The 125,749-nt window shown below is 38.0% G+C and overlaps 4 protein-coding genes across 4 annotated transcripts; 1 reads left to right on the top strand and 3 right to left on the bottom strand.

The window, feature by feature from the left end:
• Window positions 1-30,783: 30,783 nt before the first annotated feature.
• On the bottom strand, window positions 30,784-58,173 carry LOC116420914 (zinc finger protein 436-like). The gene is made up of 8 exons (XM_031949151.1): window positions 58,116-58,173; window positions 44,011-44,087; window positions 43,176-43,232; window positions 35,705-35,831; window positions 34,761-34,856; window positions 32,175-32,303; window positions 31,358-32,006; window positions 30,784-31,183 (listed from the first exon to the last, which is right to left on the bottom strand). Exons 1-8 carry the CDS (start codon window positions 58,171-58,173, stop codon window positions 30,784-30,786), a joined length of 1,593 nt encoding a protein of 530 aa, XP_031805011.1.
• A 259-nt stretch (window positions 58,174-58,432) lies between these two features.
• On the top strand, window positions 58,433-69,406 carry LOC105749646 (zinc finger protein 2 homolog). The gene is made up of 6 exons (XM_031949152.1): window positions 58,433-58,469; window positions 58,603-58,739; window positions 64,828-64,954; window positions 65,844-65,939; window positions 67,319-67,444; window positions 68,033-69,406. Exons 1-6 carry the CDS (start codon window positions 58,433-58,435, stop codon window positions 69,085-69,087), a joined length of 1,578 nt encoding a protein of 525 aa, XP_031805012.1. The 3' UTR covers window positions 69,088-69,406.
• A 9,416-nt stretch (window positions 69,407-78,822) lies between these two features.
• On the bottom strand, window positions 78,823-86,182 carry LOC100918791 (zinc finger protein 260-like). The gene is made up of 3 exons (XM_031951165.1): window positions 85,956-86,182; window positions 84,995-85,090; window positions 78,823-81,945 (listed from the first exon to the last, which is right to left on the bottom strand). Exons 1-3 carry the CDS (start codon window positions 85,987-85,989, stop codon window positions 79,910-79,912), a joined length of 2,166 nt encoding a protein of 721 aa, XP_031807025.1. The 5' UTR covers window positions 85,990-86,182; the 3' UTR covers window positions 78,823-79,909.
• Window positions 86,183-112,295: 26,113 nt separating this feature from the next.
• LOC116421482 (zinc finger protein 525-like) lies at window positions 112,296-120,171 on the bottom strand. Its single transcript, XM_031951174.1, has 2 exons — window positions 119,322-120,171; window positions 112,296-113,719 (listed from the first exon to the last, which is right to left on the bottom strand). The coding sequence occupies exons 1-2, from the start codon at window positions 119,392-119,394 to the stop codon at window positions 112,734-112,736; spliced, it is 1,059 nt and encodes a 352-aa protein (XP_031807034.1). The 5' UTR covers window positions 119,395-120,171; the 3' UTR covers window positions 112,296-112,733.
• Between the last annotated feature and the right edge of the window lie 5,578 nt (window positions 120,172-125,749).

The raw sequence follows: 125,749 nt of genomic DNA on the forward strand, positions 1-125,749 counted from the left end.
GCATAAACAATGAACTAGTATGTATTCTAAATGTATATTTACAAAGTGATAGACGAGCCAGAGATTTTAAGCCAATTACAAGAAGAAATAGACAGCAAAACTATACTAATGGTAGGCCTCAACATTCCCTTCTCAGAATCAGACAAATCTAATCACAAAATAAACAAAAAAGATCCTTGGAAGAAGGAAAGAATCCTAGAAAATCTAGATATGATAGACCTCTGGAGAAAATTGAATAGGGACAGAAAGAAATACATGTTTTTTTTCTCAGCAGTACATAGCACCTATACAAAAATAGACCATGCTTTAGGGCATAAAAACTTTATAAACAAATGCAGAAAGGCATTAATAGTAAATGCTTCCTTTTTATACCACAATAAAAATTATATTCAATAAAGGGTCAAGGAAAGAGAGCCTAAAAACAATTAGAAATTATATAACCTAATTCTAAAAAATGAGTGGATCAAATAGCAAATCACAGAAACAATCCGTAATTTCATCCATGAGAATGATAATGAGACAAACCAAAACCTATGGCATGCAGCCAAAGTAGTTCCTAGGGGAACTTTTATATATCTTAAAAGCTACTAAAATAAAATAGAGAAAAAGGAGATCCCTGAATTGGGCATGCAACCAAAACAGCTAAAAAAAGAATTAATTAAACCCCCTGTTAAATACCAAATTAGAAATTCTGAAATTCAAAGGAGAGATTAATAAAATAGAAATTAAGAGAATTATTGAACTAATAAATAAGAGTTGGTTTTATGAAAACAATAACAAAATAAAGGTTTAGTTAATTTTATCAGAAAAAAAGAAAGAATAAAACCACATCACCAGTATCAAAAAATAAAGAGTAAACTTATTACCAATGAAAAAGAAATTAAAGTAATAATTAGTTATTTTACCCAACTGCATGTCAGCAATTCAGACAATCTAACCTAAATGGATGAATATTTGAGATAATGTAAATTATGCAGGTAAACAGAAGAGAAAATCAATTATTTAAATAGTCCCATTTTTGAAAAAGAAATTGAATAAGCCATTAGTGAACTCCCTAAGAAATAATCTCCAGAGCCAAATGGATTCATGAGTTAAATCTATCAAACATTTAAAGAAAAATTAATTATAATACTCTGTAAACTATTTGGAAAAACAGGTAAAGAAGTCCTGCCAATTTTTTTCTGTGACACAAATATGATATTGATACTTAAACAAAGAAGAGCCAAAACACAAAAAGAAAATTACATATTAATCTCCCTGATGAATATTGATGCAAAAATTTTAAATAAAATATTAGCAAAGAGATTACAGCAACTAATAAGCAGGATAAGACACTATGACCAAGTCGGAGTTATAGCAGGAATTAAAGGCAGGTTCAATATCAGGAAAAAATTACCATAACTAACCATCTCAATAACAAAGCAAACAGAAATCATTTGATAATCTCAATAAATGCATAAAAACTTTCAACAAAATGCAGCACCCATTCCTATTAAAAACATTAGAGAGCATAGGCATAAAGGGAGCTTTCCTTAATAAGCAGTATCAATCTAAAAGCAACAGCAAGCATTATTTGTAATGGAGAGAAGCTATATTCATTCCCAATAAGATCAGGGATGAAACAAGGATGCTACTATCACCACTATTATTCAGCATTGTATTAGAAATATTGGCTTTAGCAATAAGAAAAAAAAAAAAAAAGAAATAAAAGGATTTAGAAGCGACAGTGAGGTAACTATCACTCTTTGCAGATGATATGATATACTTAGAGAATCCTAGAAAATCATCCAAAAACTAACTCGAAGTTTCAGGATATAAAATAAACCAACACAAATCATCAGTATTTCTATATATTACAGACAAAGCCCAACAGCAAAATATAGAAAGAGAAATCCCATTTAAAATAACTGTAGAGGCAACTAGGTGGTATAGTGGAGAGAATACCAGTCCTGAAGTCAGGAGGAGCTGAGTTCAAATTTTAACACTTCCTAGTTGTGTGACTCCGTGCAAGTCACTTAACCCCAATTGCCTCAGCAAAAATACATGAATAAATAAATGAAATAAAATAACAGTAGACAAAATAAAATATTTTGGGTCTATCTTCCAAGACAGATCTAAGAACTAAGTAGAAACACAATTACAAAACACTTCTCAAATAAAATCAAATCTAAAAAATTGGAAAAATATCAGTTGCTCATGGGTTGACCGAGCTAATAAAATAAAAATGACAATTTTACCTAAATTGGTCTACTTGTTCAGTGCCATACTAATCAAACTGCCAAAAAAATTATTTTATAAAATTAGGAAAAATAATAACAAAATTCACCAGGAACATCAAAATGTCAAAAAAGACTATCAAGGGAATTAATGAAAAAAAAAAAATACAAAGGATGGTGTCTTGGCAGTAGCAAACCTAAAACTATACTATAAAGCAGGGGTCCTCAAACTATGGCCCGGGGCCAGATTCGGCAGCTGAGGACGTTTATCTCCCTCACCCAGGGCTATGAAGTTTCTTTATTTAAAGACCCATAAAACAAAGTTTTTGTTTTTACTATAGTCTGGCCCTCCAACAGTCTGAGGGACAGTGAACTGGCTCCCTATTTAAAAAGTTTGAAGACCCCTGCTATAAAGCAACCATCTTCCTAACTATATATATGGTACTGGTTAAGAAATAGAGTGGAGGAATAGATTAGATACATGTGATACAATAATCAAAACCTACAGTAATATAATATTTGATAGACCTCCAAACTCCAGCTTCTGGAATAAGAACTCACAATTTGACGAAAATTGCTGAGAAAACTGGAAAATGTCAGAAACAGGGCATAGACCTACATCTCACACCCTATACCAAAATAAGGTCAAAATGGGTCCATGATTTGGGCATAAAGAATGGGCATAAACAAATTATGAGAACAAGGGATAATTTATCTATCAGATCTTTGAAGAATGGAGGAATTTATGACCAAAGAAGAACTAGAGAAGATGATGAAAGGCAAAATGGACAACTTTGATTACATTAAATTAAAAAGTTTTGGAACAAACAAAATTAATAGAAACAAGATTAAAATGGAAGTACAAAGTTGGGGAAAAAATCTTTCCAGCCAGTATTTCTAATAAAAGTCTCCCTTCTAAAGTTTATAAAGAACTGTGTCAAATTTTATAGGAATACAAGTCATTCCTCAATTGATAAATGGTTAAGTGATAGGAACAATTTTTAGATGACAAAATTAAAGCCATTTGCAGTCATAAGAATAAATGTTCTAAATCACTATTGATCTGAGAAATGCAAATTAAAATAACTCTGACTACCACTTCATACCTCTCAGATTGCCTAAGATGACAGGAAAAGATAATGATACATTGAAGGGGATGTGGGAAAACTGGGACACTAAAGCATTGTTGATGTAGTTGTGAAATGATCCAACCAATCTGGAAAAAATTGGAACTATGCCCATAGGTTATAAATTACCCTTTGACCCAGAGTGCTATTACTGGGTCTGTATCCCAGGGAAATCATAAAGGAGGGAAAAAGACTCACATGTGCAAAAATGTTTGTAGCAGCTGTTTTTGTGGTATCAAAGAATTGGAAAATGATTAGATGTCCATCAGTTGGGGAATGGCTAAATAATTTGTGGTATATGCAGATTATGGAATATTTTTGTTCTCTAAGAAATGATGAACAAACTGATTTTAGAAAGGCCTGGAAAGATTTACATGAACTGATTTTGAGCAAAACAAGTACAACCAAGAATACATTGTACACAATAATAGGAAGAATGTGTGATGATCAACTATGAAAGACTTGGTTCTTCTCAGTGGTTCAGTGATCCAAAGCAATCCCAATAGACTTTGGACAGGAAATGCCCTCTGGGTCCAGAAAAAGAACTATAGAGACTCAATGCTTTGTTCACTTCTTGTGTGTATGTGTTTTTAATCTCTCTTGTGTTTTTTTTTTTTAACTGTAATATTTCTCTCCCAACATGATTCACAAAGCAATGTGTATTAAAAATCAATAAATTTAGAGATAGAGTTTGAGAGAAACATAGAAAGAGAGAAAAACACACACACACACACACACAGAAATACACAGCTAGACAGACAGACAGAAAGACAGAAACTGAGGGAGTGTATGAGAGAGAACCAGAAAGACGCAAAGAGAGTCATAGAAAAAAAGACAGTCAGAGACAATGAGAGAGAGCACGCCAGAGTGAGCCAGAGGGAAAGGGAAAGAGGGAGAGGGAGAAGGAGGGGAAGAAGAGACAGAGACAGACAGACTGACTGAGTGAGGGGAAGTCTGACAGAGAATAAGAGAGTCTTATCAGAGACTGATAGGAAACCAGAGGTATGAGATACAGAAAAAGAAATAGCCAGAGAGAGAAAGAGAGAAAGCCAGAGAGGAGAAAAAATTCTAAGGGGAGAGAAAGAGTCAGAGAATGACAGAATATGAGAAAGATAGAAATAAACAGAGTCAAAGAGAAACAGAGAAAGAAAACTAGAGAGAGTCTGAGAAAAGGAGATAAACAGACAGAAATAGTGAGCAAAATAGAGCCAGGATAAGAAAGTAGAGAGTAAGAAAGAGTGAAAGAAAATAAGTGGTTCAGAGAGACAGAGAGCAAGCCAGAGTGAATAGAGGGAGAAAAGAAAGTGCCAGAGCATGAGACAAAGAGTGAGAGAATGATTGGGGGAAGAGGGGGAAGGTGAAATAAGAGAGAGCAAGAGAGACACAGAGAGAAACAGACTGAGAGGGAGGATTATTACTGGCCTGGGGCTGAAGCTTACATTCCTTCACACCCATTCTTGGTGACCTTTCCTTTTCCTAGTGTTTGGGGCAATTGCACCTACCCAAACTGACTACTCAGGAGTTACTCCAAATGATGTACAGAAAGAATTTATTAGAATCTCGAGAAGCGGACCGTCCTGGCCTGTGGGCCGGAAAGAACAGCAAAGATACCCACAGGAGGAGAGTCATTCACTTGAAGATGCTTACAACTTTTATACATTTCAGACAAAGAACCCCCAAAATCCCACCCGCTATAGGTTGTGATTGGTTACATAAACCTTTATCTCCCTATTTGGTCAGTGGAATGTAATGAAAAAGGTGATATACAGCTTCAGCCACTTAATTCCTTCTTTGGACAATAGAATACCGTCCAGGTCTCATCTAAAATCACTTGACTGGGGCCTATAGGCCTGATCTACTTTAGTTAACAGTCTCTAATCAATATGTGATTAATCCGTAAATTCTTCACCTTTCCACACACTAGCAATCTCAGTCCTTTCTCTATACTCTCTTCCTCCCTCAAGTGCGGCTCCCCCACATACACACCCATGGAACTATCTCCCCCCAGTCCTAATACAGCCTCTTCCATTCTCAATGTGAGGTCCCCACCTCCCCCCACCCACACAAATCTTTGTCCATGGGGCTCCTCTCCCCTCCCAGGTCAGGTGTCCTTCCTTTTTCCACCTTCTCAGTCTTGTCCCTTAGATGCTCCTCTCTTTCTGAAACCAGGGAGCTCTTCTCAGTGTGCTTTTTCTTAATCATTTCCCAGCCTTTGACACAGGTGATCCCTCTCTCCTTCCTGTTGCTCTCTTCTCTAAGGTTTTAGGACAAGACTCTCTCCTGGCTTACCTTTTCCCTCTATGACTCCCTTCTCTGTCTTCTGTCCTGGATCATCCTCCAGATCACATGCTCTAATCATAGGTATCCTCTCTCTTGGCTTCTCCTCTTTTCTCTCTCTACACAAATGGATCTCATCAGCTGCCATGCTTTTAATCATCTTCGCAAACTCTTCCCGCCTCTTCTGCCCTAATTTCTCTGCTGACCTACATGCCTATTGACCAGCCTTTAAGTCATGTTTAAAAACTAAAAGCCATCTAGAGAAAGCCTTCTTCAACTCCTCTTACTTGTTCTGCTTTCCTTCTTCTAATTATTTCCTTTTTCATCTGTGCATAGTTTGCTTTGTATATTTTCATTTGCATATTGTCTCCCTCATTAGACTTGAGGGCAAGGACTGTCATATGTATGTGTATGTGTGTGTGTGTGTGTGTGTGTGTGTTAGCAGTTTGTAGCAAAATATCTGACACATAGTAGGTATTCTGTAGCTCTTTATAGAATTGAAATGAAAATTTCAAGTCATTGATATGATCTTGGTCTATCACTCTCTTCTTCCAATCCCCTCTTTCCCCCTTTTTCATTTATCTTTCCATGTTGTAATATAATCCCACAAAAGCAGCCATGTTCTGAAGGCAAGATGACATAATATTCTATATATGATACCCCCTACCATTCTCTTCACTGTTACCACCAAAAGATTTCCTCATTCTTCCCTGTCCCCTTCTATACTTTTAGAAAAAAGTCTCTTATACTGATCTTTCTGTTGCTACTCTCTTGCTGTTGTTGTCTATACTTATTCACTCTTTCTACATTTCTGTGGCTTGAGGCATTTAAGAAACACATAATCCCTTTCTAGATGTCTTTCTAAAATTATTTACTATTGAACATCCCCTTTTGTCCCCATATTGTTAAGTTCCCATCTGCAGGATAGGTCTGTACTATATCCTCAGCTCCAATGCTCTCTGGAGCCCTTTCTTCCATTCTTTCCCCATATCTACTTGTCTTGCATTGTATGTGAAGGTTTTTCTCCTCATGGCTTGTAGGACTTTGGGCTTCTGAATTGAATTGTTCAATGTAACTACTACCAGCCTTGGAGTTTGTGACCATATTTTGTTTTGTTTTGTTTGTGTGCAGGTGAATTATGAATTCTTTCTATTGAAATTTCATTTTCTCTGTCCAGAAGTTCTGGACAGTTCTCTTTCATTGTTTCCTTCATAATTTTGTCCATCTTCCTAGATCCTCCTGTGATCCTTAGGTTGTCTGTGTGCTTGCTGTGTTTGAGTTCTGCACAATTTCCTTTCACCAACCTATATTAGTAAATGATGTGGTCATGGGAGGTTTGAGAAGAAAAGAGGTAGTTTCTCTTGGGTGTGAGTTCAGAAATCAATCAGAGATCAGTTATCCATCAGTAAAAGGGCTGCTTTTCTTTAGTGAGAACCCACACTACGGATGAAGAAGGGACTCAAGGGATCCTAGGGAAAAGGAAAGATTTAAAAATTCTTGGGAATCTCAAAAAGTATAAAAGAGCAATAAAATTCTCATTTCACATTCTCAGATGTGAAACAATTGAATAAAGGAAATAAAACATGAAGTGTGGATTACACATTGACTACAAATGAAGACGTGTTAAAGAAGAAATCAAAATTATTATTATTTTTTTAATGGAACAGCAATTTTCTATACAAGGTGAAGAATTGTTCCCAAATATCAGAATATCTGATGAAGTGAATCCTATACTTACAGTGCAAATGGAAGAAAATGACATGAAAAATCATCAAAATCCAAGTGTATTGGCCAAACATATGTTGTATTTATAGCAAGTTTCCCCTGCCAAGTATCAGAGTATTCTCACACCAGACTAGCCTCTTCACAAATAATCCATCCATATATTATTGACTTCTTAATTCATTTTCATGACTCTTATTCTCCCAAGATTCTAGAGTTCTAAGGGCCTTTTTAGAGTATGTGTTTTTCATGAAGAAATTGGAAAATATTTTCCTCATGAATTGTTTCTTAATTGATGAATTAGCCTCCTTTCTTAATGATCTTCTCTATTATGAAATATCATAAATAAACAAAAGCCCTTATAAATAAAAGCATGAGCTGTTTTGTCCATGACATCATGCCCAAAGTGACCTCAGGCCCTCAGTAGAACAATAGATAACTACTTTACTTAGCTGAAAACTGCCTCTAGTCACAGTTCAATCCAGATCTTTTCTTTAACTTTGTTCTCTTTTTAGCGGTCACATAAAACTTTTTCTCCCAGAACATTTAGGGTTTGGGTTAGGGTTAGTGTTAGCTCCTCAAGAACTCTTTGCAAAAATTTTTTAGAACATGTAACTTCTATCAGTTCTGCTGAGGAAGAATTTTTCCATCATCCTCTTACACAGATAAAACACAAACTTTCTTCCTGATTCCACTGGGAGATTCATTTCATAATAAAACATTTCTTAGCTTTCTTCCAACTCATCCTCTAAAATGCTTTTTCTCAAAATTCAGTCAGGCTCTTAATGACAAGAGTTGCCTCTGACACTCATAAATAGTATGGCCTTTGAGCAAATCATTTCTCTGTGCTTCAGTTTCATCCTGTAAATTGAAGAAGGTTGGACTCTGAAGTGTCTTTCACCTCTATATCTCATAAGTTTTGATGGTTTAAGAATTAGTGACATTTAAGGATGCAACTATGAGCTTTACCTAGGAGGAGTGGGGCCTCTTGGGTCAGCCTCAGAAGGAGTTGTACAAGATCATGTGGGAGACTACCTGAAACTTACTTTTCCTAACTAAAGATATTTCCCCTGGTAAGTCTGAATCTGAAGCCAAAGGGAATATCTTTATTTCCTAGTGTCCTGAGTTAGCAGAGTTTATCAGTGCCAGAAAGGGAAAAGTGCTGGTCTCATGTGTCCAAGAAACAGGGTCCTCCAGCAGGCTGGTTTTCCTGTAAAATGTCTTTGCCTTATATGATAGAAACCTGAGGACTTTCATTATTTCCCCTGAAGCTGTCTCTTACTAATTATAGGTAATTTTAACTAATTCTAACTTCAGGTCAAAGATCAAACCAGTGTAGAAGCATCTCAAACACAGAACAGAGGTAATTTCATGTAATCTTTACTTGGACATGAATTTTGGTGGCAAAGCCTGGAAATTGCTCAGGCAGTTTTTCCTTATAACCTGTTCCTCTGTGGGATAGGTCTAGTATTTGGAATATTCTTTTTAAAAAGCATCAATTTATAACTGACAGGACCTAATTTTCCCTAACATAGGAAGTTTGTCCATAATCTCCCATACTATTTCCCTCAAATATCAGCACAAATGGTAAGAAAGGAATGGAAGGGAGTAAGCATATATTTTAACCTCTTATTTGCCAGGTGCTGTGCTATATGTTTTCTTTACAATATAGTAACAACAATGTGGTTTAAGAACAACTTTCAGGAAATAAGTTATTTTGACTATAAGTACTCAAATTAACAATAAAAGACAAATTCACCACTAAACAAGCTCATTTCTTTCAAATACATTCCTTGTTTAGAAACTATACATCAAAAAATAAATAAATAAAAAGTTTTTTAAAAGAAAATAAATAAATAATATAAATAAAAAAGAAGCCATACATCATAAAAAGGCTCAGTATTCAAGGCTCATGATCTTGCTTACCCTCATGGTTTCAAGAATACTGGCAAGGCTATAAATTAAGGGGAGTTGACAGAAACCCCAGGGAAGGGGCTGAATTTGCCGTTCCCTGGATTCCCTCCCCCTCCCCCACCAGTTATTCTTCACATTGTCATGAGCTGTGCTGTTTGGTACTTCCCACCACGCTGAAGGTGGAAAAGGTGTTGCACACCTAATACTCCCTGAATCCCTGTAGCCTGGCCTCCCACATAGGGAAAGAAGGGAAAGTCCACTCCTCCTCTGGGCTGCTTCTCCCTCTCCAGCTTCATTTTCTGAGGATCCAAGCCTGGCTCAAGCAGGAATTGGCTCAAAGGCAGACACTCAAAGGGGAATGAAAATAGAAAATAGTTTATTGTGAGAATCCCATTCTCCCAGACTATGAACAGAAGGACCATCAGGCTGGAACTAAGATGATGGAGTGAGGAAGCCGGGCTTCTCTATGCAGGCATAAAAAGGCTTTCCTACTGGCTGTTGGCTTTCTCTTGGTTGTCAGAGAGGTTTAGAATTAAAGCCCCCATGGTTAGGTGTGACTTCTGTTAGTAAGAGCTTTGGCTCTTGGTACATTTGTGAGTCCTTCAAGGGTGGGAGCAGCAGAGCCCTGAAATAAAACCCAGGGACCAGAGGAAGGAACATGACAAAATGGTGTCTCTGGTTGCTTTGCTACATACGTATGGAGCCTGGAGCAAGAGGGAATGGGCCCTGGGAACCTCAGACCTCCTCCTCAGGTGAGTGCAGTCCATCCATAGACCTGACCAACATCAGCAGTCACACCCATTTCTATAGACAAGGGAGGGTGGGCTGGGAAGCTGCAGGACCTTACACATGGGTCATTTCTTTACAAAAACAGGCATTAGGAAGAGCACAGTAGTGACAACACTGCCCTGCCTTTTTCCAATTGGAAAACTGTTTCCAATTGATTCTTTGTGCCCTTGGAATTTGGGGGGCAGACACACACCACATACCCCCTAGGTACATTTCTTATTTCAACAGACTGATGAGCATTGTGAATGTCCATTCCAGAGGTATCAGGTCTGTTCTCTTTGAACCTGCCTAGCACCACTTCACCACCCAATGTCTCTCCCCTTCATCTTGGTTTCCTGTGGCCCCTGAAGCCCCTAGAAAACCCTCCCCAGGAGCAGCTAGGTGGTGCAGTGGATAGAGCACCAGCCCTGAAGTCAGGAGGACTGGGTTCAAATCTGACCTTAAACACTTAACACTTCCTGGCTGTGTGATTCTGAACAAGTCACAACCCCAACCCCAATTGCCTCAGCAAAAAAAGAAAAAAAGAAAAACAAAAAGAAAGAAAAGAAAAGAAAAGAAATCCCTTCACAGAGTTTGGTCTGATTAGGCCAGGAGCGAAAACTGGAAAGCTTCCCCAGCTCTTGTCCTGTGCAGTGTGATCATCAAAGCAGCAACTGTCCTGATGTGGCTGCTCCTGCCTTTCTGCCTTAGTTCCCACAAGTCTTCCCAGGTATCCCCAAATCATTCTCCTAACCACTTCTTAGGAACAGTCAATAAGCACTGAGAAAGGCCCTATGTCCAAGCTTAACAATTCTAGTATTGAGAGCTCTGGGGCCATCCTGCTGCTCTGGTGCTTCTAAGACCCATCCTGGCACAGGGACTGATCTCTACCAGAGGCTGCTGGGATTCTCCTTGCCTCTGTTGTTTCTGAGCACCGAGACTGTGTGTCCTGTACTATACAAACTGGTTTTCTGGTGGTTTAATTTGGACTCCCCCATGCAGAGAGCCAGGAATTGGCAGAGACAATGAGAAGAACAGGGGGAAAAGGAAGTATTGAAAGAGTCACATTAGTGTGTCACAGCACTTGAGACAGTTTCCTAAAAACTGTGACTCTGCCACAGGCTGCAGCAGGTCCTGGGTTTCCCTGGAAGAGTAAAATGGAGGGAACTGACTCCAGTCTATGTTTAGTCTAAATGTTCAGCAAACATCAGACACTCTTATTCATTCTACAGGTAAAAGGAGACATACTTGAGTATATCCTAGAAAGGGCATTCAGTATGGACACACCTTCTTTAGGTTCAATACACAAGGCCCCTCTTGCCTCCATGTGGGAGCTCCTCTGTTCAGCAGAGCAGAGGGTGACAATGTGCCATCTTGGGAAGTCTGTCATAGCTGAAGGACCCTGGTTTCACAATGGTAAAACTTTAGGTTTTTAGGTTTCCAGGCAGCCATACTAATTTGTCCAGAGGCCCTCAAAATAGTGCTGGGAGGGAGGCACATGGAGCCTTTGCCCAGTATGCAAGTCTACTCCTGGGCAGTTTTGTCACCTTTCATGGTAAATAATAAAACTGATCCAACCATATGGCAGGGGAAAGACAGAACTCCAAAAGGTGGTGGTCCTTCCACCAAGGCTGATAGACTCAATGGGGATGGTGCTACCTTTGATAGCCATCTCCTGAGTAGTCAGCCTAATTTTAAGACTGCCTGAAAGAAGAAAGGTTGCAATTATTATGAGGGACCTATTAAGTGCCAGACACAAGTTAAGCACCTTATCAATATTTCCCATGATCCTCACAACAAACCCTTATAGGGAGGTATTTATATCCCCATTTTATGTTTACTCCAGTAGTCAGAAAAATTAGGCAGGGGCAGGCAGATATTGATTTACTTTATTAAATTCAAATGTTGGCTTTTAAAAAAATTAGCCTTCTCTCTCTTTTCTTTATACTATGCTCTCCCATTGAGAAAGCAAGAAAAACTAAGCCTCTTTCACAAAAATGTATGTAGTCAAGCTAAACAAAATTTCTTATTGTTCATATTGAAAGAATATTATCTCAGTGTGTGCTTTGAATGTCACTTCTGTATCAAGAAGTAGGCAATCAAGAATTCACTGATCATTGCATTGATCAGATTTAATATGTATTGATACATGTGTGTACAAAAGCATGTGTATTGTGGGTATGTGCCCACATATGCATACATGTGGGATTATATGTTCATGTGTGCACATTAGAGCCAAATATAATTTCTCATTGGTCATTTAAATAATGTTATATCTCAAAGGGTAGGAAACTTGTCATCTTGAGTCCTCAGGAATTGATCAGTGTTCCTATGTACATACATGTGCATGCACACAGGAATTTGTATCAACCAAAATCCATCTTCTCATTTTTTTTTACCTTCTCCCCCTCCATTGAGAACACAAATAAAAGCAAACCCATTATGCACAACATTTAATCAATCTGAAAATTTTTTTAAATCCACTTGCCTATGTCCTAAAATATATTTCTCATTCTGCACCAGAGCCTTGCATTTTTAAGTGGGAGAGACCAGCATGTTTCAACATGGTTCCTCAGGAATTGTATTCCATTACATTTATGGCCCTATTCATGCATTCCCCATTCTTGGGTCACCCCTCAGATTGCCTTTACCACCTCAAAAAGAACAATACATATTCTAATACATCCTTTGAATTTGTTTTGTTTAGGATTAATCTCTTGCTTAATCTATTTTCCCTCTAACTCTCCCTCACATTTTTTTCCTTCACCCTTGTCACTGCTGAGTAAATTATATTTCAACATGGAGCTCTGTGTTGTGTGTATTCTTTCTTTCTTGGCCTAGATGAGTAAGGTTCAGCTATCAGATGTCCCCATTCACTCCCTCCTCTTTGTTTGCAGAGATATCTTCTTGTGGACACTCCTTACCCGAGACAACATTTCCTAGCCCTCCTTTCTCTCCAACTTCTTCCCGTCTTTCCAGTCTCTCCTCAAGATCATCAAGACATAACAGAACCACTTCCAGCTTCATTCTGCATGATTCCCTCTATGAGCCCCCATAGGGATCTGAGGGGTCACATGTCATTTCAGCCTAATTGAATATAACAAGGTTGCCCTTTGAGTCCCTGAGGCTAGTTCATCCTGGATTACTTTTTGGAATTTCTCTTCACTTGTTTTTGGACTTCTAAAGTTTTCTCCATTCATGATCTTTTCATTAGGAATGCATAAAAGTACTTTCATTAAAAGTCCTTTTCCCCTGAAAGCATTGCATTTATTTTTGCTTCATAAATTATTCTTGGCCATAAGATCATGTCCTTTACCTCCTGTCCTATCTTATTCTTAGATCCCTGCTCCTTAATGAGAGTTGCTGTCAAATTGCATCTGGTCTTAACAGAAGCTCCTTGGTACTTGATTTGTACAGGACTTTCTTTCTGGATATTTGAAGGCTTTTTCTCATTCACTTGCCAGCTCTGCATTTTGGCAATGATATAACTGGCAATTTTCATTCTGAGATATCTTTCAGGAAGTTGATTTGGTTCCAGATTGATACAGAAAGAATTCTGAGAGGTTTTCTCTTGGTCATCAAGAGCTTTATTCACATAAAAGTGTATAGGGTAGTTATTGGAAAGGCTACCACAGTGGGAGATCAAAAGATTTTGCCTATATTGGGAAATTTTGGTACTTTGCCCAGGCTCCTAGAACTGGAAAGCAATACAGGGCATGGTCTTTTATGACCTCTAAGATAGTTGCTTTATGGACTTTCTCTGGAAAAGAAATGTTCTTTTGACTGTGCAAAGATATGAAAAGAACACATTTCTGTGACAAAATTCAGGGCCTGTTCCATCAGAGGGTATTGCTACTTTATCTTCTGTTTAGAAGATATGTTGGGACTTAAGTCCTCTAACTAGGCTGCTTTTTAGGATCATAGACTGATGATACATAGGTTTACCTTGCTGTCTTTTGTATGTAACTTGTTTTTACTTTGAGATATCTTAAATATTTTCTTCCCTTTTTGAAAGTCTCTTGAATTTGCCTTGTGGCTAATTTCTCAAGATATTTGGTCATCTCTTCTGCTTTCATTCCATTCCACATTTCTTCGTCCCCTTTATTCCTTTTAGTTCTCTTATAGATACCCCTTCCTCTCATCCTTTGATTATTCCTGTTGATTAGTTTTCTAATTTCATCCATTTTTCTTCCCCTTTTTAACAAAGATTTCTCTCACTCTCCTCATTCTCCATATTCCCTTTCCATTTTGACTAGAGTCTCATTCTCTGCTTTGTAACTGGTCTTTGCTTTGTCCCTGTAAACTTCATGCAATCGAAGCCTTTAAGGTATCCTGAGATCAGTGCTGTTGGTGCGTTCTTACATTGACTGTAAGCCAACCCCACAGTCACCTTCCTTTCAGAATACTGTGTATCAAAGCAGATGTCAGAGAGAACACTGCTTCATAGTAGGGAACATCCCCTCCACATATTCATCCTCTTGTTTTTTCATTTTCCCTCTACATTCTCCTAGAAATCGCAATCCTGTGTCAAGTTCTCCTAGTCCTCCAAGTGCTAGTTCCTTCCCAGGAGTGACAACTAAACTCCCAAGCCATAGGGTGAATCCCCTTATCTTCTATAAGAATATTTAACAGTGGAACTAACCCCCAAAGTCAGGCCTCCTTTCTTGCTCCATCTTTTCCAACTTCCCACCCTTCTCCCTCACTACCCTTGTGGTTGTCTCCTTAGAAATCTCAAAAGTATAAAAAAGCAATAAATTCCTCAATTGTTCAGAAGTAAAATGATAAAATAAAAGAATATGAAAATATGAAATATGCTTTATAGAAATGTGAAATATGTTTTATTGAAAGACCATGATGAGATCAGGGTAGCAATTCCTAGTCCAAAAAAGAAATATGTGAAAATTTCACAATGCCATTCCCTTTGGAAAAAAGATGGTTTATTTAGGAGAATAGGTTATAGACAAATGAAAAAAATTAATCAGCCACTAAGAGCAGAAAATGTGAGAGTCGGGAGAGCAATATGGTTACCAAGGAAAAGAATTTGGAAGACTCCATTGATGGAATATGCAAGAGGGCCGAGTATGTCTTTCCGTTATAAGATGTTTCTTATTATAATACATTCTCCATAATAATAATTCCATAACTTCCCAGCCTTCTTGTAACTGATCCTAAAAAATACTTTTCTCAAAATTTAATCAGACTCTTAGTAACCAAGGATTTAAGAGTTGACTCACACTCACAAAGTATATGACTTCCAGCAAATCCCTTCACTGTGTTTCAGTTTCCTCCTGTAAATTAAAAGGGTTGGACTTTTTAATTCTCAAATGTGTTTCATCTATATATCTTACAGCTTTTGATGGTATAGGAGTTGGTGACATTCAAGGATGTGGCTGTGGACTTTACCCAGGAGGAGTGGGGCCTCTTGGACCATTCTCGGGAGTTTTACAAGGAGGTCATGTAGGAGAATGCCTGGAACCTGCTCTCCCTGGGTAAGGGTATCTCAAATATAGATGTACTCTCAGAGATTATTTTATTTAAACTCTATCTGAACACAAATTTTGTCTGCCACCTCTGCTCAGGCAGCTTTTCCCTATACCTCATTCCTTGCAAGGGTCCTCAAACCTTGGCCTGATGGCCAGATGCGGTAGTTGAGGACGATTATCCCCCTCACCCAGGGTTATGAAAACACAAAACAAAGTTTTTGTTTTTACTATAGTCCAGCCCTCCAACAGTCTGAGGGACAGTGAACTGGCCCCCTATTTAAAAAGTTTGAGAACCCCTAGAGATGACTCTAGCATTTGGAATAGTCTTTTAACAAGCATCAATTTGTAGCCTAAAGCATCTACTTGTCCCTAATATAGCAAATTTAGCTTTAGTCTTCCCTCAAACTCCACAAGTTGTGGGAAAGAAATGGAAGGGAATAAGCATTTCTTTACAGCTACTATTTTTCCAGGTTCTGTGTCACATGCTTTAAAAAAATACACTAACAATAATATTGCTTAAGGACAACTTTCAGCAAATAAGTTATTTTGACTATTCTAAGTATCCAAATTAACAATAAAGAACAAATGAGGAAAAGATGCTATTTGCATCTACAGAAAGGGAGGAGGAAGTTTGGCTGTTTCTCAGAAAAGATTGTACAACAGGGAAATGTGACATATTATGTTTGGGGTTACATGCTTTATAAGCATTAGTATATAAGTACAGACTGATATGTGTGAACATATCTGGTGAATCTCAAAATGGAGAACCAAATTACAAGTTCTCCCCATCTTTATCCCTAACTGATTTCCATACCCGAAAATTCCAGTTCCCAGAAAAGATGTGATATTTTATTTTAACCAAAGGGAAGCACTTTGGATACTTAATTCATCATCATAACAATTCTAGGACTAGATGTGATTGTTATGCCAATTTTATAGATAAAATATTTTGATTGATGCAAAAAGGGGTTCTGTCAATTCACAGGTAAATTTATGAGATGGGATTGAAATGCAGGTCTTCATGATTAAAATCCCTATTCACTGTACCACCAACTGCATTCTGATTTTGAAACAAATAAGAAAAAAATGCTCACACATTTATGTGGTCAAAAATTGGAGAAAAATTGGACAAACTCCCATTCTTTAAACTTTAACCAGTCAAAAGGAATGCCAATTAGTGTTTAAAAAATTATATTTCTATTGGCTCGTGACAAATACAGCATTACATGACAACGTACTGGAGGGTCAATTGTAATTATTGCTTTATATTGTTTTTTAATAATATTTATATAGTCACCAACTTTGAAAGGATAGAATGTTTTCCCTACCATTGGTAACATGACTATACTCTCAATGCATAATATACTCTACTGCATAAATCAACCCACGTAGCGAACCAATTCCTTTTGCAAACTGCCAGACATTAGAAGAGTAACATAAATAGAGGATAAGTTCAAATTATAAAAGAAGCTTACACATTTCAAGCAGCAGCAGAGCATTTGAAGATCTATTTTTCTAGAAAGAGTGTGGCCTTCCATGATGATTTCATGATGGTCTCTAATGTGCCTGCCTCCTGACCATGGGTTTCAGGTAGCCTGCCAGCACTGCTGCAAAAATGAAAGTCCAGGTAACATCTTGATCAGGTAATTAGAGATTTTATGAGATGGGGTTGCTAGGTAACCCAGGAGTGAGAGAACTCTTCTGGTGTAGTGAGAGAACTCTTCTGGTGCCACAAAGATCTTTGCATGCCTATGGCAATTTGTACATGAATATCCAACCTTTCTGGAATATTGGAAACAATTTCATGTCAAGTTGAGAAATCAGAAGAATGTTGTACTTAGAAGCAGTCAGAGTTTGATGTAATCACTGCACAATCCCCCAAAACAGTATATTCCTGATCATGATAGATTGAAATCACTGCAGAAAGAGAGCTCTTGGGGTAGAAATGTGCACATATTTGTTGTCTGAGGGGGACAACTATCTTTTTAATCAAATCAGACAATGATTTATCACTTAAATTGCCACTAACCAATTTGTGAGTTATATCCCTTAAATCACTGTCTCAATCTTCAAGGGGATTGTGAACTTCTAAAAGGGAAAGAGTTGCAATACTGGTGCTTGCCCTACCCTCCCATACTACAGGATGATGAGCTTAATTTTCTGTCCGACTCACATTATCAGATGTCAATAATTTCATGCATTTTTCAAAAAATTGTGTTTGTTTCAAGGATATGCATGAGGCATATAATGATATATTTTTTTAATGAGTAATAGCTATCTCAAAAAAAAAAGGAATGATCAGAACAAAATCACTTCTACTTCAGGTTAATGCAAAAACAACAATGTTAATATTCTGAATATGACCTCAAATAATATAACAGAAAAAAATAAAATGGAAAATTATTGTCAGAGAAACTTGTTATGTTTACTGGTAGGATACATCATGAAATGATTTGAGTATTTAGTATATACGCAGCAAATGACATATCTATGAAGAAATGAAAGTACTGATAATGAATGGAAAGCGAAAAATTGAGAGTGGAGCTAATTTGTCAAATGCTATAAGCAAAGCATGCCCATGTTGTTTTTGTTGTTGTTTTTCAAAAGGAGAGATGGGAGTTGAAATAAAGGAAACTACTACACACCTGAGACTTTCTGTGGTAGAAAGTCACATGAGTGATAGCCCCTTGACTTATGTTGAAAAGAAATCTGTGTGATACATGCTATAATCCACCCTGCAGAGAGGCATTCTGAAGGTAACCAATGTGGAATGGCTTTTAGAGAAAGAAGAGCTCTTACTAGACATCAGGGAATCCACAGTGGTGTGAAACCTTATGAATGTAACCAATGTAGCGTGCATTTAGGGTTAGGGTTAGGGTTAGCCTTTAGGCAAATGGAAACTTACTGTACATTAGAGAATCCACAGTAGAGAGAAATCTTATGAATGCTACCAATGTGGAAAGGGTTTTACAGACAATAGATCATTTAGTCAACATCAGAGAATCCACACTGGAGAGAAATTGTATAAATGTAACTAATGTGGAAAGGCCTTTAGTCAAAGGGGACTTCTTATTAGATATCAGAGAATCCCCACTGGAGAGGAACCTTATGAATGTAATCAATGTAGAATGGCTTTTACAGACAACAAATCACTTAGTCTACATGACTTATGCTTATTGAGAGGATACATCATTATAATTTGATTATTTAGTATATATGGAGCAAATGACATATCTATGAAGAAAAGTTTGAAAGTACCGATAATGAAAGGGAAAGAGAAAAATTGAGAGTGTAATTAATTTGTCAAAATTTTAGGAAAAGCATATCCATTAACTGAGTGTGAATTCTAGTCTGAGTTGCTAGGATATGGTCATCACTCAAGCCCTTCTGAGCTGATGATCTGAGTTGTACATGTAATAAGAATGAAGGCACTTTTTGTGTTGCCACATGTTTATTGTGAGAATCCAATGTAATTGTTCATGAAACTCATTAGAAATTCAATCATCCTGGGGATGAAATTAATGGGATTTTAAAATGATTGGTTCTTCCCAATTTAGATTTTTCTCTTGGCCTGGGAGAATAGAATAAATAAATAATACAATAAATTAATAAATAAAAAAAAAACTGAGTTTCTGTTCTGCTGATAAAAGGAAGGGGATATAAATATATACGTATCAATATTGTATCTATATTTGTTTTATTGTTTTTGTTTGTTTTTCCAGAAGGAGAGATGGTACTTGAAATGAAAGAAACTACTGCAGACCTAAGCCTTTCTATGGTAGAAAGTCATTAGCAAAAATTAATGAGTGATGGTCCCAGTGATTTTACTTGGAAAGAAATCTGTGTGACACATGAGATAATCTACCCTGGAAAGAAGCATTATGAATGTAACCAGTGTTAAAGGACTTTTAGAGAAAGGAGAGCTCTTACTGTACTGTCTACAATGGAGAGAAACCTTATAACTATAACCAATGGGGAAAAGCTTTTAGATATGACAATTTTTACAGAACATCAGGGAATCCACATTAGAGGGAAATTAATATAATCAATGTGGAAAAGCTTTTACAGAAAAGGGACCCTTAGTTCACATCAGAGAATCCACACTGGAGAGAGACCATATGAATGTTAATCAACATGTAAAGGCCTTTAGTCAAAAAGGACAATTAATGCAAATCAGAGAATCCACACTAGAGAAAAACATTATGGATGGAACCAGTGTGAAAAGCTTTTAAGTATAAGACAAATCTTACTGAACATCAGGGAATCCACACTGGAGAGAAATGATGTAGGCAAAATAGAAAGTGTTTAAACAAACAAGACTGGCAAAGAGAAGAAACCCGAGAGTAAGAAAGACTAAAAGAGATGAGTGAGAAAGAAGGAAAGAAAGAAAGTGTCAGAGGGAGGCAACAGCGAGAGGGAGGTGACAGCGAGAGGGAGGCGACAGCGAGTATATTTTCCAGAGAGATAAAAGACAAGAGGGAGCAAGGAAGAAATAAGAAACCTCCATTCCACCAAGTTTATCAATTTACTGATATATAATTGGAGAAAATAAATTCTAATTATTGCTCTCATTTCCTCTTCATTGGTGGAAAGGGCTCCCTTTTCATTTTTGATATTAACAATTTCATTTTCTTCTTTTCTTTTTCTAATCAAATTAACTAAAAGTTTATGTATTTTGTGGTTTTTTTTCCTTAAAACCAACTCTTTTATTTATTATTTCAGTAATTTTCTTACTTTCAATTTTATTAATCTCTTCTATTTTCAGAATTTCAAATTTGGTATTTAATTGGGAGTTTTTTATTTGTTCTTTTTCTAGCTTTTTTAGTTGCAGGCCCAAATCACTGATCTTCTTTTTCTCTATTTTATGCAATTAAGCATCTAGAGATATTAAACTTCCCCAAAGAACTGCTTTGGCTGCATTCCATAAATTTTGTTATGTTGTCTCATTATTGTCATTCTCTTGGATGAAATTATCAATTGTGACTATGATTTGTTGTTTTACCAATCCTTTCTTTAGGATTAGATTAGTTTCCAATTAATTTTTGGCTTATTTTCCCCTGGCATAATGTAAAATGAGCATACTACCTGGGCCATAGCAACCAAACTCTCAAGAAATTGTTTTACAGAGCTAAAATAAATAATAATAAAGTTTATCTGAAAGAACAAAAGGTTAACAATTTTGAGGGAATTGAGTGGAAAAAATGAAAATAAAGGTGACCTAGCTGTACCAGACCTAAAAATATGTTATGAAATAATGGTCATCAAAACCACCTGGTACAGTGGAATAGGATAGTTTAGGTTTACAGTACAAAATAGCCAATGACTACTAATCTATTATTTGACAAGCCCAAAGACTCTGGGTTTAGTAAAATTTTGACAAATCCCAAAGACTTGGGATAAGAACTCACTATTTAACAAAAACTGCTGGGAAAATTAGTATGGCAGAAACTAGGATTCAACCATACCTAACTCCCTGCACCAAGATAAAGTTGAAATGGGTTCATGATTTAGACATAAAGAATGATATTATAACAAATTAGAAAAATAAAGGATAGTTTACCTCTCAGATCTGTGGAGAAGGAAGGAATTTGTGGCCAAAGAACTGGAGTACATTACTGAATACAAAATGGAAAATTTTGTACAAACAAAACCAATGCAGACAAGATTGAAAGGGAAGCGATAAACTGGGGAAATATTTTTTACATCTAATAGTTCTGAGAATGGCCTCATTTCTAAAATATATAGAGAATTGAATTGAATTTATAAGAATTCAAGCCATTTCCCAATTAATAAAGGGTCAAAGGATATGAACACACACTTTTCAGATGAAGGAATTGAGAGTATTTCTAGTCATATGAAAAGCGCTCTAAATGACCCAATCAGAGAAATGCAAATTAAGACAACTCTGACATACCTCTCACATTGTCTAAGATGACAGTAAAAGATAATGATGAGTGTTAGAGGGAATGAAGGAAAACTGGGATGCTAATACATTGAGGGTGGAGCTGTGAACTGATTCAACAATTTTGGAGTGCAATTTGGAACTATGCCCAAAGAGCTATCAAACTGCATACCCTTTGATCCAGCAGTGTTTCTACTGGGCTTGTTTCCCAAAGATATAAAAGAGAGAAAGGAATCCACTTGTGCAAAAATGTTTGGGCAGCCCTTTTTTGTAGTGGTCAGAAACAGAAAATCTACAATCACTTTCATTGCCTGAACTGAAGCCTCCCCTAAAATCAGGGGATGACAAAATCATATTATATCACTTAGTCCTCACAAGATGAAGCTGGAGAGAGCTAAGTGTTTCAAAGAAGGAGAGGATTTCCCCTTTCCCTATGTAGGAGACAAGCCTTCAGGGATTCATGGAATGAGGTCCTCCAGGAGTTACAAAGACCCTGGCCCTCTCCTCAAGGGAGATTCCATCCTACAGAAGAATACAGAGAGAGTCAGGATTGGAAATGAAGATGGTCTGAAGAGGAAGACTACTCCCCTCCTTCTTTTACTCCTCTTTTTTCTTCTCTCCTCTCCCCATCCTTCTACAGAGACCTCAGAGGTATGAGGCTTTGAGATCCCAGATGGGAGACCAGTCAGTGCCTCAGTGGCCCCTGAGTCAGAACTCTCTCCCCCTACCTGGTCCTCTATCCTACCTGTATCCTCTCTCCCCAGCTAACATTATCTTTAAGACAATTGACTACTTGATATAGGAGAGAGGGTAAGCAGGGAAAGTGAAGGATGGGGAGAGCTCTTATGACCAGGGGAAGCCTAAGCTTGGAGGACAAAAACCTATGTGGTATTCAACTCTGAAGGCTCTGAGAGAAGAAGGGGCTAGAAAGTAGAAGGTCTAGGGAGCTGGGGTAGGCTCTGGAAGAAAAAAAAAAAAAAAAAGCAAGAACCTTCCAGCTTTCCAGGGAAAAGAGGGGGGGGAAGGGAGAGAGATGGGCTCAAAGGGAAAAAGGGAAAAGATCTGAGCTCCAAGGGAAAAAAAAAGGAGAAACCTGTCCTCCAAGGAAAAGTTCTCATAATAAAAAGGGGAGAAATGAGAGCTCCAAGGAAAAGCCCCCACAGAAAAAAGCAAAGAGATCCGAGTTCCAAGAGAAGGCAGTATAGTTTGGGTAGCAGGCAAGGGAGAATGATCTTAGGCAAAGGAAGGCAGTGTTCTCAGCTCAAAGACTTCCTGTTTCCAACCAGTTCACTCTGGAAGGACTTTCCTAGCCCCAAGAGCCTTGTCCTGTCCATTTCCCCTATGGATGAGCTCTTTCCTCCAATCACAACCAGGGCCAGGACTTCAGGCCTCTCACAATCTCTTCTACCCAAGCCCTGCCCCCCCCAATAACACAAGGATCCCCTCTTCTGCCCTAAACTCCTTCCAAACTCCACCCTAGGACTCAAATTCCCCCTGGGTCACTACCCAGCAGGCTGGTCATCTCTGAGAGCTCTTCTCCCCACTGCCTCCACCAGCTCCCTCCTTCTGGACTCAGTCACTCATCCTTCGCAGCAGAAGGACTGCCCTATTAAAATAGCCTCACCAAACTAACTCAATGTAAGGAGCCCTATTCTTTGAGCAGGTAGCCCCAAATAGCTCTTGGGGAAAAAAGGGATAGTACATGCCGTTTGTAATGTTAATTCAGATTGGATTGGACCAAGTTGTTAAGTGGCTAATCTTTAAACCTCTATAAGTGGACCAGACTTTTAGATCATTGTATCTAAAGTTTGCTACCCTAATCATTGAATATAGTCAATCCAGAGTATCCAATTAATGGTTGCCCAGTAATTTTGTATGCAACACAATTTGGAAATACATCCAATTGAGTTGTCATTTGTCAGTAACTTTTATTTCATACTGTGAATTTAGGATATTACTGTCTTCTAATAGAGGGTCTTAGGGGAAACATTTGTATAAGATTGCTAATGGGAAAAAAATGATTTCGGTAGAGTGATGCAATTAGATACTTTTAAAATTAAATCCTCTTTGGATCTAGATGTCAAATGATGACTTAAACTGCTCAAGAGTGCAATACTGGAAGATGGTGGAGAGCACACATAACTCTCTGTAACTCCTCTAACCTCTCAAACCAACAGCAGATTAATTTTCTAAACTGGTTCTAGAATCAAAGAAACCACAAATATTTTGAGTACAACACATTTCTAGAAGTTACCTTGGAAGAACTTCGGAACAGATCTATTTCAATCGAGCAGGGGGACAATCTGCCAAACCCAGACCACAGCACAGGGAGACTGGGGCAAGAAGCTGCAGCAGAGTCCGAGTGTTGTAGTTCCTACACACCTGGGAATTTTCTGTGAGCCTGTCCTAATTGCAAGCAGGTGATTTGGCAGACTGAGCTGGGATTATCTAGCACCAGAAACTAATCAGCAGAATTGCCCCAAGGCAAATTAAAGCAACTGACTCTCCTTTGCTTTGAACAGACCTCAAGCCTTAAGAAAATGAATAAAAAACAAAATAGAACTCCCACCATAGACAGTTTTTATGGAGAGAGAAGAGACCTCAAATCTTGAGATTCCTAAAGGCATATCCACTCCAGAAGAAGCCCCAAAGGGAGATATTAGCTGGTCCCCATTTCTCAAGACTTTCATTCAAAGATTGCATAAAGAATCTTAAAAGAGAGTTAGAGGAAAAAATGGGAAAATGAAATGAGATCATTGCAAGAAGGAATGGAAAAAGTTCATAATACCCTACAAAAAAAGATATGAAAGACACCAATTCACTGAAAAACAAAATTATTGAAATGGGAAAAGAATGCAATCAACAAAAAAATTTAATTGGCCAATTGCAAAAAGAGCTAAAAAAAGGTAACTGAAGAAAATAATACACTAAAAATTAGAATTGAGCAAATGGAAGTGAATGACTCAATAAGACTTCAAGAATCAAACAAAAACCAAAAAAAAAAAGAAAAGAAAAAAATAGAAAATATGAAATATCTCCTAGGAAAAACAACTGATCTGGAAAATAGATTTAGGAGAGACCACCTAAGGATTATTGGGATTCCTAAAAGCTATGATGGAAAAAAGAATCTAGACATTATCTTACAGGAAATCATAAAAGACTGTCCTGATATTTTAGAATCACAAAGTAAAATAGCCATTGAAAGAATCCACTGATCAGCTCCTGAAAGAGACCCCAAAATTAAATCACCAAGGAATATTGTGGCTAAATTCCAGAACTACCGTACTAAGGAAAAGATATTGCAAGCAGCCAGAAAGAAACAATTTAAATACCAAGGAGCCAAAATTAGGATTATCCAGGAACCTTATATCCCAAATAGATCTTAAAGGAGGGAAAAGGACCCACAGGTCCAAAAATAGTTATGCCAGCCCTCTTTGTAGTAGCTAAAAACTGGAAACTGAATGGATGCCCATCAATTGGACAATGTCTGAATAAATTATGGCATATGAATGTTACGGAATGTTATTGTTCTGTAAGAAATGACCAACAGAATGATTTCAAAGAGGCTTGGAGATACCTACATGAGCTGATGCTAAGTGAAATGAGCAGAACCAGATCATTATACACAGCACCAAGACTATATGATCAATTTTGATGGACTTGGCTCTCTTCAACAATGATATGACTCTTTATTAATCAGAGAAATGCAAATTAAGACAACTCTAAGATACCACTACACACCTGTCAGATTGGCTAAGATGACAGGAAAAAATAATGATGATTGTTGGAGGGGACGGGGGAAAACTGGGACATTGATGCATTGTTGGTGGAGTTGTGAACGAATCCAACCATTTTGGAGAGTAGTTTGGAACTATGCTCAAAAAGTGATCAAACTGTGCATACCCTTTGATCCAGCAGTGTTACTACTGGGATTATATCCCAAAGAGATTATAAAGAAGGGAAAGGGACCTGTATGTGCACGAATGTTTGTGGCAGCGCTTTTTGTAGTAGCTAGAAACTGGAAACTGAATGGATGCCCATCAATTGGAGAATGGCTGAATAAATTGTGGTATATGAATATTATGGAATATTACTGTTCTGTAAGAAATGACCAACAGGATGATTTCAGAAAGGCCTGGAGAGACTTACACGAACTGATGCTGAGTGAAATGAGCAGGACCAGGAGATCATTATATACTTCAACAACAATACTATATGATGACCAGTTCTGATGGACCTGGCCATCCTCAGCAATGAGATCAACCAAATCATTTCCAATGGAGCAGTAATGAACTGAACCAGCTATGCCCAGAGAAAGAACTCTGGGAGATGACTAAAAACCATTACATTGAATTCCCAATCCCTATATTTATGCCTACCTGCATTTTTGATTTCCTTCACAAGCTAATTGTACAATATTTCAGAGTCTGATTCTTTTTCTACAGCAAAATAACGTTTTGGTCATGTATACTTATTGTGTATCTAATTTATATTTTAATGTACTTAACATCTACTGGTCATCCTGCCATCTGGGGGAGGGAGTGGGGGGTAAGAGGTGAAAAATTGGAACAAGAGGTTTGGCAATTGTTAATACTGTAAAGTAACCCATGCATATATCCTGTAAATAAAAGGCTATTAAATTAAAAAAAAAAAAAAAAAACAAAAAAAAACAATGATATGACTCAAAACAGTTCCAATTGTTCAGTGATGAAGAAAGTCATGTACCCCCAGAGAGAGGCCTGTGGGAACTGAGTGTGGACCACAAAAATAGCATCTTTATGCTTTCCATTCATGTTTGCTTGCATTTTGTTTTCCTTCTCTGGTTTTGTTTTTGTTTTTTGTCTTTCTAGATCCAATTTTTCTAGTGCAGCAAGATAACTGTATAAATGTATACACATATTGGATGTAACATATTTACTATGTATTGGACTACCTGCCATCTAGGAGAGGGGTGGAGGGGAGGAGAGAAAAATTTGGAACAGAAAGTTTTGCAAGAGTCAATGTTGAAAAATTACCCATGCATGTTTTGTAAACAAAAAGCTTTAATTTAAAAAAAAAAAAAAAGTGCAATACTTAGCAGCTCTACATTATTTATTTCAGCATGCCTTGTTTTAAAACAAATAACAAAACCTTATGGTTTTGGAAAAGTACAAAAGACCTTAAAAATTCTCCCTATGAGCAAAGTCCTGGGTTTTGAGAGGAACAAGAGGGTGTGGGGAGGAAGAGATTCTCCTTATAAAAACTCATAAAGCTCAACTTAGGGAACAGATTGCGAAAATGTTGTCCAAATTCAAGAGACTTCTTAGTATCCAAGATGGTAGTTATGTTTAGAAGCTTATTCCTAGTACAGAAATGATTTTTATCAGATAGGTAAAAATTATAAAACTGAATATGGAAGAGTTTGTATGGAAATTATACCTTTGAACCACCTTTAATCTCAACAGGCCCTAACCTTTATTCAAAAAGGGACTCCTTCCTTGAAATGATGACCTGGTAGTTAGAGTGAGATAATATTATTAAAAGACTTGGATAAAACTGAAGGAATAAGAACAAATGTTCTCCAAGTTTACAGTCTCCTTTAAGGTGAGAGCAAGGGCTATTAGATGGCTTCATAGTGCACAGAGCACTGGAAGATTCAACTTCACTTGTTCCAGGCCTACCTCAGACACTTTTCAGGTGTGTCAGCCTGGCCACTTAAGCTTGTTTGCCTCAGGTTCCTCACCTATGAAACTGGGTAAACATGAATTTAGTCACAAAGACCAGTGGCTTCCACATGGAGTTAGAGGATGGAAGAAAAAACAGAAGTTGGGAGGTGGGAAAACAATATTCATGGTTAAAGGATTGATAGCATTCTGGGCACAGGGACAACATGAGTAGTTGAAAGTCTGAAATGTGAGCTGGTAACAAGAGCTTTTCATCTGGAACATGTTGATACTTCCCATCTGGATAAACTGACTGACAACAAATGTAATTGTCCCAAAATACCTAGGGACAGCCATTTCCAGGAATGGCCTTATCTTGGTTGCTACAGATGTTCTAGATTGAATCAGACTAGCTAAACATATAGAAGATCAATTTCTTTGACATGAAGTGATTTACAGGAGCTTCTGGGAACAATTCCTTGTGAATTTTATGAAAGTACTGCATTTCTAAACTTAGCTCAAATTTTTCCTATGCTTTTTAAAAGTGACTGATGGGAAAATTGAACTTTTACATTTAACAGAGAGAACATTGAATTTTTGAACTCATGAGTTTCTTCATCTGAATATTATTGGTGGTGAGGGAATGATGCCATCAGAGGTGATATCTTGATTAGCAAGTGAGTTGGGTTTTAATGAGGCAGAACTGTGCGATTTCATCATCATCTCTGTACTTCAGTCATCTGAACCAGAGGCAAGAAAAAGGTCACCCCATTTCCACTCATAAACAGCTCTCAGATTTTAGGGTCCCAGAGTTGTGGTTTTTCCATTGTTAGCACAAATAGATTACAAAACTAAAAGATTTCCCCAGCTAATTTATAATATACTTTAGAGTCACCTTTTGCATGTGCCTCTCTCCATTTGTCAAGGGAGTCAGAAGGCTGCTGATCATTCATTTTCTGAACTGTCTTGGCACCTTGTTAGGATAATTGACATTGATCTAGACTATGACATTGATCAAGAACTATGGGAAAAGAAGAGAGGATGAACTCAAAGTAGGGAAGAATGCTGATAGGTCAACAGTCAGAATAGTCTACAAGTGCCCTTGAGATGGTAGGAGAAAGTCAGGAAGGACTTATTATATTGGATAGATGCTCTGTAGTGAACTTATGTGAGACATAAGAGTCACATAGAAGGATAGACATCTATCCAATATAAACATGGAACCAAACTAAAATACTGCAATCTTATTGTAGCTAGAACCTGAGTTTATGCCTTGCAGCGGGTCTCATGTCACAAAAAATGGGCATGTGATGACCTTTTTACAAATCCTAAAATCAAATGACTTTTCACAGCAGCTGGACGAATTCATACTTGCACATATTTACTATTGTGCCTATAATCCTATGGCCCCCCAAAACTACTTTCAACTTTGGGGATCAACATAAAAAATTTAATAGAGGTATACTGTAACCATAGAGTTGAAATCTTTCATTCTTAAAAGCATCTTAATAAAACACACTTTTCTTTACCTGAATGAAAATGGCAAGAAATCTATTCCATTAATTGCAGAGTTGTTCATTTAGGAAAATTCAGCAATGATCAAGGTTTAGAATTCCTCCTATCTTTCTGCCTGTCCAAACTTCAATCATATGCAAATGGCTCCTTAGCCCTAAGCTGAAACTGAGGACACAGGAATAAGTGGCAGTAAGGATAGGCTTCATCTCCAAGCTGCTCTTTGACTTCTCAGATCAAAACCCTAATTTTAAAACAAATGTTGCAAGTCCCACCTAGTGAAACCACTTTCCCTACATCATAGAGATCATACAAATTTTAACCCATATGCCCTGAATACAAATCTAGTGATCTTTCCATTCTGCCTTTCAAACAGGTGACCAGATAGAAAAGAAGGATCTAAATATGCCTATCTGCTAATCCCTAGTCATCTTTTAGCTTCCTTCATAATCCTAATTCCTTTAGGATTATAGCTAGAGTGGTTACCAAAGCTATTTGGTATTGACTAAGAAATAAACTAGTTGATCGGTGGAATAGGTTAGATTCAAAGGACAAAACAGCCAATAACTTTAATACTCTAGTGTTTGAAAAACCCAAAGACCTCAGCTTTTGGGATAAGAACTCACTGTTTGACAAAAATTTCTGGGAAAATTGGAAATTAGTATGCAGAAACTAGGAATTGACCCACACATAACACCATACACCAAGATAAGCTCAAAATGGGTTCATGACCTAGGCATAAAGAATGAGATTATAAATTGGAAGAACATAGGATAGTTTATCTCTCAGACCTGTGGAAGAGGAAGGAATTTATGACCAAAGAAGAACTAGAGATCATTACTGATCACAAAACAGAAAATTTTGATTATCTCAAATTGAAAAATTTTTGTACAAACAAATCTAATGCAGACAAGATTAGAAGGGAAGCAATAAACTGGGAAAACATTTTTACAGTCAAAGGTTCTGATAAAAGCCTCATCTCCAAAATATATAGAGAATTGACTCCCAATTTATAAGAAATCAAGCCATTCTCCAATTGATAAATGGTCAAAGGATATGAACAGACAATTCTCAGATGAAGAAATTGAAACTATTTCTAGCCATATGAAAAGATGCTCCAAGTCATTATTAATCAGAGAAATGCAAATTAAGACAACTCTGAGATACTACTACACATCTGTCATATTGGCTAGAATGACAGGGAAAGATAATGACGAATGTTGGAGGGGATGTGGGAAAACTGGGACACTAACACATTGTTAGTGGAGTTGGGAATACATCCAGCCATTCTGGAGAGCAATTTGGAACTATACCCAAAAAGTTATCAAACTGTGCATACCCTTTGATCCAGCAGTGTTACTACTGGTCTTATATCCCAAGGAGATTTTAAAGTAGGGAAAGGGACCTGTATGTGAAAGAATGTTTGTGGCAGACCTCTTTGTTGTGGCCAGAAGCTGGAAATTGAGTGGATGCCCATCAACTGGAGAAGGGCTGAATAAATTGTGGTATATGAATATTATGGAATATTATTGTTCTGTAAGAAATGACCAGCAGGATGATTTCAGAAAGGCCTGGAGAGACTTGCATGAAATGATGCCGAGTGAAGTGAGCAGGACCAGAAGCTCATTATATACTTCATCAACAATACTATATGATGATCAATTCTGATGGACGTGGCCATCTTCAACAATGAGATGAACCAAATCAATTCCATTAGAGCAGTAATGAACTGAACCAGCTACACCCAGTGAAAGAACTCTGGGAGATGACTATGAACCACTACATCGAATTCCCAATCCCTCTATTTTTGTCCACCTCCACTTTTGATTTCCTTCACAGGCTAATTGTACACTATTTCAAAGTCCAATTCTTTTTGTACAGCAAAATAATTGTTTGGGCATGTATACATATATTGTATTTAACTTATACTTTAACATATTTAACATGTATTGGTCAACCTGCCATCTGGAGGAAGGGGTGGGGGGAAGGAGGGGAAAAGTTGGAACAAAAGATTTTGCAATTGTCAATTCTGCAAAATTACCCATGCATATATATCTTGTAAATAAAAAGCTATTAAAAAAAAAAAAAAAGGATTATGGCTAGAGAAGGCATCAAGACCACCACATCTTCTCCCAATTTTCTCTGATTAATTTTCCTCCTTATTTTACCTTTCTTCATAGATTTGGCAATAGCCAATCAGATTTTTATAAAGCCCGTTCCTTATTGGATACATTCATAAGGTTTCTTTCCTGTGTGGATTTTCTGATGTACAATAAGACTTGTCTTATAACTAAAAGACTTTCCACACTGGTTACATTCATAAGGTTTCTCTCCATTATGGATTGCCTGATGTGTAGTAAGAGCTCCTCTTTGCCTAAATGCCTTTCCACATTGGTTACATTTATACGGTTTCTCTCCAGTGTGAACTCTCTGATGTCTAGTAAGATCTCCCCTTTGCCTAAAAGCTTTTTCACATTTGTAACATTCATATGGTCTCTCTTCAGTGTGGATTCTCTGATGTTGATTAAGTGATTTATTGTCTATGAAACCCTTTCCACATTGAATACATTCATAGGGTTTCTCTCCAGTGTGGATTTTCTGATGTGCAAGAAGAACTCCCCTTTGCTTAAAGGGCTTCCCACATTGGTTACATTCATATGGTTTCTCTTCAGTATGAATTTTCTCATGTAGGCTAAGTGATTTATCGTCTGTAAAAGCCACTCCACATTGGTTATATTCATAAGGTTTCTCTCCAGTGTGGATTCCCTCATGCCCAGTAAGACTTGTTTTATACCTAAATGCTTTTCCACACTGTTTACATTCATAAGGTTTCTCTCCAGTGTGGATTCTCTGATGTCTAGTAAGAGGCCCCCTTTGACTAAAGGCCTTCCCACACTGGTTACATTCATATGGTTTCTCTCCAGTGTGGATTCTCTGATGTACAGCAAGAACTTCCCTTTGCCTAAAGGCCTTCCCACACTGATTACATTCATATGGCTTCTCTCCAGTGTGAATTCTTTGATGTACAGTAAGAGCTCCTCTTTGGCTAAAGGCCTTTCGACATTGGTTACATTCATATGGTTTCTTTTCATTGTGGATTCTCTGATGTTGACTAAGAGATCTAGTGTCTGCAAAACTTTTCCCACACTGGTAACATTCATAAGGTTTCTCTCCAGTGTGGATTCTCTGATGTCTAGTAAGATCTCCTCTTTGCCTAAAGGTCTTTCCACATTGGTAGCATTCATATGGTTTCTCTCCAGTGTGGATTCTCTGATGTTGACTAAGAGATCTATTGTCTGTAAAGCCCTTTCCACATTGATAACATTCATAAGGTTTCACTCCAATGTGGATTTTCTGATGTACAGTAAGAGTTCCCATTTGCCTAAAAGCCTTTCCACATTGGTTACATTCATAAGGTTTCTCTCCAGTGTGGATTCTCTGATGTACAATAAGATTGCCTTTTTTTGTAAAAGCCTTTCCACATTGTTTACATTCATATAGTTTCAATTCAGTGTGGATTCCCTGATGTCTAGTAAGAGCTCTCCTTTCCCTAAAAGCCATTCCACATTGGTTACATTCATAATGCTTCTCTCCGTGGTAGTTGATCTCATGTGTCACACATATTTCTCTCCAATGTAAGTGACAGGGACCATCACTGATGAATCTTGGCTCATGACTTTGTACCACAGAAAGGCTTGGGTTTGCAGTAGATTCCTTCATTTCAGGTCCCCTCTCTCCTTCTGAAAAAAACAATAACAACATGGGCATGCGTGGCCTACAGTATTTGGCAAATTAACTCCAGACACAGTTTTTCCATTTTCCTTACATTATCAGCACTTTCAATCCTTTCTTCATAGACATGTCATTGGCTGCATAAATAGTAAATATTTAAATTATTTCATGACAATCCAATCAATAAGCATAACAAATTTTCCTGATGACCAATTTTTTTTTTGTTACATCAGTTGAGGTCACATTCAGAATGTTACTATTGTTTTTGTGGTTACCTGAGGTAGAAGTGGCTTTGTTCTGACCCACTAGTTTTTTTTTGAGGTAGCTATTATTCATTTCTTTTTGAAAAATTATCATTTGCCTCATGCATATCCTTGTAATAAACATTTTTTTTAAATTACATGACATTATTAACATCTGAAAATGTGTCTCATACAAAAAATTTAGTTCATCATCCTGTAACATGGAAGGGTAGTGCATGCTACACTATTAGAACTCTTTCCTCTCTAGAAGATCACAGTCCCCTGTGATTGAGACACTGATCCAAGGGATTGGACCCACAAAGTGGTTATTGGGACCTTAAGTGGTAAATCATTCTTTGATTTGGTTATAAAGATAGTTGTCCTCTCAGACAATACTTATGTGCACATTTCCACCTCAAAGGTTATCTTTCTGCAGTAATTTCAATCAATTATAATCAGTAATACACTGTTTGGAGGGATTATGCAGTGATTACATCAAACTCTGACTGCTTCTAAGTGCAACATATTTTTCTGGTTCCTCACCTTGATATGAATTCATTTCCAACATTCTAGGAAGGAAAAATGGAAAAATGGCCACAGGCATGCAAAAGAACCTTGGGGATTGTCACCAGAATAGATCTCTGACTCCTGGCTTGTCTAGCAATCCCATCATCAAGTCTCTAATCATCTGATCAAAACATTACCTGCGCTTTCATTCTTGCAGCAGTGCTGGCAGGCTACTTGAAACCCATGGTCAGGAGACAGGCACAGTAGAGACAATCATGAAATCATCATGGAAGACTACAACCTTTCTAGAAAAACAGACCTTCAAGTGCCTCTCATTGAAATGTGTAAGGTTGTTTGCTAATTTGAACATATCCTCTGTTTATCCTACTCTTCTAACAGCTTCTCAAAGAATTGGTTGGTTACATGGGTTACTCATTCAGTAGGGTTTCAGAGAGAGTATGGTGACTTTACCAGTGGTAGAAAAAACAAAGTTTATAGCTGAAGACATTCTATTCTTTCAAAGATTGTAACTATGGAAATATTATTAAAAAACAACATAAAGCAATATCTACAATTGACCCTCAAATATAATTGTCATGTAGTACTATATTTGTCATGAGCCAATAGAAATATAATTTTTTTAAAAACAGTAATTAGAAATTCCTTTGGACTGGTTATAGTTTAAAGAATGGGAGCTTGTCCAATTCTCCTCCCATTTTCCACCTCATATAAGTGTGAGCATTTTTCTCATATTTGTTTCAAAACCAGAATGTAGTTGGTAGTACAGTGAATAGGCCTTTTTTTTTCTGAGCCAATTGGGGTTAAGTTATTTTCCCAGGATCACACAGTTAGGAAGTGTTAATTGTCTGAGACCAAATTTGAACTCAGGTTCTCCTGACTTCAGGGTTGGTGCTGCATCTACTGTACCACCTAGCTGCCCCATAAATAGGGCTTTTAATCATGAAGACCTGAATTTTAATCCCCCCCTTATAATCTTGCTAGCCAATTTACAGGACTCCCTGTTTGCCTGTTTTTTTATTTGTAAAATAGGTATAACAACTGCACCTAATCCTAGGGTTCTCATGAGGACAAAGTAAGATAGCACAGTGCATAACACACAGTAGGTGCTATAGAAATGCTAGTCATTTGATTTCATGTTTACTATTTCCTCTCCAGTTGTGCTCTCCTTCTTTAACCATTATTATCGTCACTAATAAATGATTTAGTGAGGCACTAAATTTATCCACTTTATCTGGCAACTGGTGGGTTTCTGCATAGTTGTTGGTGAAGTATCATCCCTACCAGACCTTGGCCTCCAGAAGACTATCTCTTTATGTTCCTGGTCATTAGCCCAGCGCTAGGCATGTAGCAGACACTTAAATCTTTGCTGACTTGAAGAAATTCTAGGAAATGACTCATCTTTGAAAACCTAATACCTTTTGGCACTTTAGAAGAGAATTTCTTTGCCCCAATTTCAAACAATGACTACTTATAGGATCATAGATGATCATTGGAAGGGATCTATAGGGCCATAGAGCGCACTCATTTTATAGATGGGAAACTGAGATTCAGTGACCCAGGAAGCCACTGTAAAAAAAATCTGAAACAGAATTCCAAGACTGGTCTTTCTCCCCCAAACCTAGCAGTTATTTCTTAGTAACTTCTAGAAGTCTCTTGTAACCACAACTCACATACACCTGCTTCCACCTCACTCACCTGGAGGGCAGATCCTCAGGCCTTCTTGGTCCAGCATCCATGGCGCTTCCCCTTGGTTAAAATAAAAGATCACATCTTCTCTGGGAACTGGAAGTCCTGGGTATGGAAATCAGTTAGGGATGAAGATGGAGAGAAGTTTGTAATTTGCTTCTCCATTTTGAGATTCACCCCATCATGTTCACACATATCAATCTATACTTACCCAGTAGCACTTATAAAGCAAATAACCCCAAACAGGATGTGTCACATTAACCTGTTGTCCAACTTATTCTGAGAGTCAAACCCTCCTCCCCCCATCTCTGGATACAAAAAGCATGTTAACTCATTTGTTCTTTATTGTTAATTTAGATACTTAAAATAGTCAAAATAACTTATTTGCTGGAAGTTGTTTTTAAAACAATACTGTTGTTACATTTTAAAGAAAGCACATGGCACAGAACCTGGGAATAGTAGGTTAAAAAAATGCTTATTCCCTTCCATTTCTTTCCCACCTCTTGTGTTGGAATTTGAGGGAAGATTAAGGAGAAAATTCCTATACTAGGAACAAGTAGGTGCTTTGGGGTACAAATTGAGGCTTGTTAAATAGAAGAATATTCCAAATAGTAGAGCCATGGAGGAACAGTAAACAGAAGCTGCCTTAGCAATTTTCAGAGCTTTGAAAGACAAAATTTGCATTCAAATGAAGTTTAAACAAAAGCACCTCTGAGATTACTTCATACTGATTTGATCTTTGACATGAAGCTGCCTCAGATTGGTAAGAGAGCTTTGTAAGCAACAAAAGACACCCTCAGGGTCCTATCTAACAATGCAAAGAACAGAAGTTTCCTTTTCCTATTTTATAGTCTTCTCTCCCCCCAAAACAAAAGAAAAAATCCAGCATACTAGGGATTCAAGATATCCCCTCTGATTCTTTGACTTGGAATTATCAGGGTAAGTGTCCTTACCCAAGGAGAGCAAGTTCCAAGCATTCTCCCACATGACCTCCTTGTACAGCTCCTTCTGAGAATGGTCCAAAAGGCCCCACTCCTCCTGGGTGAAGTCCACAGACACATCCTTGAATGTCACCAACTCCTAAACCATCAGAAGTGATAAGATGTGAGCTGAAAAACACTTCAGCATTAAAAAGTCCAACCCTTTTCAATTTACAGGAAGAAACTGAAACATAGAGAAGGGATTTGCCCAAAGGTCTTATTTTTTTAGGAGTATCAGTCAACTCTTAAATCCGTGGTGACTGAGAGTCTGACTGAATTTTGAGAAAAGCATTTTATAGGATCAGTTAGAAGAAAGCTGAAAAATTATAGAATTATAGATAATATCTTACAAGAAATGTCTTATAATGGAAGAGCATACTCAGACCTCATGGCATGTTCCTTTAATGAGTTTTCCAAACTCTTTGTTGACAACCATATTGCTCTCTCAACTCTATTTCATATTTCTCACTCCTGGTGACTACTTGATTCCTTTATTTTATTTATAACCTCTTCTCCTAAATAAACCATCTTTTACCAAAGTGAATGGCCATTATGAATTTCTCACATATTTATTTTGGACTAGGAATTTCTACCCTGAATTTTTCATGGTCTATGTGTAAAGCACATTTCACAGTTTATTTCTTCTATTTTATTATTTTCCTTTGTACAACTGAGCAATTTATTGCTTTTTTACACCTTTGAGATTTCCAAGAAGAAGACCACATAGATACTCAGGGTGAAGGGTGGAAAGTTGGAAAAGGTGGAGCAAGGAAGGAGGCCTGACTTTGGGAGTGGGTTCCACTGATGGATATTTTTATAGGATATGGTATATCATACTGAGGCTTGGGGATTTAAGAGTCATCTCTCCTGGGAGAGAATTAAGACTTGAAGGCATAGAAGAGCATGGATACAGAGTTCAGATTCCTAGGAGAATGTGGAGGAAAAAATGAAAGAACAACAAGAGAAAATGACTATCTAGAGGGAATATTCCTTAATACAAAGCAGTATTCTCTCTGTCATCTGCTTTGATACACAGTATTCTGAAGGGAAGGCATCTGTGGGGCTGACCTAAAGCCAATGCCAGAAAGAACTTATAGCACAGACCTCAGAATGGATACCTTGAAGGCTTTGATTGTATAAAGTGTACAGGGAAAAAACAAAGACCAGTTGAGTAGAAGAGCTATGAAACAGAGATTAAGACTCTAGGCAAAACAGAAAGGGAAGATGGACAATTAAGGAGAGGGAGATGACTGTTAAAAGGGGGAAGAAAATAGATGAAATTAGAAAACTAATGAACAGAACTAGTCAAAGGGCAAAAGAGAATGGAAATCTACAAAAGAATTAAAAGGAATAAATGGGATGAAGACATGAAGAATGAGATTAAAGCAGAAGAGATGACCAAATATCTTGAGAAACTAGAGGTAAATGATTTATGGCATCTTCTAAATGGGATAACAGAGGAATGTGTTCCAAAGGGAACACATGGAACTTCTACAAAAATTAATCAATAAGATAGAGAATTATAAAAAAAAAAAAAAATTAGAAAAATAAATGAACAAAACCTAAGTACAAAATATACGATGATAAAATTAGCAGGGGAAAAGATAAATTGGAAAAAATAAAAATGACAAAACTAAAAATGGCTTCTTAGAAACAATAAAATGGAGAAAACACTTGGCTAATCTGATCAAAAGGAAGAAAGCAGAAAAATCCAGTCAATAAAATAGCAAGTAGCAAAAGTAAAATCACAAGAAAACAAGATGAAATAATATTCAATTTTATACTAAAGAAACTGAGAAAGAGGAATACTGCCAATAGCATGAAATATTCAAATTGTCAGAAGACAGGAAAATTCTATCAAATTTATAAAGAACAGTTACCCACACTTCACCACTAATTCCACCAAAGAAGAAAATATCTTACAAGGATGCTTTTAGGAGTCTATCATAGACCCAAAACTGAAAGCAAGGAAAGTCCAGAGAGTAAATTACAATTCAAATAATAAACATTGTCTCCTCCCTCCATTTTAAACAAAATCCTATCAAAACACTATAGTGTTTCATTGTGATCAAGTGGGACTGCTACTAGCAATGGAAGGATAGTTCAACATTGGGAAACAATGAACATAATCTCATTTTAAACCAAAACATCCAAAACCACTCAGCAAATTCAATAGATAAAAAGAATGCTTTGGGAAAAGTACAGATCTTCTTGTGGCAAAAATTTAAGTAGAAGTATACACCTAGTCTAACCAGCATTTTTGGAAATGTAAGAACTAGAGTTAGACATGTTTATGAATGGAGTAAGTGCCTTTGAGAAGAAACTAAATGGAAAAAAAGTTTTGTGAAGAAAGAATCAAAGTTCATAAAATCTTGCCCTCAAAACAAACTCTCTAAAAATTTGTATGTATCAATTGGAAGCCACAAGACAAATTCAGGGGACTTTAAAAAAGGGAAGTAAACATAAAATATCTCAAAGTAAAAAAAAGTCACATAGAAAAGACAGCAAGGTAAAACTATGTATCATCAGTCTATCAGAATGTCCTTTAAAAAGCAGCCTAGATAAAAGATTTAAATGCAGAAATATCTTCTGATGAGACAGGCCCTGAATTTTGTCTCAGAAAGGTGCTTTAAGTTGTTCTTTTCATAACTTTGCACAGTCAAAAGAATGTTCCTTTTCCAGATAGAATCCATAAAAAAAAAAAAAAAAAAAAAAAAAACATCTTAGAGGTCATAAAAGACCATGCTCTGGATATCCCTTTCCTGTTCCAGGAGCCTTGACAAAGTACCAAAATTTCCCAATATAGGCAACCTCCTTTGGTCTCCCATTCTGATAGCCTACCACAGCTCCTGATGGCCAAGGGAAAACCTCTCAGAATCCTTTCTATATCAACCTGGAACCACATTACTTCCTGAAAGAGATTTCAGAATGAAAACTCCCAGAAACATCATAGCCAAAATGAAGAGCTTCCAAATCAATGAGAAAAAAATCTTTCAAGCAGCCGGAAACAAAGTCTAGTATAATTCAAAAGGAGCTTCCATTAACATCAGACTCGATTTTGCAGTATCTTATTAAAGAACAGAGATCTGAGAATAGCATATGATATGACAGGAGGCAAAGAACATGAGTTTATGTCCAAGATAATTTATGAAGCAAAAACAAATATAATGCTATTAAAGGAAAAGGACCTTTAATGAAAGTACTTTCAAGAATTTCTTTTTTTTTTTTTTTAAATTAATTAATTAATTTATTTATTTAATAGCCTTTTATTTACAGGTTATATGCATGGGTAACTTTACAGCATTAACAATTGCCAAACCTCTTGTTCCAATTTTTCACCTCTTACCCCCCACCCCCTCCCCCAGATGGCAGGATGACCAGTAGATGTTAAATATATTTAAATATAAATTAGATACACAATAAGTATACATGACCAGACCGTTATTTTGCTGTACAAAAAGAATCAGACTCTGAAATATTGTACAATTAGCTTGTGAAGGAAATCAAAAATGCAGGTGGGCATAAATATAGGGATTGGGAATTCAATGTAATGGTTTTTAGTTATCTCCCAGAGTTCTTTCTCTGGGCGTATCTGGTTCAGTTCATTACTGCTCCATTGGAAATGATTTGGTTGATCTCGTTGCTGAGGATGGCCAGGTCCATCAGAACTGGTCATCATATAGTATTGTTGTTGAAGTATAAAATGATCTCCTGGTCCTGCTCATTTCACTCAGCATCAGTTCGTGTAAGTCTCTCCAGGCCTTTCTGAAATCATCCTGCTTTCAAGAATTTCTAATGAAAAAACTTGACACATAAAGGAAAACTTTAAAGTTCAAATACAAGAGAAATTTTTAAAAATTGTCCAGGATGAACTAACCTCAGGGACTCAAAAGGACAAGTTAATTATATTCAATTAGGGTGATATGACATATGTCCCATCAGATCCTTATTGGGGCTCACAGAGGGAATCATACTAGAATGAAGCTGGAAGTCGTTCTGTTATGTCTTAAGAAGATCTTTGAGGAGAGACTGGAAAGACAGGAAGAGGGTGGAGAGAAAGTAGGACTAGGAAATATCTCTGGTAAGGAGTGTCTACAAGTTGATATCTCTACAAACAAGGAGAGTGAGTGGGGACATCTCATGCCTGAACCTCAATCATCTAGGCCAAGAAAGGAAGGATATACACAACACAGAGTTGAATGGAGAAATATATTTTACTCACCAGTAAAAATGGGGGAAGTAGAGGGGGAGTTAGAGGGAGGATAGATTAAGAAATTAGTCATAAGCAAAACAAATTCAACTGATGTACAAGAACATATATTAGGGTTTTTTGATGAGCTAAAGAGAATCTGAGGGATTAGCCATGAATGGGGAATGCATGAATAAGGGCCATAAATGCAATGGATACAATTCCTGAGGAACACTGTTGAAACAGCTGGTCTCAGCCATTTAAAAATGCAAGGCTCTAGTGCAGAATGAGAAATGTTTTTTTTAGGACATAGGCAAGTGGATTTTTAAATTTTTTTTCAGATTGAATGTTGTGTGTAATAGGTTTGCTTTTATTTATGTTCTTAGTGGAGGGGGAGATGAAAAAATGAGAAGATGGATCTTGGTTGATACAAATATGTGTGTGTATACATGTATGTACACATACATAGGAACATTGATCAGATGAAGTTTCCTAATCTTTGAGATATAACATTTAGATGACCAAAGATGACCAACATTTTATTTAACTTGAATGTGCACACATGAACACATAAATGTACATGTGGGCACATACCTGCGATACACATGTTTGTACACATATGTGTCAATACATAGCACCTGTGATCAATGATCAGTGAATTCGTGAGGTTTCTTGATGACACTGCCTACTTCTTGATAGAGAAGTGATATTCAGAGCACACATTGAGATAATGTTCTTTCAATATAAACATTAAGAAATTTTGTTTAACTTGACTACATACGTTTTTGTGGAGAGGATTAGTTTTTCTTGCTTTCTTAATGGGAGAGCATTGTACAAAGGAGACAGAAGGCTAATTTTTGTTTTTAAAAAAAGTCAAAATTTGGAACTATGCCCAAATCGTTATTAAACTGTGCATACCCTTTAATCCAACAGTGTTTATACTGGACTTATACCCCCCTTAAAGGAAGGAAAGAGACCCCCATGTGCAAAAATGTTTGTGGCAGCCCTTTTTGTTGTGGAAGAAACTGGAAACTGAATAGATGTCCCTCAGGTGGGAAATAGCTAAATAAGTTGTGGTATATAAATGTTATGGAATATTATTGTTCTGTAAGAAATGATCGGCAGGATGATTGCAGAAAGGTCTGGAAAGATTTACATGAATTAATGCTAAGTGAAGTAAGCATAACCAGATCATTGTACATGGCAACAATAAGATTATATGATGATCAATTCTAATGAAAGTGATTCTCTTCAACGAGATGATTTAGACCAGTTCCAATGATCTTGTGATAAAGAGAGCCATTTACATTCAAAGAGAGGATTGTGAAAACTGAGTGTGGATCACAACATAACATTTTCACTTTTTCTTGTTTCTGTTTGCTTGCATTTTATTTTCTGTTTCATTATTTCTGGTCTGATTTGACTTTTCTTGTGCAGCAAGATAATTGTATAAATATGTATGTATATATTGGATTTAACATATTATTCCTATCATGTTTAACATATATTGGGCTACTTCCCAACTAGGGAGAGAGTGGGGGAACAGGGGAAAAATTGGAATACAGGATTTTGCAAAGGTTAATATCGAAGAAATATCCATGCCTATGTTTTAAAGCTTTAATTAAAAAAAAATTTTTTAAAGTGAAAATTTGAATTAAATAAAATAAATCAATAACTGCCTCCACCTGCCCAATCTTTCTGACCACAGAAATAAAAATAAAATGAGGATAAAAACACCTTCCTTCCAGTGTTTGTTCTGAGGATCACAGGAAATATTGGTAAGGTGTTTAACTTGTGTCTGGTACTTAATAGGTCCCTCATAATAATTGCAACTTTTCTTCTCTTAGGAAGTCTTCAAATTAGGCTACTCAAGTGATGGCTTTCAGAAGTAGCACTCTTCCCATTGAGCTTATCAGCCCTGGTGGAAGGGCCACCATTTCCTCGAGTTCTGTCTTTCCCCTGCCACATGGTTGGGTCAGTTTTGTTATTTACCCTAAAAGGTGACAAAGCTGCCCAAGAGTAGACTAACATAGTGGGCAAAGGCTCCATGTGCCTCCTTCCCAGGACGATTCTGAGAGCCTCTGGAAAAATTAGTATAGCTGCCTGGAAATCTAAAGACCTAAAGATCGGCTATTGTGAAACCAGGGTCCTTCAGCTATGACAGACTTCCCAAGATGGCACATTGCCACCCCCTGCTCTGCTGAACACAGGAGCTCCCATAACCTCTTTGAAATGGTAGGGATCAGTCCCTGTGCCAGAGTGGGTTTTAGAAGCAGCAGAGCAGCAAGATGACCCCAGAGCTCTCTGTACTAAACTCCTGGGCTTAGACCCAGGACTTTTCTCGATGCTTATTGGCTGGACCAAAGAAGTGGTCAAGGGGAAGGATCTGGGGAGATGTTTGAAGACTTGTGGGACTGGAGGCAGAAGGATACACGCAGCCCTAGGAGGACATTTTGTATAGTAACTTGCAGCCCAAGAACAATAAAGGTAAAGATAAGGAGAATCCTATCAGCCTCTTTTAGACAGTCTCCTGTGGTTGGTCCTGTGCCAGATGGGGACGTAGAAGAACCAGAGCCTCAGGATGGTACTAGAGCTCTTTGGACTAGAACTCCAGGTCTTGGATCTAGGGCCTTTCTCAGTACTTATTGTTTGGACCAAGAAATGATCAATGAGAGGGATTCAGGGAGAACTGGGAAGGCTCGGGGGACCTGAGGCAGAAGGACATGAGCCAATCCAGAAGGACAGTTCCTGCTTGATGACCACACTGCCCAGGACAAGAATGGGGGAAGCCTTCCAAGCTCAGCTCCAGGCCTAATCAGACCAAAATCAGTGAAGGGTTTTCCAGGAACTTCAGAACCTATAAGGGAGAGCTTGGTCACAGGAAATCAAGATGAGGGGGGAGAGATTTTCAGTGGAGTGAGAGGCACCAAAGAGAGCAGACCTGATCCCTGTGGAATGGAGATATACCATTAAGTGTTGGACCTCATCAGTCCATTGCAATAGGAAGGACACCATTTAAGGGCTATGTGTGGTGTGTGTCTCAGTGCCCAAGATACCAAGGGCCCAAAGAATCAGCTGGAAATAGAGAAGAAGGGCAGAGCAGTGTTGTTCCTACTGCCTATTTTTGTTAAAAAAAAGAAAAAAAAAAATGACCAACACATAAAGGCCCTGCCAGCTTTACAGCCCATTCTCCATAGCTATAGAAATGGTTGTGACTGGTATGGTTGGTCAGGTCTGGGGATGGACTGTACTCACCTGAGGAGGTCTGAGGCTCCCAGGGGCCATTGCCTTTGGCTTCTGGCTCCGGGCTCCCTGTGGAGATAGGAATGTAACCAAAATGATTCCATTTTGTCAAATTCCTCCTTCTGGCCCCTGGTTTTCATCCTAAGGTCTTGTTGTTCCCACTCTTGAGGGACACCCAAAGGAGCAACAGCCAAAGCTCTTACTAATAGAAGTAACACCTAATCATGAGGGGGCTTTAATTCTAAGTCTCTCTGAAAACCAAAACAAAGACAGGAGCCCCAGGAGAGTCCCTTCCTTCTTTATCGCTGCATAGAAAAGCCCAGCTTCCCCACTCCATCATTTTAGTTCCAGCTTGATGGCCCTTCTGTTTATAGTCTGGAAGACTACTATTTGGTCATCAGAGCAAGAACTGTCCTCCTGGGTTGGCCCGTTTCCTTCTGCCTCAGGTCCCCTGAGCTTTCCCAGGTCTCCCTGAATCCCTCTCCTTGATCATTTCTTGGTCCAAACAATACTCTCACAATAAAATTGTTCCAATTTCTACTTTAGGTGTCTGCCTTTGACTGAGTCCCTGCTTGGGCCAGGCTTGGGTCCTCAGAAGATGAAGCAGAAAGGGAGAATCATCCCAGAGGAGGAGAGAACTTTTCCCTCTCTTTCTATGTGGGAAGGAAGCCTACGATTGAGGAAGTGAGGTCCTCCAGGGCCTTTGTAGGCAGGGCGCGGAGTCTGGAAACATGTGACCCAAATCTGGGAAGGAAGTGGGAATCTGGAAAAGGTTTAGGGGTATGATCTCATCTAGCAGGCAGGCTCGGTAGAAAGGGAGACCTTGGTAGACTTGAAGGACACTCACCACAAGGTCAGGAGGAGGAGACTCAATGGCCAGACTACTACCCTCTTTCTCTTCTCTGCCCTCCTTGATCCAACCTCCTACAGAGACCCAGAGGTCCAAGAGACTATGGGATCCCAGATGGGAGGAGAGCAGTCAGTTCCTCAGTGGCTCCCGAGTCAGAGCTCTCCCTGGTCCTCTGCCTCCCTGTGTCCCCTGTCCCCAACTAACATCAACATTCAGACAACAGGCTGCTTGATGTAGGTGGGGGAAGAGACAGGGAAGATGGAGGATGGGGAGGGCCCTGGAATGAAGTCCTTAGGTGATGACCAGGGGAAACCTGAGGCAGGGGAGGAAACATCCTGTCTGGGATTCAATTCTGAGGAGTCTGAGAGAAGAAAGGGCTAGGGAAGTAGGAGGTCTGGGGAGCAGGGGCAAGCTCTGGGAGGCATATAGTCATGGCAGGAGGTCAGAAGCACTCAAGTGACAAAAGTTCTCCAGGGGGACAGCTGAGCCTGGGAAAACAGGAGGTCTATCTAGGAGCCGGGGAAGACTGTTAGGACCCTCACATAGAGTTTAGGTTTGGAGTCTTTAAAGGGAAAGTACAGACAGGGAATCACATGCCTGGAAGCTGATGGGGAACAAGTCCAAGAGTTAAAAGTATCAGATAAGGAAGAGCAGGAAAGAGCTTTAGTAACTGTGTACACGGTGAGGTCCTTAAAGGGGGCTGGGTCTGAAGGGAGGACACTTGAATTTCACCCTTCATCTTAGACAACAGGCTGAAAAGCCAGGACATGTGAATCTCTAAATATGAGATGGGTACAGGGAGATGGGCTCTCTGGGTCCTGATCAGAAGGCTGAAATCAGGACTCCTGGATTTCCATGGACAAAGTCTGGAGTCTGAAAACATGTGACCCAAATCTGGGAAGGAAGTGGGAATCTGGAAAAGGTTTAGGGGTATGAGCTCATCTAGCAGGCAGGCTTGGTAGAAAGGGAGACCTTGGTAGACTTGGAGGACACTCACCACAAGGTCAGGAGGAGAAGACTCAATGGCCAGGCCAGTCAGCTGATACCAGAAAATATGAGGGACGCTGTGTCAGACCAACCTGGGACCTGCAACCACGGGTCTGACTTCCATAAAACAAAGAGGTCGCAGCTGCAGCGGAAGGCAGAGAGAGATCTCGGTTCAAAGGTTTCCTGATTCCCAGCAGCTCAATTTGACAGGGTTTTCCTAATCCCAAGAGCCCCACCCTGTCCATTCCCCAAGATAGATGGGCTCTTTCCTCCAATCAAAGCCAGGGCCAAGACTTTAGAACTCTCACAATCTCTCCTTCCTAAACCCATCCCCCCATCACTGAAAGATCCCTTCTTCTGTCCTAAACTCTTTTCAAACTCCACCCCAGGACTCAAATTCCACCTGAGCCACCACTCCCAGCCTGGTTATCTCTGAGAGCTCCTCCTCCCCACTGCCTCCACCAGCTCCCTCCCTCTCAGATTCAGCCCCTCTCCTTCAGAGCAGAGAGAGAGACCGCCCTGCTAAAACTGCCTCATCAGACTAACCCAAAGTAAGGGACCCTATTCTTTGAGCAGGAAGCAGCAAATGCTTGGGAAGATTGGAATGTTCCATGCAATTTGTAACTGTTAATCCAGATTAGATTGGACCAAATTGTTAACTGGTTGGTCTTTAAACCTCTACAAGGGGACCAGACCTTAAGGCAAAATACCCTGAAACTTCATCATTAAAGCAAAATGATAGAACTGCAAGACTAAAAATTAAAAGTAATTGGATAAGAATTCTCTATTCTATTTTGAATATGCGACCCCTAATCACTAGGGTAGAGCCATGTAATCAATATTTCCCTTCATTCCAAAATGAAAGGAAAATGGGTTCAGGAACCACCAACAAAAGACACAAACCCAAATGAAGACTTATTAACATAATGAATTATGACTGACTCAAAGAACAACAACAAAAAATGATAACTTTGTAAAAGAAAATGACAAGGATGAAACCATACACAGAAATTTCTGAGATTCAGTTAAAGCAGTCCTCAGAAGGAAAATATATCCCTAATCCTAATCCTAACCCTAACTGAAACCTGATTTTTATATAGAAACAAACCTTAAATTAAGCACTGCCATCTTCACAGCCCATGCTCCCTATCTATGGAACTGATTGTGATTGCTGGTGTTGATCCAGTCTGAGGATAGACTACACTCACCTGAGGAGGTCAGAGGTTCCCAGGGCCCATTTCCTCTGACTCCAGGCTCCTGTGGAAGTAGCAAAACAATCAAAGTTATCAAATTCTTCCCTCTGGTCCCCAGTTTTTATCTCAGGGTCCTGCTTTTCCCACCCTTGAGGGACCCACAAAAGTAGCAACAGCCAAAGCTCTTACTAACAGAGGTCACACCTAACCATGGGAAGTTTAATTTTAAGCCTCTGAAAACCAAGAAAAAGACAGGAGGCTTCCTTCTTTACCTCTGCATAGAAAAGACCAGCTTTTCCACTCCATCATCTTAGTCCCAGGCTGATTGCCTTTCTATTCATAGTAGGAGAGACTGCTATTTGGGGCTTTCACAATAAAACTGTTCTAATTTCACTCCATTTTTGGTGTCTACTTTTGGCCCAATCCCTGCTTGGGCCAGGCCTTATGTTGAGGTTGGGAAAGGGGGAGCCCTCCCAGACTGGTATTGCAAAGTATCTCAAAAGAATTTGCAGGCTTGAACCCATCTCCCAGTCAAGGGACAAAGCTTTATTGTAAGTAATGCTATTACAAAGTGGGCTTGAATTCTAAAGCTTTGAATTCAGCCGAGAAACAGAAGCAAAGAGATGCATTTATCCAGCTTTCAATCATAGATATACAAATTCTATGGCTCATAGGGAGTGGTCTGCAGAATTTGGTTCTCTTGACCAGATTATTACTGACAAGATTACCAGTCAGCAGAGAATTGAGGAGTGGTCCTGTTCACTGTTGTCTTAGAAGGTTGATTTATGGGAGTTTCCTGAGGCCAGAAGCTATCTAAGGAGTGCTCAGAATGAGACAGGTTGGGCATGGGAGTTTCCTGAGGCAGAAAATCTGGAATCACTGACTTATTGCCAAAACAGAAGCCCTTCTAAAATCAGGGACCACAAAAATCAATAACAGATCTGAAACTTGAGTTAACCTCTGTGACCACAGTTCTATGACCACAAGATATGGATGAATTGTTTATGTGTGTGAAAGCAATTATAAGAATAACATGACATCGTACCTGGAGTGACCTCAGGTGCTCACAGACAGCTCTACCTCACTTGGCTAGAAACTCAGTTTAGATTCTTCTGACTATCTCTTTAGAATCCTCTTCGTGTTTTCATCTTTCATGTTTTATTCTCTTTTAAGTGCTCACATAAAACTTTTTCTCCTAGAATACTCTGTATCCTCACAAACTCTATAGAGAATTTTCTTTACACCATATCACTTATTTCAGTTCTGATGAGGAAGAAATTTCCCATCACTCTCATTCTCCACAGATCCATCCACCTCACAGATAAAACACATTCTTCCTGATTCCATATAAAAAAATATTTCTCACTTTATTCCACCTGATCATGTAAAATGCTTCTGTCAAAGTTCAGTCAGGCTCTTAATAATTATGGTTAAAAGAGCTGACTCTGACATTCATAAAGGATATGAGTTTTGGGAAGAGTGTTTCTCTGTGCTTCAGTTTCCTCCTGTAAATTGATGAGGGCTGGACATTTTAATTCTAAAGTTCCTTTAAGCTCTACATTTATAAATGTGATGATTTAGGTATTGGTGACATTCAAGGATGTGGCTATTGACTTCAACCAGGGGGAATGGGGTCTTTTGGACCATCCTCAGGAGTTATACAGAGAGATCATGTTGGAGAATGCCTGGCCCCTGCTTTCCTGAGGTGAGGATACTTCCCTTGGAAACTCTGAATTTGCAATTAAATGGAATATCTTCATTCCTACTTTGCATGATTTTAAGGGTTTATGTCAATTATCAGAAAGGGAAAAGGGCTGGTTTGCTGTCTCTAGAGCAGCAACCTCCTGCAGGCTGATAAAAAGTGATTTTGCATATTATGGTGGGAACCTGAGGGTGCCCTTTATTGCTTCTGAATCTCTCTCTTACCAATTCTAGGTATCTTCAAGTGAAAAATCAAATCAGTATGGAAACATGTCATACATGAAACTTATCTCAGAAGTTATTTCTGTTAACTTCTACTTGGACATAATTTTTTTTCTGCCAAAGCTCAGAAAATTGCTCAGGCAGCTTTCCTCATAATCTGTTCTTCTTTGGGATATGTCTAGTATTTGGAATATTCTTTTCAAGGAGCGTCAATTTGTAGCCCAAAGAGCCTAGTGTCCTTAGTATAGGAAGTTTCTCCTTAATCTTCAAATTATAGCACAAATAGCCCTCAAATATAGCCCTCAAATTATAGCACAAATGGTGAGAAAAGAATGGAAAGGAATAAACCTTTATTTTCACCTACTACATACCAGGTGATGTTCTATGTTATGGAAATGCTTGTCTTATTCCACAAATGAAAAATAAAACTAAATATAAAGACATCTTATCTCCACAGTAACCTTCCAAGTTAGGTGACACCGTTCTCCTCATTTAAGAGTTGAGGAAACTGAGGCAAAAGTTTAAAGGCAGAGAGCTCAGGGGATTTGGCTATTTCTCAGAATAAGCTGTACAGCAAGATAATGTGGCACATACTATTTTGGTTTAAACAAATAATGAGTAAATATAGACTCATGTGTGGACATAATGGGACGAATCTCAAAATTGAGTAGCCGGGATGCTCACCCCTTTTCCTAAAGAGAACTAAATTACAAACTTCTCTCCATCTTCATCCCTAATTGATTTCCCTGCTCAGGGCTTCCAGTTCCCAGAGAAGATATCATCTCTTATTTTGAGCAAAGGGAAGCACCGTGGATGTGGGACCAAAAAGGTCTGAGGAGCTTCTATCCTGGTAATGGTGATGTGATGAGGTAAAGCTGAGGTGAAAACAGATGTATGAGAGTTGTGATTACAAGAGACTTTTGGATGTTATTCTGAGGTAAATGCTGGGCCCTGGGGAGAAAAACCTGCCTTAGAATTCATTTTCAGATTATTTCTTAGGAGTAGCTTACTGAGATAGTCACTGAACCTCAATTTACCCATTTCTAAAATGAGGAGGTTGGACCCCATGGCCTTTAGCTCTCATCCAGTGGTCTTCTATGATCCTTTAAACAGTCATGGTTTGGAATTTGAGGACTTAAAAAGCTACTGTATGTGCCAAAAGGGATTAGGTTATCCAAAATGAGTTATTTCTTAGAATTTTTTTGACTCATCAAACATTTATGTGCCTACTACATGCTAGACCCTGGGTTAAGCAGCAGAAACAAAAAGAGATATATGGGTGACCCCTGCTCCTATAGAGGTCAAAGGCTGGTGAGATTGACCATACACTAAGAGGGTAGAAACCTAATATGCATTAGATAATTTTTTTTCTTTTCTTTTTTTTTTTTTTAATTTTTAAACACATGCAAAGATCATTTTCAACATTCACCTTTGCAAAATCTTGTGTTCCAAATTTCTATCTCTCTCTTCCTCCCCAGCCTCTCCCCTGGACAGCAAGTAAACATGTGCAATTCTTCTGTACATAGTTCTATAATTTAGGGGTAGGGTTGTATAAAAAATGATCAGCAGGATGATTTCAGAAAACCTAGAGAAACCTACATGAACTGATGCTAAATGAAGTAAGTAGAACCAGGAGAACATTGTACATGGTGACAGGATTATGCAATGTTCAATTCTGATGCATGTGGCTCTTTCAACAGTGAGGTTATTCAGGCTAATTTCCAATAGACTTGTGATGGAGAGAGCCATGTGCATCTAGCAAGAGGACTGTGGGGACTGAATGTGGATCATAACATAAGTTTTTCACTTTTTTTTTGTCGTTTGCTTCTTTTTGTTTTCTTTCTCATTTTTTCCCCTTTTTGATCTAATTTTTCTTGTGTAGAAAATGTTCTTGAAGGCCAATTGCAAATATTGCTTTGTGTTTGTTTTTTTCTTTTAAATTTTTATATAAAAACAACCTTTAAAATGATAGAATCTCTTTTTTTCCCAAATAGTATTTTAGTTTTCCAAATATATGTAGAGATCATTTTTGTATTCATTTTTGTAAGACTTTATCTTCCAAATTTTTGTCCCTCCCTTACTTCCTCAAGACAGCAAGCAATCTGACATATAGTTAAACATGTAAAATCTCTTATCTTTGATATTTCCGTATTTGCCATGTGTGCAAGAATCAGATCAAAAGGGGGGAAAAACTGCAACAGGGAAAAAGCAGAGAAAGAAAGCTCTCTGAATGCACATCGTGTTTTCCAAAGGATAGATTTTCTTCAGATATAACTTTGTTTTTTCTATCACTAGTAATGTGGTTGCAGTCTCACTGAAATCCTATTGAATGACCATCCAATGCCACTACTGCTGCAAGAATGCAGACCCAGGTAATATCTTTATTTGGTGCTTACAAATTTGATCAGGTAACCCAGGAATGAAACAACTATTCTGGTACAGTGAGAGACAGCCACTAAAGGTCTTTGCATGCCACCCCTGAGCTACCCTTCCTGGAATTGTGGAAACAATTTGATGTCCAATTGATAATCAGAAAGACTATATTGCACTTATAAGCAGTTAGTTTGATGTAATCACTGCATGACACCCAAAAGCAGTATATCCCTGATCATAACAGTTTGGAATCACCAATGAAAGACAACTGTTAAGGTGGAAATATGCATATACTTGTTGTTCCAGAGCATAAATATCTATATAACCAAATGTGATAATTATTTGCCACTCAAGGTGCTATTGACAATTTTTAAAGTCAAATCTCTTAGATCACTTTCTCAATCCTTCAAAGAGTTTGTGAACCTCTAAGGGGGAAGGAGGTGCAAGAGAACAATAGTGAAGTATGTGAATAGTGAAGTATGATTTTCCTTTCTATACTCTATTACTTTAGTGATCAGGGACATATAAAGATAAATGTTTATTTTTATTTTTAAAAAACAGAATAAGAAAAAAAAGAAAAACAGAAAAGTAATACAAAACAAAAGAAAAAGAACATTGGCATGTGTCCAGCAGAACATCACAAAGGATTCAAAATATATAATAACAAATTACCACGTCAAAAAATTATATATATTAGTAGAAGAAATTATATTCATGAGTGTCTATCTTTACTTATAAATTGTTCTCTTGTTTTCTACTGTACATCTTTTTTACTTTATTCTTTTTCTCCCTTTCATCCCCTCACTACCCTAAGATAGGCTGTTGTTAAAAAGGGACATATTTATGTATACATATGCAGATATATACATACACATAGATGCACACACACACATATATACACCCCATCACCAGCTCTACACACACACATATCTCTCTCCTATCTCTGCTGACTCTGCTTTAATTCTGTTCCTTAACTTGCCTTGCTATTACTTAACCTCCCCTCACTCATGTATCCCTCCCTTTTCTTCCCCCACCCTTTGCTTCCTCTTCTGCCCATCTCTCCCCGCTCACTTTTTTTTTAACAGATTTCAGATGATGCTATAACTCTTAGTGGTATATATTTGTAGTGCTGCCTTTTAATCTATTTCTGATGTGAATAGGTTTGCAGAACTACAAGCCCTCCTCCCCACCCTAATGTCTCTATTTTTCCTCTACACCTCCTTTGTAAAACAAATATTATTTTTGCCTTAACTCTGCCCCAATCTTTCTTTTGAGCTACCCTTTTGTTGAAGTCAATCTTAAACATATGGTATACATTTCCCAAGTTAAAAAAAAATTAGCAATTTGTTCATGTTGAGTTCCTTGAAATTTATTTTTGATATTGGCTTTTATCTGTTAAGTTTTCTATTTAGTTTAGTTTGGTTGAAAAAAAAAAGTCTTGAAAATCTGCAAATTCTTTGAACGTTTGAATTGTAGTCTTGGCTAATGGAATTTGGGTCAAGTTACTCAGGTATTTTGAGGGGCCTAAGTTGTAGGCCATTCCCTATATTGTCACAGATTTATTGTGAACATCCAATGTAATTATCCATGCAGCTCATTGTAAACTACCTTAATTTTGGGATGGGGGAGTTAATGAGATTTTAAAATAATTGGTTCTGCCCATTTAAGATTTTTCTCTTTTTCTGGGAAATATACTAAGTTTATGTACTGCTTATGGGGGAAGGAGGATATGAATGTATATGTGTCTATAATGTCAGTATTTGTTTTATCGTTTGTTTTTTCAGGAGAAATGAAATTTGAAGTGAAGGAAACTGCTACAGATCTAAGTGACAGATTTCTGTGGATAAAAACTCATGAGGAAAGATTCATGAGTCCCTGTGACTTGACTTGCAGAGAAACCTATGCTACACATGAGAGAATCTATCATGGAGAGAAGCATTATGAATGTAAACAATGTGGAAAGGCTTTTACAAAAAGGGGTAGTCTTACTTAACATCAGAGAGTCCACAGTGGAGAAAAACCTTATAAACCTTATAAATGTTTATAAAACCTTATAAGCTCATCAGGAGTCAAACATTGAGAAAGGGAGCACAGTATTAGGCTACATGAAAAGAGGCATTGTTGCTTGGAGTAAGAAGATGGTAGTATTACTTACTCTGCCCTGCTCAGACCAGATCTGAAACTTGTGCTCACCTCTGTGACCACAACCTAGCCAAGATGTAGGTAAATTGTAGAGCATCCAGAGAAAGGAAGCCAGCATAGTGAGGGACCTCAAGTCTTGTCATGAGGATCCTTGGCCAGCTAGAAATATATTTACTTAACCTGAATTGATGACATTTATTGGTATTTGACATTTATGGATATTTAGTCTATTAGCTGGACCACTGTCTGCTTGATTAAGCCTGAAAGCCTGATTTTCTGTTTCCTAGAAATCAGGAGATTTCAGGGAAACAGAAACCTTCCATTACAATCTCCCCAAATACCAACAATCAATTAGTTGCCTTCCCCTCCCCTTCTCAATGCTCTCTTACTTGTGATGTAATTTCTTGTATAAAAGCTATGTATCTTTACTACTTCTTTAGCCCTCCTACCATGAGCTTTCTCTTTCTTATCTCGTGATGGCACGGTTCATCCTCTGGAGGTTTTCAATAAACAACTTTTCTGCCTTCTACTGAGTGATCTCTGAGTAGTCGTTTTGGGTAAGGGTCTTCTACATCCCTCACATTTGGAAGAATTAAGGAGCTTTAGTTAGGAGACCTGTTACAATCTAAATTCATGTCAGAACCAGGATTGCCATCTTCAAGTATCTGAAATCTTCTCAAGTCTTCTTAGATTTTTCCTGCTGACCAAGATGGCCAGAATCTGAAGCAATGGGGGCAGAAGGGTGCCAAGATGGATTCACTTTTCAGGTTACAAAAAATAATGAATAAACTTTCTAAGAATTTTAGCTTCCTAGATGTGAAGTCTACTTTAAATGGGGGAGGGAGGAGTCTCTTTTTTCAGAAATCTTTAAGCAAAGAGATATGGTCTTTTGGGAGTTCAGCTTGGATTAGAAAACCTTTAAATTCCCTTCCAACTCTGAGAATCAGTGGCTCCAATTCTCCCCTTGGACTTGCCTCCTCAGAGTTCTTATTGAATTTCTTCTCTTTCTGGTTTCATGATTATTGACTAATTCCATTTCTGCCACCAGCATTGTTTAATAATACTGAAAATTCTAGACACTTGTTCTTCTGGGATCTCTGGAGGCAATGATTTCACTCTTTCCCTGAGAATGAAATTACCTGCTCGGGAAACTGTCTGTAGTGGATGTAAAGGTTACAACTTGCACTTGTGCTGCTCCTGGATAGGTCGAGCGAATATAATAAAGATGACAATACTCCCTAAACTAATCTATTTATTATTTATTTAGTGCTATACCAATCAGACTTCCAAGAAAATATTTTAATGATCTAGAAAAAATAACAACAAAATTCATATGGAATAATAAAAGGTCTAGAATCTCAAAAGAATTAATGAAAAAAAAAAATCAAATGAAGGTGGCCTAGCTGTACCTGATCTAAAACTATATTATAAAGCAGCAGTCACCAAAACCATTTGGTATTGGCTAAGAAATAGATTAGTTGATCAGTGGAACAGGTTAGGTTCACAAGACAGAATAGTCAACTATAGCAATTTAGTGTTTGACAAACCCAAAGATCCTAACTTTTGGGATAAGAATTCATTATTTGACAAAAACTGCTGGGATAACTGGAAATTAGTATGTCAGAAATTAGGCATGGACCCACACTTAGCACCATATACCAAGATAAGATCAAAATGGGTCCATGATTTAGACATAAAGAACGAGATTATAAATAAATTAGAGGAACATAGGATAGTTTATCTCTCAGACTTGTGGAAGAGGAAGAAATTTGTGACTAAAGACAAACTAGAGACCATTATTGATCACAAAATAGAAAATTTTGATTACATCAAATTAAAAAGCTTCTGTACAAACAAAACTAATGTAAGCAAGATTAGAAGGGAAGCAACAAACTGGGAAAACATCTTCACAGTTGAAGGTTCTGATAAAGGCCTCATTTCCAAAATATATAGAGAACTGACTCTTAATTTATAAGAAACCAAGCCATTCTCCAATTGATAAATGGTCAAAGGATATGAACAGACAGTTTTCAGATGATGAAATTGAAATCATTACCACTCATATGAAAGAGTGTTCCAAATCATTATTAATCAGAGAAATGCAAATTAAGACAACTCTGAGATACCACTACACACCTGTCAGATTGGCTAAGATGACAGGAAAAAATGATGATTGTTGGAGGGGATGTGGGAAAACTGGGACACTGATACATTGTTGGTGGAGCTGTGAAAGAATCCGACCATTCTGGAGAGCAATCTGGAATTATGACCAAAAAGTTATCAAACTGTGCATACCCTTTGATCCAGCAGTGTTTCTACGGGGCTTATATCCCAAGGAGATACTAAAGAAGGGAAAGGGACCAGTATGTGCCAAAATGTTTGTGGCAGCCCTGTTTGTAGTGGCTAGAAGCTGGAAACTGAGTGGCTGCCCATCAATTGGAGAATGGTTGGGTAAATTGTGGTATATGAATGTTATGGAATATTATTGTTCTGTAAGAAATGACCAGCAGGATGAATACAGAGAGGCTTGGAGAGAATTACATGAACTGATGCTAAGTGAAATGAGCAGAACCAAGAGATCATTATATACATCAACAACGATACTGTATGAAGATGTATTCTGATGGAAGTGGATTTCTTTGACAAAGAGACCTAATTCAGTTTCAATTGATCAATGATGGACAGAAGCAGCTACACCCAAAGAAAAAACACTGGGAAATGAATGTAAACTGTTTGCAATTTTGTTTTTCTTCCCGGGTTATTTCTACCTTCTGAATTCAATTCTCCCTGGGCAACAAGAAAACTGTTTGGATCTGCACACATACATAGTATCTAGGGTATACTAGGACATATTCAACATATATAGGACTGCTTGCCATCTAGGGGAGGGGGTGGAGGGTGGGAGGGAAAAATCGGAACAGAAGTGAGTGCAAGGGATAATGTTGTAAAAAAATTACCCTGGCATGGATTCTGGCAATAAAAAGTTAGTATAATAAAAAAAAAAAAACAAAAAAAACTTGCACTTGAGTATGAGTAATAAATGAGGCATTTGAAGAGATGAGTGAACTAAGATGAAATCTTTAAAAAGGTGAAGTGTTAGTTATTTGATAAATGGCCTTGAACCAATAATTAAAGAAAACATATAGATAATAGAATTATTGCTTATTCAAGTCTTTTCTTCATAAAGACACATAACACATAAAAAATGTGTTATGATGTGTTATTCTAGCCACTTGACTAGAATAACGTGGCAGTCTTATTCGAGGAATTTTCCTCGAAATATACTCAGTTAAGTATGGAAGTTATTAAACATTGTAATGATACTTTCTTATGGTTCATATGGTTCATAATTTCATAAATTGAATGGAATAACATTATGGAATGTTTGGAATGGAATAAACCATTACTAGAGTGCAGTTCCCAAATGTATCCAAGTAAAAGTATGTAAGAAGTTTTAATAACAATCTTACAATTTAATTCATAGTTTCATAGTATCCAGTTCACAAAAGGATTTCTGTATTTCTTATGCAGTGGTTTCCCAAACATTCCAATCGTAAAACAAATCAAAGTCGATATATCATAAACAACATTGCACATTTAATTCGTAAAACATACTCACTAAACAATATTAATTCTGTTCTATGCATTTCTGAATTATTTTACATAGAAAAATCACTTCATCTCTCAATTTGTTACCCTAGACTGCACAGAAATAGAATATAGTAATTATCCAATAGCCTTTAATTTTTATTCTTGCACTTCCTCATCCTGTTGTTTTAATGATGAAGTTTCAGGTTATTTTGCCTTAAAGTCTGGTCCCCTAGTAAAGACTTAAAGATCAGCCACTTAACAACTCTGTCCAATCTAATATGAATTAACAGGTACTATCCTAATCTTCCCAAGAGCCATTTGCTGCTATCTCCTCAAAAAATAGGTTCTGTTACTTTGGATTAGTTTTAGCAGAGCAGACTTTCAGCTCTGAAAGATGAGGGGCTGAGTCTGAGAGGGAAGGAGCTGGTGGAGGCAGTGGGGAGGAGGAGCTCTCAGAGATGACCAGCCTGGGGAGTGGTGGCTCAGGTGGAATTTGAGTCCTGGGGTGGAGTTTGAAAGGAGTTTAGGACAGAAGAAGGGATTTTTTGAGTGATGGGGGGCAGGGCTTAGGTAGGAGAGACTGAGAGTCCTGAAATCCTTGCCCTGGCTGTGATTGGAGGAAAGAGCTCATCCATGGGGGTGGAGGAGAGGGGGGGGGGGGGAGGAATGGACAGGGCGGGGCGCTTGCGACTAGGAAGACCCTGTCAGAGTGAGCTGCTGGAAAGCAGGAAACCTTTGAGCTGAGATCTCTCTGCCTTCCGCTGCAACTGTGACCTCTTTGTCTTCTGGGAGCCAGACCCATGCTTGCAGGTCCCAGGTAGGTCTGAGGCAGCGCCCCCCACATTTCTTGGTTTCAGTTAACTGCCCCTGGTCATTAGGTCTCCTTTTCCTGACCTCATGGTGAATGTCCTCCAAGTCTACCAAGGTCTACCTTTCTACCAAGCCTGCCTGCTGGATGAGCTCCCACCCCTAAACCTTTTCCAGACTCCCATTCCCTTCCGAGATTTGGGTCACATGTTTCCAGACTTCAGACTGTCCACAGAAATCCAGGAGTCCCAATTTCAGCCTTCTCTTCAGTACCCAGGAGTCCCATCTCCCTGTCTCTACCTCATTTTTCAGATTCCCATGTGCTGGCTTTCCAGTCTTTTATCTAAAATCAAAATTCAAGTATCTTCCCCGCACACCCAGCCCCCTTTAAGGATTCAAGTCCTCCCTTCCTACCTCCAGAACTTCACCTTGGACACAGCTACAAAAGTTCTTTCCTACTTCCCCTTATCTGAACCTATAGTTCTTGGGCTGGTTCCCCATCGGCTCCCAGACATGTGTCTCCCTGTCTCCACTTTCCCTTTAGAGACTCCAATCCTAAAGTGCACAAGAAGGTCCTAGCAGTCCTCCCGAGCTCAGTTTTCCCAGGTTTAGCTGTTCCCCTAGAGCACTTCTGACCTCCCTGCTCTGACCTATATAGGTCGTCTTGCCTACCAGACCCTATCACTGCTCTTCTCTATTCCTTTCTTCTCTCAGAGCCCTCATAGTTGAATCCCAGGCATGATTTTTGTCCCCTAGGCTCAGGTTTCTCCTGGTCATCACCTAGGACTTTCATTCCAGGGCCATCCCCATCCTCCATCTTCCCTGGCTCCCCTCCCTCCTACATCAAGTACTCTGTTGTCTGAATGATGTGTGTGTTAGTTGGGAGAGGGCACACAGGAAGGTCAGAGGACAAGGTGAGAGAGAGAGCTCTCACTCAGGAGCCACTATCTGGTCTCCTCCCGATCCCAGAACCTTGTAACTCTGGGGTCTCTGTAGGAGGATGGGGAAAGGAGGGAAGAGAAGAGGAGTAAAGGAAGGAGGAGAGTAATTTTCTTCTTCAGACACACCTTCATTTCTAATCCTAACTCTCCTTGCATTCTTCTATAGGGTGGAGTCTCTCCTCTGAGGACAGGGCCAGGGCCATTGTACCTCCTGGAGGACCTCACTCCCTGAATCCCTGTAGCCTGGCCTCCTACATAGGGAAAGAGGGGAAAGTCTTCTCCTCCTCTGGGATGCTTCTCCCTCTCCAGCTTTATCTTCTGAGGACCCAAGCCTGGCCCAAGCAGAGATTGGGTCAAAGGCAGACACCCAAAGTGGAGTGAAATTAGAATATTTTGATTGTGGGAACCCCAAATAGCAGTCTCCTAGACTATGAATACCAAGGCCATCAGGCTGGAACTAAGATGATGGAGTGTGGAAGCTGGGCTTTTCCATGCACAGGTAAAGAAGGAAGGGACTTTCACCTGCCTTTCTCATGAGTTTCAGAGAGGTTTAGGATTAAAGTCCACCATGGTTAAGTGTGACCTCTGTTAGTAAGAGCTTTGGCTCTTGCTACTTTTGTGGGTCCCTCAAGGGTGGGAACAGCAGGACCCTGAGATAAAAACTGGGGACCAGAAGGAAGAACTTGACAACTTTGATTGCTTTGCTACCTGCACAGGGAGCCTGGAGCCAGAGGGAATGGGCCCTGGGAGCCTTGGATCTCCTCTTCAGGTGAGTACAGTCCATCCACAGACTTGCCCAAAATCAGGAATCACATCCATTTCCATAGATATGGGGGATGGACTGTGAAGCTGGTGGCCTTATGTGTAGGTTATTTCTTTACAAAAAGAGGCATTGGGGGAACACAGTAATAACTATACTGTGCTGCCTTTCTTCTGGGTTTCCAACTGATTCCTTGGGCCCTTGGGATCTTTGGTCTCCTAAATTAGTACCCATCTATTACAACAGATGAACAAGATTCACCACTTGTAAATCTCCATTCTACAAGAATCAGGTCTGCTGTCTGCTGTCTTTGGGCCACCCAGCACACACCCAAAGTCTCTCCCCCTCCCCTTGGTTTTCTATGGCGCGAATGTATGTCAAGCTCAGTAAAATTTCTACTTGTTCATGTTGAAAGAACATTATCGCAATATGTGCTCTGAATGTCACTTCTCTGTCAAGAAGTAGGCAGCGTGTCATCAAGCGGTCTCAGGAATTCATTTATCATTGCATTAATCAGAGTTGCTCTGTACTGACACATATGTGTATAAAAACCATGTGTATTCCGGGATTGTGCTCACATGTACATTTATGTGTTTGTGTGTGCACATTTAGGCCAAATGTAATTTCTCATTGGTCTTCCAAATAATATTATATCTTAAGGTGTAGGCAACATATCATCACAAGTCCTCAGGAACTGATTGATCAGTGTTCCTATGTATATATGCATAAATGTGTATGTACACACACATTTATATTAATCAAGATCCCTCTCATTTTTTTTTATCTTCTCCCTCTCCACTGAGAACACAAATAAAAGCAAACCCATTGCACACAACATTCAATCTGAAAAATTAAAAAAAAAAATTTCCACTTGCCTATGTCCTAAAACACATTTCTCACTCTGCACCAGAGCCTTGCATTTTTAAGTGGGAGAGACCAGCATGTTTCAACATTGTTCCTCAGGAATTGTATCCATTGCATTTATGGCCCTTATTCATGCATTCCCCATTCATGGGTAACCCCTCAAATTCCCTTTACCATCTCAAAAAGGACAATACATATTCTTATACCTCCTTTGAATTTGTTTTGCTTAAAACTAATTCCTCCCTTAATCTATGTTGCCTCTAACTCCCCTTCCCATTTTTCCTTCTCCCTTGTCACTGCCGAGTAAATTATATTTCTCCATGGAGTTCTGTGTTGTGTGTATCCTTCCTTCCTTGGCCTAGATGAGTGAGATTCAGGCATCAGATGTCCCCCCTCACTCCTTGTTTATAGAGATATCTACTTGTGGACCTTACCCGAGATAACATTTCCTAGCCCTCCTTTCTCTCCACCCCCTTTTCCTCTTTCCAGTCTCTCCTCAAGATCTCCTCAAGATGTAACAGAACCACTTCCAGCTTCATTCTACTATGATTCTCTCTGTGAGCCCCCATAGGGATCTGAGGGAATGCATGTCATCTCACCCTAATATAACAAGCTTGTCCTTTTGAGTCTCTGAGTCTCATTCATCCTGGATTACTTTTTGGAATTTCTCTTCACTTGTGTTTAAACTTCTAAAGTTTTCTCCATTTATATTTTTTTCTTTAGGAATGCTTGAAAGTAATTTCACTAAAGATCCTTTTCTCCTGATGGTATTATATTTGTTTTTGCTTCATAAATTACTCTTGAACATAAGATCATGTCCTTTGCCTCCTGTCATATCCTATTCTCAGATATTTGCTGTTTAATGAGAGTTGCTTCCAAATGGTGTCTGGTTTTAATGGAAGCTCCTTGGTACTTGAATTATATTGGACTTTCTGGCTGCTTATAGGATTTTTCTCATTGACTTGGAAACTCTGATTTCCTGGGAATTTTCATTCTGACATCTCTTTCAGGAAGTTGATGTGGTTCCAGATCAACACAGAAAGAATTCTGAGAGGTTTCCTCTTGTCCATCAGGAGCTGTATTCACCTAAGAGCATACAGGGTAGTTATGGGAAAGGCTACTTAGTTTGGGAGACGAAAGGAGGTTGCCTATATTGGGAAATTTTGGTACTTTGCCAAGGCTCTTGAGACTGGAAAGGGGTTCAGGGTATGGCCTTTTTATTATTATTCACTTTGTTGTTAATGCTTAGTATATTTTTCTTTTTTTGTTATTATAGCTTTTCATTGACAGAACATATGCATGGGTAATTTTTCAACATTGACCCTTGTAATCACTACTATTCCAACTTTTCCCTTCTTTCCCTCCTCTCCCTCTCCTAGATGGCAGCTGTCTCAAATATGTTAATGTTAAAGTATATCTTAAATACAATATATTGTACATGTTTATACAGTTCTCTTGTTGCACAAGAAAAATCAGATTTAGAAAGGTAAAAATAACCTGGGAAGAAAAACAAAAATGCAAGCAAACAACAACAGAAAGAGTGCAAATGCTATGTTGTGCACACTCATTTCCCAGTGTTCTTTCACTAGGTGTAGCTAATTCTGTTCATCACTGATCAACCGGAACTGAATTGGATCTTCTCATTGCCAAAGAGAGCCACTTCCATCAGAACTGATCCTTATATAGTATTGTTGAAGTGTATAATGATCTCGTATTTCTGCTCATTTCACTTAGCATCAGTTCATATAAGTCTCTCCAGGCCTCTCTGTAGTCATCCTGCTGGTCATTTCTTACAGAACAATAATATTATATAACATTCATATACGACAGTTTATTCAGACATTCTCCAGTTGATGGGCATCCATTCCATTTCCAGATTCTAGCCACTATGAAAAGGGCTGCCACATACATTTTTGCACATACAGATTACTTTCCCTTTAATATCTCTTTAGGATATAAGCCCAGTAGAAACACTGCTGGATCAAAGGGTATGTACAGTTTGATAACTTTTTGAGCTTACTTACAAATTGTTCTCCACAGTAGTTCACAATTCCACCAATAATGCATCAATGTCCCTATTTTCCCACATCCCCTCCAACATTCGTCATTAACTTTTCCTGTCATCTTAGCCAATCTGACAGATATGTAATGGTATCTCAGAGTTGTCTTAATATGCATTTCTTGATCAATAGTGATTTATAACACCTTTTCATGTGAGTAGAAATAGTTTCAATTTCATCATCTGAAAATTTTCTGTTCATTATCCTTTGCCCATTTATCAATTGGAGAATGGCTTAATTTCTTATAGTCAATTCTCTATATATTTTTGAAATGGGGCCTTTATCAGAACCTTTAACTGTAAAAATGTTTTCCCAATTTATTGCTTCCCTTCTAATCTTGTCTACATTAGTTTTGTTTGTACAAAAGCTTTTTAACTTGATATAATCAAAATTTTGTATTTTGTGATCAATAATGATCTCTAATTTTTCTTTGGTCAAATTCCTTCCTCCTCCACAAGTCTGAGAGGAAACTACCCTATGTTTTTCTAATTTATTTATAATCTCATTCTTTATGAAGGCATGGTCTTTTATGACTTCTAAGATGTTTGCTTTATGGACTTTATCTGGAAAAGGAATGTTCTTTTGACTGTGCAAGCTTATGAAAAGGACAGCTTTTTAGAGTTTGTTCTTTGGACAAGGTTTTATGAACTCCTTAATTCTTTCTTTCACAAAACTTGTTTCTTTTTCATTTAATTTCTTCTCAAGGACTCTTCCATTCATAAACATGTCTAACTCCAGCTCTTACATTTCCAAAAATTCTTGTTCCACTAGGTGTATACTTCTAATTAAATTTTTACCACAAAGGACTATTGTTCTTTACCCAAAGCATTCTCTTTATTATATTGACTGTATAGTTTTGGACGTTTGGTTTAGAATGAGATTATGTTCATTGTTTTCCCAATGTTAAACTACCCTTCCAATCCTTGGATCTTTGATAATTCACTGTGGTGTTTTGGTAGGATTTTGTTTAAAATTGGAAGGAGAGACTGTTCATTCTTTGACTTACAATTTACTTTCTGTATCTGGACTTTTCTTGGTTTCAGTATTTGGTCTGTTAGATTCCTAAAAGGATTCTTGTAGGATTTGCAGGAATTAGTGGTGAAGTATGGATACTTAACTGTTTAGAGATTTGCTAGAATTTTCCTGTCCGCTGATAATTTGAATATTTCATTCTCTTGGCAGTATTCCTCTTTACTTATCTTTCTCAGTTTCTTTAGTATAAAATTGCACATATGTTCTGATCATCCCTTTTATTCTAGTTTTCTTGTGATTTTACCTTTGCCCTTTGCTATTTTATTGACAGGATTTTCTACTTTCTTCCTATCAGATTAGCTAAGTGTTTTCTCCATTTTATTAGTCATTTCAAAGAAGCCATTTTTAGTTTTGTCATTTAAAAAAAAAAAATCCAATTGATCTTATTCCCCAATTTTAATATCTTCTCTTTTGTATTTTAGTTTTGTTCTTTTGTTTTTTAAATTTTTTTTTTATAATGCATATTCAGTTAATCTACTTTTTGATATTGTTAAGGTGTGATGGTAAATCTGTTTCCCCTCTGAGGACTGCTTTGGCTGAATTCCAGAAATTCTGGGATGTTTAATTAATCATTCTCATTTTGATTTGCAAACTTGTCATTTCCAAAATTTGTTCTCTGACTCAGCCATTATTTAACATGTTACTGGTAAATTTCCATTTAGGCTTGTATCTTTTTTTGGTGATCCCTGAACCAATTTCTATTCTTATTTCATTAAGGAACAAAAGGATATAGTCATTATTGCTCCCTTTTTACATTTGTCTGCAATGAATTAACTTAGTGGTTAATTTTTGTAGAAGTTCCATGTGTTGCAAAGAAATATGCATATTCCTCTATTTAGAAGATACCGTAAGTCATTTAACTCTGATTTCTTGAAATATTTGGTCATCTCTTTAGTTTTTATCCCATTGCACATTTCTTCATCCCCCTTATTCCTTTTAGTTTTCTTGCAGATTTTCCTTTCTCTCTTGCTGTTTGACTATTCCTGCTAAGTTTTCTAATTTCATCCATTTTTCTTCCCCTTTTTAACAAAGATTTCCCTCCCTCATCTCACTGTCCATTTTCTTTTCTGTTTTGCCTAGATTCTTGTTTTCATTTTCATAGCTCCTCTATTCACCTGCTCTTTCTTTTGTCCCTGTACACTTCATACAATCAAAGCCTCCAAGGTATCATTCTGAGGTCTGTGCTGTGGGTGCTTTCTGCCACTGGTTGTAAGCCAACCCCACAGTTGTCTCCATTTCAGAATACTGTATATCAGGGCATGTGTCAAAGAGAAAACTGATTCTTAGCAGGGAACATCCCATCCAGATATTCATCCTCTCTTCTTGTCCTTTTATTTTTCTTATACATACATTTTCCTAGAAATTTCAACCTTGTATCCATACTGTCCTACTCCTCCAAGTGCTAGTTCCCTCCTAGGTGTGACACCTCCTAAATCCCTATGCCTCAGCATGGGATTCCTTATCTCCTATAAGAATATTCATCAGTGGAAACCACTCCCAAAATCAGGCCTCTTTCCTTGCTCTATCTTTTCCAACTTTCCACACTTCTCCCTGAGTATCCATGTGGTCTTCTCCTTGGAAATCTCAAAAATGTAAAAAAGGAATAGATTCCTTAGTTGTTCAGTAGTAAAATAATAGAATAAAGGAAATAAACTGTGAGATATGACTTAACATAAACAGGTGAAAAATTCACAATGGCCATTCCCTTTGGCAAAAGATGGTTTCTTTAGGAGAAGAAGTTATTGCTAAAATGCAGAGATGAAGTAGCCATAGGGAATGGGAAATATGAAATGTAGCAATATGGTTACCAAGGAAAAGAGTTTGGAAGACTCCATTGAAGGAACATGCCATGAGGCCTGAGTAGGCCAATCCATTATGACACTTCCCATCATAAGACATTCTCCATAATAATTCCATCATTTCTCAGCTTTCTTCTATCTGATCTTATAAAATTCTTTTCTCAACATTCAGTCAGACTCTTAGCAACCAAGGATTTAAGAGGTGACTCTGACACTAATAAAGGGGATAACCTTTGGGAAATCCCTTCCCTGTGTTTCAGTTTCCTCCTGTACATTGAGGAGGGTTGAACTTTTTAATTCTGAAGTGTACAGCTCTACATCTTAGGTCTTTTGATGATTTAGGAGGTGATGACATTCAAGGATGTGGCTGTGGACTTCACCCAGGAGGAATGGGGCCTCTTGGACCATTCTCAGAAGGAGTTGTACAAGGAGGTCATGCTGGAGAATGCCAGGAACCTGCTCTCTCTGGGTAAGGACTCTTCCCCTGATAATTCCAAGTCTACAATCAAAGGGATTATCTTCAATCCCCCGTGTGCAGGGTTTTTATTTGGCTTTTTTGGGGGGATGAGAAAGTTATGAGTTAGGAAAAGGAAAATGCTGGTCTTTGCATTATTAGATGGGACCATGAGGGTGTCTTGTGTTGTTTCTGAAGCTCTCTCTTACCAAATCTAGGCAGCTTCAGGTCAATGATCAAATCAGAATAGAAGCATCTCAACCATGGAAGTAATCTCAGAAGTGATTTCATTTAACTTTTATCTGGACACACAAATTTTCTCTGTCAAAGCTCTGAAAATTGCTCAGGCAGCTTTTCTTTACAACCCTTTCCTCTAGGGGACAGCTCTAATATTTGGAATATTTATCTTTTTAACAGGCATCAATTTGTAGCCCAAAGCACCTTGTTGTCTCTAGTATAAGAAGTTTCTCTTTAATCTTTCTTCAAGTTCCAGCACGAGTGGTGGGAAAGAAAGGGAAGGGAATAAGCATTTTTTTTCACATACTATTTTCCAGGTTCTGTACCCTGTGCTTTCTATAAAATACAGTAACAACAATATTGTTTAAGAACAATTTCCAGCAAATAAGTTATTTTGACTATTCTAAATATCTAAATTAGCAATAAAGAACAAATGAGGAAAGATGTTATTTGTATCCAGAGAAAGGGGGAGGAGGGTTTGGCTCATTTTCAGAACAAGTAGGACAACAGGATAATGTGACACATCCCATTTAGGGTTATTTGCTTTATAAGCACTACTGGGTAAGTAGAGACTGATATGTGTGAACATGATGGGGTGAATCTCAAAATGGAGAAGCAAATTACAAAGTTCTCTCCATCTTCATCCCTAACTGATTTCCATACCCAGGACTTCCAGTTCCTAGAGAAGATGTGATCTTTTATTTTAACCAAAGGGAAGCGCCATGGATGCTGGACCAAGAAGGCCTGAGTTGCTGCCCTCCAGGTGAGTGAGGTGGAAGCAGGTGTATGTGAGTTGTGGTTACAAGAGACTTCTAGAAGTTAATAAGAAATAACTGCTAGGTTTGGGGGAGAAAGACCAGTCTTGGAATTCTTTTTCAGATTTTTTTGACGGCCTTCCTGTTATTGAATCTTAGTTTCCCATCTATAAAATAACAGGGTTGAACTCTGTGGCCCTCTAGATCCCTTCCAGTGATCATCTATGATTCTATAAGAAGTCATTGTTTGGAATTTTGGTCAAGGGAATTCTCCTGAAAGTTCCAAAAGGGATTAGGTTTTCCAAGGTGAGCCATTTCCTAGAACGTCTTCAAGTCAGCAAAGATTTAAGTGTCTGCTACATGCTAAACCCTGGGCTAAATATCAAGAATATAAAGAGATACAAGGGACATCTGCTTTCCTAGAGGCCACAGACTAGAGGGGCAGATGCTATGACAGCAACTATGTAGAAACCCACCAGGTGCCAGATAAAGTGGATAAATTTATTGCCTCACTAAATCATTTATTAGTGAGGATAATAATGGTTAATGAAGGAGAACACAACCGAGGATGGAATAGTCAACATGAAATCAAATGACTAGTATTTCTATAGCACCTGCTATATGTCATGCAGTATGATGTCATAGAACTCTAGGATTAGGGGGGCAATTGTTATGCCCATTTTGCAAATAAAGAAACTGAGGCAAATAGGGATCTTGTTGACTAGCACATTTATGAAGTGGGATTAAAACTCGGGTCTTCATGACTAAAAGTTCTATCCATTGTACCACCAACTGCATTCTGATTTTGAAACAAATATGACGAAAAAGTTTACACATGCATGAGATCAAAAATAGGAAGAGAATTGGACAAGCTCCCATTCTTTAAACTCTAACCAGTCAAAAAGAATTGTCATTTACTTTTAAAAAAGATTTATATTTCTATTGGCTCATGACATATATGACATTAAATAAAAAATGTACTTGAGGGTCAATTGCAAGTGTTGCTTTACATTGTTTTTTAATAATATTTTTAAAAATATTTTTGAAAGTCCCCCTTATTCCTTTTGAAATTATAGAATGTCTACAGATATGGCTTTTGAAAGGATAGAATGTCTACAGATATAACTGGGTTTTTTTCTACCACTGGTGAAGTAGCTATACTCTCACTGAAACCTGACTGAATGACCAATCCCTTGGAATGAAATTAATGACATTTTAAAATTATTGGTTCTGCTTATTTTAGATTTTTCTCTTTTCCTTGGAAAATAGAAAATAAATGACTTACTGTTCTGCTGATGGGGGAAGGGGATATATACTTACATACATACACGCCTATATCATGTCTATATTTACTTTACTATTTGTTATTCCTATTGTTTTTCAGAAGGAGATATGGGAATTGAAATGAAAGAAACTACTGCACACAGAAGCCTGTCTATGGTAGAAAGTCACATGCAAAGATTCATGAGTGATAGTCTCTGTGATTTTACTTGGACAGAAATCTGTATGACACATGACTTTATCCACCCTGGAAAAAAGCATTATGAACGTAACCAATTGGGAATGAGTTTTAGAGAAAGAAGAGATATTATTGGACCTCAGGGAAGCCACACTGGAGCAAACCTGTATGAATGTAAGCAATGTGGAAAGGCTTTTACGAAAAAGGGCACTCTTATTGTACATCAGAGAATCCACACTGGAGAGAAACCTTATGAATGTAAACAGTGTGGAAAGGGTTTTAGACAAAGGGGAGGTCTTGCTGCACATCAGGCAATCCACACCGGAGAGAAACCATATGAATGTAAACAGTGTGGAAAGGCCTTTAGGCAAAGGGGAGCTCTTACTGCACATGAAACAATCCACACGGGAGAGAAACCTTATGAATGCAACCAATGTGGAAAGGCTTTTAGATATAAGAAAAGTCTTATTGGACATCAGGGAATCCACACTGGAGAGAAACCTTATGAATGTTATCAATGTGGAAAGGGTTTTATAAAAAGGAGAGCTCTTATTGTACATCAGGGAATACACACAGGAGAGAAACCATATGAATGTAACCAATGTGGAAAGGCCTTTAGGCAAATGGGACCTCTTACTGCACATCAGAGAATCCACACTGGAGAGAGACCTTATGAATGTAAGCAGTGTGGGAAAGCTTTTAGGTGTAAGACAAATCTCACTAGACATCAGAGAATCCACACTGGAGAAAAACCTTATGAATGTAACCTATGTGGAAAGGCTTTTATAGAAAGGAGACCCCTTACTGCACATCAGAGAATTCATACTGGAGAGAAACCTTATAAATGTAACCAATGTGGAAAGGCCTTTAGGCAAATGGGAACTCTTACTGCACATCAGAGAATCCACACTGGAGAAAAACCTTATGAATGTAACCAATGTGGAAAGGGTTTTACAGACAATAGATCACTTAGTTTACATGAGAGAGTCCACACTGAAGAGAAACCTTTTGAATGTAAGCAATGTGGAAAGGCCTTTAGGCAAAAGGGAAGTCTTACTGTCCATGAGAGAATCCACACTGGAGAGAAACCTTATGAATGTTACCAATGTGGAAAGGGTTTTACAGACAACAGATCACTTAATCAACATCAGAGAATCCACACGGAAGAGAAACCATATGAATGTAACCAATGTGGAAAGGCCTTTAGGCAAAGGGGAAGTCTTACTAGACATCAGAGAATCCACACTGGAGAGAAACCTTATGAATGTAAACCATGTGGAAAAAGTTTCAGGTACAAGACGAGTCTTACTGGGCATCAGGGAATCCATACTGGAGAGAAACCTTATGAATGTAATCAATGTGGAAAGGCTTTTATAGACAATAAATCACTTACTGTACATGAGAGAACCCACACTGAAGAGAAACCATATGAATGTAACCAATGTGGAAAGGGCTTTAGCAAAAGGGGAGTCCTTACTGCACATCAGAGAATCCATACCGGAGAGAAACCATATGAATGTAACCATTGTGGAAAGACCTTTAGGCAAAGGGGAGTTCTTACTGCACATCAGAGAATCCACACTGGAGAGAAACCTTATGAATGTAAGCAGTGTGGAGAGACTTTTAGGTATAAGATAAGTCTTATTGTACATCAGAAAAGTCACATGGGAGAGAAATCTTATGAATGTATCCAATAAGGAATGAGCTGTATAAAAATTTGATTGGCTAGTGCCAAATTTGTGAAGAAAGGTAAAATGAAGAAGAACATGAATCAGAGAACATTGGGAGAAGATGTGGTGGTAATGATTCCTTTTATATTTAGCCTTCTCTAGCCATAACCCAAGGGTACAGGGAGAAAGGAAACAAAAGATGAGTAGGGATAGCAAATAGGTTCTTAGGCATATTGGATCCTTCTTTTCCACCTGATCATCTATTTTAAAGGCAGCATGGGAGAATGGAAATATTACTAGATTTGGATCCAGAGGACATGGATTGAAATACCACTCTGATGTTGGAAAAGTAACTTCACTTAATGGGTCTTGGGGCATTTATGTCAGAATTAAGGCCTCTTCTGGTTCTAAATTTTTTGGGGAAATCTAAGAAGTCGAAGAAGAGCCTAAAGATGAATCATATTCCCTTTTGCCACTTCTTGCTGGATCCTCAGCTTCTGATTAGGGCTAATAACTCAGATTACTTCACTGTATATGACTGGAGTTTAGAGAGACAACAAGATATGGGGAACTCTAAACCCAGATCATTGGTGAATTAGGAAATTTGCACTGCATTCCTAAATGAACAACTCTGCATTTAATGAAATAGATTTCTTGCCATTTTCATTCAGGGAAAAAATAAAAGATGTTTTTAAGAATAAAAAAATTCAACTCTTATTCAGCTTATATCTATTATAAGCTTATTTCAGCTTATATCTATCAAATTGGTAGTGGTGACCCCAACTGTTCGAAATAATTTTGGGGAGCTATAGGACTAGCAGCACAATAATAAATGTGTATAGCTACGGATTGGTCTAGCTGTTGTGAAAAGTCATTTGATATTGGGATTTGTTAAAAGGTGATCAAATGCCCATCTTTTGTGACACAAAAGACCCCACTGCAAGACATAAACTCTAGTTCAAGCTACACTATGATTGCAGTGTTTTAGTTTGGTCTTATTTGTTTTAATTTTTGGTAGCAGAAACAAATATAGGTGGAAAAGAGAAATAAAATGGATACTCTTCAGTTGGAGAATTGTGTCATGTGAACATACTGGAATATTGATTGAGTCCTAAGGACCATTGAATATGAAGAATTCAGAGGATCTTAAGGGTATATAAATTAACAGATTGAAGTAAACTAAATGAAGAAAACATGGTGACTCCCTCAAATACTCAATCTGATCAGTGATCTCTTCCATTTGAAATAGAACATGAATGCATTTCTATCCTTCCCATGTGACTCTTGCTTATGTCTCACATACGTTCACCACAGATTGTCCATCCATCCTATATGATGGAGTCCCACCATCTCAAGAACATTTACAGTGTGTTGAGGATCATGCTTAAGTGTGGAATACAGAAAGCATGTAAAATATTTCAAGGGTGGATTCAGTTCTCCAAAGCCCCCTGCCATAGCTATGAATCTCAATTCACTAGAGAAATTAAAGGAATGTACTAATTTTTATCTCACTCTCTGAGCAGAACTGACTGATTCTAGGAACACCTCTGACCCACAACGGCATTCAGTGGTAAGAGTCTGGACATCATAAAACAAATTTACTGATGCAGATGTTGCTTGTGAAAGAATGTATACTTTTATTTTAATAATCTTGCTGTACTTAACAATTATATATATATATATATATTTTTTTTTTTCCCCCTGTATTGGGAATGAAATAGAGGTTCTGAAATTTTCAGTGCAATTGCCTCCATCTCTTTGTATCATCATCTTCTCATGTGACATGATCAATTCTGCTGGCTTATCAACACTCTTCTTTACTTTGAGTTCATCTTCTCTTCTAGTCCTGCAATTCTTTTTTTTTTTTTTTTTTTTTGAGGCAATCGGGGTTAAGTGACTTGCTCAGGATCACACAGCTACAAAGTATTAAGTGCCTGATACCAGATTTGAACTCGCGTCCTCCTGAGTTCAGGGATGTCCTATTCACTGAGCCACCTATCTGCCCCGTCCTACAATTCTTTAATGAGAAGAATAAGCAATGTCAATTATCCCAACAGAAGGCACCAAGAGAGTTCAGAAAATGCATTGATCAGCAAACCTCTGACTCCCTTGACAAATGGACAGAGGCAGATGCAAAAGATGACACCAAAGTGGATTATAAATTAACCGGGCAAATCTCTTAAGTTTTGTAGTCAATTTGTGCTAACAATGGAAAAACATACCTTTGGCACCCTAAAATCTGAGAGCCATATTTGGTAGAAAGGGGGTGACTGGACTCAGATGACAATAAAGGACAGAGAGAGACTGACGAATTTGCACAGTTCTGCCTCACTTAAATCCAACTCGCACACAAATCAAGAAATCACTCCTGATGGCATTAGTCTTCTTTAGGAACAAAAGACCCCCATCACCAACAGTCTTCAGATGAAGAATCATGATTTCAAAATGTTACTGTTCCTTGTCATTAAATGCAAAAGTTCAGTTTAGCCATCACTCACTTTTTTTTTGAGGGGAACAATTATTTATTTATTTATTTTAATTGAAGCTTTGTATTTTCAAAACATGGGAGGATAATTTTTCACCATTGACCTTTGCAAAACCTTGTATGCCAATTTACCCCCCCTTCCTTCCATCCCCTACCTAGATGGCAAGTAATCCAATATATATTAAATTTGAATTGAGGAAATGGAGGTAAAAGTTTAAAGGCAGAGAGCTCAGGGAATTTGGCTCTTTCTCAGAATAAGCTGTACAGTAAGATAATGTGCCACATAATATTTTGGGTTAAACAAGTAATGACTGAGTATGGACTCAAGAACATAATGGAATGAATCTCAAAATGGAGCTGTTCTGGAAACTCACCCTTTTCCCTAAAGAGAAGTAAAATTCTTTTTTTTTTTTTTTTTTTAATAACTTTTTATTGACAGAACCCATGCCAGGGTAATTTTTTTTTTTTTTTTTTTTTTTTTACATTATCCCTTGCACTCACTTCTGTTCCGATTTTTCCCTCGCACCCTCCACCCCCTCCCCTAGATGGCAAGCATTCCTATATGAGTTGAATATGTCATAGTATATCCTAGATACAATGTATGTGTGCAGAATCAAACAGTTTTCTTGTTGCACAGGGAGAATTGGATTCGGAAGGTAAAAATAACCCTGGAAGAAAAGCAAAAATGCAAATAGTTTACATTCATTTCCCAGTGTTTTTTTTTCTTTGGGTGTAGCTGCTTCTGTCCATCATTGATCAATTGAAACTGAATTAGGTCTCTTTGTCAAAGAAATCCACTTCCATCAGATTACATCTTCATACAGTATTGTTGTTGACGTATATAATGATCTCCTGGTTCTGCTCATTTCACTTAGCATCAGTTCATGGAAGTCTCTCCAAGCCTCTCTGTATTCATCCTGTTGGCCATTTTTTACAGAACAATAATATTCCATAACATTCATATACCACAATTTACCCAACCATTCTCCAATTGATGGGCATCCATTCATTTTCCAATTTCTGGCCACTACAAACAGGGCTGCCACAAACATTTTGGCACATACAGGTCATTTTTCCTTCTTTAGTATCTCCTTGGGATATAAGCCCAGTAGTAGCACTGCTGGGTCAAAAGGTATGCACAGTTTGATAACTTTTTGGGCATAATTCCAGATTGTTCTCCAGAATGGTTGGATTCATTCACAACTCCACCAATGTATCAGTGTCCCAGTTTTCCCGCATCCCCTCCAACAATCATCATTATTTTTTCCTGTCATCTTAGCCAATCTGACAAGTGTGTAGTGGTATCTCAGACTTGTCTTAATTTGCATTTCTCTGATTAATAATGATTTGGAACACTCTTTCATATGAGTAGTAATAGTTTCAATTTCATCATCTGAAAATTGTCTGTTTTTATCCAACTGACCATTTGTCAATTGGAGAGATGAAAGCGATTTCTTATAAATTAGAGTCAGTTCTCTATATATTTTAAATAGGCCTTTATCAGAACCTTTAACTGTGAAGATATTTTCCCAGTTTATTTGCTTCCCTTCTAATCTTGTTTGCATTAGTTTTGTTTGTACAGAAGCTTTTTAATTTGATGTAATCAAAATTTTCTATTTTGTGATCAATAATGGTCTCTAGTTCGTCTTTAGTCACAAATTTCTTCCTCCTCCACAAGTCTGAAAGATAAACTATCCTATGTTCCTCCAATTTATTTATAATCTCGATCTTTATATCTAAATCATGGACCCATTTTGATCTTATCTTGGTATACAGTGTTAAGTGTGGGTCCATGCCTAATTTCTGACATACTAATTTCCAGTTATCCCAGCAGTTTTGTCAAATAATGAATTCTTATCCCAAAAGTTAGGATCTTTGGGTTTGTCAAACACTAGATTGCTATAGTTGACTATTCTGTCTTGTGAACCTAACCTGTTCCACTGATCAACTAATCTATTTCTTAGCCAATACCAAATGGTTTTGGTGACTGCTGCTTTATAATATAGTTTTAGATCAGGTACAGCTAGGCCACCTTCATTTGATTTTTTTTTTTCATTAATTCTTTTGAGATTCTAGACCTTTTATTATTCCATATGAATTTTGTTGTTATTTTTTCTAGGTCATTAAAATAGTTTCTTGGGAGTCTGATTGCTATAGCACTAAATAAATAGATTAATTTAGGGAGTATTGTCATCTTTATTATATTCGCTCGGCCTATCTAGGAGCACTTAATATTTTTCCAATTATTTAAGTCTGACTTTATTTGTGTGGAAAGTTTTTTGTAATTTTGCTCATATAATTCCTGACTTTACTTTGGTAGATAGATTCCCAAATATTTTATGCTGTCGACAGTTATTTTGAATGGAATTTCTCTTTCTAAATAAACTTCTATCTTCATGCCTAACTGATTCCCCCAATTCCCAGAGAAGATGTCATCTCTTATTTTGAGCAAAGGAGAGCATCATGGCTGCTGGACCAAGGCCTGAGGAGTTTCTAGCCAGATGAATGATGAGGTGAAAGCAGATGTATGAGACTTGTAATTACAAGAGGCTTCTGGTTGTTTCTAATTTTCCCCAGCAGTTTTGTCAAATAGTGAGTTCTATGCCAAAAGCTAGGGTTTTGGGGTTTGTCAAACACTAGATTGCTATAGTTATTACCTATTTTGTGCTGTGATCCTAACCTACTCCACTAATTGACTATTTCTTACTCAGTATCAAATGGTTTTAATGACCACTACTTTATAATATAGTTTTAGGTCTGGCACAGCTGGACCACCTTCATTGCATTTTTTTTTTCATTAATTCCCTTAAAATTCTTGACCTTTTGTTCTTCCAGTTGTACTCTGTCACTATTTTTTCTAGATTTCTAAAATCATTTCTTTGGTATGGCACTAAATAGGTAGATTAAATAGTATTGTCATTTTTGTTATATTTGCTTGACCTATCTATTAGTATTTGATATTTTTCTAACTGATTAGGTCGGTCTTTGTGTTTTGTATTTGTCTTCATATAGTTCCTGACTTTTCCTTCCCAAATTATCAACAATTATTTTGAATGGAATCTCTTGCTGCTGGACTTTGATGGTAATATATAAAAATGTTGATGATTTCTGTGGATTTATTTTGCATCCTGCAACTTTGCTAAAGTTGTGAATTGTTTCTAGTAGTTTTTTAGTTGATTCTCTAGGGTTCTCTAAATATATCATCATATCATATGCAAAGAGTGACAATTTGGTTTCTCATGATCTACTCTAATTCCTTAAATCTCTTTTTCTTCTCTTATTGCCAAAGTTAACAAGACATGGTTCTTCTTGAAGCCAGATTTTCTGTTCTCCAAGCTTGAAAAATGGTATTCTACAAGCCATTCTCCAATTGATAAATGGTCAAAAGATATGAACAGATAATTTTTGGATTAAGAAATAGAAACTATTTCTAACCATATGAAAAGATGCTCCAAAGTATTATTAATCAGAAAAATGCAAATTAAGACAACTCTGTGATACCACTATATACCTCTCATTGGCTAGGATGACAGGAAAAGATAATGCTGAATATTGGAGGGGATGTGGGAAAACTGGGACACTGATACATTGTTGGTGGAATTGTGAATGCATCAAACCATTCTGGAGAGCAATTTGGAACTATGTTCAAAGAGTTATCAAACTGTACATACTCTTTGATCCAGCAGCGTTACTACTGGGCTTATATCCCAGAGAGATCTTAAAGAAGGGAAAGGGACCTGTATATGCAAGAATATTTGTGGCAGCCCTTTTTGTAGTGGCTAGAAACTGGAAATTGAATGGATGCCCATCAATTGGAGAATGGCTGAATAAGTTGTGGTATACAAATGTTATGGAATATTATTGTTCTCTAAGAAATGACCAACAGGATGATTTCAAAAAGGTCTGGAGAGACTTACATGAACTGATGCTGAGTGAAATGAGCAGAACCAGGAGATCATTATACACTTTAACAACAATACTATATGATGATCAATTCTGATGGACGTGGCTCTCTTCAACAATGAGATCAACAATGAGGAACAAATCAGTTCCATTTTTTCAATAATGAAGAGAATCCGCCACACCCAGCAAAGGAACTATGGGAAATAAGTGTGAACCACAACATAGCATTTCCACTCCCTGTTTTTCTCTGCTTGCATTTTTTATTTCCTTCTCAGGTTATTTTCCCCTTATTTCTAAGTCCTATTTTTCTTGTGCAGCAAAATAACTGTATAGATATGTACACATATATTGTATTTAACATATTTAACATGTATTGGTCTACCTGCCATCTAGGGGAGGGGTGGGGGGAAGGAGGGGAAAAGTTGAAACAGAAGGTTTTGTAAGGGTCAATGCTGAAAAATTACCCATGCATATATCTTATAAATAAAAAGCTATAATAAAAAAATGATATTCTGAAAGCACAGACTTAACCATATTTTGGTTTTTGAGTTGAGGAAAAGTTTTGTAACTTCTCCAAAGCAATGTAACTTATTTTCCTCCTTTTTTTTTTTTCCTTTTCAACTCTGAAAACCTCTATATTATTAAAATGTTCCAGTTCTCAATTGTATCAAGGGAGGAAAATGATCTGTATGGCATTCAAATTACTTTCCAATTTGGTCCCTTTCTATTTTTGCAGTTTTATTTCCGTTGACTTTTCTTCATATATTCTATCTTCTGGTTGATGACTTGTGAATTTTGTGTCCTGCAACTTTGCTAAAGTTGTGAATTGTTTCTAGTAGCATTTTAGATGATTCTCTAGGGTTTTCTAAGTATGTCATCATATCATCTGCAAAATAATAATTTGACTTATTACCTACTTTAATTCCTTTGATCTTTTTCTTTGCTTATTGACAAAGCTAACATTTCTAATATTGAATAGTAATGTTAATAGTGGGCAACTTTGTTTCACCCCTGATCTTACTGGGAATGTTTGTAGTTTATTCCCATATGCTTGCTGATGGTTTTAGTAGGAGATGCTAATGATCAATTTATGGAATAATCCATTTATTCCTATATTCTTTTTTTTTTTTAAAAAAAACAGGAATGGGTGTTGGATTTTATCAAATGTCTTTTCTGCATCTAATGAGATAGTCATGATTTTTATTAGTTTGGTTACTGATATAATCAATTATGCTAATACTTTTCCTAATAGTGAACCAATCCTGCATCCTGGTATAAATCCTATTTGGTCATAGTGAATTACCCTGGGGATGACTTTCTGTAATCTCTTTACTAATATTTTATTTAAAATGTTTGCATCAATATTTATTAGGGAAATTGGTCTATAATTTTCTTTATTTTTCCCGTATCTGGTTTGGGTATTATTAGCATCATAACTGTGTCCTAAAAGGAATTTGGTAGGACTCCTGTCTCTACTTTTTTTTTCAAATAACTTGCATAGTATTGGAATTAATTGTTCTTTAAATGTTTGGTAGAATTCACATGTAAATCCATCTGGCTCTGGAGACTTTTTCTTAGAGAGTTGATTAATATCTTATATTTATTTTTTTTAAATGTGACAAATTAAATAAGTCATTTCCTCTTCTGTTAATATGGGCAATCTAATTTTGTAGGCATTTCTCCATTTCACTTAGATTATCAAATTTATCGATATATATTTGGGCAAATTACTCCTGATTATTGCTAATTTACACTTCCTTGATGAAAAGTTCTCCCTTTTCATTTTTAAGACTATTTGATTTTTTCATTCCTTTTTCTAATCAAATTAACTGAAGGTTTATCCATTTTGTTAGTTTTTTTTCATAAAATCAAGTCAATTTTATTTATTAAATCAAGTTTTCTTACTTTCAATTTTTATTAATCTCCCCTTTTCTGTTCAGAATTTCAAATCTGGTATTTAATTGGAGGATTTTAATTTGTTCTTTTTCTAGCTTTTTTAGTTGCAAGCCCAATTCACTGATCTTCTCTTTCTCTCTTTTATGCAAGTATGTTTCTAGAGATATAAAATTTCCCCTAATAACCACTTTGGCTTCATACCACAAATTTTGATATGTTGTCTCATTATTGTCATTCTCTTGGATGAAATTACCAATTGTGTCTATGATGTGTTGGTTCACCTATTCATTGATTAGGATTAGATTATTTAGATTCCTTAATTTTTGGTCTATTTTCCCCTGGTCTTTTATTGAATGTAATTTTTATTATATCATGATCTGAAAAAAATATATATATTTACTATTTCTTCTTTCTGCATTTGATTTTGAGGTCTTTATGCCCTAATATATAGTCAATTTTTGTACAGGATCCATGCACCACCCAGGAAAAAAAGGGTATTTCTGTTTTCATTCAATTTTCTCCAAAGATCTAGCACACCTAACTTTTTCTTTACCTTCTTATTTCTTATTTATTTTGTGGTTTGATTTATCTAGTTCTGAAAGAGCAAGGTTGAGATCTCCTACTATTATAGTTTTCGTGTCTATTTCTTCTTGCAGCTTTCTTAACTTCTCTAGGAATTTGGATGCTAAACCACTTTGGTGCACATATGTTTAGTATAGATATTACTTCATTATCTATGGTAGCCTTTAGTAAGATAGTTTCTTTCCTTCACTCTTTTTCCTTCACTGTTTTTGCTTTTGTCTGATCTAGATCAGGATCACTACCCCTGTTTTTTTTTGTTGTTTTTTTTTTTTATATTTCACTTGAAGCATAATAGATTCCACTCCAGCCCTTTTCCTTTACTCTTATGTAGCGCTCTGCTTTAAATGTGTTTCTTGTAAACAACATATAGGGTTTTGGCTTTTAATTCAGTCTACTATCCACATCCATTTTATGCAAGAGTTGACATCATTCACATTCACAGTTACAGAATTAGTTATTTTATTTCTTACCATTATTTATATTTCTTACCATTTTATTTACCTCAAGTTTGCTTCGTGAAATTTAAATTCCTTCATTTTACTTCCATTTTCCTCTTTATCCAGTACAATCCCCTTTCTACCTCTAGTTTCTTCATTATTTGGAGGTCAAATTTTTTGTTTAACTCTAGTCTTTTCATTAGAAATAAATGAAATTCATCTGTATTATGAATGTCCATCTTCTTCCCTGTAAGATGATGCTCAGTTTAGCTGGATAGTTGATTCTTGGCTGCAATCCAAGTTCTTTTCCTTTCATAATATCAGATTCCAGGCCGTTCAATCCTTTAAGGTAGAAGCTGCCGGATCCTGAGTAATCCTGATTGTGGCTCCTCAATATCTGAATTGCTTCTTTTTAGCTGCTTACAATATTTTTTCCTTGACCTATAATACTAAAATTTAGCTATGATACTCCTTGAGTTTTTATTTTGGGAGCTCTTTCAGGAGATGAAAAAAAAAATCAAAGCAAATGGACCAAACTAAAACACTTCAATCTTAGTGTAACTAGAACCTGAGTTTATGCCTTGCAGTGGGGTCTCGTGTCACAAAAGATGGACATTTGATCACCTTTTAACAAATCCTATTTTTTTTTTAAACAAATCAATGTTATCAAATGATTTTTTACATCAGCTTGACCTATTTATACATAAACATATTTGCTATTGTTACTCTAATCCTATAGACCTCTATCTACCCCAACTTTTGGGGTCAACTTTATCAGTTTGAGAGATGTAAGCTGTAACCTCAGAATTGAAATCTTCAATTCTTAAAAGTATCCTAATTAAATATAATTCTTTGCTTGCATGAAAATGGCAAGAAATCTATTACAGGAATTGCAGAGTTGTTCACTTAGGAATGACTCTATGATCTAGGTTTAGAACTCCTCATATCTTTCTGCCTCTCCAAACTCCAGTCATATACAGAAAGCTTACTGAAGTAATTTGAGTTATTAGCTCTAATCTGAAGCTGGTAATCCAGCAAGAAGTGGCAGAAGGGGTAGACTTCATCTTCAAGCTGCTCTTTGACTTCTTGATTCCCCCACAGAATTTGGAATCAGAAGAGAACCTAATTCTTTTTAAATGCCCCAAGTCCCATTGAGTCAAATTATTTTGCTAAAAAGAGAGAGGTACAGAACCCAAATTTCAATGGCCTCTGAATTCAAATCTAGTGATCTTTACATTCTGTCATACTGCTCTTCAAATAGATAACCAGGTGGAAAAGAAGGCTCCAATATGCATAAGAACCTATCTGCTATCCCTAGTCATCTTTTATGTTTCCTTCCTCCCTATGTCCTTAAGGTTATGGCTAGAGAAGGCTAAATGTAGAAGGCATCAAGACCACCACATCTTCTCCTTATATATTTTCCTGATTCATTTTCCTCCTTAATTTACTACCTTTACCTTTCTTCAGATTTGGCACTAATCAATCAGATTTTGATAAAGTCCTTTCCTTATTAGATTCATAAGGTTTCTCCCCTGTGTGAATGTTCTTATACCTCAAAGTCTTTCCACAAATGCTTACATTCATAAGGTTTCTCTCTAGTATGGATTCTCTGATGTCTAATAAGAGGTGCCCTTTGTGTAAAAGGCTTTCCACATTGCTTACATTCATAAGGTTTCTCTCCAGTGTGAACTCTGAGATGAGCAGTAAGAGTTCCCATTTGCCTAAAAGCCTTTCCACATTGGTGACATTCATAAGGTTTTTCTCCAGTGTGGATTCTGAGATGGGCAGTAAGACTTCCTATTTGGCTAAAGGCCTTTCCACATTGGGAACATGGATATGGTTTCTCTTCAGTGTGGATTCTCTGATGGGCAGTAAGATTTCCCATTTGCCTAAAGGCCTTTCCGCACTGGTTGCATTCATAAGGTTTGTCTCCAGTGTGAATTCCCTGATGTCCAATAAGACTTGTCTTATATCTAAAAGCCTTTCCACACTGCTTACATTCATAAGGTTTTTCTTCTGTATGAATTTTCTGATGTACAATAAGACTTATCTTATACCTAAAAGTCTCTCCACACTGCTTACATTCATAAGGTTTCTCTCCAGTGTGGATTCTCTGATGTCTAATAAGACTTTTCTTACATCTAAAGGCCTTTCCACATTGGATACATTCATAAGGTTTCTCTCCAGTGTGGATTGCCTGATGTGCAGTAAGAGTTCCCATTTGCCTAAAAGCCTTTCCACATTGATGACATTCATAAGGTTTCTCTCCAGTGTGGATTCTGAGATGGGCAGTAAGACTTCCTATTTGGCTAAAGGCCTTTCCACATTGGGAACATGGATATGGTTTCTCTTCAGAGTGGATTCTCTGATGGGCAGTAAGATTTCCCATTTGCCTAAAGGCCTTTCCGCACTGGTTACATTCATAAGGTTTGTCTCCAGTGTGGATTCCCTGATGTCCAACAAGACTTGTCTTATATCTAAAAGCCTTTCCACACTGCTTACATTCATAAGGTTTTTCTTCTGTATGAATTTTCTGATGTACAATAAGACTTATCTTATACCTAAAAGTCTCTCCACACTGCTTACATTCATAAGGTTTCTCTCCAGTGTGGATTGTCTGATGTCTAGTAAGACCTCCCCTTTGCCTAAAGGCCTTTCCACATTGGTTACATTCATAAGGTTTCACTTCAGTGTGGATTTTCTGATGTTGACTAAGTGATCTATTACTTGTAAAACCCTTTCCACACTTGTTACATTTATAAGGTTTCTTTCTAGCGTGGATTGTCTGATGTTCAGTAAGATTTGTCATGTATCTAAAGGCTTTTCCACATTGATTACATTCATAAGGTTTCTCTCCAGTGTGGATTGCCTGATGTGCAGTAAGAGATGCCCTTTGACTAAAGGCCTTTCCACACTGTTTACATTCATATGGTTTCTCTCCAGTGTGGATTCTCTGATGTCTAGTAAGACTTCCCCTTTGTGTAAAGGCCTTTCCACACTGGTTACACTCATATGGTTTCTCTCCAATATGGAATGTCTGATGTAGAGTCAGTGATTTATTGTCTGTAAAATCCTTTCCACATTGGTAAGATTCATAAGGTTCCTCTAGAATCCTAGTGTGGATTCTCTGATGGGCAGTAAGACTTAGCATTTGCCTAAAGGCTTTTCCACAATGGTAACATGCATATGGTTTCTCTTCAGTGTGGATTTTCTGATGTACAGTAAGACTTTTCTTATGTCTAAAGGCCTTTCCACACTGGTAACATTCATAAGGTTTCTCTCCAGTGTGGATTCTCTGATGTATAATAACATTGCCCTTTTTTGTAAAAGCCTTTCCACATTGCTTACATTCATAGAGTTTCTCTCCACTGTAGATTCCCCGATGTCTAGTAAGAACTCTCCTTTCTCTAAAAGCTATTCCACCTTGCTTCTCTTTAGAGTTGATGATCTCATGTGTCCCACAGATTTCACTCCAAGGAAAGTCACAGGTACCATTACTCATGAATCTTTGCTTGTGACTTTCTATCACAGAAACGCTTAGGTCTGCAGCAGTTTCCTTCATTTCATGTCCCACTGCATCTTCTGAAAAACCACAAGAATAACAATAAAACAAATATAGACATGATATAGGCACATATATATTTATATTCACTTCCCTCCATCAATAGAACAGAAACTCAAATTATTTCTTTTTTCCCAGGCAAAGAGAAAAATCTAAAATGGACAGAACTGTAATGTTCTCTGGCAACAGGTTTCTTGGGAGCCTCTGAGTTCTTGGGAGCAGCCTTTGTTTCAGCTCAGTAATCACCACAAGTGCAGCCAGGTGTTAAAGTCCAAATTCTTTATTGTCTCCTTTCCTGGGGCCTGGTTAGCTTTCTTAGAGGCCTATATCTCACCTTGGTTCCAAGAGCTTGAGCTCCTGCCTTCTCCTCTGCCCTCTGAATCTCTCTGAATCCAAAGGTTTGTGCTTCAACTTCCAGCCACCACAAAAGTGGATGATGGAATGAATCCGTTTCAGCCTCAGAGAGCTTCTAGTGCATTTGTCTTTTCTGGCCCTGAGAGTTTCTAACTTATATGCTCCACACTGAGTATAAATCAAGCATTATATCACTAGGAAACCATTATGTAGGATCAAATCAATGCTAAACCAGATTTAACCATTGTCTCCTTAATACCATTTAGTATCTTGTTTCAAGTTCTGACCCATTACACAGAACCAATCATTTTAAAATCCCATTAGTTTCATCCCAAGGATGATTGAATTTCTAATGAATTTCATGCACAAAAATATTGATTTCACACAATAAATCTGTGACAACACAGAAAGTGCCTTCATTCTTATAAGTACCACTCAGATCATCAGTTCAGAATGGTTCAGTGACTTGAATAAATCCCAGAAGCTCAGATTAGAATTTATACACCTTTTAATGGGCATGCTCTGCCTACAATATTTGACAAATTAACTTCAATCTCCATTTTTCCCTTTCCAATTCATTGTCAGCACTTTCAATTCTTTCTTCATAGACATATTATTGGCTGCATATATACTAAATACTCAAATTATTTCATGACAGTTCTGCTAATAAGCACAATCAATTTCCCTTATGAGAATTTTCCATTTTATTATTTTTTTTCTGTTACATGATTTGAGGTCACATTCAGAATGTTAACATTGTGCTTTTGTTTACTTGAGTGATTTTGTTCAGAGTAGAAATGAACTGAGTAGAAGTGATTTTGTTGAGACCCATTACTTTTTTTGGAGATACCTACTGCTCATTTCTTTTACAAAAAATTATCATTATAGGTCCCCTTGCATAACCTTGGAACAAGCAGAATTTTAAGAAATGGATGAAATTATCAACATTTGAAAATGTATCTAATACAGAAAATGAACTTCATCATTCTGTAGTGTGGAAAGGTAGGGCATGTGCCACTATTGCAACCCTTTCCCTTTTAGAAGTTTACAATTCCCTTGAAGGATTGAGAGAGTGATCCAAGGGATCTGACCCACAAATTGGTTAGTGGCCCTTTAAGTGGTAAGTCATTGTCGGATTTGCTTATAAAGATAGTTGTCTTCTCAAACAACATGAATGTGCTCATTTCCACCTCAAGAACTTTCTTTCTACAGTGATTTCAATCTATCATGATCAGGAATACACTGTTTTGGGGATTGTGTAATAATTGCATCAAACTCTGACCAGTTCTAAGTGCAATATATTCCTCTGATTTCTCGACATGAAAGTGTTTCCAACTTTCTGGGAAGGTTAGATTTTCATGGACACATGGCCACAGATATGCAAAGACCCTTGGGGACTGTCTCTCACTGGGCCAGAATAATTCTCTGACTCTTAGGTTACCTAGCAACCCCATCTCATCAAATCTCTAATCACCTGAACAAAATGTTTCCTGAACTTTCATTCTTGCAGCAGAGCTGGCAGGCTACCTGAAACTCAGGGCCAGGAGGCAGGGACAGTAGAGATCATGAAATTATCACTGGAGTCCACAACCTTGCTAGAAAAACAGACCTTCATGTGCCGCTCACTGAAATCTGTAAGGTTGTCTTCTAATTGGAACTTATCCTCTGTTTATGTTACACTTCTTCTGTCTGGCAGTTTCTCAAAGGAATTGATTGGCTACATTGGTTGGTCATTCAGTAGGGTTTCAGTGAGAGTATAACGACTTTATTAGTAGTAGCAAAAACAAAATTAAATCTGAAGACATTCTGTACTTTCAAAGGTTGTGAATGGGACTGATTGGATGAAGTTTTCTCAGTTTGAGACTAAATTACATGATCCCTATTCCCAGGCCTTGAACCCTGAGATTTTAATAATGAAGACCTGAATTTTAATCCCACCTCATAAACAGGCTAGTCAATTTACAGGATCACCGTTTCCCTCAATTTGTTATTCCGGAAAATGAGCATGACAATTGCATCTATTCCTAGGGTTCTCATGAGGATAAAATAAGAGAGCACAGTGCATGACACACAGTAGATGTTGCAGAAATGCTAGTCATTTCATTCCATTTTGACTATTCCCCCCGCAGTTGTTCTCTTCAATAACAATTATTATACTCACTAATAAATGATTTACTGAGGCTCTAAATTTATCTACTTGATCTGGTTTGTAGTGAGTAGCTACATAGTTGTTGGTGTTGTGTCTGCCCCACTAATTGCTTGTGTAGTAACATCCCCACCAATCCTTGGCTTTCAGGAGAGCAGGAGATGACACTAGTTTCTCTTTATGTTCCTGGTACTTAGCCAAGGGCCTGACATGTAGCAGACACTTAAATATTTGCTGACTTGAAGAAATTCTAGGAATTGACTGACCTTGGAATATTTAATCACTTTTTGACACTTTCAGCAGAATTCCCTTGATCCAATTCCAAACAATTAGTTTTTATAGGGTAATAAATGATCACAAAAGAGATCTAAAGAGCCATAGAGCACAACCCACTTATTTTATAGATGGGAAACTGAGATTCAGTGACCCAGGAAGGCACTGTCAAAAATGATCTGAAAAAGAATTCCAAGACTGGTCTTTCTCTTCCAAAACCTAGCAGTTACTTCTTAGTAACTTCTAGAAGTCTCTTGTAACCACAACTCACATGCACATGCTTCAGCTTCACTCACCTGGAGGGCAGCTCCTCAGGCCTTCTTGGTCCAGCATCCATGGTGATTCCCTTTGGTTAAAATAAAAGATCATATCTTCCCTGGGAACTGGAAGTCCTGAGTATGGAAATCAGTTAGGGATGAAGATGGAGAGAACTTTGTAATTTGCTTCTCTGTTTTGAGATTCAACCCATCATGTTCACCCATATCATTCTGCATTTACCCAGTAGTGCTTATAAAGCAAGTAACTCCAAATGGGATGTGTCACATTATCCTGTTGTCCTAATTGTTCTGAAAAAGAGCCAAACCCTCCTCCCCCCTTTCTCTGGATACAAATAGAATCTTTCCTCTTTTGTTCTTTATTGTTAATTTAGATATTTAGAATAATCAAAATAAGTGCTCTGCTGGAAGTTGTCTTTAAACAATATTGTTGCTGTATTTGAAAGAAAGGGCATGGCACAAAACCTGGAAAATAGCACTTGAAATGCTTATTCCCTTCAATTTCTTTCCCACCAGTTGTGCTGGAATTGTAGGGAAGATTAAGAAGAAACATCCTATACTAGAGACAACAAAGTGATTTGGGCTACAAATTGATACTGTTAAAAAGATGAATATTCCAAATACTAGAGCCATCCCATAGAGGAAGTGGTTGTAAGGAAAAGCTGCCTGAGCAATTTTCAGAGCTTTGGAAGACAAAATTTTCGTCAAGTAAGAGGTTAAATGAAATCATCTCTGAGATTACTTCATGTTTGAAATGCTTCCATTCTGATTTGATCTTTGACCTGAAGCTGCTAAAATCTGATAAGAGAGAGCTTCAGGAGCAACAGAGCCCTACCCAACAATGCAAAGACCAGTACTTTCCCTTTCCTAATTGATAACCTTCTCGTCCCCCAAAAAAACCCAAATAAAAACCCTGCACACTGGGGATTGAAGATATTCCCTTTAATTGTAGACTTAGAATTATCAGGGGAAGTGCCCTTACCCAGAGAGAGCAGGTTCCTGGCATTCTCCAGCATGACCTCCTTGTACAACTCCTTCTGAGAATGGTCCAAGAGGCCCCACTCCTCCTGGCTGAAGTCCACAGACACATCCTTGAAAGTCACCACCTCCTAAACCATCAAAAGACATAAGATCTAGAGCAGAAAAACACTTTAGAATTAAAAAGTCCAGTCCCCCTATTCAATTTACAGGAGGAAACTTGTGGCATTCTTCTTCTTTTATACAAGATGGTTCTCTCTCGGAGCAGGTTTCTTGGGGAGGTTTTCGGGAAGCAGCCTTAGTTTCAGTTCAGAGTAATAATCACCTCAAATACAGCCAGCTGATAAAATCCAAACATTTATTTATTATCTCTTTCCTTGGGCCCGGTTAGCTTTCTTAGAGGCCTATCTCTCTGCTTGGTTCCAAGAGCTCTTGCTGCTAATCTTTTTGCCTCTGCCAGCTGCGGCTTCTCTTCTTCCAAATATCTCCAGCCAGCACCAAGGTGAAAGATGGAATAAATCTGACTCCACCTTCTGAGAGTGGGCTTGTGGGATTCCTCCCAGAGGGCTCTGTGTCTGGCCCTGAGAGCTTCTTGCTTATATAAACTCTCTAAATGTGTGAACACAAGCACTGTTTCTATCAGTTCCACTTAGTACCTTGTTTCAAATTCTGGCCCATAACATCTCCTTGTAAGATCAGATCAATCATACTGAACCATGCTAAATTAGATAATTATTGTCTCTATCAACTTAAATGACTTTACACTTTGTAAGGATTCCAACAGAAACTGAAATGCAGAGAAGGGATTTGCCCAAAGGTCATCCCCTTTATGAGTGTCAAGAGTAACTCTTATCTGTCAATAAAAAGTTATTATAATAAAATAAATTAAAAAAAAAAAAGAGTAACTTAAATCCTTGGTCACAAGAGTCTGACAGTGTTGAGAAAAGCATTTTATAGAATCAGATAGAAGAAAGCTGAGAAATGATGGAATTATTATTATGGAGAATGGCTTCTTCTGATGAGAAGTGTCATAATGGAATGGCTTACTCAGGCCTCATGGCGTGTTCCTTCGATGGAGTTTAGCAAACTCTTTTCCTTAGTAACCATATTGCTCTCCCAACTTTATTTCATATTTCCCACTGTCCATGGCTACTTCATCTCTGAATTTTCACAATAACTTCTCCTAAATAAACCATCTTTTGCAAAAGGGAATGGCCATTGTGAATTTTTCACTTGTTTATATTTAACTAGGAATTTGTTTCCCTGACCTCTTTAAGCTCTATGTATAAGCCATATCTCACAGGAACACTAAGGAATTTATTGATTTTTTTACACTTTTAAGATTTCCAAGGAGAAAATCACATGGATACTCAGGAAAGAGGGTAGAAAGTTGGAAAAGGTGAAGCAAGGAAAGAGGTCTCTCTTTGGGGGTGGATTCCACTGATGAATATTCTTAAAGGAGATAAAGGACCCTACTCTGAGGCATGGGGATTTAAGTATTGTGACTCCCGGAAGGGAACTAGCACTTGGAGAAGTAGGACAGGTTGGACATAGGGTTGAGATTTCTAGGAAAATGTAGAAGAAAAATGAAAGGACAAGAGAGGATGAATATCTGCAGGGAATGATCCCTGCTAAGAAGCAGTGTTCTGACACCTGTCCTGATACACAGTATTCTGAAAGGAAGGCATCTGTGGGGTTGCCTAAAGCCAGTGGCAGAAAGCACCTACAGCACAAGAGTTCAGAATGGAAACCTTGGAGGCTTTGATTGTATGAAGTGTACAGGGACAAAAGAAAGCAGGTGAGTAGAGGAGCTATTAAAGAGAAAACAAGAATCTAGGCAAAATAGAAAGAGAAGATGGACAAAGAGGAGAGGGAGAGAAATCTTTGTTAAAAAATGAGAAGAAAAATTGATGAAATTAGAAAACTAATTAACAGGATTGGTCAAAGGGCAAGAGAGGAAGAGAAATCTACAAGAGAACTAAAAGGAATAAAGAGGATGAAGAAATGTGGAATGGGATGAAAGCAAAAGAGATGACCAAATATCTTGAGAAAGTAGAGGTAAAAAAGACTTATGGCATCTTCTAAATGGGATAAGAGAGGAATATGCATATTTTCTTGCAACACATGAAACTTCTACAAAAATTTACTACTAGGATACAGAGATAGTACAGATAAATATAAAAACCAGAAATAATCATTGTTTCCTTTCATTCCTTAGTGAAATAAGAATGGAAAATGTTTCAGGGATTACCAACTAAAGATAAAAAGCTAAATGGAAATTTAACAGTATCATGTTAAATAATGGATGAGTCAGAGAACAAATTTTACAAAAAATAACTTTGCAAAAGAGAATAAGAATGATTAATTAAATAAGAACACAGAATTTCTGGAATTTATTCAAAGCAGTCCTCAGAGGGGGAGAAAGACTTACCATCACACATTAAGAATACAGAAAAAGAGAAGATTAATTGAATGAATATACACTAGAAAAATATTTGAAAAAATAAACAAAAACTGGAAGTAAAAACATTAAAATGACAAAACTAAAATTGGCTTCTTTGAAATAACTGATAAAATGGAGAAAGCACTTAGTTAATCTGTTAGAATGGAAGAATAGAAGAAATAAAATGAATAATTAAAACATATTCTGTTTTATATTAAAGAAACTGGGAAAGACAAGGGAAGAAAAATCCTGCCAATAGCATGAAATATTCAAATTATCAGAAGACAGGAAAATTCTATCCATTTTATAAAGAACAGTTAGTATCCACATTTTACTACTACTTCCTCCAAATAAGATAGTATTCTACAAGAATCCATTTAAAAGTCTAACAGACCCAATACTGAAACCAAGGGAAGTCCAAACAGAGAATAAATTAAAAATCAACACAAACTTTGTCTCTTCCTTCCAATTTTAAACAATATCCTATTCAAAACGACACTGAGAATTATCCAAGAAACCATTCTTTATGATCAAGTGCGAATGGTACTAGGGATGGGAGGATAGTTCAACAATGGGAAAACAATGAACATGAAATTCTAAACCAAAATATCCAAAACCACACAGTCAATACATTAAAGAGAATGCTTTGGTCAAAGTACAACAGTCTTTGTGTGAAAATTTAATCAGAAATATATAACTATAAAGGATATGAACAGAAAATTCTCAGATGAAGAAATTGAAACTATTTCTCGTCATATGAAAAGATGCTCCAAGTCATTATTAATCAGAGAAATGCAAATTAAGACAATTCTGAGATACCACTACACACCTGTGAGATTGGCTAGAATGACAGGAAAAGATAATGATGAATGTTGGAGGGGATGTGGGAAAACTGGGACACTGATGCTTTGTTGATGGAATTGTGAATGGATCCAATCATTCTGAAGAGCAATTTGGAACTATACTCAAAAAGTTATCAATCTGTGCATACTCTTTGATCCAGAAGTGCTACTACTTACTCGGTTTATATCCCAAAGAGATCTTAAAGGATGGAAAGGGATCCACATGTGCAAAAATGTTTGTGGCAGACCTTTTTCATAGTGACTAGAAACTGGAAATTAAATGGATGCTCATCAATTGGAGAATGGCTGAGTAAATTATGGTATATGAATCTAATGGAATATTATTGTTCTGTAAGAAATGACTAGCAAGAGGATTTCAGAGAAGCCTGCCTACATGAACTGATGATGAGTGAAATGACAGAAGCAGGAGATCATTATATACTTCAATAACAATACTATATGAGGATCAATTCTGATGGAAGTGGCTATATTTGGCAATGAGAGGATCCAAATCAGTTTCAATTGATCAGTGATGAATAGAAGCAGTTACATGAAGTAAAAGAATACTGGAAAATGAGTGTGGACCACAACATGGTATTTGCACTCTTTCTGTTGTTTGCTTACATTTATGGTTTTTTTCCTAGGTTATTTTTAAGTTCTTTCTAAATCTGATTTAAAGGTATACTTTAACATGTACAACATGTATGGGACTGCTTGCCATCTAGAGGAGGGGGTGGAAGGAAGGAGGAGAAAAATTGCAAAAGAAGTGTATGCAAAGGTCAATGTTGAAAAATTACCTATGCATAAGTTTTGGCAATAAAAAGCTATAATAATAATAACAATAATAATAATAAAGAAGTATAGACATAGTTTGACCAGAATTCTTGGAAAAGTAAGAACTAGAGTTAGACATGTTTATGAATGGAATAAGAATACTTGAGAAGAAACTAAATGGAAAAGAATCAAGTTTTGTTAAAGAAAGATCAAGGAGCTCATAAAACCTTGCCCACACAACAAACTCTATACAAACAAGGATTGAGTGGGGACATCTGAAGCCTGAACCTCACTCATCTAGACCAAGGAAGGATAAATACAACACAGAGCTGAACAAACAAATACAATTTACTCACAAGTGAAAAGGGTGGAAGGAGAAAAAGGGGAAGGGAGGTTAGAAGGAGGACAGATGAAGGGAGGGATTAGTCCTAAACAAAATAAATCCAAAGGCTGTAAAAATTATATATTGTTCTTTTTGAGGTGGTAAAGGCAATCTGAGGGACTACCCATGAATGGGAAATGTATGCATAAGGGCCATATATGTAATGGAATACAAATCCTGAAGAACAATGTTAAAACATGCTTATCTCTACCACTTAAAGATGCCAGGCTCTGGGGCACAATGAGAAATATGTTTTAGGACATAGACAAGTGGATTATTTCTTTTAATTTTTCAGACCGATTGAACGAAGTGTGTAATGAGTTTGCTTTTATTTGTGTTTCTAATGGATATGGAACAGGTAAAAAAATGAGAAGATGGAACTTGGTTGATACAAATGTATGTATGTGTATACATGCATGAGAACACTGATCAATTCCTGAGGACTGAAGATGATATGTGGTCTACCTCTTGAGATATATTTAGATGACCAACAAGAAAATATATTTACCTTGAATTTGCACATATGAACATATAACGCCACGTGTATGCACATGTGGGCACATACCCACAATACACACGTTTCTGTAAAGATACGTTTCATCACATAGCAACTCTAATTAATGCAATGATTTCTGCATTCCTGAGGCCTCTTGATGACACACTGCCTACATCTTGATAGAGAAGTGACATTCAGAGCACACATTGAGACAATGCTCTTTCAACACGAACAAGGAGAAATTTTACTGAGCTTGACAACATACATTTCTGTGAATGGGAATTAATTTTTCTTGCTTCCTCAATAGGAGAGCACAGTATAAAGGAAAGCAAGAGAAGGCTAATTTTTGTTTAAAAAAAAAAAAAAGCCATTAAGCACCAGCCCTGAAGTCAGGAGTAACTAAGGCCAAATCTGGTCTCTGACACTTAACACTTCCTATAGCTGTTTGACCCTGGCAAGTCAATTAAGCTCAATTAAGCCTCAGCACAAAAAAAAAAAAAAAAAAAAAAAAAAGGTCAAAACTTGAATTTATAATAAAGTAAATCAATACAGGTCTATCTCCACCCAATTTTCTGACTACTGGAGTAAAAATTAAATATGCATAAAAACTAGCTTGCATTATTTTATTGTGAGGATCACAGAAGATATTGGTAAGGTGCTTAACTTGTGTCTGGCACTTAATAGGTCCATAAAAATAATTGCCAGTTTTCTTCTTTCAGGAAGTCTTGAAATTAGGCTAATTCAGGATTTGGCTATGAAAGGTAGAGTTCTGTCATTCCCATGTCACATGTTTTGGTCAATTTTGTTTTTTAATCTGAAAGGTGACAAAGCTGCCAAGGAGTAGACTTACATAGTGGGCAAAGGCTCCATGCGCCTCCCTCCCAGAAGTATTCTGAGGGCCTCTGGACAAATTAGTATGGCTGCCTAGAAACCTAAAGACCTGAAGATATGACAGGCTTCCCGAGATGGCACATTGTCATCCCCTGCTCTGCTGAACACAGGTGCTTCCACATGGAGGCAAGAGGAGCCTTGTGTATTGAACCTAAAGAACCCATGTCCATACTGAATGCCCTTTCTAAGCCATACTCATTAATCTCCTTTTACCTGTAGAATGTTTGCTGAACATTTAAATGAAACATTGGGTGGAGTCAGTTCCCTTCATTTTATTCTTCCAAGGAAAGCCAGGACCTGCTGCAGCCAGGGGCAGAGTCACAGTTTTTAGGAAACTATCTCAAGTGCCATGACACACTAATGTGGCTCTTTCAGTTCCCTTTTCTCCCTTTTCTTCTCATTGTCTCTGCCAATTCCTGGCTCTCTGCATGGGGGCGCCCAAATTACCAGAAAACCAGTTTGTATTGTACCAGGGTACACAGGCTTGGTGCCTAGGAATAACAGAGGCAAGGAGAATCCCAGCAGCCTCTTTTAGACAGGAGAGATCCGTTCCTGTGCCAGGGTAGGTCTTAGAAGCACCAGAGCAGCAGGATGGCCCCAGAGTTCTTTGCACCAGAATTTTTGGGGTTGGACCTAAAAGCTTTCTCAATGCTTTTTGGTTAGACTGAGAAATGATCAAAGGGATTCGGGGAGATCTGAATAGGCTTGTGGGACCTGAGGCAGGAGTACATGAGCAGCCCCAAGAGGACAGTTCCTGCTCTGAGGACCACACTGCCCAGGACAACAGCTGGGGAAGCCGTACAGGCTCTGTTCCCAGGCTGCTGCAACAGAGTCTGTGAAGGGTTTTCCAGGACCTTCAAGGCATACAAGGAGAGCTTGGCCATAGGAAATCAAGAGGAGGGGGAGAGACTTTGGGAGGTAGGGGAGTGATGGCAGGTCCAAAGGGAGCAGACCTAGGGACCTGGCCAGTCTGCTGTAATGGGAAGGAAGGGTATATGTACTGTGTGTCTCAGTGCCCAAGATACCAGGGCCCAAGGAATCACTTAGAAAGATAGAAGGGCAGGGAAGTGTTGTTCCTACTGTGTTCCCCCTGATGCCTATTTTTGTACAGAAATAACCCACACACACGGCCCTGCCAGCTTCCCAGCCCATCCTCCATATTGGTGGAAATGGTTGTTATCTGCTAAGGTTGGTCAGGTCTGTGGATGGACTGCACTCACCTGAGGAGGAGGTCTGAGCCTCCCAGGGCCCATTCCCTCTGGCTCCAGGCTCCCTGTGCAGGTAGCAAAGCAACCAAAGTGACTCCATTTTGTCAAGTTCCTCCTTCTGGTCCCCAGTTTTTATATCTGGGTCCTGTTGCTCCCACCCTTGAAGGACCCACAGAGTAGAAATAGCCAAAGCTCTTACTAAGAGAGGTCACAACTAACAATGGGAGAGTTTGTCCCTTTACCTCTGCATGGAAAAGCCCAGCTTCCCATCTCCATCTTCTTAGTTCCAGCCCAAGTGCCTTGATGTTCTTAGTCTGAGAGACTACTATTTTGGAGCTCTCACATTAAAACTGTTCTAATTTTACTCCCCTTTGGGAGTGACCCTTGCCTTTGACTTTGCCTTTGACCCAATCCCTGCTTGGGCCAGGTTGGATCCTCAGAACATGAAGCAGAGAGGGAGAAGCATCCCAGAGGAGGAGAGGACTTTCCCCTTTTTCCCTATGTGGGAAGCCAGGCTACAGGGATTCAGGGAGTAAGGTTCTCCAGGAGGTAGAAAGGCCCTGGCCCTGTCCTCTGGGGAGAGACTCTACCCTACAGAAGAATGCAGGAAGGGTCAGGATTGGAAAGGAAGGTGGGCTGAAGAGGAAGACAACTCCTCCCCTCCTTCTTTCACTTTTTCTCTTCTCCTCCCTCCTCTCCCCATCCTCCTACAGAAAACCCATAGATATGAGAGATTTGGGATCCCAGATGGGATGAGACCAGTCAGTGCCTCAGTTACTTCTGAGTCAGAGCTCTCTCCCCCAAGCTAGTTCTCTGCCCTCCCCAAGTCCCCTCTCTCCCCAACTACCACACACATCATCATTCAGACAACAGACTGCTTCATATAGGAAGGGGAGCCAAGGAAGTCGGGGAAGGGGAAGGAACTTGGAATGAAGCTTTAGCTGGTGACCAGGGGAATCCTGAGCCTGGGGGACAAAATCCTGTCTGGGATTCAACTCTGAGGGCTCTTGGGAGGAAAGAGAGACCAATATAAATCAAGTCAAGAAGCCAGAGACACTCGATGACAGAAGTGCTCTAGGGGAATAGCTGAGCCTGGGAAAACAGGAGGTCTACGTAGGAACTGGGGAGGACTGCTCAGACCATCTTGTAGAATTTATTCTTGGGAGTCTCTAAACGGAAAGGGGAGACAGGGACCCACATGCCTGAGAGCTGATGGGGAACAAGTCCAAGAACTATAGGATCAGATAAGGAAGAGCAGGAAAGAGCTTTAGTAATGATGTCCAAGGTGAGATCCTGGAGGTAGGAAGGCAGAACTCTTGAATCCTTAAAGGGGGCTGGGTCTGAGGGGAGGATACTTGAATTTAACACTTGATTTTAGATAAAAAGCTGGGAAGCCAGGACATGTGAATCTCTAAACATGAGGTGGAGACAGGGAGATGGGACACCTGGTCCTGATCAGGAGTCTGAAATCAGGATTCCTGGATTTCTGTGGACAAAGTCTGAAATCTGGAAAAGTGTGACCCAAATCGGGAAGGGAGTGGGGATCTGGAAAAGGCTTTGGGTTGGGAGCTCATCCAGCAGGCAGGCTTAGTAGAAAAGTAGGCCTTGGTAGCCTTGGAGGACACCACAAGGTCAGGAGGAGATCCAATGGCCAGGGGAGTCAGCTAAACCAGGAAATATGAGGGATGGGAGGAAGCGTTGCCTCAGACCTACCTGGAACCTGCAAGCATGGGTCTGGCTCCCAGAAGACAAAGAGCTTGCAGCTGAAGGGGAAGGCACAGATCTCAGCTTAAGGATTTCCTGCTTCCTAGTCCCAAGAGCCCCGCCCAGTCCATTCCCTGGATGGATGAGCTCATTCCCCACCCACCCACCCCAAGACCCGGACTTTAGAACTTTTACAGCTTCTCCTACTTGAGCCCTGCCCTCCGTCACTCAAAGATCCCCTCTTCTGTTTTAAACTCCTTCCAAACTCCACTCAATTTCCTGTTGGGGCACTCTCCCCCTCACCCCCTGGCTGATCATCTCTGAGAGCTCCTCCTCCCCACTGCCTCCACCAGTTCCTTCCCTCTCAGACTCAGTCCCTCATCCTTCAGAGCAGAAAGACTGCCCTGTTACAACTGCCTCCCCAGCACCAGATATTCTACTAAAAAGCTATTAGAAATAATCCATAATTTTAGCAAAGTTGCAGGATCCAAAATAAATATGCATAAATCCTCAGCGTTTTTATACATCACCAACAAAATCCAACAGCAAGAGATACAAAGAGAAATTCCATTCCAAATTAACTGTCGATAGCATAAAATATTTGAGAATCTATCTACCAAAGGAAAGTCAGCAATTATATGAGCAAAATTACAAAACACTTTCCATAAAAATAAAGTCAGATTTAAATAAGTGGAAAAATATTAAGTGCTCTTGGATAGGCCGATCAAATATAATAAAGATGACAATACTCCCTAAACTAATCTATTTATTTAGTGCCATACCAATCAGACTCCCAAGAAACTATTTTAATGACCTAGAAAAAAATAACAACAAAATTCATATGGAACAACAAAAGGCTGAGAATTTCAAGGGAACTAATGAAAAAAAAAATCAAATAAAGGTGGCCTCGCTGTACCTGAACTAAAACTATATTATAAAGCAGCAGTCACCAAAACCATTTGGTATTGGCTAAGAAATAGACTAGTTGATCAGTGGAATAGCTTAGGTTCACAAGACAAAATAGTCAACTATAGCAATCTAGTGTCTGACAAACCCAAAGATCCCAACTTCTGGGATAAGAATTCATTATTTGACAAAAACTGCTGAGATACCTGGAAATTAGTATGGCAGAAATTAGGCATGGACCCACACTTAACACCATATACCAAGACAAGATCAAAATGGGTCCATGACTTAGGCATAAAGAATGAGATTATAAATAAATTGGAGGAACATAGGATAGTTTACCTCTCAGACTTGTGGGGGAGGAAGAAATTTGTGACCAAAGATGAACTAGAGATCATTATTGACCACAAAATAGAAAATTTTGATTACATCAAATTAAAAAGTCTTTGTACAAACAAAACTAATGCAAACAAGATTAGAAGGGAAGCAACAAACTGGGAAAACATCTTCACAGTTAAAGGTTCTGATAAAGGCCTCATTTCCAAAATACATAGAGAATTGACTCTAATTTATAAGAAATCAAGCCATTCTCCAATTGATAAATGGTCAAAAGTTATGAACAGACAATTTCCAGATGATGAAATTGAAAGTATTTCCACTCATATGAAAGAGTGTTCCAAATAATTGTTGATCGGAGAAATGTAAATTAAGACAACTCTGAGATACCACTACACACTTGTTAGATTGGCTAAGATGACAGGAAAAAATAATGATGAATGTTGGAGGGGATGTGGGAAAACTGCAATACTGATGCATTATTGGTGGAGTTATTAATGAATCCAACCATTCTGGAGAACAATCTGGTACTACTGGGCTTATACCCCAAAGAGATATTAAAGAAGGGAAAGGGACCTGTATGTGCCAAAATGTTTGTGGCAGCCCTTTTTGTAGTGGCTAGAAACTGGAAAATGAATGGATGCCCATCAATTGGACAATGGATGGGTAAATTGTGGTATATGAATGTCATGGAATATTATTGTTCTGTAAGAAATGACCAGCAGGATGAATACAGAGAGGCCTGGCGAGACTTACATGAACTAATGCTAAGTGAAATGAGCAGAACCAGGAGATCATTATATATTTCAACAACGATATGTATGAGGATGTATTCTGATGGAAGTGGATTTCTTTGACAAAGAGATCTAATTCGATTTCAATTGATCAATGATGGACAGAAGCAGCTACACCCAAAAAAAAGCAGCTACACTGGGAAATGAATGTAAACTGTTTGCATTTTGGTTTTTCTTTCTGGGTTTTTTTTTAACCTTCTGAATCCAATTCTTCCTGTGCAACAAGAGAACTGTTTGGTTCTGCACACATATATTGTATCTAGGATATACCATGACATATTTAACATGTATGTTAAGACTGATTGCCATCTGGGGGAGGGGAAAAATCGGAACAAAAGTGAGTACAAGGGATAATGTTGTAAATTAAGACAACTCTGAGATACCACTATATACCTCTCAGATTGGCTAAGGTGATAGGAAGAGATAATGACAAATGTTGGAGATGTGGGAAAACTGGGACACTGATACATTGTTGGTGGAATTGTGAAGGGATCCAACTATTCTGGAGAACAGTTTGGAACTATCCTCAATAAGTTATCAAACTGGGCATACCCTTTGACCCAGCAGTGTTTCTGCTGGGCATATATTCCAGGGAGATCTTAAAGGGGGGAAAATGACCCACATGTGCAAAAATGTTTGTGGCAGCTCTTTTTATAGTAGCAAGAAGCTGGAAACTAAATGGATGCCCATCAATTAGAAAATGGCTGAATAAATTATGGTACATGATTATGGAATATTACTGTTCTGTAAGAAACAACCAACAGGATGATTTCTGAGCAGCCTGGAGAGACTTACGTGAACTAATGCTAAGGGAAATGAGCAGAAGCAGGAGATCACTATGAATGGCAACAATAAGACCTTATAATGATCAACTCTGATGGGCGTGGCTCTCTTCAACAATGAGATGATTCAAACTAGTTCCAATAGTTCAGTGATGAAAAGATCCATCTATACCTAAAGAGAGGATTGTGGAAACTGAGTGTGGACCACAACATAGCATTTTCACTCTCTGTTGTTTGCATGCATTTTGTTTTCTTTCTCAGATTTTTTTTTCCTTCTTGATCCAATTTTTCTCATGCACAACATAACTATATAAATATGTATGCATATATTGGATTTAACATATACTTTAACATATTTGACATGCATTGGATTACCTGCCATCTAATATAGGGGTGGAGGAAAAGCAGGGAAAATTTGGAACAAAAGGTTTTACAAGGGTCATTGTTGAAAAATTACACATGCATATGTTTTGTAAATGAAAAGCTTTAATAAAAAAAAAAAAAAGAAAAAGAAAAAAAAAAAGCCAAACCTCTTCCTGAGATCATTGCTACTGTACATGTGAATGGGCATCAACCTGGCCAGTCTTGTGAAGCTAGAGGAAATGGGGGTTTCATACTCCTCAGGTAAGGTGGAAAGAATGAAGAATCAAGAGGCAACTCTGTAAATTAGCACTAGAATTATCCAGTGTGTGCTAAAAATGTGAACTTGTTAATTCCAGTATAAGATTTTTAAAATATGCATGCATTGATATTGAAGTATTGTTACTAGAAATTTAAATCTGTATTTAGTTTGATTTTTAATTTTAAAAAAAAGTTGGTTCTTTGGTAACTTACCTAAAGAGGCCACATGCTTGTATCTCCTATTTAGATGGTACTAAAATATTTAGGTTAGGTTTTAATGAAATGACACTTTTGAGGTTGGGAAGAAGAACCCCAAAAGTTTGAGGTCCCAGACAAGGTATCTCAAAAGAATTTGCAGACTTAAATCCATCTCTTTAGCCAAGGGGCAAAACTTTATTGTAATAGTAACACCATTACAAAGGGGGCTGATTTGTAAGGAAATTTAGCAGAGAAGCAAGGAGATAAATTTTATCCAGCTTTCAATCATAGACATGCTAATTCTATCAGTCATAGGTAGGAAGGAATGGTCTTTGGAAGGAGTGGTTCTCTGTGGAGCAGAATATTACCAGTCAGCAATGAATTGAGGAGTGATCTGATTCACATTGTCTCAGAAGTTCAATCTGTTGGGAGTTTCCTGAGGCCAGAAGCTATGTGACTAAGGAATGGTAAGACAGATTGGGTATGGGAATTTCCTGAGGCAGATTCCAAAGCTAGAAGATTTAGGAATACTTACTCATTGTTAGAAAAGAAGCCTTCCAAGGACAGGGGACCCCAAAACTTCCACTACATTTCCCTAGAAATTATACCATATCAATACCATTGGGGATGGGTGGAAATTTTCCCTTAGGTTCTGCTACTTTAAAAGGGCTTAGTGGAATAACATTGGAACAAATTGTACTTAAGTATGGATTAATAGAGCCTACTGATTCTTATACAGGAACATATTTTACTTCTAAGGTTTTTTAAGAAATAATGGGGAAGGATTGCAAGTTGAGGAACAACTCTATATACCTGGCTATCTGCCCTCATCAGGGGAAGTGGAAAGAATGAATCGGATTCCTAAGCGTTACAAAAGATGTTAGAGACTCAATTGCTTTGGATCAAATGCCTCTTGCTTTGTTAAAGAATTACAACTGTTCCCTGAAGTGATCTGGGACTTTTCCCATATGAGATTGTTTTATTTCATTTGGGAGGAAAAGGGGAAAGACCCTCTCTTGAAACAAAGGATAAGTTTTTAAGGAATTATATACTGGCAGTGTCCTCATTCTTTTTCAGCCCTTAGGAAATAAGATCGCTAATCAAGACAGTATCTTTGCAGTTGCAGTTTGCAGGAAAGTAGGTTCCTACTAGGTCCTGGAAGAAGCAGAGGGGGAAGGACTTACCAGATATGACTGGGATTGCAGTCTGGAGGCTGAGAACACCAGGCTTAAAGTACCTGTGGAGGAACATCAGGAATGAACTGTTAAAGACAATTTATAGCCTCTAAAATTGACTTTGCAATTAGTTTTGGTGGAAGGAGAGATTAACTGTGCTTAGAGGAATTTTTAACAATATTGATGTTGTACCTGTTATTTATATTTCAGAAAAATTTATAGGGACTCCTCAATTGGAGGAAGTTGAATTAACTTTTTTGAGGATGAAGAAATTATTAATGTTAATTCTGAAAGGTTCTTTAATGCAAAATTAGGATATACTGTATTCTATGTGAGTTTTAATTTATTATAATGAGTCATTTTAAAGCTGATCCCATTGTTTAGGAAGACTTCGAGGACAATGGACTGCCACTGTCCCACACCTAACACTCTGTACAAAGAAAGGTCAAAATGGCTTCCTGATTTGGACATAAAGAATATAAGCAAATTAAAAGAACAAAGCATAGTTTGCCTCTCAGATTTGTGGAGAAGGAAAGGATTTGTGTTCAAAGAGAACAGGAGCACATTATTGAATACAAAATAATTTTGTATTGCATACATTTTGGATTTTTTTTTGGATAATTTTGACTATACTAAGTTAAAAAAAGTTTTGTACAAAGTCAATGCAGACAAGATTAAAAGAGAATTAATAAATTGGGAACAACTTTTTACATTCAAATATTTTGAAAAAGGCCTCATTTCTAACATATATAGAAAATTGGCTCAAATGTATAGGATTTCAAGCCATTATCCAATTGATAATTGGTCAAAGGATATAAACAGACAATTTTCAGATGAAGAAAATAAAACCATTTCTAGTCATATGAAAAGGTGCTTGAAATAACTGTTGATCAGAAAAATTTAAGTGAAGACAATTCTGAGGCATCACTACACACCTCTCAAATTGTCTAAAATGACAGAAAATGATAATGACCATTTGTTGAAGTCCAACTCCAGTAGTGAATTAAGGGTGTTTCAGTCAGGGGCCAGGCAGGGAGAAATCTGATATGAACTCTTCAAATTTTATTGATCAGAGACACAAATATAAGGATATACCTCCAATGCTTATAGATTTGATACAAAATGTTCCTATAGCTTTTAGGGCTAACCCTAACCCTATAGCTTTTTCTAACAAGGGCTATCTACTCAGATGTAAATCATTAAGCCCAGGATCTTGGTTACTTAAACAGAGATGTAAAAAGTTGAGATACACAACAGCGTAAAATTATCATACCAATGTCCTCAAATACCTTTCTCCTAAATCCCTTTAGTCTCTATTGTGGGCTGTTTTTTTTTTTTTTTTTTTTTTTTTTGTCCTATGTTCAAAGATATGCTTTTGATCCATTGTATAGTAGAGGTTACATTTTGCTTCAGTCTCCGGGTTTCTTATCCTTATATTAACGAGTATGTCTCTGCTATTCAATAAGAGAGGTTAGTGAACCAAGCTACTGTAAGATTCAAGACCTAGAATGGATTCTTACCTCCTGGCCCTCAACAACAAATATTGGTGGGCCTGTGGGAACACTGGGACACTAATGCATTGTTGGTGGAGTTGTGAAATGATCCATGCATTCTGGAGAGCACTTTCAAACTATGCTCAAAGGGGTATGAAACTATATACCCTTTGATCCAGCAGTGTTTCTACTGACCTGTATCCCAAAGAGATAATAAAGGAGAGAAAGAGACTCACATGTGCAGAAATTTTTGGCAGCCTTTTTTGTAGTGGGTATAAACTAGAACCTGAATAGATGCCCATCAGCTGAAGAATGGCTGAATAAGTTATGGTATATGAATGTTATAGAATATTATTATTCTGTAAGAAACAATCAGCAGGAGGATTTCAGAGAGGTCTGGAGAGACTTACACAAACTAATGCTAAGTTGTCCAGATCCTACCACTGGGGACAGGCAGAGGTCTTACCACTACCTGTCTTCAGAGAACTACTGAACACAGCCATGTTCTTAAGAAGAGTCAGGAGCTAGAGGAGTGGGAAAGAGAAGACAGCTTTATTGCTGATCAGTTACATGGTCAGGAACTCCTTTTTTTGCCTCACCATCTGCTTCCTTTTTTATACTCTATAACTCTCAGTACCACATGTAACCCTAAAGACTTATAGCCAAGTTAAAGCTGGGGAGGGTCCCCCCATTTCTTTGTGCTAGCTCCTGCGCATTCATCATAGGTCAAAGTATTGTCATGTATGACAGCAAACACTCTGAGGATTTCAGCAAAGGTCAGTGATCATAGTCTTGGTTTGATGGGAAATAGACCCTGAGTACTTACACAATGAGAGCCTTAAGAACCAACAGCAGTCCTGCTTGTACCCATTCTCATGCAATACTTCTATTTATAAACCTGGTAAGTTGATCCTGCTCTAGCCCAGCTTGATATTTTCTCATTTTATTCTCAGACTAAGTCTTCAACAATGCCCCTAACATTAAGTGAAATGAGCAGAACCAGGAAATCATTGTACATGGCTAGAGCAAGATTTATACAATGATCAATTCTGATGGACATGGCTCCCATCAACAATGAGATGATTCAGGCCAGTTCCAATGATCTTGTGATGAAGAGAACCATCTATAACTAAAGAGGACTGTGGGAATTGTTGTGAATGTTGAAAATTATTCATGCATATATTTTGAAAATAAAAAGCTTTAATTAAAAAAAGGGAAAAAGCAAGGGAAAAAAGAGAGAGAGGAAACCAGAGAGAGCCAGAGGGAAAAAAAAATAGAAACAAAGTCAGAGAGACAATGAAGAGACAGAGACAAAGACAGACAGAAAGAATATGCCAGAGAAATAGAGAGGGAGGGAAGAAAGGAGAGAAATCAAGAAAGAGAATCAGTTAGAGGGACAGAGAGAGAGAGAGCGCGCGCGCAAAGGAGTGAGAGAGACAGAATGAGAAAAAAAAGAGCTAGAGACAAAAGTACAGAGAGAGGAAGTCAAGAGTGAGAAAGAATGAAAAAGAACAATTAAGAAACAGAAAGAGACAGATGCAGAGAAAGTAGGAGAGAACACAAATGCTGGACAGAGTGAGAGCCAGAATGAGACAGAGAATTTAAAACTGAAACAAAAACAGTAAGAGTAAAAGAAAGAGAGAAAAAAAGAAAAAGAGACACATAAATAGAGAATAACAGAGTAAGAAATAGAGAAAGTGAGAGAAACAGAGTCAGACAGAAAGAGAAAAACAGATAAGCAGAGACAGTGACAGAGAGAATCAGATAGAGCAAGCAGAAAAAGAGAAAGTACCAGAGGGAGAGAGAGTGTCAGAAAGACATAGGTGAAAGAGTGGGGGGAAAGGGAAAAAAAACTGTGAGAGAAACAGAAAAAAAGAGACAGAGTTAGAAAGAGAGACAGAAAAACAGTGTGTGTGTGTGTGTGTGTGTGTGTGTGTGGAAAGAGAGAGAGAGAGAGAGAGAAAGAGAGAGAGTCAAAGGTATATACAGAGAGAAGCAGAGAGAATGAGCCAGCAATAAGCCAAAGATAGAAAGAGTGAATGAATGTGTCAGAAGGAGCAATGGAGAGAGAGGGAAAAAAAAAAAAAAACAGTGACAGAGAAAAAAAAAAAGAACTGTGAAAAGAGATACAGAGAGAGATAGAAAGACAGATAAAACACATGGAGAGGGGAAGCCAGAGGGTGAGAGAAAGGGAATGAGAGAGATCAAAGAAAAAGAGGGAGAAACAGAGACAGACAGAATAAGTCTGAGAGTGAGAAAGAGACAAAGAAAAGGAACGATGAAAAAGAGACAGAGACATAGACAGTAAGAGATAGCAAAGCAGACCTATCCAGAAAGAGAGAAAGGGAAAAAAAAGAAAAAGTATTAGAAAGATGTAAAGAGACAGAGTGAGGGAGAGAAAAAGAATAAAAATAAGAAAAAGAAACAGGGTAAGAGAAATGGGAAAAGAGAGAGAGACAAAGATGGAGGGGAAGACAGAGGGGGAGAAACACAGGGGGAGAGAGGGATGGGAGGAAAAAAACTGTGAAGAAAGATAGAAACAGAAAGATGCAAACAGAAACACATGGAGAGGGGAAACCAGAGAGTGAGAGAAAGGGAGTGAGAAAGACAGATAGAAATAGAGGGTAAAAGAAACAGGAGGAGGGCAAAGAAACAGAGAGCCAAAGACAGAGAAAGACAGACAGACAGAATAAGTAAGAGACTGAGAAAGAAAGGAAAGGAAAGAATAATAGAGATTGATTGAAAAAGAGACAGAGACAGAGATAGCAACACAGACCTAGCTAGAGAGAGAGGGAAGGAGAGAAAAAGTGTCAGAAACATGTAGAGAAGGACAGAGTGAGGGAGATGGAAAAAGTAAAAAAGAGAAACAGGATGAGTGAAACAGAAAAGGAGGGAGGAACAGAGTCAGAGACAGCCAGAAAAAGAGAGGGAAATGGAGAAAGAGAAAGACAGAGACAAGGAAAATCAAAGGTATATATAGAAACAGGAAGAGAAAATGAGTTAGCATGAGCCAGAGAAATAGAGAGTGAATGTGTCAGAAGGAGCAATAGAGAGGGAGAGAAAATCAGCGAGAGAGAAAGAGAAACCGTGAAGAGAGATACAGAGGTAGAAAAAAGAGGAAACAAATGGAGAGGGGAAGCCAGAGAGTGAGAGAAAGAGAGTGAGAAAGATAGAAACAGAGTCAAGAAAAAGGAGGGAAGGACAGAGACAAAGACAGGCAGAAAGAATAAGTCTGAGAGTGAGTGAGAAAGAGATGAAAAGGAATGATTTAAAGAGATTGAGTGGAAAAGGGACAGAGACAGACAGTAAGAGATAGCAAAACAGACCTAGCCCAAGAGAGGGAGTGGAAAGAAGAGAAAAAGAATGTCAGAAAGATGTAAAGAGACAGTGAGGGAGAGAAAAGGAATGAGAAACAAAGAAAGAGAATCTCAAAGGGACATATAGAGAGAGGACGAGCCCACATAAGCCAGAGGGAAGAGAGAGTGAACGTGACTGAAGGAGAGAGAAACAATGAGTGAAATAGAGAGGGAGAAAGAGAAAAGGAAACTGCAAGAGAGAGAAATACACAGAGAGCCAGAATGACAGACCGACAGAAACACAGGCAGAGAGGAAATCAGAGAGTGAGAGAGATGGAGTAAGAAACAGAGAAAGAAACAGGATCAAAGAAATAGGGGAGGAAGAGAGAAACAAAGACAGACATAAAGAAAAACAGAGATTAAGTCAGAGAGTGAAAGATAGTGAGAAAGAGAGAAGGAAAAAGAACAATTAAAAGAGATTGAGTAGAAAAGAGACAGAGAGAGCCAGAGCCAGAGCAGACAGTGAAGCAGAGAGAGAGGAGAAAAAGGAGACGCTAGACTGAGAGATTGAACCACACAGTGAGAGAGAGAGAATATTAAAAAAAAAAAAAAAAAAAAGGAGAAAGAAACAGAATCAGAGAAATTGTCAGTCATAGAGATTAAGCAAAAGAGAGAGAATGAAAAATAGGGTCAAAGAAAGAGAAACAAACGAGAGAGACAAAGAGAACAAGTCACAAAAAGCCAGATATGGGTAAAGAGAGTGAGAAACACAAAAAGAAAACTGAGAGGAAGAAAGAAATATTGGAGAGAAAGAAAATTAACATTTCCAGGTGTGATTAATTAAGTTCTTTTTATAATTTAATTTTAGTTTTACAGATTGCACCACTGGAGGGGAGATTTCTTTTAATTTAGGACAATGAACAGACCTCTGTCTTTTTTTTTTTTTTCTTTTTTCTTTTTTTAATAGCCTTTTATTTACAGGATATATGCAAACTTTACAGCATTAACAATTGCCAAACCTCTTGTTACAATTTTTCACCTCTTACCCCCCACCACCTCCCCCAGATGGCAGGATGACCAGTAGATAATTTAAAAAAAGGTTTAACATGACCAAAAACGTTATTTTGCTGTCAAAAAGAATCAGACCGAAATATTTACAATTTTGTGAAGGAAATCAAAGAGGGGAAAATATAGGGATTGGGAATTCAATGAATGGTTTTTTAGCTCCCAGAGTTCTTTTCTGAGCGTAGCTGGTCAGCCTTTACTGCTCCATTGGAAAGGTTGATCCGTTGCTGAGGATGGCCTGATCATCACGACTGGTCACATCTAGTATTTTTGAAGAATAATGATCTCCTGGTCCTCCATTCCCCCGCACCTGTAAGTCTCTCCAGGCCTTCTGAAATCATCCTTTGGTCATTTCAAGAACAGTAATATTCCATAATATTCATATACCACAGTTTATTCAGCCATTCTCCAACTGATGGACATCCATTCAGTTTCCAGTTTCTAGCCACTACAAAAAGGACTGCCACAAACATTCGTGCACATACAGCAGACCTCTGTCTTAAACCAGAAGGGAGAAACCTGTGATTTTAGTTTTTTTTGTTGTTTTGTTTTTTGTTTTTTTAATTTGGGTTTTGACATCAGAGATTGTGTCAAAGACAACTTATTGTTTATGTTTAAGGATTCTTTGAAAAAGAGCAAAAAACAAACGAGAGCTAGAGAGATAGAAAGTAAATGAGTCTGAAAACAGATACAAACAGAGAGAGGAATAGAGTAAAGGGGAAAGAAAGAGAAAGATAGAAACAAAGACAGTGAGCAAGAGAATGAGAGAGAAAGCCAGAGAGATGGAGACAGAGATAGACAGACAGACAGAACCAGAAAGAAAGCAGGAGCCAGAAGTTGAGAGAGTGAAAAAGAGAGAGACATTTTTAAAAAGGATTAAAAGAGATAGAGAGAAAAGAGACAGCAAGAGACAGAGGCAAGGCAAGACACTGCAAGCCAGAGAAAGAGTAAGCAAGACAGAGAGGGGGTGGGAGGTGGGGGAGGAGAGAAAAAGTACAACAGATGGAGAGATACCAAGACAGACAGAAAAACACAGAGGGGAAGCCAGAGACTGAGAGAGAAAGAGAAAGAATAATTAAAAAATAAAGAGGAAAAGAGACAAAGAGGGACAGATCAAGAGCCAGAGAGAACGAGAGAGCAAATCAGAGAGAGAGAAAAAAAAGGAAAAAATGGAAGTGCCAGAGGGAGAGAAAGCCAGAGAGTGACAGAGAGAGAATTTAAAGAAGAAAAAGAAACAGAAAAAGTAAAAGAAATGGAGAGAAAGAAAAAGGAAACAGAGTGTCAGAGAGAAAGAGAAATGGAGAAAGAAAGTGATAGAGTAAGAGAGAGAGAAACAGAATCAGAGAGAAAGAAAAAGGCAATCAAACAGGAACAGTGAGAGAGAAAACTAGATAGAACAAACAGAGAGAAAGAGAGAAAGTGCCAGAGGGAAAGAGAAACAGAGTGAGAGAAAGAGAAAAAAAAAATCAGAGAAACAGAGAGAAAGAGACAGAAAGACAATGACTGATACAAAGATGGGGAGAGAAAAAAAGAAAAGAAAGCTCAAGTGTGAAAGAGAGAGTGAGCAAAGAGAAAAAAGTAGTCAGCAAAATAGAGAAAGAGTCAAAGAAACAGATATGAAAGAGAGCCAGAGAAAGAGAGCACAATAGAGCCAGAGAAAGAAACAAAAACCAGAGACAAAAACAGATAAAGACAGATGGAAAAGTAGGAAAAGACAAATAAAGGAAGGAAGAATAAGAGAGAGAGGAAGAGAGACAGACAAAGAAAGAGAGAGGGGGAGGGAGGGAAGGAGAAGAAAGGGGGAGGGAGAGGGAGAGGGAGAGGGAGAGAGAGAGAGAGAGAGAGAGAGAGAGAGAGAGAGAGAGAGAGAGAGAGAGAAAGGGTGATGGGAGCCAAATAAGAGAGTGAGAAAGAGAAATAAAAAGAGCGATTTAAAAAGGCAGAAAGAAACACGAACAAATAGAGACAAAGATGTGACCAGAATAAGCAGGTCAGAAAGAGCAGCGCAAGAGATCAGGAGACAAAGAAAATGCCAGAGAGAGAGGAAGAAAGCCAGAGTGTGAAAAAAAGAAAGTAAAAGAGAGAACCAGAAAAAAAAAAAAACAGATATAAACAGAAAGAGGGGGGAACAGAGTAAGAAAGAGACAGACAGAGACAGTGAGAGAGAGACAGAGACAGAGAGCCAGAAAGACAGGAAAAGAGTCACAGAAACAGAGAAAAAGTGAGAGGATCAGAGTCATAGAGAAATAGGTACAGAGACAGAAAAATAGTGAAAGAGAGAGCATAGACAGAGACAGACAGACAGATAGACATATGGGGAAAGCCAGAAAGTGAAACAGAGAGTAAGAGAGAAAGAAAAAGAGTGATCCCAAGGACTGGGAGAAAGGGAGCAAAACAGAATTGGGGGGGGAGGAAAGGGGAAGGAGAGAGATAGTGGGAAGGGGAGAGCCAGAGAATGAAAGAGAATAAGAAAGAAAGAGAATAAAAGAGTGAGAGTGAGAAAGAAAATGAGAAAGAGAGAGTGTTAGAGAGTTACAGAGACAGAGACAGAACCAGAGAGAGAGAACTGGAGCCAAAGGCTGAGAGTGAAAAAGAGAGAAAATGAATGATTAAGAGATAGAGAGAAAATGAGATAGAGACAAAGGCTAAGAAAGAGACTACAAGCCAGAGTGAGTCAGAGAGCAAAAAAAGGAAAGAAAGGAAATTCCAGATGGAGAAACAGAGCCATAGACAGAAAGCAAGACAGAGCGAGAGCAACACAGAGAGCAAGAGCGTGAAAAAAGCGAAGAAAAAGACAAAGAAAACTGAGTTTTATTCTTAGTTCTGCCATTTGATGTCTACGGAATGTTCAGCAAAACATTCAACCTCATCTGAGGTTAAATGACATCTGAGACCTCTCATCTTTAAAAGGAGTCCAGTGGACAAGGTGCTAAGTCCCCTTCCAGCTGTAATTTTATGATTTGATATTAAGCAAATGGAGTTTGCCTGCACTTTTTGTCTGACTTTGGAGGTATATCAAAAAGCCATGTTCTTTTTGCAGAGACATGCTTTAAAATGGAAATTATTTTTTTAAACTTACTTGGTTATTTCTGAGGAGGAGGGATATACTTTTATACATTTTACCCTTTAAAAATATCTCAGTTGGGTTATTCTCTGAACATCAACTCAAACAGAAGCAGAAAAAACAAAGTTTCCATAATCCTCAATTTCTTCCTCTAAAATAAAAGGTTTTACCCAAGAAGGCCCAGAACAGAAGCTCAGATCCAATGTGGACACAAGTACCATAGCAGTATCTATAGTAGCAAAGTTCTAGGGACAGAGGGAGTGCCCAATAACAGTAGAATGTTTGAAAAAAAATCATGATATATGAATGTGATGGAATCTTCTTATTCAGTGACAAATGATGTGCACATGGGAGAAATATGGGAAAGACCTAGGTATATATCTCTAAATACACATATGGTAATATATGCACACACATATAGAAATGTACATCATATATACATCATGCATATGCATGTGAGTATACACATACAACAGGGAACACACATGGAAGTGCCTACATGTATACATACATATGGGAATGTGTATATATGTACATGTGTGAATATATACATATGCACACATACATCCATGTGGAAAATTTGTATGAACTAATTTAGAATGAAAATGGGGACCAGATTATGATGAGCACACTAGCACCCTGGATACCTTAGAAATAGCCAGAGTCAGGAGAAGCAAAAGTCCTTCCTCTTCTTTCTTGGTCTTTAGGGGTAGAAGTGAACAGGATGGAAGCAGAATCTCCACAACCTTCTTTCTCATCTACCGCCAAAGTGTCTCTGGTTAGTCTTACTCTCCCCCCCCCCCCCCCTCCCCACCCCCAGTCCCTCCTACAATTCTCTGTATACACCAATTATTGAGCCAGCGAGCCAGCACAGAATAGGGGGAAGGGCCATTCCCCAAGCACATTCCCTTAGAGTATTGTCCAATAGGTAATTAGCCCTAAGTGCTTGAACTGACCTCAGGGCAACAACTCAAGAGTTTCAGCCCTCTATACCAAATGAACACTATGCACAATGAATATAACAGAAAGGAAATCAAACATTGAGTCATCAGCCTCAGACACTAATTAACCACATGATCCTGGGCAAGTCACTTAACCAAATCAAACACTGAGTAACTAAAATCCACAACTGTCCTAGAAAACAGATAATGAAAAACACCTACCTCCTCACTGAGGAGAAATAGGGATCCTATCTATATGTTCAGCAGCAGAACACTACTTATACCGTCAGATGCAGGTACTGTATCCAATGTTTTTGCTTAACTTGTGTTTTTTTTATGAGAGAATTTAGCCTAGCGGAAAGATCGGAAGAGGAGAATATGACATAAACACAAAAAACTTCAGTAAATATATATTTAAAATAAATAACTGAAATTAGTGGGATTAGACCACACTGATCCTGTGGTCTCTTCTAGGCGCTTAAATTACCAGGTTTTTACTTAAACTAGAAATGGAAATCCTCAGGGAATTTTATGTGCCATGGTGAATAGTGCCAAGTTCTGTGTCAGAACATATCAGAATTCTGAAAGAGGAATGAAGCAGGCCAAATCTAGAATCATAAACATAGAGCCTGCCCCATGCTGGCTTCCTTCCTGTGGATGCTCTACAATTTATCCACACCTTGTGGTCACAGAGGTTGATACAAGTTTCAGATCTGGTATTGATGTAATAATCAGCCCCCTGATTGGGGGGAAGAGGACGTTTGTTCTAGCAATAAGTCAGTGATGCTAGATTTTCTGCCTCAGGAAACTCCTAAACCCAACCCGTCTAATTCTGACCCCTCCTTAGTCAGAGGAGGTCTCAGGAAACTCGCACAGATCAAACTCCTGAGACAATAGTGAAAAAGACCACTCCTGAATTCACAGCAGACTGATAATCTCCTCAGTAATGACCTGATCTACCAAGAACCAGTCCTTCCTACAGGAGAGCCATAGAATTAGCATATCTTTGATTGAAAGCTGGATAAATGATTCTCCTTACCTGTTTCTCTGCTGAATTCCCTTAGAATTCCAGCCCACTTTGTAAGGAAGTTACTTACAGTAAAGCTTTGCCTCTTGACTAGGAGAAGGGTTCCAGCTTGCACATTCTTTTGAAAATCCTTGCACCACTCACTGGTCTGTGTTAGGGACTACGCCTTAGTTTGAAACCCAGAAAGCCTGTAAAGGGCTAAAGGAAGCTGAACTATTAGGAGTGGGTTGGTTCTCCCAAAGCCCCCACAGCTGTGAATGATACACACCTGAAGGAATTGCAAATCAGCCTTTACTGAGGCAGAAGTTGTTAGTGAATTGGGAATGAAATAAATGGGAGGCAAGAGGGAAGAGGAAACAGAGAATGCAACTGCCTCAGTCTCCTTGTAGTGTTATCAACTTCTCAGATGAAGGGATTTATTCTGCTGGTGAGAATGAGATCCCCAGCAGCCACTAGCTCCTATAACACCCAGAAAGCACTTAGCAGGTGGCTCCTGTTTATGCCCTCATATCCATGTGTAACCAAAGCAACACTCCATATGTGCTAAGTATATACTGCCATGTGGGGCCGCCCAAATAACTTGCTATTGTATCAAATCGAAACAAAGTATTGTCTTGTATTGAAACTCTCTCCCTTTTAGAAGTTCACAATCCCCTTAAAGGATTGTGACAATGATGCAAGGGATTTGATCCAAAAATTTGTTAGTGGCCCTTTAAGTGGTAAATCATTGTCAGATTTGATTAGTTTTCCTCTCAGACATGAATGTGCACATTTCCACCTCAAGAACTTTCTTTCTGCAGCCATTTCAATCTATCATGATCAGGAATACACTGTTTAGGGGGATTGTGCAGTGGTTGCATCAAACTCTGACCAATTCTAAGTGCAATATATTCCTCTGGTTTCTCGACATGAAAGTGTTTCCAACTTTCCAGGAAGGTTGGATTTTCATGGACAAATGGCCACAAACATGCAAAGACTCTCTGGGGCACTCTCTACTGGGCCAGAATAATTCTCTAACTCCTAGGTTACCTAGCAACCCCATCTCATCAAATCTCTAATCACCTGAACAAAATGTTTCCTGAACTTTCATTCTTGCAGCAGAGCTGGCAGGCTACCTGAAACTCAGGGCCAGGAGGCAGGGACAGTAGAGATCATGAAATTATCATTGGAGTCCACAACCTTGCTAGAAAAACAGACCTTCATGTGCCACTCATTGAAATCTGTAAGGTTGTGTTTTAATTGGAACTTATCCTCTGTTTATGTTACATTTCTTCTGTCTGGCAGTTTCTCAAAGGAATTGGTTGGCTACATGGGTTGGTCATTCAGTAGGGTTTCAGTGGGAGTACAGCGACTTTACCAGTGGTAGAAAAAACAAAATTAAATCTGAAGACTTCTATCCTTTCAAAGGTTGTGAAAGGGACTGATTAGATGAAGTTTTCTCAGTTTGAGTCAAAGTTACTTGATCCCTATTCCCAGACTTTGAACCCTGGGATGCAGGAAGTCACATTAAGTTAGTGAACTTACAGGAATTGACATGACCCTCAGGAAGCAGATGCTATCCAATATCCAATGAAAAAGCATGGGATTTTTCCTATTTAAGAGGGTATTCTACTTCCTGCTGATCAGGTAGAGCACATGGTAGGATCTGGGATGTCTCCTAGGTGTTCTGGGCCTCTCCCTGCAGGGACTAATAAATGGAATCTTGTCCAATTCTCCTCGGATTTTCAACCTCATACATGTATGAGCATTTTCCTCATATTTATTTCAGAATCAGAATGCAGTCAGGAAGATGGGAGTTCAAATCCAGTCTCAAATATTTCACACTTGCTATTTTTGTGACCCTGGGCAAGTCATTTAACTCCAATTGCCCCACCAAAAATAAATAAATAAATCAGAATGCAGTTAGTGGTACAGTGGATACAGCTTTTAATCATGAGAACCTGAGCTTTAATCCCACCTCATAAACTGACTAGTCAATTTCCAGGACCCCTATTTGCCTAAGTTTCTTATACTGTAAAATGAGCATAACCATCACACTTAATTCTAGGGTTCTCATGAGGATAAAATGAAAGAGCAAAGTGTATGATATACAGTAGGTGCTATAGAAATGGTAGTCATTTGATTCCATTTTGGCTATGTCCTTCCCAGTCGTTCTCTTCTTCATTAACCACTGTTATCCTCACTAACAAATGATTTAGTGAGGCACTAAATTTATCCACTTCATCTGGCTTGTGGTGGTTTTCTACATGGCTTTTGGTGTAGTGTCTGCCCTGCCAGTCTAGGGCCTCCAGGAGAGCAGGAGATGACCTTTGAATTTTTTAGTCTCTCCACACTGGTTATACTCCTAAGCTTTCTCTCCAGTGTGTATTCTCTGATGTCTAGTACGACCTCCCCTGTAGCTAAAGGCCTTTTCACATTGGTTACATTTATAAGGTTTCTCTCCCGTGTGAATTTTCTGATGTACAATAAGACTTTGCTTATACTCAAAAGTCTCTCCACACTGCTTACATTCATAAGGTTTCTCTCCAGTGTGGATACTCTGATGTGCACTAAAATTAGTCTTATATCTAAAGACCTTTGCACATTGGTTACATTTACAAGGTTTCTCACCTGTGTGAATTTTCTGATGTACAATAAGACTTTGCTTATACCCAAAAGTCTCTCCACACTGCTTACATTCATAAGGTTTCTCTCCAGTGTGGATTCTCTGATGTGCAGTAAGAGTCCCATTTCTTGTAAAAGTCTTTCCACACTGGTTACATTCATATGGTTTCTCTCTAGTGTGGATTGTCTGATGTGCAGTAAGAGCTCCTATTTGCCTAAAGGCCTTTCCACATTGGCTACATTCATAAGGTTTCTCTCCAGTGTGAATTCTCTGATGTGTAGTAAGATTTGTCTTGTATTTAAAGGCCTTTCCACATTGGTAACATGCATATGGTTTCTCTTCAGTATGAATTCTCTGATGTACAGTAAAAGTAGTCTTATGTCTAAAGGCCTTTCCACACTGGTAACATTCATAAGGTTTCTCTCCAGTGTGGATTCTCTGATGTACAATAACATTGCCCTTTTTTGTAAAAGCCTTTCCACACTGCTTACATTCATAGAGTTTCTCTACAGTGTGGACTCCCTGATATCTAGCAAGAGCTCTCTTTTCTCTAAAAGCTATTCCACCTTGATTCTCTCCAGAGTTGATGATATCACGCATCACGCAAATTTCTCTCCAGGGCAAGTCACAGGGACCATCACTTATGAATCTTTGCTTGTGACTTTCCACTACAGAAAGGCTTGGGTGTGCAGTAGTTTCCTTCATTTCGAGTCCAATTGCATCTTCTGAAACACAACAACAAAGAATAAAACAAATACAGACATGATATAGGAACATATATTTTTATATCCCCTTCCCTCCATCAGCAGAACAGAAACTCAATTATTTCTATTTTCCCAGGCAAAGAGAAAAACCTAAATTGGACATAACCAATCATTTTAAAATGCCATTAGTTTCATTCCAAGGATGACTGAATTTCTAAAGAGCTTCATGCACAATAACATTGGATTCCCACGATAAATCTGTGACAACAAAGAAAGTGCCTTCATTCTTATTTTAAATACAACTCAGATTATCAGTTCAGAATGGCTGAGTGACTTGACCAAATCCCAGCAGCTCAGACTAGAATCCATACCTTTGAATGGGCATGCTCTGCCTACAATATCTGACAAATTAACTCCACTCTCCATTTTTCCCTTTCCAATTCATTATCATCACTTTCAATTCTTTCTTCATAGACAGGTCATTAGATGCATATATACTAAATATTAAATAATTATTTCATGAGAATCCTACCAATAAGCGTAACCAGTTTCCTTTGTGAGCATTTTCCATTTCATTTTTTTTTCTGTTACATGATTTGAGGTCACGTTCAGAATGTTAACACTGTGCTTTTGTTTATCTGAGGGAAAAGTGATTTTGTTCTGACCCATTACTTTTTTTTTTTTGAGACAGCTACTGCTCATTTGTTTTAGAAAAATGTATCATTATAAGACCCCTGCATATCCTTGGAACAAGCACAATTATAAGAAATGGGTGAAATTATAAATATTTGAAAATGTGTCTCATACAGAAAATGAAGTTCATCATCTTGTAGTATGGAAGGGCAGGGCATGCTCCACTATTACAACTCTCTCCCTTTTAGAAATTTACAATCTCCTTGAAGGATTGAGAGAGCAATCCAAGGGATTTGACCCACAAATTGGTTAATGGCACTGTAAGTGGTAAATCATTGTCAGATTTGATTATAAATAGCCTTTTATTTACAAGTTATACGTATGGGTAACTTTACAGCATTAACAATTGCCAAACCTCTTGTTCCAATTTTTCACCTCTTACTCCCCACCCCCTCCCCCAGATGGCAGGATGACCACTAGTTGTTAAATATATTAAAATATAAATTAGATACACAATAAGTATACATGACCAAAACGTTATTTTGCTGTTCAAAAAGAATCAGACTCTGAAATATTGTACAATTAGCTTGTGAAGGAAATCAAAAATGCAGGTGGGCATAAATATAGGGATTGGGAATTCAATGTAATGGTTTTTAGTCATCTCCCAGAGTTCTTTCTCTGGGCGTAGCTGGTTCAGTTCATTACTGCTCCATTGGAAATGATTTGGTTGATCTCATTGCTGAGGATGGCCAGGTCCATCAGAACTGGTCATCATATAGTATTGTTGTTGAAGTATATAATGGTCCTAAAGAGCTCTCTTTCTGCAGCGATTTCAATCTATCATGATCAGGAATACACTGTTTTAGGGATTGTGCAGTGATTATATCAAACTCTAATCAGTTCTAAGTGCAACATATTCCTCTGGTTTCTCAACTTGACATAAAACGTTTTCCAACATTCCAGGTAGGTAGGACTTTCATGGACAAATGGCCACAAGAATGCAAAGACCCTCTAGGTCTCTCACTGGGCCAGAATAATTCTCTGACTAGTGGGTTACCTAGCAACCTCATCTCATCAAATCTCTAATCACCTGAGCAAGATGTTACCTGAACTTTCATTCTTGTAGCAGTGCTGACAGGCTACCTGAAACCCAGGGCCAGGGGGCAGAGATAGTACAGATTATGAAAACATCATGAGAGACCACAACCTTTCTATATTGTACCCTTTTAAAGGTTGTGAAAGGGACAGATTGGATGAGATGAAGTCACATGATCCCTATTCCCAGTCCTTGAACCCTGGGATGCAGAAAGTCACATTAAGTTTGTGAAGTTACTTCCCAATAAGATCAGGAGTGAAACAAGGTTGACCACTATCACCGTTACTATTTAATATTGTATTAGAAATGCTAGCTTTGGCAATAAGAGCTGAGAAAGAGATTAAAGGAATAAGAATAGCCAAGAAGGAAACCAAATTATCACTCTTTGCTGATGATATGATGGTATACTTAGAGAACCCCAGAGATTCTACTAAAAAGTTATTAGAAATAATCCACAACTTTAGCAAAGTTGCTGGTTATAAAATAAACCCACATAAGTCATCAACATTCTTATATATCACTAACAAAATCCAACAGTCAGCATTACAAAGAGAAATTTCATTTAAAGTAACTACTGATAGTATAAAATATTTAGGAATCTATCTGCCAAGGGGAAATCAGAAACTTTATGAGCCAAACTACAAAACACTTTCCACACAAATTAAGTCTGATATAACCAACTGGGAAAATATTAAATGCTCTTCGATTGGGTGAGCAAATATAATAAAGATGACAATACTACCTAATCTAATCTATTTATTTAGCGCTATACCAATCAGACTTCCCAAAAACTATTTTGATGACCTAGAAAAAATAACAACAAAGTTCATATAGAAAAACAAAAGGTCAAGAATTTCAAGGGAATTAATGAAAAAACTAGTTGATCAATGGAATAGGTTAGGTTCTGTACCAGATCTAAAATTATATTATAAAGCAGCGGTTACTAAAACCATCTGGTATTGGCTAAGAAATAGACTAGTTGATCAATGGAATAGGTTAGGTTCAAAGGACAAAACAGCCAACTTTAATTACCTAGTGTTTGACAAACCCAAAGACCCCAGTTTTTGGGATAAGAATGCACCATTTGACAAAAATTGCTGGGAAAATTGGAAATTAGCATGGCAGAAATTAGGCATAGACCCACACTTAACACCGTACACCAAGATAAGGTCAAAATGGGTTCATGACCTAGGCATAAAGAATGAGATTATAAATAAATTGGAAGAGCATAGGATAGTTTACCTCTCAGACCTGTGGAAGAGGAAGGAATTTATGATCAAAGAACTAGAGATCACTATTGACTACAAAATAGAAAATTTTGATTATATCAAATTGAAAAGTTTTTGTACAAACAAAACTAATGCAGGCAAGATTAGAAGGGAAACAATAAACTGGGAAAACATTTTTATAGTCAAAGGTTCTGATAAAGGACTCATTTCCAAAATATATAGAGAATTGACTCTAATTTATAAGAAATCAAGCCATTCTCCAATTGATAAATGGTCAAAGGATATAAACAGATAACTCTCAGACAAAGAAATTGAAACTACTTCTAGGCATATGAAAAGATGCTCCAAGTCATTATTAATCAGAGAAATACAAATTAAGACAACTCTGAGATACCACTACCCACCTGTCAGATTGGCTAGAATGACAGGGAAAGATAACGTGGAATGTTGGAGGGGATGTGGGAAAACAGGGACACCGATACATTGTTGGTGGAATTGTGAACACATCCAGCCATTCTGGAGAGCAATTTGGAACTATGTTCAAAAAGTTATCAAACTGTGCATACCCTTTGATCCAGCAGTGTTTCTACTGGGCTTATACCCCAAAGAGATACTAAAGAAGGGAAAGGGACCTGTATGTGCCAAAATGTTTGTGGCAGCCCTGTTTGTAGTGGCTAGAAGCTGGAAAATGAATGGATGCCAATCAATTGGAGAATGGTTGAGTAAATTGTGGCATATGAATGTTATGGAATATTATTGTTCTGTAAGAAACAACCAGCACGATGAATACGGAGAGGATTGGCGAGCCTTACATGAACTGATGCTGAGTGAAATGAGCAGAACCAGGAGATCATTATATACCTCAACAATGATACTGTATGAGGATGTATTCTGATGGAAGTGGATTTCTTTGACAATGAGAAGATCTAGCTCAGTTTCAATTGATCAAAGATGAACAGAAGCAGCTACATCCAAAGAAAGAACACTAGGAAATGAATGTAAACTACTTGCATTTTTGTTCTTCTTCCCAGGTTATTTATACTTTCTAAATCCAATTCTCCCTGAGCAACAAGAAAACTGTTCGGTTCTGCACACATATATTGTATCTAAGATCTACTGTAACTTATTTAACATGTATAGGACTGCTTGCCATCTGGGGGAGGGGGTGGAGGGAGGGAGGGGAAAAATCGGAACAGAAGTGAGTGCAAGGGATAATGTAAAAAATTACCCTGGCATGGGTTCTGTCAATAAAAGTTATTTAAAAAATAAAAAGTTAGTGAAGTTACAGGAAGTGACATGACCCACAGGAAGCAGATACTATGCAATGCAAATCTTGGGTCTTTTCCTCATTAACAGGCTGTTCTAGTTCCTGCTGCTCAGGTCTAGCACATGGCAGAATATAGATGACTCCTGGGAATGCTGGGCCTTTCCCTGCAGGGACTAAATAAATGCTTCCTCTTTGTATCTGAAGATGTCTCTGATTAATTTGGGAAAGGAAGTCTTATATCCATTGCACATAGTTGTGACTAAATGAATATTATAAAACATAATAAAGTATTATTTGAAATTGTCCCTCAAGTACATTTGTCAAATAATGACATGTTTGTCATGAGCCATTAGAAATGTAAATCTTTTAAACTGTAATCAAGAATTCCTTTTCACTGGTTAGTTTAAAGAATGAGAGCTTGTCCAATTTTCCTCCTATTTTTGATCTCATACATGTGTGAGCATTTTCCTCATATTTGGTTCAAAATCAGAATGCAGTCAGGAGGACTTGAGTTCAAATGTGGTCTCTGAAACTTAATACGTCCTGGCTATGTGACCCTGGGCAAGTCACTTAACCCCAACTACAACAGAAATAAACAAATAAATAAATCAGAATGCAGTTAGCTGTACAGTGGATAGAGCTTTTAATCGTGAAGACCTGATTTTTAATCCCACTTCATAAGTGAGCTAGTCAATTTGCAGGACCCCTATTTGTCTCAGTGTCTTTTTCTGTAAAATGAGCATAAAAATTCCACCTAATCCTAGGGTTCTCATGAGGACAAAATAAGACAGCACAGTACATGATGCACAATAGTCATTTGTAAAATGCTAGTCATTTGACTCCATTTTGACTATTCCTTCCCCAGTTGTTCTCTCCTTCATTAAACATTATTATCTTCACTAATAAATGATTAAATGAGGCACTAAATTTATCCCCTTTATGTGGCTCATGGCCGGTTTCTACATAGTTGTTTGTACAGTGTCTGCCCTGCCAATCTGTGGCCTCCAGGAAAGCAAGGGATGACCTTTATATCTCTTGTTGTTCCTGGCATGCTACAGGCTCTTAAATCTTTGCTGACTTGAAATTCTAGGAATTGGCTCATCTTGGAAAACTTAATTCCTTTTGGTACTTTCAGTAGAATTCCTTTGATCCAATTCCAAACATTTTATAGGGTCATAAATAATCATTGGAAGGAATCTACAGAGCCACAGAGCACAACCCACTTATTTTATAGATGGGAAACTGAGATTCAGTGACACAGGAAGGTACTGTCAAAAAATATCTGAAAAAGAATTCCAATACTGGTCTTTCTCCCCTAAACCTATCAGTTATTTCTTAGTAACTTCTAAAAGTCTCTTGTAACCACAATTCACATACAGTTGCTTCCATCTCACTCACCTGGAGGGCAGCTCCTCAGGCCTTCTTGGGCCAGCATCCATGGTGCTTCCCTTTGGTTAAAATAAAAGATCATATCTTCTCTGGGAACTGGAAATCCTGGGTATGGAAATCAGTTAGGGATGAAGACGGAGAGAAGTTTGTAATTTGCTTCTCCATTGTGAGATTCACCCCATCATGTTCACACAAATCAGTCTGTACTTACCTAGTAGTGCTTATAAAGCAAGTAACTCCAAATAGGAAGTGTCACGTTATCCTGTTGTCCTACTTGTTCTGAAAAAGAGCCAAACCCTCCTCCTCCCTTTCTCTGGATATAAATAGAATCTTTCCTCTTTTGTTCTTTATTGTTAATTAAGATATTTAGAATAGTCAAAAAAAGTTATCTGCTGGAAGTTTTACTTAAACAATATTGTTGTTGCTGTATTTTAAAGAAATGTCATGCCACAGAACCTGGAAAATAGTATTTGAAAAGAAATGCTTACTCCTTTCCATTTCTTTCTCACCATTTGTGCTGGAATTGCAGGGAATATTAAGAAGAAACACGCTATACTAGAGACAACAAAGTGCTTTGGGCTACAAATTGATGACTGTTTAAAAGATGAATATTCCAAATACTAGAGACATTCTATAGAGGAATGGGTTGTAAAGAAAAGCTGCCTGAGCAATTGGAAGGCAAAATTTGAGTCCAGATAAAGGTTAAATGAAATCTGAGATTACTTCCATGGTTGAGATGCTTCCATTCTGATTTGATCTTTGACATGAATCTGTTCAGATCTGGTAAGAGAGAACTTCAGGAGCAACATAAGACACCCTTAGGGTCCTACCCAACAATGCAAAGACCAACACTTTCCCTTTCCTAATAACCTTCTCCCTCCCCCACCCCCCCCAAAAAAAAAAAACAAACCCAAGCAAAAACTCTGCATACTGGGGATTGAAGATATTCCCTTTCACTGTAGACTTGGAATTATCAGGGGAAGCATCCTTACCCAAGGAGAGCAGATTCTTGGCATTCTCCAGCATGACCTCCTTGTACAACTCCTTCTGAGAATGATCCAAGAGGCTCCACTCCTCCTGGGTAAAGTGCACAGCCACATCCTTGAAAGTTACCATCTCCTAAACCATCAAAAGATATAAGATGTAGAGCTGGAAAACACTTTGGAATTAAAAAGTCCAACCCCCTTTTTCAACTTGCAGGAGGAAACTGAAATACGGAGAAGGGATTTGCCCAAAGGTCATCCCCTTTTTGAGTGTCAGAGTCAACTCAGAGTCACTAAAATCTGAGTGTTGAGGAAAGCATTTTATAGGATCAGATAGAAGAAAGCTGAGTAATGACAGAATTATTATTATGGAGAATGGCTTCTGATGAGAAGTGTCATAATGGAATGGCCTACTCAGGCCTCATGGCATGTTCCTTCAATGGAGTCTTCCAAACTCTTTTCCTTAGTAACCATATTGCTCTTCCAACTCCATTTCATATTTCCCACTCCTAGTTGCTACTTCATCTCTGCATTTTAGCAATAACTTCTTCTCCTAAATAAACCATCTTTTGTCAAAGGGAATGGTCATTGTTAATTTTTCACCTGTTTATGTTGAACTAGGAACTGGTTTCCCTGACCTTGTTCAGGTCTATGTATGAGCCATATCTCACAGTTTATTTCCTTTATTTTATTATTTCACTTCTGAAGAACTGAGGAATTTATTGCCTTTTTACACTTTTGAGATTTCCAAGAAGACCACTACATGGATACTCGGGAGGAGGGTGCAAAGTTGGAAAAGGTGGAACAAGGAAAGAGGCCTGACTTTGGAGGTGGATTCCACTGATGGATAGTTTTGTAAAAGATAAAGGACCACACCCCCAGGCATGGGGATTTAGGAGTTGTCACTCCTGGGAGGGAACTAGCACTGGGAGAAGTAGGATAGCATGGACACAGAGTAGAGAGTATTTCTAGGGAAAAGCCCTGCAGTCAGAAGGATCTGAGTTCAAATACTTAACAGTTCAGATCTGTGTGATGCTGGGCAAGTCCCTTAATCCAAAAAAAGAAGGAAGGAAGGATGGAGGGGAGGAAGGAAGGAAGAAGAGAAAAAGAAAGAAAGAAAGAAAGATTTCTAGGAAAATATAGAGGAAAAACAAAAGGACAACAAGACAAGATGAATATCTGGAGGGGATGGTTCCTGCTAAGAAGCAGTGTTCCCTCTCACACCTGCCCTGATACACAGTATACTGAAAGGAAGGTGTCTGTGGGGTTGGCTGACAGCCAGTGGCAGAAAGCACCCAAAGCACAGAGCTCAGAATGGAAACCTTAGAAGCTTAGATTGTATGTAGTATCCAGGGATGAAATATAGAGAGGGTGAGTAGAGGAGCTATAAAAGAGAAAACAAGAAAACAGGTAAAATAGAAAAAGAAAAATAAGACAATGAGGTGTGGGAGAGAAATCTTTTTTTTTTAAAGTGGAGAAAAATGGATGAAATTAGAAAACTAATTAACAGGAGTAGTCAAAGAGCAAGAGAGGAAGGGGAATCTACAAGAGAACTAAAAGGACTAAAAGGGATGAAGAAATGCGGAATGGGATGAAAGCAGAAGAGATAACCAAATATTTTCAGAAAGTAGAGGTAAAAAGACTTATGGCGTCTTCTTAATGGGATAAAAGGAATATGCATATTTCTTTGCAAAACATAGAACTTCTACAAAAATTCACTACTAGGATACAAAGATCTTGCAGAAAAATGTAAAAAGGAAGAAATAATCATTGTTTCTTTTCATTCCTTAGTGAAACAAGAATGGAAACTCTTTTAGGGATCACCAACAAAAGATATAAACCTAAATGGAAATTTAACAGTATCATGTTAAATAATGGCTGAGTCAGAGAACAGATTTTACAAAAGATAACTTAGCAAAAGAGAATAAGAATGATTATTTAAATAATAAACAAGAATTTCTAGAATTCAGGCAAAGTAGTCTTTAGAGGAGAAACAAAGACTTACCATCACACATTAAGAATACAGAAAAAGAGATGATTAATTGAATATGCATTATAAACATATTAGAAAAATAAATAAACAAAAGTAAATGCAGAAAAACAGATATTGAAATTAGCAGGGAAAAAGATATATTGGAAGTGAAAAATTAAAATGACAAAACTAAAATTGGCTTCTTTGGAATGACTAATAAAATGGAGGAAGCACTTAGCTAAGCTGCTCAAAGGGAAAGCAAAAAAATTCAGTAAATAAAATAGCAAATGGCAAAAGTAATATCACAATAAATTAGAAGAAATAAAAGGGATATTTAGAACATATACCATTTCATACTAAAGAAACTGGAAAAGACAAGGGAAGAGAAATACTCCCAATAGCATGAAATATTCAAATTGTCAGAAGACAGGAAAATTCTATCCAATCTATAAAGAATTATTAGTAAGCACATTTTACCACTAATTCCCCCAAATAAGAAAGTAGCCTTTTAAGAGAATCCTTGGAAGAGTCTAACAGACGCAATACTGAACCCAAGGAAAAGCCAAACACAGAGAATAAATTACAAATCAACAAATCAACTGTGTCTCCCCCCACAAATTTTAAGCAATATCCTATCAAAACAGATAGAGAATTATTTAAGAAACCATTCTTTATGTTCAGGTGGAAATGCTACCAGGATTGGAAGGATAGTTGTGCACTGGGAAAACAATAAACATAATCTCATTCTAAACCAAAATATCCAAAACCACATAGTCAATACAATAAAGAGAATGCTTTGGTCAAAGTACAACAGTCTTTTGTGGTTAAAAATTTAATTAGGAGTATAGACCTAGTAGGACCAGAATTCTTGGAAAAGTAAGAGCTAGAGTTAGACATGTTTATGAATGGAATAAGCATAATTGAGAAGAAACTAAATGGAAAAAACCAAGTTTTGTTAAAGAAAGATCAAGGAGCTCATAAAGCCCACACAGCAAACTGTATACAAACAAGGAGTGAGTGAGGACATCTGATGCCTGAATCTCACTCAGGTAGACCAAGGAAGAGTAAATACAACACAGAGCTGAACAAATACAATTCACTCACAAGTGAAAAGGGGGGAAGGAGAAAAGGGGGAAGGGAAGTTAGAGGGAGGAAAGATTAAGGGAGGGATTAGACCTAAGCAAAACAAATCCAAAGGCTGTACAAAATTATGTACTGTTCTTTTTGAGGTGCTAATGGGAATCTATGGGATTACCCATGAATAAGAAATGCATGAATAGGGCCATAAATGCAATAGAATACAATTTCTGAAGAACAATGGTGAAACATGCTGGTCTCTACCACTTAAAGATGGGAGGCTCTGGGGCACAATGAGAAATATGTTTTAGGACATAGGCAAGTGAATTATTATTATTATTATTTTATTTTTCAGACTGATTGAAGGAAGTGTGTAATGGGTTTGCTTTTATTTGTGCTTCCAGTGGATATGGAACAGGTGAAAAAAATGAGAAGATGGAACATGGTTGATACAAATGTGTGTATATGTATACATACATGAGAACACTGATCAATTAATTCCTGAGGACTCAAGATGACATGTTGTCTACCCCTTAAGATATATTTAGATGACCAAGAAGATAATTTCTTCTTACATACAAGTTACCTTGTATGTGGGCACATGAACATATAATCCCACGTATATGCACATGTGGCCACATACACACAATAGGAGATTTTATAAAGACAGGTATCATCACATAGCAACTCTAATCAATGCAATGATCTCTGAATTCCTGAGGCCTCTTGATGACACGCTGCCTATGTCTTGATAGAGAAGTGACATTCAGAGCACACATTGAGATAATATTCTTTCCACATGAACAAAGAGAAGTTTTACTGAACTTGACTACATACATTTCTGTGAAAGGGGATTGGTTTTTCTTCCTTTCTCAATGGGAGAGTACAATATAAAGGAAAGAGAGAGAAGGTTAATTTTTGTTTACAAAAAAAAATAAATAAATAAAAACAAAACATAGAGCACCAACCCTGAGTTGGTGAACTGAGTTCAAATCTGGTCTCAGACACTTAACGTTCCCTAGCTGCGTGACCTTGGGCCAGTCACTTAACCTCAATTGCCTCACCAAAAAAAAAAAAAAAAAAAAGGCAAAATTTGAATTTAATAAAGTAAATCAATACCAGTCTGCCCCCACCCAATTTTCTGACTACTGGAGTAAAATTAAAATATGGATAAAAACTCCTCCCTTCCAGGGTTTTTGTAAGGATCACAGGAGATATTGGTAAGGTGCTTAACTTGTGTCTAGCTCTCAATAGGTCCCTCAGAATAATTACCAGTTTTCTTCTTCTAGGCAGTCTTGAAATTAGGCCGACTACCCAGGAGATGGCTATCAAAGGTAGTACCCTTCCCATTGAGCCTATCAGCCCTGGTGGAAGGGCCACCACCTCCTGGAATTCTTTCCCCTGCCACATGGTTGGGTCACTTTTTGTTATTTACCCTGAAAGGTGACAAAGCTGCCCAGGAGTAGACTTGCATACTGGGCAAAGGCTCTATGTGCCTCCCTCCCAGCAGTATTCTGAGAGCCTCTGGACAAATTAGTGTGGTTGCCTGGAAACCTAAAGACCTAAATATATACCATTGTGAGACCAGGGTCCTTCAGATTTGACAGACTTCCCAAGATGGCACATTGCCACCCTCTGCTCTGCTGAACAGAGGAGCTCCCACATGGAGGCAAGAGGGGCCTTGTGTATTGAACCTAAAGAAGGTGTGTCTTTACTGATTGTCCTTTCTAGGCCATACTCATTAATCTCCTTTTACCTGTAGAATGAATAAGAGTGTTTGATGTTTGCTGAACATTTAAACTAAACATTGCCTGGAGTCAGTTCCCTCCATTTTACTCTTCCAGGGAAACTTAGGACCTGCTGCAGCCAGTGGCAGTCACAGTTTTTAGGAAACTGTCTCAAGTGCCATGACACACGAATGTGGCTCTTTCAGTGCTTCCTTTTCTCCCTGTTCTTCTCATTGTTTCTGCTAATTCCTGGCTCTCTGCATGGGGGAGCCCAAATTAAACCACCAGAAAACCAGTTTGTATAGTACAGGACAAGTACACAGTCTTGCTGCCCAGAAACAACAAAGGAAAGGAGAATCCCATCAGCCTCTTTGAAATGGTAAAGATCAGTCCTTGTGCCAGGTGGGTCTTAGAAGCACCCCAGAGCTCTTTGCACCAGAATTTCTGTGGTTGAACCTAAATGTTTTCTCAATGCTTTTTGGCTAGACCAAGAAATGATCAAAGGGATTTGAGGAGACCTGAATAGGCTCGAGGGACCCAAGGCAGAAGTACATGAGCAGCCCCAGAAGGACAGTTCCTCCTCTGATGAGCACACTGCCCAGGACAACAGCTAGGGAAGCCTTCCAGGCTCTGCTCCCAGGATACTCGGATAAGAGTCTGTGAAGGGTTTTCCAAGCA

Source organism: Sarcophilus harrisii, chromosome 1 (assembly GCF_902635505.1).
Source record: "Sarcophilus harrisii chromosome 1, mSarHar1.11, whole genome shotgun sequence".
In the NCBI taxonomy this organism is placed as follows: Eukaryota; Metazoa; Chordata; class Mammalia; order Dasyuromorphia; family Dasyuridae; genus Sarcophilus; species Sarcophilus harrisii.

Bases quoted from the DNA above. Each gene is read 5' to 3' on its own strand.
- LOC116420914 (XM_031949151.1), bottom strand. From the start codon at position 58,173: ATGGCCCTGGCCCTGTCCTCAGAGGAGAGACTCCACCCTATAGAAGAA. The intron at 44,088-58,115 runs GTTAGGATTAGA...GGGTCTCTGTAG, and splicing joins TATAGAAGAATGCAAGGAGA to GAGGTTGGATCAAGGAGGGC. The intron at 32,007-32,174 runs ATGAGATCAACT...ATCTTATTGTAC, and splicing joins GAGAGAAATATGTGTGACAC to ATCAGAGAATCCACACTGGA.
- LOC105749646 (XM_031949152.1), top strand. From the start codon at position 58,433: ATGATGGAGTGTGGAAGCTGGGCTTTTCCATGCACAG. The intron at 58,740-64,827 runs GTGAGTACAGTC...TTGATGATTTAG, and splicing joins GCCTTGGATCTCCTCTTCAG to GAGGTGATGACATTCAAGGA. The intron at 65,940-67,318 runs GTGAGTGAGGTG...GTTTTTCAGAAG, and splicing joins CCTGAGTTGCTGCCCTCCAG to GAGATATGGGAATTGAAATG.
- LOC100918791 (XM_031951165.1), bottom strand. From the start codon at position 85,989: ATGCTGGAGAATGCCAGGAACCTGCTCTCTCTGG. The intron at 85,091-85,955 runs GTAAGGGCACTT...TTCCATACTCAG, and splicing joins CAGGAACCTGCTCTCTCTGG to GACTTCCAGTTCCCAGGGAA. The intron at 81,946-84,994 runs GTGAGTGAAGCT...GTGGTTTTTCAG, and splicing joins CCTGAGGAGCTGCCCTCCAG to AAGATGCAGTGGGACATGAA.
- LOC116421482 (XM_031951174.1), bottom strand. From the start codon at position 119,394: ATGATCTTTTATTTTAACCAAAGGGAAGCACCATGGATGCTGGCCCAA. The intron at 113,720-119,321 runs GTGAGTGAGATG...GTTGTGTTTCAG, and splicing joins CCTGAGGAGCTGCCCTCCAG to AAGATGCAATTGGACTCGAA.